We start from the raw sequence: 144179 nt of genomic DNA, 5'->3' as shown, positions 1-144179 counted from the left end.
CATGCCCACGACAGGCGGCTGATCAAGAGGCTTCGCCAGCACGCCACCTGGTTCACGCCGATGCATTCGAAATTCCAGGAAGAACCGACTGGACGTATCCGACTTCGGCCAGTCGGACGAGGTTTCTTTAAGAGTACCCGGAGGAGGAAACAGTTGAGGCTCCTTGGCCCATCAACTGCGGTGCCTCACCAGCTTCGGGGAGTACTGTGGGAGTCATGGGCCACGGGTAGCCTAACACGAGTCTCGGAACCTTTCAAGACATCGGACCATCTGCGCCCCTCAAGACATCGAGATGAAGCGCCGCCTTCTGGTGGCCGGCTGGCTGAGCGGCCTACTGCCAGAAGGCGGCCACGCTCAGGAATGCGGCTCCAAGACGGGCCGACACCTGGCAGGCGGCCTCCAGAGAGGCTGTCTCCCAGCAATCGGCCCACGGTGCCCACAAAGTCTGCACCCCCATTAAAGAAGACAGGGGGCGGACGGTGAGGCAACAGTGTAGCCCATCCCCCCGAATCCGGGGGCGGGCGTGGCCATAGTGCCTCGTACTAGTGGAGATATCCGCTCGACGCGGCACTGTTGCCACTTCGTCCTTGACATCACTCCTGACAAGCAAGGCCCTACTCCCACGACCGCCTGTCGCTACGGCCCAAGGACGGCGGGCCCTACCGGACAGCGAGAGCCCGGAAGACAGCGGGAGCACACCAGTCGGACCCTAGGGAAGCCGGCTCCCAGCAGCCAGCCTGAACCTTCCTCAGGGCCCCATGCACCATTAACCAGATAAGATGCAGGGTGGCTACAGTGATCTCCCACCAGGCGGCGAGACTGTAGCCATGCCTCCCCGACCGAGCACGCGTCATTAGCAACACGGCTATAGTAATCCGTAGCCGGCAGGACCCGCGAGCGGCGGAGACGGCCTGTCGGCTCCATACCAGACCAGCCGGCGGAGCCCACCAGGCGGCGGGCCCCAGCAGTCGGCGGAGAAGCCGGGGACCAGAGAGACCGACAGCTGGGCCCTACGCCCGGCTAGATTACCATTGTACCCCTGGGGGTAGGCCTATATAAACCGCCAGGGCACCCATGCAAAGGGGTCCCACCCGGTTAGGACTAGATTCATACCTAGGGGAGGAGAGAGCGAGCCTTGCCTTCTCCCACCTTTAGCATATAGCTCGAGGAGCACCACTGTACTCACTTGCGCCTTAGTGATCATGCATAGACCCCGCACAGCAGGACTAGGGGTGTTATCTCCTAGGAGAGCCCCGAACCTAGGTAAACTTCGGCGGCGTACGTGTCTACGCCTCATCCCGCTTCCGGGCACCGACGACGTTCCACTCGCTCCCACCATGAAAAGCCATCCATTGGCATATGTAACATCCCAAATTTTCAATTTGGAATGTTATACACTAGATCATCATTGCATATCATATTTTATTTTGCTTTTGATTTGATCCTAGAAATTTCTACGCAACTCAAGGACCCACGGAGAGAGTTGGGGAATTCATTATTTTCATATTTGAGTTTTCTCAAATTTTGAGAATAGGATCATTTGATTTTAATTATTTTATCATCAATTATTTCTATTACAAAAATATGAGAGAGGGAATAAAATGACTTTCCCAAAATAAAGAAATATTTAGGATTTAATAATAAAATCAAATAAGATTTTATTTCGGAGTTTTTCGTTATTTTTTTGAATTAAGGAAAAATGTGCGTTTTTCAAAATTGCATTTAGGTCCCAAATAAATGTTGACCTTGTGCGGCTTGATTTTAGAAGCCCGGGAAAATTTATTTCGGGATTTTTGGAGTCCGTTTAGTATTTCTTTTTATTTTTCTTCTGCGCGTAATTATTATTAAAAAGGCAACCGACCTAACCGGGTCGTGTCCGCCCGGGACTCTGGCCCAGCAGGCTTTATAAGCCGGGGCACAAGAGGCCGAAGCCAGCCTAGCCGCCGCCGCCGCCCAAACCCTAGCCGCCCGCCCGCCGCCGCCGCCACCGCCCGCCGCCCGTCGCACCGTCGTCGGAGCCGCCACCCGCCGCCTCGCCAACCCGTCGCCCGAGGTCGCCTCGAAATCTGTGCCGCCGTTTTTTTTTTGAAAAACCGTCCGGTTTTTCCGTCAATTTCCCGTCGGTTTTTTTAGTTTCGGTTTTTTTTAAATAGATCGGTTTTTCCGATTTATTTAATTAGCGAGCGTTCGTCCGTTCGTTTGTTCTAGCGAATGTTCGTCGTTTTTCTTTTTCTCGGATTAAATCCGCGATTTTTCTAATCGCGATTTCTTATCCGAATTTCGTTTTAGTGTAACTTTTCGCTCGTTTATCGGAATCAGCGATTCAAGCACCTGGAGTTTCGTATCGAAACCCTCTATCCGTTTAACCAACTTAAACAAGTTTTTGCTACTGTAAAATTTGACTTAGATCCAGATTAGTAGAACGAAGTTGTTTTTTCGCCGTTTGACTTTCGTTGTTTCGTTCGATTTGATTCTTTTTGCAAACCGGAGTTCTTAAGTTGAACTTTATGGTTAGTTCTCTTATTTGACTTTTACCTGTGCATTAGATGAGTGCTAATTGTATGCTTGTTTGTTTGTCTACGATAGAATACCCGGAGTGCGCCGCCTGTTACTTCGAATCGCTAGGTTTCGCGAATCATCAGCAAGGCAAGTAACACTTTGATCATACCTTTTCTACTACCCAGTTTTTATTGCATTAGATCAAACCTCAAACATTGCATGATTAGGATCTAATTAAATTGTGGGATGGGAAGTAGTTGAGGTAGTACCTATTACCTGTTTATTTATCAAACCCTTGGGAGTTACTATTACGTTATGCTTATAGTGCCATGCTATGCTAGTAGACGTGGATTGGGTGAGTGATATCCATGACAGATGTGAGTTTGTTAATTAATGGTTTATCTAAGGTGGCAACTTAAACACACATCTGGGTGGATTGAGGTACCTGGGTATTCCAGGATTGCCTGTTTTTCTTTATGGACCGCCAGTTGGGTGGATTGGGCTCTAGCATAGTTGATTAAGTCGTGCGAAATCTTACAGGGTAGACTAGCAGATGTAGGGGAAAGTAGGTGTAACGGTCTATCCATCATAAGGTGCTAGCGCTTCTAAAAGACTATGTCTCGATCATTCGTCTTCTCAAACACCATGTAGTGCGAGAAACCAAACGGAGGCGATCGAGTCTTGTGGGGAAAAGTGCGCAAACCTCTGCAGAGTGTATAAACTAATCATGATTAGCCGTGTCCCCGGTTATGGACATCTTGAGTATCTAGTACCTGGATTATCATGTGCATCTCAACATGTTACTCTAAATTAATTTTGTTGGGTTTTGTAATGATGATGTTTAATTGGGATTGAGGATGTTGTCCACCATTCTCAATGTTTAACAACTACCATGATAGTTAAATAAATTTATTCCTTTGTAGTAGGGAAAAATTGGCTTTACGCAAAACTGTAACCATAGAGCTTTCCACCAGCCAAATATGCATATAGTATAGCTGTTTCATTCCATTACTCTCTATGTGTTACTTGCCAGCATATTCCATGTGCTGACCCGTTTCGGGCTGCAACGTTAATGTTGCAGACTTTTCAGACGATGATTAAGGAGTTTTTAGGTCGTGGTTCTATACTCAGTGATGCCGTTGGAGTTGATGGACTCACTTATCTTCCAAGCCTTCCGCTGTTATCATTATTAGATGGCCTTAAGCCATATTTATTGTAATAAGTTCTCTTTTGAGACACTCGATGTAATAAGTGTGTGATTGCTACTCTGTTATAAATCCTGAGTACTGTGTGGTGTCAGCATTACTGATCCAGGGATGACACCGGAGCACAGAGATTGGACCCGTTTGAGGTCTGGTCGCTACAGAGATGGTATCAGAGCACACGCTGACTGTAGGACACGACCACTAAGCTAAAGACCTAGATCACTATTCACTCTTCTTCTCTTCTGACCTCTCATCTTTTCTACTCTTTAGGATGGCGGATGCAAGGAACAAGTTCACGCAACCGGATGAAGATACACCTTTTGGACGTCACTTGAAGGAAGTCACTAGATACCTGAACATAGGAGTACCAAGCTTCACCGGAACCTACAACGCCACTTTACCTGAAGAAGAGCGCTGGATGATTCAAGTTCAAGTTCCAGGAAGGACGTTCATGCCAGTCACTGAGCCCATAGAGTTTTCTTTTGATGCACCAACTTGGAGTCTAGGAAAGAGCATGGCAGCTCACATCGCCATGGGACGCATTGGAGAAGTCTACCGCAATGATCTCAAGGATACTATCTACCAGATTTGTGGGCGCCGAGATGAGCACTGGGAGATGATCAGCACCAGGAAGGATAGATCAATTGCAGCTTTTATCCAGGAATTAAACCAGCACATTCGACGACAGGAGAACCAGATGTGCGCCGACATGATAGATCTGAAGAAGGCTAAGACAAGAATCAAGGAACTGGAGGAAGAACTCAAGGCTACACGTGAAGATTATGAAGAGGAAATTGAAGTACTAGTGGATAAGAATGCCGACCTAACAATGAAGCTAGCAATATTTATGGGAGGCCCTACACCAGTAGATGAAGACGAAGAACCCAAGGAGATTCCGCCGAAGACTAACATCATCATCGACGACACCGACTCGGATCCAGATGATAGCGATGATGACTATGTTGATGAAGCCGGAGCAGATATCATGGAGTCTGCAACCGAAGAATATTTCTAGTAGACCACCTCATCAGTAGTAGTAGTCCACCATGTAAATATAGTAGTCTGAGCACTTTTGCGATAGTTAGATCGATTGTATGCCCTTGTTTGATTGAATGAAGTGAATTGTTTGCTTTTGCCTCATGTGCATATGGGTAGTGTTTTCTCTTTAGACCCCCTCTATTCTTACATCTCATCTTTTCTAAACCCTCAGATGCCTCCGAGACGTGACCCCGGATTTACCTTTCCACCGGAGCTCACCCAGTTGATCCAGCAGCAGAACACATTGATGCAGTTGCTAGTCCAGAATCAGAATCAGGGGAACAACAACCAACACCACCACCACCACCACCTGTTGATCACTTAGCCCGTTTTCTTAGGCTGAATCCGCCGGTGTTTTCCAGTAGCACCGAGCCGATAGTAGCAGATGATTGGCTCCGCAAGACAGCTAGAGAGTTGACCACAGCAGGATGCACGGATGCGGAGAAGGTGAAGTTTGCCGCACATCAGCTTGAAGGACCCGCAGCATCATGGTGGGAGAATTTCACAGCCACTTTCCCTGTCGACACTGTCACATGGGACCAGTTTCAGCAGGCTTTTCATACTGCCCATGTTTCAGCAGGAGCTATGGCCATGAAGAAGCGTGAGTTTCGCAACTTGCGCCAAGGAGGACGGACAGTTGGCCAGTATGTGGAGGACTTTAGTAAGTTAGCACGTTATGCCCCAGATGACGTTGCTACGGATGCAGCTAAGCAGGAGAAGTTTCTGGAAGGACTGAATGATGAGTTGAGCATGCAGTTGATGGTAGCAACCTTCAACAACTACCAGGAGTTGGTAGATCGTGCTCTTATGATTGAAGGGAAGCAGCAGCAAATTGAGAATCGCAAGAGGAAGTATGGACAAGGAAAGTACAATTCAGGAGCTCAGCAGAAGCCACGTTTTACCCCTAGACCGGGAGGACATTTTCAGCATACCCATGGAGGAGGTAGCTCGCACAATCACAATGGCACCAAGAATGGTAATGGGAATGGAGGAAGCAACGGCCAGAATCGCACCAACCCATCAACCCCAGCCAAGAAGGACCTGAGCCAAGTCACTTGCTTTAAGTGTCAGAAGACCGGACATTATGCCAATGAATGTCCTGAAGGCCAGAATGGCAATGGAAGTTCTGGGAAGAAGCCGAACCCTTTCAACAGGGGACAGGTGAACCACGTTAACGTGGAGGAGGTTGAAGAGCAGCCGGATGCCGTAATCGGTAAGTTTTTGGTTAAGTCATTTACTGCACTCGTTCTTTTTGATACTGGTGCATCGCATTCATACATATCAAGGGGATTTGTGGATAAGTATAACCTGCCCACTAAGGTTCTTAGAACACCTATGCTAGTAAGCTCACCAGGAGCGGAGTATATGGCCAGTCAAGGATGTTTTCAAGTGCCATTGAGTATAGGTAGGCATGTGTTTCCCTCGGATTTAATCATTTTGGAATCACAAGGATTGGATGTAATTCTGGGTATGGATTGGCTGTCGATGTATGGAGGAAACATCGATTGCGCCAGTAAGACAATTTTGCTTACTACCCCAGAAGGGAGAAGGATCAAGTATGTATCCCGACATGTGCCAAAAGGGACTCAAGTAAATTGTTTAACAGGAGTTGTGCAGGAGGAAGTACCAGTGGTAAGGGATTTCCCTGAAGTATTTCCAGAGGAGTTGCCAGGCATGCCACCGGATAGAGATATTGAGTTTTTGATTGAGCTATTGCCAGGCACAGGGCCAATATCAAAGAGACCATACAGGATGCCTGCAAAGGATTTGGTGGAAATTAAGAAGCAGATTAAAGAGTTACTGGATAAGGGATATATTCGCCCAAGTTCTTCGCCTTGGGGATCGCCAGTACTTCTAGTGGAGAAGAAGGATGGATCGTTAAGGATGGTTGTTGATTATCGAGGATTGAATGAAGTAACGATCAAGAACAAGTACCCACTACCAATGATCAATGATCTGTTTGATCGATTGCAAGGAGCTAAGGTATTTTCCAAGATCGATCTGCGATCAGGATACCACCAGTTGAAGATTCGAGAACAGGATATTCCTAAGACAACTTTTACCACCAGGTATGGGCTGTACGAGTATACCGTTATGTCATTTGGTCTGACTAACGCACCTGCATATTTTATGAACATGATGAACAAAGTGTTTATGGAGTTCTTGGATAAGTTCGTCGTGGTGTTCATTGATGATATCCTGGTTTACTCGAAGAATGAAGAGGAGCATAAGGAACATTTGCGATTGGTACTTGAGAAGCTCAGAGAACATCAGTTGTATGCCAAGTTCAGCAAATGTGAGTTTTGGTTGAAGGAAGTAGGATTCCTCGGACACGTTATATCGGAGAAGGAATAGCAGTTGATCCCACTAAAGTTGATACCGTGACCAAGTGGGAAGCACCAACCAACGGTTGGAGAGATACGGAGTTTTCTTGGACTCGCAGGATACTACCGGAGATTCATTGAGAATTTCTCCAAGATTGCAAAGCCTATGACGGAGTTATTAAAGAAGGATACCAAGTTCAAATGGACTGAGGAATGTGAGGCTAGTTTCCAGGAGTTGAAGAAACGCTTGGTTACTTCACCAGTGTTGATTTTGCCAGACAGACCAAGGACTATGAGGTGTATTGCGACGCTTCACGTCAGGACTTGGAGCAGTGCTTATGCAGGAAGGGAGAGTTGTTTCATATGCCTCAAGACAACTGAAACCTCATGAGTTGAATTATGCTACGCATGATTTGGAGTTAGCAGCCGTAGTGCATGCATTGAAAACATGGAGACATTTCCTCATTGGAAATCATTGTGAGGTGTACACGGATCATAAGAGTTTGAATACATTTTCACACAGAAGGAGTTAAACCTCAGACAAAGGAGATGGTTGGAGCTCATCAAGGATTATGATATGAGATTGCATTACCATCCCGGAAAGGCTAATGTAGTAGCTGACGCATTAAGCCGTAAGAGCCATGTCAATACATTAATGACGGGAGAAATACCAAGGGAGTTAGCCGAAAATCTTTCGAGAGTTATGTTTGGAAATAGTTCCGAGAGGCTATGTAGCAGCATTGGAGATTCAGTCAACTTTGATGGATAGAATCAGAGAAGCTCAGAAGACTGACAAGGAGATTGCCTCTATAAAGGAGAAAATAAGCGAAGGAAAGGCTAAAGGATTTCGTGAGGATGAGCACGACACCCTATGGTTTGAAGACCGTGTTTATGTGCCCAATGACCCGGAGATTAGGAAGTTGATTCTGCAAGAGGCACACGATTCACCATATTCGATTCACCCAGGAAATACCAAGATGTATTTGGATTTGAAGGATATTTTCTGGTGGACCGGAATGAAGAAGGATATTGCGGAGTATGTAGCAGTTTGTGATGTATGTCAGAGAGTAAAGGCAGAGCATCAGAAGCCAGCAGGATTGTTACAACCATTGCCGATACCCGAATGGAAGTGGGATAAGTTAGGCATGGATTTTATCACGGGATTCCCAGGACTCGTTCAGGCTATGACTCGATTTGGGTTGTAGTTGATCGATTGACGAAAGTAGCTCATTTCATCCCAGTAAAGACCACTTACACCAGTGCTAAGTTGGCAAAGATATACATGACCAGGATCGTATGTTTGCATGGAGTTCCGAGGAGTATCGTATCAGATAGAGGAACCCAGTTTACCTCAAAGTTCTGGAAGCAGTTGCACGAAACTTTGGGTACCAGGCTAGAATTCAGTACAGCTTTTCATCCACAGACAGATGGACAGACCGAGAGAGTCAATCAGATTTTGGAGGATATGCTGAGAGCTTGTGCGCTAGATTACGGATCTAGTTGGGACGACAATTTGCCATATGCAGAGTTCTCTTACAACAACAGTTACCAAACCAGTTTAAAGATGGCCCCTTTCGAAGCTTTGTACGGAAGGAGGTGCAGGACACCGTTGTCATGGGACGAAGTTGGAGACCGCCAGTTGTTTGGGCCTGATTTGATTAAAGAGTCTGAACAGAAGGTGAAATTGATTCGCGATAGGCTCAAGGTAGCTCAGTCCAGACAGAAGAGTTATGCAGATTCTAAACGCAAGGAGACAGTTTACGAAGTTGGAGATAGAGCTTATCTTCGAGTATCCCCACTTCGGGGAACAAAGCGTTTTGGTGTTAAAGGAAAGTTAGCGCCACGATTTGTAGGACCATATCGAGTTTTGGAGCATATGGGAGAAGTGGCCTACAAGTTGGAATTGCCCGAAGGATTGTCAGGAGTTCATAATGTGTTCCACGTTTCTCAGTTGAAGAAGTGCCACGCGGAGATGGCTGACATACCCTTGAGAGACACAGTGCCATTGGAAACAATTCAGTTGGATAATGATTTGACCTATGAGGAGAAACCAATTAAGATTCTCGAGTTTTCTAGCCGAGTCACTCGCAGCAAGGTTATCAAGTTTTGCAAAGTTCAGTGGAGCCACCACACAGAGGATGAAGCCACCTGGGAACGAGAGGAAAATTTGCTCAATGACCACCCTCACCTATTTTCTAGCCAACCCGAATCTCGAGGGCGAGATTCATCTTAAGGGGGGTAGGTTTGTAACATCCCAAATTTTCAATTTGGAATGTTATACAATGGATCATCATTGCATATCATATTTTATTTTGCTTTTGGTTTGATCCTAGAAATTTCTACGCAACTCAAGGACCCACGGAGAGAGTTGGGGAATTCATTATTTTCATATTTGAGTTTTCTCAAATTTTGAGAATAGGATCATTTGATTTTAATTATTTTATCATCAATTATTTATATTACAAAAATATGAGAGAGGGAATAAAATGACTTTCCCAAAATAAAGAAATATTGAGGATTTAATAATAAAATAAAATAAGATTTTATTTCGGAGTTTTTCATTATTATTTTTGAATTTAGGAAAAATGTGCATTTTTCAAAATTGCATTTAGGCCCCAAATAAATGTTCACCTTGTGCGGATTGATTTTAGAAGCCCGGAAAAATTTATTTCAGGATTTTTGGAGTCCGTTTAGTATTTCTTTTTATTTTTTTTCTACGCGTAATTATTTTAAAAAAAAGGCAACCGACCTAACCGGGCCGTGTCCGCCCGGGACTCTGGCCCGGTAGGCTTTATAAGCCGGGGCACCCGAGGCCGAAGCCAGCCCAGCCGCCGCCACCCAAACCCTAGCCGCCCGCCCGCCAGCGCTGCCGCCGCCGCTGCCCGCCACGCCGTCGCCGGAGCCGCCGCCCGCCACCTCGCCGACCCGCCGCCCGAGGTCGCCTTGAAATCCGTGCCGCCGTTTTTTTCGAAAAACCGTTCGGTTTTCCCGTCGGTTTCCTGTCGGTTTTTTTAGTTTTGTTTTTTTTAATAGATCGGTTTTTCCAATTTATTTAATTAGCGAGCATTCGTCCGTTCGTTCGTTCTAGCGAACGTTCGTCGTTTTTCTTTTTCTCGGATTAAATCCGCGATTTTTCTGATCGCGATTTCTAATCCGATTTTCGTTTTAGTATAATTTTTCGCTCGTTTATCGGAATCAGGCGATTCAAGCGCCTGGAGTTTCGTCTCAAAACCCTCTATCCGTTTAACCAACTTAAACAAGTTTTTGCTACTGTAAAATTTGACTTAGATCTAGATTAGTAGAACAAAGTTATTTTTTTCGCCATTTGACTTTCGTTGCTTCGTTCGATTTGATTCTTTTTGCAAACCGGAATTCTTAAGTTGAACTTTCTGGTTAGTTCTCTTATTTGACTTTTACCTGTGCATTAGATGAGTGCTTATTGTATGCTTGTTTGTTTGTCTGCGATAGAATACCCGGAGTGCGTCGCCTGTTACTTCGAATCGCTAGGTTTCGCAGATCATCAGCAAGGCAAGTAACACTTTGATCATACCTTTTCTACTACCCAGTTTTTATTGCATTATATCAAACCTCAAATATTGCATGATTAGGATCTAATTAAATTGTGGGATGGGAAGTAGTTGAGGTAGTACCTATTACCTGTTTATTATCAAACCCTTGGGAGTTACTATTATGTTATGCTTATAGTGCCATGCTATGCTAGTAGACGTGGATTGGGTGAGTGATATCCATGACAGATGTGAGTTTGTTAATTAATGGTTTATCTAAGGTGGCAACTTAAACACACATCTGGGTGGATTGACGTACCTGGGTATTCTAGGATTGCCTGTTTTTCTTTATGGACCGCCACCCAGGCCCAAAGGGATCATGAGATTATTCATACTAGAAACTTCCGTGTGCAGCCACAAGCTATTATGGGCTCTAGCATAGTTGATTAAGTCGTGTGAACTCTTACAAGGTAGACTAGCAGATGAAGGGGAAAGTAGGTGTAACGGTCTATCCATCATAAGGTGCTAGAGCTTCTGAAAGACTATGTCTTGGTCATTCGTGTTCTCAAACACCATGTAGTGCGAGAAACCAAACGGAGGCGATCGAGTCTTGTGGGGAAAAATGCGCAAACCTCTGCAGAGTGTATAAACTAATCATGATTGGTCGTGTTCCCCGTTATGGACATCTTGAGTATCTAGTACCTGGATTATCCTGTGCATCTCAACATGTTACTCTAAATTAATTTTGTTGGGTTTTGTAATGATGATGTTTAATTGGGAGTGAGGATGTTGTCAACCATTCTCAATGTTTAACAACTACCGTGATAGTTAAATAAATTTATTCCTTTGTAGTAGGGAAAAATTGGCTTTACGCAAAACTGTAACCACAGAGCTTTCCACCAGCCAAATATGCATATAGTATAGTTGTTTCATTCCATTACTCTCTATGTGTTACCTTGCCAGCATATTCCATGTGCTGGCCCGTTTCGGGCTGCAACGTTAATGTTGCAGACTTTTTAGACGACGATGAAGGAGTTTTTAGGTCATGGTTCTATACTCAGTGATGCCGTTGGAGTTGATGGACTCACTTATCTTCCAAGCCTTCCGCTGTTATCGTTATTAGATGGCCTTAAGCCATATTTATTGTAATAACTTCTCTATTGAGACACTCGATGTAATAAGTGTGTGATTGCTACTCTGTTATAAATCCTCCGAGTACTGTGTGGTGTCAGCATTACTGATCCAGGGATGACACCGGAGCACAGAGATTGGACCGTTTGAGGTCTGGTCGCTACAACATATGTCGCACCCAACCCCCAAGAGATCCTACGGCCTGTAGAAGGCGCATGGATCATACGACCCGCGGGAGGCCCATGGTTACAACAGTCCATGTGTTGCCATGATTATTTTGGCCTAGTTTGCAAAAATAGGTTATTGTGGCCACTCGAAAAACATAGAAAAAGATCTGTAGTGACTACAAGCAAACAACTAAAGAAGACAATAAGGAAATAAATAAGCAAGCAATTAACGCTAGCCTATTACCGCTATTACACATATTACATCCACTAGGCATCAAAGTTCACCACCAATGCAAATATAGGGAACAAAGCAGCATATTACATACACTGGCCGTAAAAATTGGCCACCAGTGCAAATAAACTCGACAGCAAAACAAGAGCATAACTGAAACAACTTCAGAAGAGCTCAAGAAACGTGGTATCCACCATGCTGGAAATAAGCTTAGCAAGCTTATTAGCTTTGTCCTATTTGGCGCTAAAACCGTCCAATGCTTGTTGTTGCACCAGAAAGTATGCATCTGAATGCTCCAGGGACTTCTGCAGTCCTTCTGCTTCTTGTCGCAGCAAAGTTGATCGATGTCTTTCAACTTTTAGTTGAGACTCAAGAAACCGAACTAATTCATACAGTGAGTTTGAATAGCTTGTGCAAGCGGTAGTGGCCAGTAACTCAAACACTAAACCAGGACAGGACTTTGGGGTTGTCTCACTGTCTTCGAGATAGTCTTCATTAGCTATTTTATCAGCTTTGTTGGAGACCAACAAGGATGTGTCACTAACCTAAACCTTATCTGCATTACTTCCTTTACCATTGCTTAATAAGGCACTCTTCCCCAATATTCTGTCAACATTCTAAAAGAAGAAACAAGCAGACACATAACAGTTTTAGCATGTACTAGTATATGAAACTCATTTCGGTGAACCAGTTCATTAGTAAGGTGGACAGGATTAAACTACCAAGTCTTCTATTGTCAAGTACTAGTACATAATAAAAGCATCAAACAAACATATATCTATGTCCTATGGTCACTGCATTGTCTTGCCAAATCAAAATAGAGACACGGTTCAAATCATATTAGTTCAAAAGCAGTAGTGAAAGAATACAAAGCGTGGGAAACTACACGGCACAACAAGATTTCAGATGGGTACCACGGGTCTACATGTACAACAACACTATTGCCTCTGTTGTGATGCTAGTAATGTGCATGATATGAGAAGTCAACTGTATACACAATTGAAATTGAAATCAACAGAGCTATTGATAAGAGAAAGCCTGTCAAAGATACATGCGTGAACATACCTGTTGTGCCATTGGAGCTACGATTGGATCCTTCAATTTAAAAATAAGTTTGTATGAGTAAATATAGTGATACAAGAGCAAAGCAGTATGCACGATAGCAATCATAGTTAAAAAAGACGCGCCTAAGCGAGCGCTTAAGCGCGCCTAGGCTCTAGGCATTGGCGAAATGCATTGTGCATAACTACGCTTTATCTGTGCATAACTGCGCATAAGCTTGCGCTTTGGTCAGTAAAGCGCAAGGCGGTGGCAAAATGCACAATTAACGCCTAGCGCTTTTTTGAACTATGATAGCAATGGAATCTTTAATTAGAATAGTTGTTCTTCAGGTTTAGGCACTTGTTCTACAGAGTACAGTAAGACGCAAGAATATAGTGCTTAAAAATAGTAAATGAGCTCATAGACCTTCCCACATTCTTGGTTCGGGACCAGTACAGAACAAGGCGTTCCCAGTCATCGTCCAGTAAATGTGTCTCAGGAGAATGTAAGGGAATTTGATGAGTTTCTTTGTCGGTGAAGTGCGGTTTCTTCAGGTAATTCTGATACTACCACCAAGCATTCTTGAAGATAGAAGAGATATTAGCACAGGTTACCTCATCCTGAGTTTCCAAATCAGTCCTTCTCTATAGAGAAAAATGGGAAATTTTGCTGTCTTATAACCATCATGGAGGTAGGATGTATGGGACAAAGCAAAGTAATTGCCATGAATAACATTACTTACACATAACTCCTGGACAAACACCTACAACTGGCATTTTCCTTCATCTTCAGTATAATATTTCCAAGATGGGAAGATACACACATACGATTTAACAACATCAAATGCGATAGATGCTAAACTATGACTAGCTACTTGTTCTTCCTCCACAGGAATAGGCGTACTAACTGGTGGAGTTGGGGTTCGCCGTGGTAGTACTGGCCCTTTGGGAATTTGAGCTGCCTTACTAACTGCTCTTGTTTGGGATCTCTGTGGTGGAGATGGTGCTGTGTCAATAGGAACTGGGTTACTATCTGCTGGGGTTGGGGTTAGATTGGATGAAGCTGGTTCTCTGTCCATCGCAGTAGGGGTACAATCTGCGAGAGTTTGGGTCATGTGTGGTAGGGCTGGTTCTCATGCATGTACAACCTGGGTGCTATCTCCGCCAAGAGGTAGCACTATTTTAGCGGCTTCTCTGTCCATCACAGTAGGGTTACAATATGCGAGAGTTTGGGTTATGTGTGGTAGGGCTGGTTCTCGTGCATGTACAACCGGGGTGCTATCTCCACCAAGAGGTAGCACTGTTTTATTTGAAGACCGTGTTTTTAGTCCGCTAGATGCTGGCATCACCCACTCCAATTCAAATGGCTGATAAACAAGAAACATAGTTGAATGTACAGACATTGTATGAGAGACAGATGTAATAGACAGTGTGGAAAAAAGAGGGCATGAAATAGTTGACATGTATAGTGTTTAACTAAAACGAATAGCATGACATAATTTCACATATATGATGTCTATCTAAACTGGATAGCATAGCATAACATAATTCAAAGATATGATGAATAACTAAACAGGATCGCATGACATAATTCACCTACATGTTATCTAAGTAATCAGGATCGCATCATTTAATTCACATATGTGATCTATATGCTAAACAGAGGGCATTAGATATGATGTATGCACTAAGAACATGGTGTTGAATATTGTGTATATGATGTCTAAACTATGCAATGCAAGACACCATATGCATGATATGAGCAGTATAACTGTGCCAAGTTAGAGCATACACATCAGTGGGGGAATAGGACTGGTCATCTGTCTCTGAATCCATCTCTGAGGAGCTATCGGGACCCAATAAGAGATCTGCTTCGACAGGTAGCATTGTCTGCTCTGAAGGCCTTGTTTTCACTCCAGATTTTTCAATCTCCCACCCAAATGGCTGATTCGCAGGAAGAGTAGTTTAATGTACAAACATTGTCGACAAATGGAAATGTAGTGAAGAAAAGGATGGGCAAGATATCATTCAAATATATGATGCATGGTTAAATAGGATGGCATTGCACATTTCACGTAAATTATGGCTGGCTAAAAGGCATGAGACTGCATAATTCCCATATATGATATAGAAACTAAACAGGTGGCATTACAGAACATGTCTAAACTAAGCAGATGACATATATGATGTCAAAAGTAGGCACTGCAAGGCAACATATGCATGATATGACTAACATCATCATGCCAAGGTAGGGAAAACACCTTGGGGGTAAATAGGAGTGGTCAGCGGCATCTGAATCCCCCTCAGAACAGATATCTTCCTCTGGATTACAATCTAGAGAGGGGTGGGGAGGGTTTGCCATTGAACCCACCATGGAGCGATGTCTTCATGACATTGTATTGCCGCGCAAAACTCTTCTCTTTTCTCTACATGTTCAGCATGACTGTGTACAATATCTGACATGCATACGAAAAAATATGGTGGGATTATGTAAGGAGAGCATGCAGAAATTTAGAGTGATCGTAACAACCAGTGGATGGATGCAAAAATAATGATAGCAGGCTGATGATTGCTTTAATTTAATAAAAAGATAGATGATGATTGCTTTACTATTTGTTTCCCACCCAAGATGAACAACATAGGCATACCCTAGGTGAACTAGATATTAAACGGAGATACTATTCATGGATTCCTCGATATGTGCCCCACAACTAATTTAGAACTCAAGTTTGAACATTAATTTGGACCTGACTTGGAGTCCAAGAGGTGAACAGGATGATAAAGTAGCGGGTAATTTTAAGCAATGCATAACATAAGTAGAAACAAAAGGGTGCGACCTCTCTTGTGGACCCGTGTACTCCTTAGGTTCATCTACTGAGTCGATGATGGTGATGCCATTGCGGTGGGTGCCGGCGGCAGGGAAGGAGATCTGAGACGGCGAAAGATGGTCGGGAGCCGTGATGTCTGGTTTGGTGGATGTTTCTGTCGATGGAGCAGCTCAGTTGAGGTGGACGATGTTGTGGCAGGAGCAGGACAAACCACACAAAGTTCCCTTCGACACCTACCTGTAACTGAAGTAATTCTGTCAGGGCTCATTTGGCTTGCATGATTGTAAAATGCAGGATAGGAAAAACACCGAAATAGGATAGGAATGCACATGGTAAACAGAGCATTTGTAAACACAGGATTTCTGTCAACTTGAGTGTTTGGTTTGCAGGAATTGGAAGAGCATAGGAATGCAAAGAAACATGGCCAAAATAAAGTGAAACCATATAAAAGCATGTACATTTAGAATGTTATTCTGCCACTAATGCACTTGGTCTTGTTTTCATGCATAGGATTTTGAAAAGTAGGTCTAGGTGGATGTTTTGCTTCATTCCTTTCAAAAAATGCATGAATAATTGAATAGTAGAGTGCCATTGGAAAATTCCCTATTGCTATGTTTTTCCATTGAACCAAAATAGCCCTAATGGATCGACATGAATGTATAGTAATAAGTGATGCAACAAGTGTACAACCTCTTTGCCGTAGCTGTGTCGACCTCAGCATCATTGGGTTGGTCGCTGAAGAATTTGAGGCAGAGGTGGCTGTCGGAGGTGTGGAGGAAGATCTGAGGAATCTGTAGACGGCGTCTAGGGCACTGTTCTGTTGTGATGGATCATTCTGTCGTTGGAGCAGCCCCGGTGAGCCGTAAGACGTCAAGGCTGAAGCAACACAAGACGGACACCGTCAATATCTAGTGGGATTCTAATAGCATCTCCAATAGATGATGTAAAATAGATGTAAAATTTACATCACCGAAAACCACCTAACTACAACAGATGAGGTAAAAACTGTTGACTCTGAACTTAACTGTCAAAACTGAAATTTACTCTGGAATCTGAATGTTACTGTCCAAACTGAACGCAATGGTAGTAGAGAGGCACTTGACATGTAGTTTAGGGAGGGCTTGCAGTTCATCTTCAACCTGCACCCCCTAAGCCGCCAGCCACCACCGGCTGAACCGCCGGCCCCAGCGCCGCCTCGCGCCCCAAAACAACTCCCCACCTCCGGTCCACCGTAGCCCCGGCCAGCCCTATAGGCCCCCCGCCCCCACCCTGAACCCTAAGATAGATAATGGGGTACCTCTCCGGCGAGCCCCCATCCCCGCTGCGGGTGGTTCTTCCTTAACTCCGGTGATCCCCCCACCCCCTGAAAATCGACTGACCCAAAGTTGATTTAGTCGATTGAAGTGTAGCTAAATCAGAGCAGAGCAGCAGCACGAGCGAGCGAGCGAGAGCCGGAGAAGCAACAGCTGGGAAAGCGAGCGATCGAGCGAGAGCCGGAGCAGCAGCGCGAGCGAGCGAGCAAGAGCCAGAGCAGCAGCAGCAGATCTGGCTGGTACGGATGCCACCGCCGAAGGGGCCTCGCACTGGGGGAGAGCCGCCGTTGAGATGTCGCCCGCGGCGCCGACTTCAAGGTAGCTGCTCCATGGGGGTGCAGGATGGAGCACCATCGGTGCCGCGAGGTCGAGCTAAGGATAAGGTGCGATGCGATGAGTGTACAACCTCTTTGGTGGTGCCGAGTAGGCCTCTGCTTCATCCGAGGAGTCGGTGAGGATTCTGCGGTTCCGATGGAGCAGGTTAAGGCAGCGCTGTGGGGATGGAGCAGCCGCGATAGACGAGGCGATCATCGGAGAAGCTCCTTGGAGGTGGAGGATGGGGCGGCTGAACCGGTGGGACGACGAGATGGATGACGGATCCTCATCCGGGGAGTGGACAAGGGATGTCGAGATGTTGTAGTGGATGACGTCGTCGGGGAAGAGGCTCCGACTGGGCAGCGGTGAGGTGGCGGACGGAGGAGGGTGGGGTTTCGCGGCTGGAGCGGAGAGGTTATGGTGGCCTGGGATTTCGAATGGCAAAAAGGAGGCGATGGGAGGGGGTGAACCATGACTTAGGGACGCGCTTGTCCAAAATGTAGGGTGTGTTACAAAAGTACCCCCCACCGATTTGAACTAGCGGCCCTTTCGCTCAGGGTTAGAAGGGGGATTTCGCATGTCAGGATTTGGCAGCCGGAGGGAGTTTTCACGCGCGTTGTAATTTCGGGATAGCAAGGCGCAGGTTGTGAAGGCGCCAGTTTTGGGAGCACGATATCTGAATTTTCGGGATATAAAAAGGCGCAGGTTGAATTTTAGGGACAAGCCTAACGTGTAATATTGTACTTGTACATACCAAATCAATTCGCACTTCCCTCAACCAAAAAGAAAACAAAAATATAAAAATACACCACATAAAGAGAGAGTCTTGCCCCATTTTACTATAAAAATTCTATTCAAAGCTACTCCCTCCTTCCATCTATATAGGGCCTAATGCGTTTTTTGATGCTAACTTTGACCAAATATTAGAGCAATAATATATGACATGCAACTTACACAAAGCACACCATTAAATTCGTCTGTGAAAGGTTCTTTCAATGATATAATTTTCACATTGTGCTTCTCATGTACTATAAATCTTGTCAATAGTCAAAGGCGGTCTTAAAAAACGCATTACACCCTATATAGACGGAAGGAGGGAGTATGAATCCATGTTATGTCCAATTAAATTTTTTCACTTGCTGCATAATGCATGTAACCTACTCATACCAACATTTTAGTGCATTCCAAATGTCTATACTACCGCTGCAATTCGAGCTGAATTTGAATTTGTTTCTCTATTTCAATAAGAATCTATAGTCATGATTGTTGCCAACTTCAACCATCATTCGTGTATTAGCTTAATAACACACCACATGATTACTATAGAGATAGATATGAACTATGTGTACTATATGAACTCGAATTCTATTTTTTGAATACACTTAATGTTGATTCCAAATAATAGTACATTTGATGTACTAACTATATATTCATAATCTGAACCATGTTCCATACGTGTACACCGTGTTTATCACACATAGTATAGTGTCTCGCCCCCTACATTATGACAAGTATTTAGACCTGAGCTGCAAAAGCCACACATTAGCCCAAATTATGATCAATGTTCTATATATTATACGTAGTACTAGCAAGGTTCCCATGCGTTCCACAGAACATCAACATGATCAAGGGGAGGCCTAATTTGCAAATATGGAGAGGGGTGTGGGTATCTTTTTTCAAAATTGCCATAGTTTCCTTCCTATCCGTCAGATATAAATCGGACGGCCTATATTGCAGGATGGCAGGCACACCATCATCAACAACTCCATTTTTTATAAGAGTAGAGATAAAATATATTATATGTAGTATAACATGTTCATAATCACACCGTGTGTATCACCGTTATATATATTCACACATTCGTCAGTTTAAAACACTATGATAAATTCTTCAAATATCCTAATTCGCTTTTTATAATGAAGTATGATCTCTATTCGTCTTTTACACCCACACAATCATCTTATCTTTGTAGCTAGCTAGCGCTAACATTCTCTTGTGCATGCACACGCCTGCATCCCTCTCACCCTCCCTCAACATTCTCTAGCTCCATCGTGCAAATTCATCTTTTCACTTTAGGTCGTTCACCCATAGTGTGTGTAGGCCCCCAGCTCCTTCTTTACGGCACACATCGATCGATATGCCTCTCTAGCCAGGTGTGCCTAGCACAAAAACAAGCTTCCCCTCTTCTCTTATCACCATCCATGCCTCACTCCCACCACTCTTTTCATCGATCTCGTACTCGCACACTCCTTCCCCCTCGATATAGTATGACTCTCGCACCACCTCCTAGATACATCCCTCTCTCTCTATATCCTTCTCCATGTGCCTCATTTGCTTCTAACACACACATGCATGTATACCGATCGATCTCCCAACATATACCTAGGTTGACTTTAACTATCCCCCCCATCGATCGACGTACCTCACAAATTATGTCTTTCCTTTCTCTGAAAAAGGAGGATTGATCTTCCTATGTAGTTATGTCTGCTTACCACAGCTATATCGTCCCCCCTCATCATTCGTGCATGCCTCCTGACCCGTCTCTCACACGCACGTGCACAGACAAGCAGACATCCCTTCTGTTATTGATATTGCAGGCGTGCCCTCCGGTTGTCTAGCAAGCCTATCCCACCATTTGGTAGAAGCAACTCCACTACCAGCCCCTCCAACACTCTAGCTCTGTCTCTCTCCCAACCTTATTCCTCTCCTACACATATGAATGGATGCTGATCGATCTCCCTTAATACATGAGGTAGATCAATCTCCCTTAATACATGAGGCAGGCCTCTCTCCTCCTCCACACATATAGAAGCCATTGTACCTCTATAGTTAATTAGGCCTCCCTCCCCCTCCCACCACACACCGATAGTCGAGCGCTGTAGGTAGGTATCCATGCCACAGAGACAAACTGCACCTATCCCCTCTCTCGTTCTAGTAGGCCAGCCACTCTATATCTTTGACGTGGCCACACACAAATTCGATGGCACTCTTTATCGACCCTGCACGCGCACACACACACACATCATCCCTCTCTTTGATTCTATGGACACCTCAAGTCGATGATACCTCCACTCTCTTCTCGTGGATCGCCCCCTCTATATGTATGATATATCCAGGACTCTATTTCACACACATTACATATGTTACATTTTTTGATTGACCCCCCCCCCAAAAAACTCCCACGAACCCACACACTGTATCTCTCTACGTTTGTATCTCTCTCACACAACCCCACGTAGGTGGTGTATGTATACAAGAAGAGAATAGGTGACCGTGCACATACTCATGCTTCGTGCCCAGCCACACCTGCGCGGGTACACGGTGGAGCTCATTTCTGTACCAAATGGCAGCCCGTGTGCTAATTTGAACGCGTGTAGCGGTTGTTTACCTACGGAGGGCGTGTACCACACGTGCACGAAACAAAGTTCGACTTGATGCGTTGGCCCGTTATTTTTAAATAAAGTTATATCGCTCAATGGCACGTACACAGAATATAAAATGATTTTTATGGAGAAAAAGGTAGTCCGCTCCACTATAAACAATGGAGCCTCCCTGCCTGGTTTGTCTCTCTTCAGAGTATCTCACACAAGGCTGCGGTGGGCTCTCTCTCTCTCACTGTTGGTCACTGATCCGGCCGCATCCCGTCTGCCGGCGGAAAGGGAGGACGTGCATCGTTTCTCCATTCGACGGCGCTGAGGCAGCACGTCCTGATCTGCGGTACACGTCGTTCTCTCTGACCAAGCTTCGGCGCAGTAGGGCCTACGCCACCTGCTCGCTGCCGCAGTATGGGCAGATTCTGCCCGCCGCCGCTCACCTAGTTACATCCCGACGACCTCCAGGTATCCCCTACGGCCTTGCTCCACTGCCCGTCTTCCCACGTCGCTGCATGTGGATCTTCCATAGTTCTTTGCACAAAACATAGCTCGTCCGGCGTACTTTCCATATTGCAATCTCGTCCTCACACCGTTTTAGACAAACACAACCATGTTGTTATCTTCCCTTAGGACAAGGAATATGCTTCTTTTTTGTCGTCGCAACTGTCATCAACAATATTTATCTTTTTACAAATTTCAAATGGGCATATTTTAGAGTGTATATTCACTCATTTTGCTTCCTATGTGTACTTCCTCCATTGCTAAATATTTGTCTTTCTAGAGATTTCAACAAGTGACTACATACGGAGCAAAATGAGTGAATCTACACTCTAAAATATGTCTATATACATTCGTACGTAGTAGTCCATTTGAATCTCTAAAAAGACAAATATTTGAGTAGTCACTCATTGAAATCTCTAGAACCGAGGGGGTAGTGCACAGCCGCATGGGAGACTCAGACCGGTGGTTGCACCACATTAATAGTGAGTAATGAGCAGTCAAATCATAAGCCCCACCTTTCCCACTATAAGTTGCTCGGAAGAAGCAACCATCAATACGCTCTTCTTTGAATCCGCTCATACTAATCCATCCATCACTGTTTATAGAGCGCGCTTCAGAAAAAGACAAAATCTCTGGGACCAAGGCGACTAGCAATCGGCTTGAATATAGCATTGGTAGTTATAGCACGGCGTCTATTACTAGAGGAAATAATGCGTACACACATGCATGCACTTACTCCACTCCGTGGTACTACATCGAGAGAAAATCGCTGCTACCACGCCCTAATTTATTGAGCATTAACCCAAACGCGTCTAAAGTCTCTCTGGTGGTGGAAATGCATTGAGAGAAATGCATCGTAATGAAGCGCGCCCTGTAAACTATGACGGAGGGAGGAGTAGTATGAAGGTGCAAAACCAAGTACGCGTATGGCTAGTCGGTCAATGCACCTCCTCTTGGCATATCACTGACATGTGGGACCGGAGTGTGAGCAAACCGATCTTAATTGATGGCAAAATGGCCAACCCGCCGTTCCTTGAGAGAGACGAGGAGCGAAAACACATGGACGGGCTCGCACGGAGGCCAAGATATATGCGAGCATGGTTGATCGATATCATCATTACATGTTGGGCTACCGTTTTCTGCCCTTCTCCGGAATAAATGTGAACTTTATCAGAGATTAAAAAAATAAGAGTACAGAGGCTCCACCATGTGGTTGTAGTAGTAGTACTACTCGTACTACTAAGCCTTGCGCTTGGCTCTTCGCCTCTTCGTGAAGTCGAACAATGATGGTACTTCGCATGTTCGATACTAGTACAGTGTATGTCTCTGGCAATCTGACACTGAATGAACTGATGCATGTCCACCGCCTGGGTGTTGCATTAGTCAAAAGTCATAACCGAGCTTCTCCTTGTTCTGCGAGTTGACGGGACACACCAACAAGTAGTGCTAGTCCATACTCCCTCCTTTCCGGTTAATATGGCTTAATCTTTTTTAGGGGTAAATGAGAGAGTTTTATTCATATATAAGCATTCTTAGGACGATCAACCAAGACACTGGTCACTACGAAGCGAGGTACCCCGCAAAAAAAGAAGTAGGAAGCGAGGTGTTTCATCAAGCCAACTCTCGGCCACATTCAAAGTGCAGCAAGCACGGTTCGCACAAAGATGCGCCGCAAGGTTTGCTGACCTGTTTACATGCTGAATAACAAAAAAGAGGAAATATAACTGAGCGCTCCTATTTGTAATAGGATATGAGCCAGAATTAAGCGAGAATTGTGGCGAGTGTTCCATGCAATCAACTTCCATTATCACATGCGAGAACCCTTGAAGAGAACCAAATGTGTCAAAGATTGCTTTATCACATTTTAAAAATATAATAAGAGTGCAGACGCTCCTCCATCCGGTTCCTAGTACTAGTATAGTACATACCTCTATAGACTATAGTATTAGTACTAGTACTAGTAAACTTTGTGCTTGGTTGTTCGCCTCTTCGGGAAGTGCAACAATAATAGTACTAGTACATTGTATGCTTCTGGCAATCTGATACCGAATTAACTGTTGCACGTCCATCGCCTGAGTGAAGGAGACCTTGCATTAGCCAAAAGTTTCTCCTTGTCCTGCGAGCCACCGCACACAACCTTCTCCCATCCTGCAAGCTTCTCCTCATTCGGCAAGTTGACGGGGCATAGCAAAGTAATGCTAGTCCATACTGCCTCCTCTCCGGTTAATATGGCTTAATTTCAAACGAGATAAATACACTGTTTGTCACTGTATATTTGTAAAAATACGGTCAGTGGACTTCATAATACGCTCATTGCGCTCAATATATACATTTTCCGGTGTTTATACGGTCACTAGATCACCCTGGCTGAGTATGTGTGTGCATGCTCATGTAGATTGAGCACTTGAGCATGACCGTGTGTGTTCCGTCGTGTGCTCAGACATGCATGCATTAGGGCGTCGCGCGCGTTTTTGCGTCCATGTGTACGTGTGACTGTTGCATACACATAGGGGGAGTACGTGTAGGGGCCACTAAAGGAGCAGTCAAATCACACAGTAAGTTAGTTGGAAGAAGCAACCATCATTTCACTCTTCAATGACACGTACGCAATATAAAATGGTTGATACGGAGAGAAAAATAAAACCACTATATATACACTAGCAGGAGCCTAAGCTACAAGCCTGCTTGCTTGGGTTGCTCTCTTCACAAGCATAGAACGACGGTGGCCACACCGCTGGTCACATATCCGGCCTGATCCCGTAGCTGGGGGGAAGGGAACAATGTTCTACATAGACGCAGTCGACATCGGCGAGCGAGAAAATCCACAGTCGGTGCGTCCCAATCGGGGGTCACCGCGGTATGGCCCGATGTCGTGTCCCAACCGCCCTTCTAGCTACAGCCCGACGTCCGTTTCGAAAATATTAGTGCATGTCAACAAAAAATATACTAGTATCGCTGCTCCATTTCAAAAAAAGCATATAAGTTGTTACTTCTTACCCAAAGGATCTTTATATCCAACAGACACAAAATATCCATTCGACTGTTCGAAATTACTTTCACTGCTGATCTGATGTTGAGGTAATTGCTGCATCCCCACCAAAACCTACCATCTCTTAATCTAAAGTAGACTGAGCTAACCCCTATATTAGCATATTACTAAGATAAACAGAAGGCACTTTAGAATCATTTAGGACGTGAGCTTATCAATCTGAATGTGGAGGGACACCAGCTTAGCCCCGGCCAGCAGCTTGGGCGGAACTGTGAAGTAGGTCAGCTCTTGCACAGCGACGTCGCCGGGATCCCTGCTGCTTGTCACCTCCATTTCCACCTTGACGGTGTCGGTCCTGCCTTTGGGCTCCCCCGGTGGGCCGTTCGCACACAGCTTGGCCACGTAGTGCGGTAGTGGGGATGCCCCCACTCTGATGCAGACGACCGACACGGCGATAGGCGCGCTGATATCGAGCACACCACCGACCAAGAAAAATGTGCGGCCGTCCTCCTCCGCGAACAGCAAGAGCCGTGGCTCCGACAGTGGCACTTGCAGCTGGAGCGCCTTGCCGTACTGGATCCTGTGCACGGGCATGGGATGCACGGTGCTGATGTGGTGGGAGAGAACCGGCGGCGGGCCTTCGTAGCCGCAGATGGGAACGGGGCATTTGCAGGGCGCGAGCGGACACACGCTCTGGTGATCGGCGAGCTTGTGGTAAGTGACGTAGAGCCCACAGCCTTTGTGCGGGCACTCCACCCTCACCGAGGAGAGGACGGCTGTAACATCCCAAATTTTCAATTTGGAATGTTATACATTAGATCATCATTGCATATCAAATTTTATTCCATTTTGGCTTGATCCTAGAAATTCTACGCAACTCAAGGACCTACGGAGAGAGTTGGGGATTTCGTTATTTTCATATTTGAGTTTTTCTCGAATTTTGAAAAGAGGGTCGTTTGATTTTAATTATTTTATCTTTGAATATTTCTTTTATAAAAATGAAAGAGAGAGAGGATAAAATGACTTCCTAAAAATAAAGAAATATTGGAGATTTAATGTTAAAATCAAATAAGAGTTTTATTCGGATTTCTATTGCTTGATTGCTTATTGTATGCTTGTTTGATTGCGATAGAGTCCCGGAGTGCGAAGCGTGCTACTACGAGTCTCTAGGTTTCACGAATCATCAGCAAGGCAAGTAACACTTTGATCATACCTCTTTACTACCCGGTTCTATTGCATTAGATCAACCCTCAAACAATTGCATGGTTAGGACCTGAATAAATTTTGGATTTTGGGGTAGTACATATTCACCTGTTTATTATCAAACCCTTGGGAGTTACTTCTATGTTATGCTTATATTGCCATGCTATGCTCATAGACGTTGATTGGGTTTGAGATTAACCATGACAGATGTGAGTTGTTAATTAATGGTTAACTTAAGGTGGCAACTTTAATACACATCTGGGTGGATTGAGGCACCTGGGGAACCCAGTGATTGCTTGTATTTTTTTGGAAATCCCAGGGTACCGTGTAATTCTCCTATGGACTGCCACCCAGGCTCAGAGGGATCATAAGATTATTCATGCTGGAAACTTCCATGTGCAACCACATGCCAATATGGGCTCTGGCATAGTTGAGTAAGTTGTGGGAAACGTTTCCATGATGGACTAGCAGATGTAGGGGGTTGTAGTTGTACAGGTCTATCTATCGGTTAAGGGGACCTCTTCGGAAAGACTGTGTCTTGGTCATCTGTTTCTCAAACATCATGTAGTGCGAGAAATCCAACGGACGAGATCGAGTCTTGTGGGGAAAAGTGCACAAACCTTTGCAGAGTGTACAAACTAATCATGGTTAGCTGTGTCCCCGGTTATGGACATCTTGAGTATCTAATTATTGGATTATCATGTGGATCTCATCACTCTTAATATAAATTTGATTGGGTTATTAATTACTTTTAATTGGGATTGAGAGGGGGTTTACCTTCTCAATGTTTTCAACCAACTTTGTGATTAAATAAAATATATTCCTTTGCAGTACGGAAAAATTGGATTTTCGCAAAACATTAACCATACAGCCTCCACCAGCCATATACGCATGTAGTGATATCATTATTATGTTCATTACTCTCTTGTGTTACATTGCCAGCATATTCCATGTGCTGACTCATTTCGGGCTGCAACATATCATGTTGCAGACTTTTCAACCGACGAGTAACGAGCCTTAGGTCGTGGTCTGTCACTCAGTGATGCCGTTGGAGTTGATGGACTCACTTTATCTTCCAAGCCTTCCGCTGTTATCGTATTAGATGGGCTTAAGCCATATTTATTATAATAAGTTCTATTTTGAGACATTTGATGTAATAAGTGTGTGATTTCTACTCTGTTATAAATCCTCAAGTACTATGTTAGTCAGCATTACCAATCCAGGGATGACACTAATGCACAGAGATCAGACTGTTTGAGGTCTGGTTGCTACAAGATGGTATCAGAGCACACACTGACTGTAGGACACGGCCACTAAGCTAAAGCCCTAGATCACTACTCTCTTCTCATTTCTGACTCCTCTCCTTTTTTCTACTCTTTAGGATGGCGGACGCAAGGAACAAGTTTGCATAACCAGATGAAGAAACACCCTTTGGACGACACTTGAAGGAAGTCACTAGGTACCTGAACATTGGAATACCAAGCTTCACCGGGACTTACAACACTACCTTACTAGAAGAGGAGCGTTGTATGATTCAAGTTCAAGTTCCAGGAAGAACATTTAGGCCAGTCACTGAGCCCATAGAGTTTTCCTTCGATGCACCAACCTGGAGTTTAGGTAAGAGTATGGCAGCCCACATCACCATGGGACGCATTGGAGAAGTTTACCACAAGGATCTCAAGGATACTATCTACCAGATTTGTGGGCGTCGAGATGATCAGCACCAGGAAGGATAGATCAATTGCCGTTTTCATCTAGGAGTTAAACCAGCACATTCGTCGCCAGGAGAACCAGATGTGCGCAGGCATGATTGATCCGAAGAAGGCGATGACAAGGATCACGGAGCTTGAAGAAGAACTCAAGGCAACTCGCGAAGATTATGAGGAGGAAATCGTCGTGCTAGTAGAGAAGAATGACGAACTGACAAGGAAGCTAGGAGTATTCATGGGAGACCCCGCGCCAGGAAGAGAAGATGATGATTCTACTTGCCCGGAGAACTACATCATCATTGACGACACCGACTCTGACCCCGACGATAGCGATGATGACTATGTTGATGAAGCTGGAGCAGATATCATGGAGTCTTCGACCGATCAATATATCTAGTCGACCACCATATCATTAGTAGTATTCCACCATGTATATAGTATAGTCCGAGTAGTTTTGTAACGATAGTTGTAAGACCGATTGTATGCCCTTTCTTGATTGATTGAGTGATATGATTGTGTTTGTCTCATGTGCATATGGGTAGTGTTTTCTCACTAGACCTCATTCTATTCTCTTTCTCATCCCTCTAAACCCTCAGATGCCTACGAGACATGACCCCGGATTTACCTTTCCACCGGAGCTCACTCAGTTGATCGAGCAGCAGAATACCTTGATGCAGTTGTTAGTTCAGAACCAAGGCAACAACAACAACAACCCACCAGCACCCACCTAGTTGACAATTTAGCCCTTTTTTGAGGTTGCAGCCATCGGTGTTTTCCAGTAGCACCGAGTCGATAGTAGCAGTTGATTGGCTCCGCAGGATTGGAAGGGAGTTAACCACTGCAGGATGAACAAATGCTAAGAAGGTGCGTTTTCCCGCACACCAATTGGATGGACCAGCAGCCTCATGGTGGGAGAATTACACTGTCACCTATCCTATAGCCACTGTTACATGGGACCAGTTCCAGCAGGCTTTTCGTACATCCCATGTATCAACAGGAGCCATGGCCATGAAGAAGCGTGAGTTTCACAACTTACGCCAAGGAGGACGCATAGTTGGCCAGTATGTTGATGATTTTAGTACACTAGCACGTTATGTCCCAGATGACGTCGCTACAGATGCAACAAAGCAGGAGAAGTCTCTAGAAGGGCTGAATGATGAGCTGAGCATGCAGTTGATGGTGGCAAATTTCAACAACTACCAGGAGCTGGTAGATAGAGCTCTCATTATTGAAGGGAAGCAGCAACAGATTGATAACCGCAAGAGGAAGTATGGACAAGGGAAGTATAATTCTGGAGCTCAGCAGAGACCCCATTTTACCACGAACTCAGGAGGACTTGTCCATAACCATGGAGGCCACACTCACAATGGAGGAAGTTCGCACAACCATAGTGTCTCCAAGAATGGTAATGGAGGAAGCAACGACAGAACCGTTCCAACCCAGCAATGGACAGAACCGTTCCAACCCAGCAACGCCTGCCAAGAAAGATCTAGGCCACGTTACTTGCTACAAGTGCCAGAAGACCGGACATTACACCAATGATTGTCCTGAAGCTAAGAACAGAAACGGCAATGGAAGCTCTGGGACGAAGCCCAACCCTTTCAACAGGGGACAAGTGAACCACGTTAACGTGGAGGAGATTGAAGCCCAGCCAAATGCAGTAATAGGTAAGTTTTTGGTTAAGTATTTTTCTATAGTCGTACTTTTCAATACTGGTGCATCGCATTCATACATATCAAGGGGATTTGTGGATAAGTATAAACTGCCCACCAAAGTTCTTAGTACACCTATGTTAGTGAGCTCGCCAGGAGCAGAGTATATGGCAAGCCAAGGATGTTTTTAGATACCGTTGGCCATAGGTAGGCACGTTTTCCCCTCAGATCTGGTAATTCCGGAGTCGCAAGGTTTGTATGTGATTTTGTGTATGGATTGGCTATCAATGTATGGAGGAAACATCGATTGCGCCAGTAAGTCGATTTTTCTCATCACCCTAGAAGGAAGAAGGATCAAGTATGTATCCTAGCATGTGCCGATTAGGACTCAAGTAAATTCCTTATCAGGAGTCGTACAGGAGGAAGTACCAGTGCTGAAGGATTTCCCGGATGTATTTCCAAAAGAGTTGCCAGGCATGCCACCCGATAGAGACATTGAGTTTTTGATTGAGCTTTTGCCAGGCACAGGGCCAATATCTAAGAGACCATACAGGATGCCTGCATAGGATTTAGAGGAAATTAAGAAGCACATTAAGGAGTTACTGGATAAAGGATATATTCGCCCAAGCTCGTCACCTTGGGGTCACCAGTACTTCTAGTGGAGAATAAGGATGGTTGTTGATTATCGAGGATTGAATGAGGTGACGATCAAGAACAAATACCCACTGCCGATGATCAATGACTTGTTTGATCAGCTACAAGGAGCTAAGGTGTTTTCCAAGATCGATCTGCGATCAGGGTACGACCATTTGAAGATTCGAGAGAAGGATATACTTAAGACAGCTTTTACCACAAGGTACGGGCTATATGAGTATACCATTATGTCATTTGGCCTGACTAACGCACCTGCCTATTTCATGAACATGCTGAACAAGGTGTTTATGGAGTTTTTAGATAAGTTCGTTGTGATGTTCATTGATGATATTCTGGTCTACTCGAAGAATGAAGAGGAGCATAAGGAGCATTTGCGTTTGGTACTTGGGAAGCTCAGAGAACATCAGCTATACGCCAAGTTCAGCAAGTGTGAGTTTTGGTTGAAGGAAGTTGGATTCCTTGGACATGTTATATCCGGAGAAGGAATAGCGGTAGACCCCAACAAAGTCGTCACTGTGACAAATTGGGAGACACCCACGTCAGTTCGAGAGATACGGAGTTTTCTTGGACTCGCGGGATACTACCGGAGGTTCATTGAGAATTTCTCGAAGATTGCAAAGCCTATGACGGAGTTGTTGAAGAAGGACACCAAGTTCAAATGGACTGAGGAATGTGAGGCTAGTTTTCAGGAATTGAAGAAACGTTTGGTTACATCACCAGTGTTGATTCTGCAGATCAACACAAAGATTATGAAGTGTATTGCGACGCTTCTCGTTGAGGACTTGGAGCAGTGCTTATGCAGGAAGCACTACAAAAAAAGACACATCCGTGACATTTTGGGCCGAACGAATTTTTTTTCTGTCATACATATGACACTTCTATGACAATAATTGTGAAAAAACCGGTATCATCATAGATGTGGGGGGCTCCTACTTCTATGACAAAAAATCATGACAGAAAATGGGCTTTTCGTCCTGGGCGGGCCGGAGACACAGCTGCATGACATTCTGTGGGTCGTCCATGACAAAAAAAACCATGGTAGAAGCGAGGGCGAGGAAAATTTCGGGGAGTTCCCGGTTACGGTGGGAGGTCGGGGGCCGAGCGATGCGCGTTTCTCTCATACACGTACGCGCGTGTGTGCTAGGCGTTGGCTCTAACTGAACCTGAGCGAGGCGTTGGGCTCTAACTGAACCCGAGCGATTGCACTGCAGGCTACGCATTACTGAACCCGATCGATTGATCCATGGCTGTTAACTGAACCCGATCGAGCGATTCCTTCGCTACTGCTGCTAACTAAAGCCGATCGATTGGATGAATAGTGAGCATTGCGGGGGGGTTGGATGAACAGTGAGCGATGGCGTTGCCTCTGGATGAACAGGACCCCGTGGTGTGGAGGGCTGGATGAACAGTGGACGGTGGAGGGGTGCCCGTGGAGGGGTGGCTGAACAGGACCCCGTGGTGTGGAGGGCTGGATGAACAGTAGACGATGGAGGGGTGGTTGAATAGTAGCCGGTGGAGTAGCGCGCGGTGGAGGCTGGATGAACAGGAGCCCGTGGAGGCTGGAGGAGGTCGACGGTAGCCCATGGAGGCTGGAGGAGGTCAACGGTGGAGATGAACAGTCTCTCGTGGAGTCCCATTTTGCGGTAAGCCACACCCCTCCTGATGAACAGGACCCCCGTTTCGACCGTAGGAGGTCCGTTTCGTCCGTTTTGCGGTACGCCACACCCCTCCCAATCAACAGGACCCCCGTTTCGACCGTAGGGGAGGTCCGTTTCCTCCGTTTTGCGGTACGCCACACCCCTCCCGATCAACAGGACCCCCGTTACGACCGTAGGAGGTCCGTTTCGTCCGTTTTGCGGTACGCCAGACCTCTCCCGATGAACAGGATCCCGTTTCGAACGTGGCCGGTCGAACACAAGGCCGTTTCCTCCGTTCTGCGGTACGCCAGGCCTCGTTTCCATCGCCTGTTCCGTCCAAGCCCTCCAGATGAACACGACCACGCATTCCATTTCGACCCAGCCGGTTGGCTCCCACGTGTTCCGTTGCCTCCCGATGAATATGACGCATTCCGTTGCCTGCCCATGAACACGACGCATTCCTTTGCCTCCCCATGAACACGACGACGACGTTGTTTCTCCGTTCCGACCCAGCCATGTCAACGAGACCTCATCGTACGTATGCGCGAGTAGGCGTTCGAGACCCCACCCGTATGTACACATACGTGGCCGTATTTTGTTTCTTGCACCCTAGCCGTTGTATGTACGTGTACATGCTACGTGCATGCCTCTACTACGACATGTGCGCGCCTCTACATCCACCAGTATATATGTACGTACACGTTCACGACCAGAATGACAACGCTACGTACGCTTCGACCATGTGGGTCCCGACTGTCAGGCACTTCCTTGCGTGCGAAGATGTAGCTGGTGGGTCCCAGCAGTCAGGGGGGCGAATCGTTTTGTTTTTTTTGCCCGGACGCACCTCCTTGCATGCGAAGGTGTAGCTGGTGGGTCCCAGCAGTCAGGGGGAAACGTTTTTTCGTGAAATACGGTGGCCCGTCCGGTGGGTCCCCGCTGTCAGGTGGAGGAATAATTATTTTGCGCGTAATAAGCAGGCACTTCCTTGCTGCGGCCGTGGACCCAGCTGTCAGTGTCTCCATGCACAGTACTCTTCCGATGTAAGTTGGTCCTTGACCACATTGACCACGCCGCGCCGAGAGAACCACGGTGGTGGACGACGACGAGGCCTATGAATGGGACGACACGGAGGCAAGGAAGACTCGGCAGTTGTTTCCCACGCGGAGGGGAGTATGACTGTACGAGGGTTTACTGGTTCGTCTGCCGTCGCCGGAGAATAACAGAAGGTGTGGGTGATTAGAGGGATGGCTAGGCCAGCGATGGGAGTACAGTGGGGTGGTGAGGCCTGCGCGGCAGCATAGCCGGCCGCGGGAAGGAGGGAGCAAGCAGTCCTGCCGGCGCTTGTTTGAGTGGCTGGAGCAAGAAGAGCAGAGATTGAAGAAGCACGACGGCCATTGGATGGACATCCAACAGTCAGCGCTTGTGCGTTAACCTTTTTTTAGGAAAGCCTCAAATCTGTGGAAAACAGCATACAACCCATCTGCCATTATTTCTAATAATTTACAGCCCATGTGCTAATTCTTAAGGTTTTTTGGAGCCCGTATTCTTTTTGTTAGCATTACAGCCCATATTGTGGCCACGGTTAAAAAATTATACGAAATTTTGCATATTTCGGTGCGGTCCGAACTGTTTTTAATCCCAAAATTTTGACTCACATTCAAACTGATTTTAAAAATAAATGTATATCAATATAAAATCAAACAAATTCTCCAGGCATAAAAATTAATGCAATTTAAAATCTTGAAATGAAAAAAAAGATATTTGAAATGAATTGCCGGTTTGATGTGTTTTAAAAATGTACAGCCCATTTCTCATTACTAATGGGCCATTTTCTCGGTCAGCCAAATGAAAGCTCTCCTCGTCTTGAAAGATTTGCAGCCCAACAGGCCTCACAAATCGACTTACTTGGCAAATCACAAAAAAACTGGGCTGTGGCTGTGGACCCAGCTGTCAGCCTCTCCATGTACAGTACTCTTCCGATGGAAGTCATTCCTTGACCATGTTGACCACACCGCGCGGAGAGCACCACGGCGGTGGACGACGGCGAGGCCTAGGAAGGGGACGACACGGAGCCGGGGAAGATGCGACAGTGGAAGCCCGCGCGGAGAGGAGTATGAGGGTTCACTGGTTCGACTGCGGTGTGAGGCTGCTATCGCCGCAGGGCCTGGCCAGCGGTGGGAATAGTAGGGGGCGGTGAGGCCTCAGCGGCAGCATAGCCGGCCACGGGAGGCAGGAGCATGCGACACGATCGGCGCTGCTTTGGGTGGCTGGAGCAAGAAGACCAGAGGTTGAAGAAGCACTACGACCGTTGGATGGACATCGTACGGTCATTGGAGCTAGAATCGTTCATTTTGATTAAGTTGACAAAGCCCTTCGTCCCCGTCAACTTACTGGGCCCACAAGTCAGCCTCCCACCAAGGTGGGTCCCAGCTAGCCGGGGGAGTATTCATTTTTTTGTGCGTAATAAGGAGGCACTTCCAGTGGGTCCGAGCTGACAGCGGGGGGGGACATTTTTCGCGAAATACGGTGGCCCGTCCGGTGGGTCCAAGCAGTCAGGGGGAAACGATTTTTTTCACAAAATACTGGTCGCCCATCCGGTGGGTCCCCACTGTCAGGTGGAGGAATAATTATTTTTTGCGTAATAAGGAGGCACTTCCTTGCGGCTGCCATGGACCCAGCTGTCAGCCTCTCCACGTACAGTACTCTTCCGATGGAAGTCGGTCGTTGACCACATTGACCACGCCGTGCCGAGAGCACCACGGTGGTGGACGACGACGAGGCCTAGGAAGGGGACGACGGGGAGCCGGGCAAGACGCGGCAGTGGATGCCCACGTGGAGAGGAGTACGAGCGTTCACTGGTTCGGCTGCAGTGTGAGGCTGCCGTCGCCGTAGAATAACAGGGGATGTGGGTGAGTAGAGGGATGGTCTGGCCAGTGGTGGGAGTAGTATGGGGCGGTGAGGCCTCCACGGTAGCACAGCCGGCCACGGGAGGCAGGAGCAGGCGGTACGACCAACGCTGCTTTGGGTGGCTGGAGTAAGAAGACCAGAGGTTGAAGAAGCACTATGGCCGTTGGATGGACATCATACGGTCAATGGAGTATATTGACTAAGTTGACAAAGCCCTCCGTACCCGTCAACTTAGTAGGCCCACAAGTCAGCCCAACAATATGGTGGGTCCCAGCTAGCAGGGGGTATTCATTTTTTTGGGCGTAATAAGGAGGCACTTCTTTGCGTGCGAAGATATAGCTGGTGGGTCCGACCTGTCAGCGGGGGGAACATTTTTTTCGCAAAATACAGAGGCCCTTCCTGTGGATCCTAGCTGTCAGGTGGAGGAATCATTATTTTGCGCGTAATAAGGAGGCATTTCCTTGCATGCGGCCATGGACCCAGCTATCAGCCTCTCCACGTACAGTCCACTTCCGATGGATGTCGTTCATTGACCACGTTGACCAGGTCGCGCCAAGAGCACCAGGGCGGTGGACGACGACGAGGCCTAGGAAGGGAACGACACGGAGCCAGGGAATACTCGACAGTTGTTTCCCACGCGGAGGAGTACGAGGGTTTACTGGTTCGTCTGCCGTCGCCGGAGAATAACAGCATGTGTGGGTGAGTAGAGGGATGGCTAGGCCAGCGATGGGAGTACGGTGGGGCCGTGAGGCCTGCGTGGTAGCATAGCCGGCCGAGGGAGGAGGGAGTAGGCAGTCCATGGCTGGAGCATGAAGAGCAGAGATTGAAGAAGCACGACAGCCATTGGATGGACATCCAACAGTCACTGCTCTCGTGTGTTGACTAAGTTGACAGGGCGTTGCGTGTGCGTCAACCTTTTTTTTATGAAAGCATACGCGTCAACCTGTAGTAGGCGCACAAGTCAGCCTCAAATCTGTGGAAAACAGCATACAGCCCATCTGCCATTATTTCTAATAATGTACAACCCATTTGCTAATTCTTAAGAATTTTTTTGGAGCCCATCTTCTTTTTGTTAGCATTACACCCCATATTGTGGCCACGGTTAAAAAGTATATGAAATTTTGCATATTTCGGTGCGGTCAACTGATTTTAATCCAGAAATATCGATTCACATTCAAACTATTTTGAAAAATAATTTATATAAATATAAAATCCAAATAATTGTCCATGCATAAAAATCAATGGAATTTAAGATCTTGTGATGAAAAAAAATTGAAACTAATTCCCGGTTTGATGTGTTTTAAAAATGTACAGCCCATTTCTGGACAAAACGAATGAAACTCTCCTCGTCTTGAAAGATTTGCAGCCCAGCAGGGCCGATAAAGCAAGTACCCCTTGTTTGGGTATTTCTTTAAAAAATAGAACTGGGCTAGCCATTTTCAGCAAGAAAAAAACACAACTAGGCTCATGATGTGGTAAACATAAATAAAACCCTGGCTAGACGGGCCACAGCCCTCGCACAGCCTCATTGTTACCCTGATCCATCGCTAAAACTAGTATAAATAACAACTTCTTGTTCCTCAAAAAAATCTGCGTGACTTGCTGAGTCCCTGGTGTCAGCCGCTCGTAGTGTAATTCTCTCGTTTATTGACTACATTGACAATGGTGTGAGCCCCAGATGTCCAACCATTAGGAGGAACCATATTTTTGGGCTTGTACTATAGAGGCACTTGCTTGCGTACTGCCATGACGCTGGTGGGTCCCTACTATCATCCTCTCCACGTACAGTCATCTCCTTGTTCCTCTCGGTTGTTGACGACGTTGACAATGCAAGAGGGCGGTGCACCATGTAGGGCGAGCGAACCAAGGCCGCAAGGCGGAGGATGACGGCGAGGCCTCAGACGGAAAGAACAGGAGCCGTTGAAGATGTGTCGGTCCAATCACAGGCGGAGGGGAGTACGAGGGTTGACTGGTTCGGGCGCGGGTGCGTATTGGGGCTGACGTCACCGGAGAATAACAGGACGTGTGGGGAATAGAGGGAGGGACTGGTACGTATGGTAGGGCGATGGAGGCACAGCCAGCCACGGGAGGCGGGAACAGGCGAAGCCGGCGGGGTGGTTTGGTTTGGGCGGCTGGAGGAAGAAGAAGACAAGAGATAGAAGATACACGACAGATGTTGGATGTCAATCCAACGGCTGGTAGGCAGAATCGTTTGTTGACTGGCTAGTAAGTCGACCCCACCTTGGATTGGCTATTTCCTCGCGGGTCCCAAATGTCAGAATCCAAATCTGTCACGGTCATGCAGCCTTTCCTATGAAAATTTACAGCCCATTTGATGTGCTAGTTCGAAATAAGTTTGTGGGTGCTGGTCGAGGCTAATCACTTGGCTTCTCTAATGCACGGTGAGCTCAAGCAGTCGGCGAGAGTGATGTTATTTCCCTTGGTTCGGATTTGTTACAATATTTCACTCTAAATTAAACGAATGGCAAGCCATTTGCCTTGTTTCAAAGAAAATATGAAAGTCACAGCCGAGTTGAAAAGGGCAGGAACATCTAACTCCAGCTTACAAACTGTACAAAAGCACGAGGGTTAATTGTTCATCAGGTTTACAAAAAAACCAGATTGAAAAGGGCAAAAAACATCTAACTCTAGCACTGTTTTCGGCAGTCACAGTCAAATGGATCGGTCAGGTCCATAGAATGAACATCCTGGGTCGTAAAATTTACTGGATTATGACCACAATATGTTGTAAATAGAAGCCCGGCACGTTCAGAAGCTCTTTTGCCCACCTGAAACTCCTTTTTTTGCTCTTCGACATACCCATCCGTCAATTCAGTAAATATATGGGCTTTTGAATTGATTTTACTATTTACTAGTGTGGATGGGCTGTTTTGTCTTGGGCCCAGAGAAAGAATTACTACTAGTACAGTGGAGGCACTCAACAACTACACAGAAAAACAATTACTACTAGTATAGTGGAGACACTCTACCGCTTCTGGCTCCTCCTAGGTCATTGAAACGTCTCCCTCTACTGAATGCCGTTATACTTTTGTTCACCGACATGCGGGCCATGCAGCGCGCGGGCCCAAATGCCATCCACCAAATTAGAAGGCAGTATGCAGGCAGAGAGTCACCCTGGTCGTAGCGCGGCAGTTACTACCAATGTAGGGATACCTTGAAGACGGGAGGTTAGACGACGGCAACAAGGGATAGCCATCTCATTTTGCGCAGTTGTACTAAAACTGAGGTGTGTGCTTTCGATTGCGCGGATAGAAACGATACGGAGACAGACATCCCGAAACGATATGGAGATAGACATCCCTGTTTGCGCAAATACGAAATACGGTTATTTAAGAAGTGGCAGATATTACTACATTCCCCCGTTTCCTCTTAGAACCAAGTCCTAGATTCATGCTACAGCTTTCCCACTTTCTTCCCTGTTTGAACCAACGCTTTGAGTCAACTGTATGAACTAGCTTTACTTCTAATAATAGTAGAAGTCTAGGTGGCTTTGGAACAGCGAACGGAAGTAGAAAAGGATCCACACGAAGGGAGCTGGGGCAGTAGAGCAAGGCAGGTTTCGAAGGAATATATACCTGAGGTTCGTCGGCATGTGGAAAAGACGGCGCCGGGAGGCCGCATCTTGTCCACAATACCCCAGGGAGGAAGAAGGGGTCGGAGGCCCTCCCGAGCCGGCGCTCTCTTGGAGAGAATGGCACGGCTTCCGATCGGGACGCACGGGCAGCCGTTGGTCTCCTCCCTCTCCGCTGACGACAGCGTGAACGATGCACCTACACCCCTGCCCCGGTCGAGGTTGTCCGGCCGGATTTGTGACCAGCCGTGAGCTGAGAGAGAGTGTGGCCACCTATGTGTTGCTTTGATCTGGAGAGCATGAGAGAGTGAACAAGAGGAACCCTAGTAAAGAAAGCGCTAAGGCTCCTGCTTTTATATATAGTGGAGTGATTTTGTTGTACCAGCTTCAAAAAATGTGCTCCTACGTGTACCCGCGAGTGGGTGTGAGAGAACTAGTGCGTGCGTTCACCGCTTCTCTTCGTGAGAGTACAATATACTATGCCCAAAGAACGTTCGCCACAAGAGTAATAGTATAAGTGTGTGACGTGTGAGCTAAAAGAAAATGTGTGCGCCGTCTTTTGTTTTTTAGAAGTTCTGAGGGTAGGGTGTGAAGAGCACATATGTGCGTGACGTCTACCTGCAGATAGATGGTGGGTGCGACGTGCGAGTCTGCGAGAGGACTCGAGAGAGTCGTGACTCGTGAGGGTGCGTGTGCATGAGAGAGAGGGGGCACGTACCAATGCAATGCATGTTTCCGTAAATCATTATCTGACAAACGTTCGCCACAAGACTTTTCCTGACGAACGCCATAAGAACCGTTAGATTGGCATCCGACAGTGTCAGTTTTCCATGTCATTTAACAGAACAGCCACTCCTCCTACACACAAATCTTCCACGTGAGTGTTAGCAACTGATGTATGCTCCCCCGTTCCGAAATGCAGTGCATATAGCTTTATTGAAAATTTGAACCTCGCAAACTTTTACCGAGTTTTTGTGTACCAAATTCCACATGTAGAATACCATGTATATATCATTTCATTCATCTTCGAGAGGTAACTATAAAGATGGGTGAGGAGTCTACAAAGAAAGACCATCCTATCACCCGCAGCAATTTCAAGCATCCTTTAGTGTCGAGGAATATCATAGGAACTCTATATGATATGATTTTTATAGGATTTTTTCCTCTAGAGCCAATTGGTTCATAGGAATAGATTCATATACTCCACATTTAAAGGAAATAAACATGATATCATTTCTATAGCTTTAGAGCCACTTGGTTCATATGAATGGATTCCTATACTCCCTTAATTTCAAAGGCAAATAAACATTAGCGTATATTCAATAGAAAAGTTCCTATGATATGAACCAAATGACATCTCTTTTCTAATCCCTCCTCATAGGAATTGAGATACATGTCATCTCTAGATTCAGTAGAAAAGTTCCTACGATGTGAACCAAATGACATCTCTTTTCCAATCCCTACTCATAGGAATTGAGATGCTCCATGTCATCTCTTTCCCTACAACTTCCATGTATACATCTTCTATTCCTAAATAGATAGTACAACCCACTAGTAGCTTTTTTCCAAAACATGCAACTATGGCACTAGAACTATATAGTGTGCCAATAACTTTGAAAGATGGTCGCTGGATGAAGCTAACCCGACAGTGCAGAGATAGGCAAATCCGAGCACTACTGGCCGTTGGATATCATCAACATTCCACCAGATCTGCCACATGTACAATTTAGAAGACTCCATGGTTGAACTTAAGCATGATGCACAAACCTCAAAACACAAGCACTTTTCCTTTGTTCTAGAATCTTCTATATCATAATTGATTATTTTTTTCTAAATGAATTGCCATTATTTGTTTTTTACTCTATGATTTACAATGCACAACCCCATGAATCTTAACATTTTTATAAAACAAATTGATTTTGAATGAGATGAACTATAAGAACTAAACGTACATCTACATCATGCATATATGACTCAAAGCTTTACATGCTATAGTGTGTATTTATTCATAATTTGGTTTCGAAATCTCATGCTTTCAATACATGTGTACCTTACTAGTTTTGAGTAGAGTAGCAAATTTCACGCGGCCCCGGGTATATCAAAATGCAGGGCCCATGCATCATTGCCTTTCGGTCGAACCTACGTCCACAATTTTTTGTACGTACTATGGGGCTATTTGGTTATAGGACTAGCATTGCCACACTTTGCCACACAGTTTTGCCAAGCTTGCCTAAGGTTAGTTCATCAAAATGAGAGCCGCGAGTCGGCAAGCCTAAGAGAATCTTGTCACACTTTTTGTGTGTATGCCATGTGGGGCCCAAGTGTGGCTTGCCTAAGATGTGGCTTGAACCAAACACTCATCTAAGTTGACCAAACTTGCCTAACCTCAGTTGTGGCAATCTTTGGCTAAGTTAGTCACAAACCAAACAACCTCTATATCTCCACTGGTCCCCGAACCCAAAATGCTGCCTCGTTCCCATAAAACCAAGCGGCCCACACATATTTAAGGCGCCGACTCGAACCCGTTTACTACGACGTGGCCCCGCACGTCGTAGTACTCCTACAAACCCTACCGCTGCACTCATCATCGGTTTTCTTCAAGAGGACGAGGGAGAAGCCGATTTGTAGTGGCGGTGCTTTCAAAAAAAGGATCTGTAGTGGAGACCCCTACCCTAGGGTGCCCTAGGTAGCTGCCGCACGCATCATTGTTTTCTCTTTTCTTTATGCTCTTGCGCCCTAGAGTGAAATGATGGTTGCTTTGTCTGTACAGCTTAATGCGGGAAAGGTGGGGCTTTGTGATTTGACCCCTCATCGCTCATTTTCTACTACTGCGGCGCTACGACCGGGGTGCCTCCAATTCCAACCACTGCTCCGAACTGTAATTTGGTGCATCGCACGTGGAACAAGACGGTGGATGAGCCACATGTCGGCCAAAGGGGTCCTGTTAAGTGTATCGCCATTTCGTGTGCGGACTGGCCCTGCTTGAGTTGCTATGCTAACACGACAGGAGCAGCCTACCACTTGGTTTTGCTCCTTGGTGAATCCCGACTATATTGATCTAAAAAGATACGTGCTGAACTACCCTCTCCGTCTTGGTTTTTTGATTTTTAGGCATCTCGGTTTATAGGGCCTGCACGTAGTTCTAGGTCATCCATTTGACTAACTAAATATGAGTTACTATGTCACAAAAAGTATAGCATTGGATTCTTAAGCGGATGTAGTTGTATTTAAAAGTCGAGGGCGGGGCTTTTCCTGCGCGGTAGGCGGGGCAGTTTCGCCTAGTCGGTTCGACAGAGACGCGAGAAGACGAGGGAGTAGGCTGCTGCAAACGTAGGGCTGTGTGATTTGATAGCGAGTTACTACTGGACAGGTGGGGCCCCGTGATTTGACTTGCCATTATCATTTTAACTGCGGCGCTACGACTGGCGTGAGTCTCCCGATTCTTGACCACCTCCATACAGGTGCCTCTCCCAATGCTCCACCATGTAGTAGAGGCTGGCTCTTGCATGAGAGCCCACTTCTCCACTTTTTCCTTGCCTCTCTTTCCTCCACATATGCAAAAATGCCATGTAAAGCGCACTATTGTACTTACTTTTACTTGCTCCTACAGGCTGATGTGGCAAGTTAATCAAGAAGAGAGAGACTAGTTTGGTGACCTAAGGAAGAAACAGTGCTAAGCGCGTGTACCTAGGTGAAAAGGCAATTTTGAGTCTATAGCTAATTAAATGAACAAACTTAGAAACACCATTTCATTGGAAGAGGTCACTCCTTGGCAAATGCAATAAATACTAGTGCTCCCTGTGTCCCATAATATAAGAATGTTTTTGGCACTACACTAGTGTCAAAAACATTCTTATATTATGGGACGGAGGGAGTACGAAGAAAGATATAGAGAGGAGTAAAATAATACACTTTAGCCAACCTTGTTGTAGTATGAGTGACTAAGTGATGACTATGTATGACATGCCAACATCAGATAGCCTAATGCACCGTGTTAAATCTCCAAGGGCGCGACCGCGCAAGCGACGCGATGGTCGTGGTAGGCATGACCATGATACGGGCTGATGGCAGCCCATGGATCTGAGATCAAACCGTCGCATGCTAAGTTGCTGAAAATTTGCAGAATAACCCTCCAGGATAGGATATTCACCCATAGGTCTACAATCATGCCATGCAACCGTTCGATCTCAGATCCAAGGGCTCTCGGAAGCCCGTATCATGGGAGAATGGAAAGCCACTACCCTGCCATTCGCACGCTGGCAGTTCGCTCCTACTCGTCCCTGCACATCCTTCAATACTACGGTGGCTCGCTCCTAGTCGTCCCGTCCATTCACATTACGGCAGTTCCACTAATCCTAACCCTCCTCCCAAATCCATGGCGTCCCAAATCTCCACGATCGGCGGTGAGTACAAGGTTAGAACCATCACCGGCGATGAGTTCGACGTCATCTACACCCGTTCTTCCGCTACGGTGAAAGGATGCCTTTCTCACTTCAGACTCATGTTCAAAGACTCAGATGATGAGTGGGCCGCTGGGCTAGATATTGAGTACACCACAGTCCTGGGACCAGAGAAGGATCTAAAGGACGAAGGGAGGAAGAAGCCCGCCGTGGTCCAGGTTTGCGTGCATGACTTATGCTTGGTCTACCACATATGACATGCCGACGTTGAGTGCCAGGATTTTAAGGACTTCCTCTAGAGCAACCTAGTCAAATTCGTTACTGTAGACTTTGGTAACGACAAAGAAATCATGCGTCGGATAGGCCTCGTTGTAGGCAACACCTTCGACCTCCAGAAGAATCGGTTGGTGTCCTCTTGTCAGCCTTCAATGCTGACCCTGGCAGGAGCCATGGTTCATCCTTCATACGGTAAACTAGAGAAACCTCCATACACGTTTCATCATCATGCATGGCAGCGGAATGTACTAGATATAGACCACATCCACTATGCTGCAATGGATGGCTACCTTTGCTTCAATATCTACAAGGGTTGGATGAAGAGCAACAGCCAAGTGTGCGGTTCAAGCAAAGAAGTATTGGCCAAGAGGGAGAGGGACAAGGACGAAGTCGAGGATGTGGACGAGGACTCCGAGTAAGGTGGCAGTGTCGTTACTCATGGTGGTTCTAAACTTCTAATGCAGTGTCTACCGGATTAGTTGCATAGTTTAATTTCAGGTGTGCTTAGTTTAATTTGAGGGGTGTGTTGTGCTGAGCCCCCAGCAGAACTATGTTATGTTTCTTCTCGTTACTTTAACTCTTCAGTATGTACATACTACTAGTATTTCTTTAATAGAATTTAGCACCCCAATTAAGCACGTACTAGTTTTTTTAATAGTACTATATGCATAATTTGGCGACGAGCGCTCTCTATATGTACCACCATTTTAATTTCAATTTTTGCATCGATAGTACTACTGTACAAAAGTATACATTTTTTAAAAGGCTAGAGTACTGTTCATCACATATATAGCCAGTTAAATTCTCAACCTAGAACGACGTGCATGCCATGTAGTAAACCGATACGGAGGAAGTATAGTAAAAATGAGGTGATTTTACCGAGCGATCAGCGGGGGAGCATGGCCTGTCATGCGGTCCCACGTGTCATGATGTACCAAGGCGATGCGCGTGTCCCTCTTGAGGCAGAAGCAATACTATGTGGTTTGAGATGATGGCAAACCGAAGTGTGAAATAATGGTTGCTTCCTCTGTCTGGGAAGGTGCGACATTGTGATTTGACGTCTCATCGCTCATTACTACTACTGGGCTGGTACGAGTGGGGTGCGTCCGCCCTGCTGTTATGCACTGTTATTTGGTGCTTGACACGTTGACCCGGTTGCTATATGTCCCACATGTCGGCGACAGGAAGTACCGAATTCATGAAAGGGAGCATCTACGGAGGAGTATACTACAGAATTCATGAAAGGGAGCGACTTAGTTTTGGAAAAATCTGTTTTTACGGAGTACGTACCCACTAGGGTTTATAGGGCTCATCTAAAAACATTCGTTTTTCCGTTTGATAAGTCTCAATTCTACTATACTAGTAGTAGTACCATTACATGTTGGATTTCGAGGTGCGTTAGATCACCCGACGCAATCACTGTCAAGAGGAAACTAACCAATGCATATACAAGTTCATGGAAATTTAGTGGTCATTCATGCATTCGTTCTAATTAATGCCTCGGTAAACATAACTTCTTCAGAAAAACGAGCGTACTAATTACTTGTGCAAACTACGAAATTAATTCAACCACTCACCGTCTACCTTGGTTGGAGAGATTTTGAAATTGAGCCATAAACTGGAAAGGAGGGAGTAGTAACTTTTGTCTCAATTACTATTTGTGGCCTTGTATAGATGTAAAATGTATTTTTTATAGTGGCCTTGTATAAGTAAATGGAGGGAGTACTAACCAAAGTACGTGGTAGGGACGAGGAGTAAACGGAGGGAGTAGTAAAATTTTCTCCTCGTGCTGCGAGCCACCGCGCGCGTGGGCGACAGAGCGGGCGTAAAGGCGTACAATAGTACTACTACTACTACTCATAAGCAAGCTTCACCTCATCCTGCGAGCCACCGCGCCCATGGGCGGGGGAGATGGCGTACTAAGCAAGCTTCTCCTCATTCTGCGAGTTGACGGGACACATCAAAAGTACTCCAGTGTATAGAGCCTTGCCTCTATGGTAGGCCCCACATGGTTTGCCTCTTTTTCTAATTTAACATAACGCGTCAAGTCACAATTTTTTTGTTCACCCATGGTAGACGATCCTCCCTCCACCAAGTGGATAACCAGTACACGTGCCAAATTACCACGTGGGCTGCCTTTTTCGTACAGAAATGAGCTCCACCGTGTACCCGCGCGGGTGTGGTTGGGAAAGAGACGGGAGTACGTGCGCCGTGCGTGCACCTCTTCTCTTCGTGCACGTCCCCCACCTACGTGGGTGTATGTGAGAGAGATACAAACCTAGACATAATGCGTCGTCCATCCCCATGCCTCCGCCCGGTCCAACCACCAATCACCACCACGCCCCACTCCTCCTCACCCTATCTCTCATCATTCTCCCTCCATTTTTATATATAAGGGGCCACTATAAAAATTACAATTTGTAGATATACAAGGCCACTAACAGTAATCGATGCAATATTAATGGTGTTTGCCTCGTGGTACTAGCAAAGGAGGACATTAATTATCCCTTGCATGCATACGGGAGTTTGTAAAAAAATGCATCTGGATGTTCCGTGCAATGCACAGGCATCTTGCTAGTCCATGAAAACAACACATGGCAAAATTCCACGACGAACGAGGGATTTGAATCTGTTGGGAGGGGCTGTTTGGATCTTGCCCAGGGTAGCCAAAATATTGGCGACCCTTTTGTCCACCGGTGCCTTTGCCATCGATGAACGAGGAATGGCTCGGGTGCTCACACTGTCATGCATCCTCCAGCGTGCACGTTGGAGACGAGCTTGCACAAGCTATGTTTTTTGTCCCACAATGCCGCCCGAGCCGCCCGCAGACCGACCGGCGACCCGCAAATTACGCCATCCAACCGTAGCCGCACACATTATGACAGCAACTCAACCAACAAGACGAAATTCACGCAAACACGTAGACAAACTGATATTTCATATAAACAACAACGGAAATCATATAAAATAAAGGATTTTCATACAAACACGACGGATTTTATTACATTCAAATGAACTACATGGTGCTAGTTCTGGACAGCACAGGTATATAATACCTGGCCTAAATGGTCGCCCACCGATCGATTTGTGTTCCTCATGTCCGGCAGCACGATCATCGGACTGCCGGGAGCCCCGGAGGTATATGCTTTAGCGCAAAGGACGGCTCGCTTCCCCACTGCCCAACTGATATCATTGGCTGGTGCCGAAGATGATGGTCGCCGGCACCGATTCGAGTTCATCACCGGCCACTACTTCGCCATGGCCGGCACCGGCTCGAGTTCATCCTAACATTCCCCTCTTCCGTGGAGCCCATGAGGGGTCGACAAAGGTCCTCGCAACAAAAGGATCCAGCAAGACACCTGCTGTGTATGGCGGCGTCGCCTCCGCGGTGGCCTTCATGGGACCCCAGCGGCGGCGGCCTCCCATGTTCTACTTCTCTTAGATGATGGCGGCGGACGCGGAGGCGCTAGCCACCGACTCGTCGCTCTCCGCGCACCCGGCTTCTGTCGCTGCTTGCATGGCGCGGCCGCCGGCATGGGAGTCTCAGCCACAGAAACAGGAGACGCGGTACGAGGCGGCGGCGTGGACGGCAGCAACGACGCCCGTGCGCCGCTCCTCATCAAGCTGGCCTGTAGCGGCGAGTTGCTGAACCACGCGTCGGCTTGGGGCGGCAACTGGCTCCGTCGGGCGAGGGGAGGGAGGTGGATCAGCGAGCTGCATAGCACATATCCGGCGGGCTACCCAGCCGGCTTTGATGCAGAATAACTACTCTTCGTAAGCCATTGTAAGAGTGGACAAAATGGTGGAGGAGATAGGGGAGCGGCGGAGGTGTGCGATTCTTGGCCGGCGTTTGGCCTCATTTAAATAGGAGATTAAATAGACGGCAGATGGGAGGAGCTCGGCCGGCGTTTCGTTTAACGCCGGCCCGATCATGAACGGACGTGTGTCCAGAGTGGGTTTCTCGGCTTCCACACGGGCGGGTTTCATGGAGGCGTTTGAATGCGGCATGGAGGCGTGTTCAGCCGGGCGTGCCGCGAGTGGCGCCCTCGACTCTGACCTAGGACACCGCCCCGTTCTTCCACTGACGTGTGGGCTCTTTGGGTGCATGGCCTGCATGTCAGTGACCCAACATAGGCAACGCACAACAGAAGAACCTTTGGTGGGCCAAGGCGGTCAGAAGTGCACATTTCATAAACCGATGATTGTTCGTTGAGTGTGACGTCATCTTTTTCATGTAGATAAGCCTACTATGTTGATAGCCCGTTCGATACGTTGTGATTCATAAAGACCGCTGCAAACATCAATGTTCTGCTTATCACAGATAAGATTGATTAATACCCGTAACAATCCATGTCCTTAGCAAAGGGTGCATGCACGTATAGGTTGAGCGTGTGTCTTGCGTCGTGTGCTGTGTGCATGCAGGCGTGCGAGTGTTGCGTGCGTGCAAGGGTACGTTTCAGTGTTGCATGCATTGGTGCGTACGTGTGTGTGTACATGTCAGTGTTGCACGCCAGCATGCGTGCGTGTGTATGTGTCAGTGTTGCACGCCTACATGCGTGCGTGTCTTGCGTGCATGCATGTGTACGTGCGGGGTGAGGCTACACGTCAGTCGACTGACTTTTTCATCTCTGGTAATTAGATTTTCCAGCCGTTGGATACGAAATCAAGGGCCTCCAGTTTATCATCAAACTCCACCCCCCTGAGCCGCCAGCCACCACCTGCCGAACCGCCAGCCCCCGCCGCCCGCGGCCAGCCCGCCCTCCCTGAAACCACTCCCCACCGTTGGTCCGCCGCCGCACCGGCCATCCCTCTAGCCCCCCCTACCAAGCTTTTTCTCCGGGGATCCCCACACCACCGCCCAATGAACGCCCACCCCCCAACCGCCGGTGACTGCCAACCAGAGGTCTCACGACTTCGAATACCCACCGACCACTAATTTATTACCATTTCTATCCTTCATATACGCGCTGACGGGTGGGCCCTATGGTAATGTGCGCTGCTGAATGTGGACCGTTTGACTGGTCAACTGATCATGTTATCAACAAATTACGAAGCTTTATGGTGAGCCAGTGACCGTATGATCACCCTAAAATGTACTCCTATTTTATTAACACAGTATAGACTCAAACTACCATTTCTTTCTTTCATATACGGGCTGACAGGTGGGCCCCACGGTTACACGCCCCGATGGTGCAACACTAGTTGCGCCGCGTGGAACCTTTGGCTGGTCAATTGATTGTGTCATCAACAAAATACGGAGTTGTATGGGTGAGCCAGTGACCGTATAATCATGATATGTATTTGTTTAACACGGTACAGACGCAAGGGCTCATATATACGTGCAAGCACTCACCGCTATAAGCGCACACACGCGAAACCTACCCCTATGAGCACCTTCGAGAGAGTGGGCCAGCTTATATGATGTTGAGATTTTACGAAGTCACCATAGGTGCCTCGTAGTCGAGTGGAACGTCTCCTCCCACTGAACGTACATCGCCGGAAAATACTAAAATTAACACAAGATAAATGTGAGCACCAGGACTTTAACCTTGGTGGGCTCGAAAACCACTGTCCTCTAACCATCCAACCACATGTTGGTTAGCATGACAAAATGTATGTGGTGACCGTGATGAGCTTATTCTGAAGTCCAGTGACCATATCATGCTTTCGCTTCAAATACAATGACCGTAAGTGTCGTCAACAATATACGGAGCATGCATCAAATGCAAAGTCCGTCAGTGTCATCAACAAAATATGGAGACGTATCATGAGCTAGATACCGTTGTACTATTGTATATGCTTATTTTCTCAGTGGCCGATTGCGTGTGTGGTGTGGTGGGCACATCATTTGTAGTTGTGGTGGGTCAACATGAAGACTCATGGGTCGGTTCCATCCTGCGCCATATATAGGTTGGACCGAGATGTGTTATACGAAGACCCATGTGGAGGACTCGGCGTATAACACGAAGCTACCAGAGTCGAGGAGGACTCTATCCCCACTGGTGATAAGCCGACTATATATGATTTGTAACCCTAGCCCTTAGTATGTTATACAAGCTTGGGGGCTAGTTCGTGATAGTATACACACACGCACAATGCTTGGTATTCACGTGTACTTTGTACACACCCCTATCACTAATATACAGTACCAGGAGTAGGCTCTTTCTTCAACTGCAAAGGTCCGATCCGAACTAGGGTAAAACTTTGCCTCGTATTACCATCCAGCCTAACAGCCAGGGATATCCTATCGAATGATATGATGAAATCATATCTGCGAACTACTAAGAGAGAGGTGTGTCGGGGCGGGGGCAATGTGTGCGAGAGAGGCCTAAAGATAATGTGCATGCGGGAGACACGTAGGCACATATATGTGCGTATAGAGGGCTAGTAGAGACCATGCATGTGTATATATGCATGTGAGAGAAATAGTGTTTTCCAGCTAAGATTAGTGAAAAGAGTGGTACATAGTAGTCAGAAAGAGAGAGAGAGAGAGAGAGAGAGAGAAACAGAGACAGCATGTGCATGATACACCCCGACACCCTGAGAGAGATTGTCAGCATGTGTGAAAGAGAAATGCTGATGCATATAAAGTGTGTGCACTTATGCGTTAAATAGAGAGATATATAAGGCGTTTGTGAGAACGGGGCGAGGCATAGTGCATCTATGTGTAAAAGGCGGTTCTACGCATTAAATTAAAATATAAATGGCATTATTATTTTTGGATGAGATCATGAATTTTGCAAATTGCGTATGGACGAAAATCAGTCTATCAGACACCCATACTCTATTGAATTCTAGCATGTGCATGTGTTTATTTCATATTATCGATCCATAGAGTGAGAGCAGTTTGAAATACAGGCAATGTATGCTTTTGCAATTCATATATATAAACATTAATTAGTGCACTCCATGTTGTTAGTGTGAAGCACTTTATACATTTGTCACTTGCGCGGATACATTCCAAATTGCTAGCTACGAAATAGAATACATGTCGAATTCAACATAAAGGGGGTTTCGAAGATTCGAATTCATAGGAAGTGCATTCATCTATTTGAACCCGAGATAATGGCATTTGTAAATCATATGTAAAAGGGGGCATCAATCTTTGCTGTGAGTTTGAACCTGCTATATATATTCGTACGCATATCTAACTCTTTTTTTGCAACCAAGGAGATTATATCTGGAACCATCCATGAACTGAGGTAAGTTGCATATTTTTTAATATATACTCGTGTACAATGTATATTCAAATGTACCCCCTCCATTCCAAAATAATCGTATCTTTAGGATTTTCAAGAGTAGAGATTTGTGAAGTTTGACAAATCCTGAAAGTTCAATTCAAGAGAACCGAAAACGTTAATGCTTCTGCTCCCAAATATTGAACGAAGCACCAAATAGGCCTCTGGTCACCCGAAACCGCGCGAGACTAATGTTTTGGTGGAAGCAAATTACTGTCCTGACTCTGGCCCGTGTAGCCTATCGGCCCGTTGTCCAAAGGTCTAAACTGGGGTAGGTTTGTAACTTCACCAAGACGCCAGTCTCAACCGCCTCCGAGAAGAATTCATACGCCGTGGGCTCCTACCCATGCGCTCGGCCGAAATCTATCCCGCCCACGTTTGGGACACCTGATATGACTGTCCTACCCCAACCCGCAATATGTACGAAATTTTAGATGGGGGCAAAGTTTGTAACTTTCCCCAAATTTCAAACAAGCACGTCTCAAACCGAAACATTGTTCCCCCTTAGTTCCCCGCCTCCCTCAGTTTCCCCATTCATACTCCGTGGGCGCGAAAACGCCCTCTCCACCAGCCGTGAAACCCCAGCCTCCTTCGTCCTCCACCCCATAGCGGCCAATCCATCGCCGCCCTCCTCCATCACGCCAGAGCCGATACCTCGACGTCGTCGTCCAACGCAACCGCAACCGCAACACCCTCAAGGACATAGCAGCTGAAGCCGAGGCAGAGCTGCCTCCACGACGCCGACGCCTATGTGCGCCATACCAGAACCACTCCGACCACGTTGTCCTGCGCCTCACTATTGCGGCTCCACTGTCGCAACCGTCCACCGCACCGGAGCTGTTCTGGCTACGCCGTCGTTCGCCACCTCGGATCTGCTTCCCCGCCGCTGACAGACGGCCACCGCACCACACTCGACAACTTGGCCATGGGTTCGTCCAAGGCTACACCGTCCTCCACAACTTCTGGTTTCTGGCGAACAACAAGAAGATCATCGAAAAAACAGAAGGACACAGCACTGCCAGCAGAAAGAGGTACTCCTCTTCCCTTATTCGTGCAAATCTTATGTCTCCGCTCACACCATATTCATCCCACGAAAGAAACTAGTTGAGCGCTTCTTACTGCATCTTCTTTGTGATACTAAATGCACAAGGTTTCCTCCCTTTTACTATTTCACCTTTGCTAGAGGTCAGTAGCCCACCTGGATTTCAATTCAGGGTCAGTCGAACCGCAATTAAAAGAAGCAGAACCCGCTTAGGCGCGTGGAGCACCTAGTCCGTCTGTTCCCCGTGGAAGCGGCGCATCGGTGTCTATCATAGGGGTGTGGGGCGCAGGAGCTGCTTGCGCCTGATCTGGAGGTCGTCAGGGCTTGAATGGATGGACGGGGGGGCGGTGCCAAGCACGGCGGTGCGGTGAGGTCGAGGGGAGGGCGCAGGCAGGGGAGGAATAGTGGGTCGGTGGTCACTGGTGTTTCGAGCAAGATCGTCAAAACTGACTGGCTGGAGGTAGATGAAGGCGATCTGCCCGTTCTTTGTACATCAGACGGTGCAGAAAAATGGACTAACCTATTTGCTTTCAGTCGACTATTATTTTCATAGAATCATGTAGTAATTTAGTGTGCCATGCATGTTGTAGAGCTATCGTATGTCTCCCGTCATTTATTTCTCACCGACCTGCTATCTGCTACCTTTACATTGTACTAATTGTGCACACACTTCACCCATACTCACACTATTGTTTTTTTATGCATGGGTATTTCAGACTCTGACGCAGTGTTGATGAATGCAGAAAAGGAAAGACAGAAGTCGCTCCAGTGTAATTCGAAGATCAGCACTAAGCGTTTCAGCGCTGTAATGGGTGCAGTGTCAGCAGTTGGAGACAGTAAACGTAGCTCTGCAGTTGATGATCTGAATTGCCACACACAACCATCCCAGGTGATTGCTTTAACTTCGCGCTGTCAAATGTGGTTGCATGTTGATTATGGTGTCTAGCTTGTATTGCTTCCAATTTGGTTAAATTGCATCTGCTTACTTTACACATTATACCTTTGATAATGACATGCCTTCCTCTTTTTGATACATACTACATATGTCTATTAACCATGTTCGTACATCAAACTAATGCTCTTTTGTATCCCTCGTCAATCACTTATGATGAGACAGACACCCGAGTAGGTTACTGTGAGACGCCCTACTCGTTTAAAGAGTGCAGTGTCATCCTCCCCACATGATTCTCAAGAAACAGCAAGGCTAAATGAAGATATTCAACGTAGTTCTCTAGTTGATCACCGCAATTCCCCCACACCACCATCGCAGGTTCTTGCTCTTACTTGGCAGTGTCATATGTGGTTGCATGTTGCATATGGTGTCTACCTTGTAATGCTTCTAATTAGGGTAAATTGCATCTGCTTAGTTAACACATTATACTTGTGAATATGACATGCCTTCTTATTTTTGGTACATACTACGTCTTTCTATTAACCATGTTCTTACATCAAACTACTTTTCTTGTGTATCCCTCATCAATGCTCCTAATTTGTTAAATTGCATCTCCTTAGCTTACAAATTATACATGTGAATATGACACACCTTCCTGTTGTTGGTACATAATACATCTGCCTATCACACCATGTTCTTACATCAAACTACTGTTCTTGTGTATCCTGCGTCTATCTCTTATGATGAGACAATCACGCGCATGGGTTAATATGAGACGCAATACTCTTATAAAGAATGCAATTTCATCCTCTCCACATGATTCTCAAGAAACAGCAAGCCTAAATGAAGATATTGAATGTAGCTCTGTACCTAAAGACCGCACTTCCCCTACACCACCATCACAGGTGCTTCCTCTAACTTCGCAGTGTGATATGTGGTTGCATGTTGCATATGTTGTCTAGCTTGTAATGCTTCTAATTAGGGTAAATTGCATCTGCTTAGTTTACACACTATACCTGTGAATATGACATGCCTTCCTATTTTTGGTACACACTACATCTATGTGTTAACCTTGTTCTTACATGAAACTACCTCTCTTCTGTATCCTGCATCAACCACTTATGATGAGTCACCTTTATTCGTTCCATATTGCATATTATTTCTAGCCTGTTGCCATGTATTGCTTCTAATTTGGTCAAATACATTTGTTAGGGCACCCTTTTAATTTGGCAGAGTGATATTGGTTTCATCTTTCATATGGTTTCTAGCTTGCATCGATTCTAACAAGTTCAAGCACCTTGTGCTTAGTTTACACTTTATACATCATACATGTCAATATGTCACGACGTCCTGTTTTTCATACATATTCCATCCTCTTATCATGCGGCTGCCTTACATGAAAGTAGTGTTCATCAGTATCATGCATCAATGAGCTCTGAAGAGCAAATTTTATTCCTTTTTCTTGTGGGTTTGACTTGACAAGGCAAAATCAAGAAAGAGGAAGGAAAAGAGTAAGGAAGGCGATGATGGTGGTCCTCTGCAGCAACATAAACGGAGCATCTGTACCGATTCTCCTTGTACTGATAGTGCATTACAAGGTCCAAGTCTCTGCTCCCCTACTCCACCATCCAAGGTGCTTGCTCTAACTTGGCAGTGTGATATCTGGTTGCATGTTGCATATGGTGTCTAACTCATATTGCTCCTAATTAGTGTAAACTACATCTGCTTAGCTTACACATGATACATGTGAATATGACACGCTTTCCTGTTTATGGTACATACTATATATGTCTATCACACCATGTTCTTACATGAAACTACTCTTCTTGTGTATCCTGCATCAGTCACTTATGATGGGACACCTTTAAGTTGGCAGTGTGATATTGGTTTGCGTCTTGAATATGATTTCTAGCATGTATTGCTTCTAGTTTGATGAACGCCACCTATGACGAGACAGTTTTAACTTGGCAGAGTGATATTGATTGCACCTTCCATATGGTGTCTTGCAGTGTTTCTAATTTGTTGAAGTGCCTTCTGCTTAGTTACCACATCATAGGTGTGAATATGTCAAGCCACTACTAGGAAAAGGGCTATAGATGAAATTGACACTAATGGCGCACCAGACAAGTGGTGCGCCACTACTATATACTAATGGCGCACCATGTGTTGGTGCGCCATTAGTGTCCAAATACTAATGGCGCACCACATCACGGTGCGCCATTAGTAACAAGATTTTTTTTATTTTTTTTCAAAACTAGTAATGGCGCACCACATCCACGGTGCGCCATTAGTAAAAAATTCCAAATCTTTTTTTAAAATTTTTTATTTTTTTCAAAACTAGTAATGGCGCACCAGGGGATAGTGCGCCATTACTAGTTAAACAAGTAATGGCGCACCACATCCACGGTGCGCCACTAGTAATTTTTTTCAAAAAAAAATTCAATTTTTTTTATTTTTTGAAAACTAGTAGTGGCGCACCGTGGGAGTGGTGCGCCATTACTAGTTCAACTAGTAATAGCCCAAAAATTCCCTCGCATGCCACCCCCCCCTGTGGACCGCCTTTTCAGATTAAAAAAATAAAAGAAAATGATGAAAATGTCAAAAAATAAAAGAAAAGAAGTTTTCCATGTGATATGTGGTCTAGTTGTTGGGAAAATTTACAAATATGAATTTCGGCTTTATTTGCAAAATCTCTTTGGAATTTGTAAAATGGGCATAACTTTTGCATATGAACTCGGATTAAAAAGTTTTCTATATGAAAAATCATCTACTCAAAAAGTTACATCCGTTAAACATTTTCAAAATCCTCAAAAACCTAATAGAAAAAAGTTACGGGGATTTTAAGATCTGGAGGCAAAAAATTTAAAAATATTCAAACTTACTAGTGGCGCACCGTATGCTAGGTGCGCCACTAGTAACAGAAAAAAAATTAGTTTTGATTTTTTTTCAGGATTTTTTTTTCAAAATATGATACGTAATATGAACGGAAGTTTGAAATATTTTTTCAAAATTTCATCACACTCATGAACATGAACAAAGTCCTAAACATCAACAAGGTTTAATAGGATCGATATGCTAGATATATCAACAAGTGCCTGTGAAGTGAGCTGGTGCTGGGGTTGGATAGAACTCTGAAGTTTAGCATGCTTGGGCTGGAGTAGTGTGAGGATGGGTGACCTTTCAGGAAGTTTGACCACAGAGTGCGATTTGACCTGAGATTAAGCCATAGTGACCCGAGATTAAGAAAAAATAAAAAAATGATTTTTTTAAAAAAATATTTGAAAAAAATTATTACTAATGGCGCACTTCTATGTGGTGCGCTATTACTAAGTCAGATAGTAATGGCGCACCTCTAGGCATAGTAATGGCGCACTACAGGTGTGCTTTTAGTATCTGGTATACTGATGGCGCACCAGTGGTGCGCCATTAGTAAAAAAATACTAGTGGGGTGGTACTAGTGGCGCACCAGCAGTGCGCCATTAGTAGGCAAAACCGGTGTGCCACTAGTAGGCCTTTTCCTAGTAGTGAGCCGTCCATTTTTTCGTACATATTCCATCCTCGTATCATGACTTTGCCTTTCATCAGAGTAGTGTTTCGTCAGTATCATGCATGAATGAGTTCCGAAGAGAGAATGATATTCCTTTTTCTTGTCGGTATGACCTCACAATGCAAAATCAATAAAGCTAAAGGAAATTGGCAAGGCATTGGATGATGGTGGTCCTTCCGAGCAACTGAAACGGAGGTTCTCTACAGATTCTACTCCGCCATCCTCCCAACAAGATTCGCAAGACAACGCAAGGCTAGACAGTCAACGTAGCTGTGTAGATGATGAGCACATCTCCCCTACTCCACCATCACAGGTGCTTGCTCTAACTTGGCACTATTATATGTGGTTGCATGTTGCGTATGATGTCTAGCTTGTATTGCTTCTAACTTTATTGAATTGCATCTGCTTACTTTACACATAATGCCTGTGAATATGACATGTGTTCATGTTTCTACATCAGACTACTATTCTTGCATATCCCGCATCAGTCACTTATGATAAGGCACCTTTAAGTCGCCACTGTGATATTGGTTGTGTCTTGCATATGATTTCTAGCATGTACTGCTTCTAATTTTTTGAAACGCCATACAGTTTGAACTTGACAGAGCGATATTGTTTGCATCTTTCATATGGCGTCTAGCTTGCAGTGCTCCTAATTTGTTGAAATGCCTTCTGCTTAGTTACCACATCATAGGTGTGAATATGTCACACCATCTTGTTTTTCATACATATTTCATCCTCGCATCATGTATTTGCCTTTCATCCAAGTAGTGTTCGTCAGTATCATGCATGAATGAGTTCTGAAGAGCGAATTTTATTCCTTTTTCTTATTGGTTTGACTTCACAATGCAAAATCATTACAGCCGAAGGAAATTAGTCTGGCAGTGGATGATGGTGGTCCTTCGGAGCAACTCAAATAGGGGGTCTCTACAGATTCTACTCCGCCATCCTCCCAACAAGATTCGCAAGACAACAAAAGGCTGGACAGTCAACGTAGCTGTGTAGATGATGAGCACATCTCCCCTACTCCACCATCACAGGTGCTTGCTCTAACTTGACACTATTATATGTGGTTGCATGTTGCGTATGATGTCTAGCTTGTATTGCTTCTAACTTGAATTGCATCTGCTTACTTTACACATAATGCCTGTGAATATGACACGTGTTCCTATTTCTAGAACATACGTGTACATGATGAGCACATCTCCCCTACTCCACCATCACAGGTGCTTGCTCTTACTTGGAACTGTTATACGTGGTTGCGTTTTCCGTATGATGTCTAGTTTGTATTGCTTCTAATTATGTTGAATTGCATCTGCGTAGCTTACAACTTATACCTGCAATGATCACTTACCCATAAGACACATTTAACTTGGGACTGTGATGTAGGTTGCATCTTGCATTGTCTTCTAGCTTGTACTGCTTCTAATTTCTTGAAATGGCACTTACGACGAGACACTTTTTACATGATAGAGTGATATTGGTTGCATGTTCATATGGTGCCTAGCTTTCATTTCTTCTAATTTTGTTGAAATGCCTTCCGCTTACTGTTTTTTCATACATATTCCATCCTCCTATCGTACGTGTGAATATGAAACGCTGTCTTTTTTTGTATATATTCCATCCTCCTATCCTGCGCTTGCCTTACATCAAAGTAGTGTTCGTCTGTATCATGCATCAACCAGTTATGCAGAGCTAATTTTATTCATCTTCTTGTGGTTTTGACTTCAAAAGGCAATATCAGAAAACAGGAAGGAAAAGAGTAAGTTAGGGGATGTTGGTGGTCCTCCGCACCGACGCAAACAAAGACTCTCTAGATTTGCCACTGCTACTGCTAATGAAGTTGAAGTCCCAAGTCTACATGATGAGTTCATCTCACGTACTCCACCATCGCATGTGCTTGCTCTAAGTTGACAGTGTGATAATTGGTTTCATGTTGCATATGTTGTCTAGCCTGTATTTCTTCTATTTTGATTAAATTGCACCTGCTGAGTTTATACGTTATACATGTGCATATGACATGGCTTTCTGTGTCTACAATACACTACATCTATCTATCATACACTGTTCTTACATCAAAGTACTACTGTTGTGTATCCCGCATCAGTCACTCATGATTGGACGCTTTTAACATGGTAGTTTGATAGTGGTTGCATCTTGCATTGATTTCTACGCTGTACTGCTTCTAATTTTTCGAATTGCCACTTATGACAAGACACTTTTAACTTGGCAGAGTAATATTGGTTGCATCTTTCATATGGTGTCTAGCTTTCATTACTTCTATTTTCTTGAAAATCCTTCTACTTAGTTTGCACCTCATAGCTGTGAATATGTCATGTTGTCCTGTTTTCTTACATATTCCATTCTCATATGGTTGTCTTACATCAAAGTATTGCTTGTCTGTATCATGCATCAATGAGTTCTGAAGAGTGATTTTATTCTTTTGTGTTGTGGGTACAGCTTGACATGGAAAAGTCAAAAAAGAGCAAGGAAAATAATATAGTAGGGAGTGTTGTTACTCGTCGGGTGAAACAGAAAAGGTTCTGCCGTCGAGATTCTGCTAGTACTTATAGTGCAGTAGAAGTTCCAAGTCCACCGGCTAAATCTACAAACACAGTATCACCTGCTCCACCAGCTGCAGCATCCGCTTCAACTGTACCAGCATCTCAACCAGTTACTCATTCGTTTGCTCCGGAACTAGCCAGTTCCCAAGCTGCCTTCACACCTAACACTACTTCCAAAGCACTGCTGACACAACAGGACTTGGCAAGATCAGATGAACCTCATGAGCATCAACAGCAAGACGGTACCTGACCGAGTCAAGTTGTAGTTGCATGCTCCTTTATATGTACTCTCACAGTTTGATGTACACTAACACTTCCCATATTCGTTGTTGAACTAGCACCATGGCGCAAGCAAAAACAGACATCAGGGATAATGCTTGACAGATTAACAAAATCTAAAGGAGGAAGAATGGAGATCCATTTTGAGGCAGGTTTAAAAAGGCCACGTGATGCTACAGAGTCAGCCAAGTTAGTATCATAGGTAGCCGTTGCCGTTAGGTGTCATGCACATATCCTCCCAACATGGATCCAGTACAGGAATGAGAAAGACAATACCCAGTTTAACACCTTCCTTGACCATTTATCCGTAAGTAATGTTATTCATCGCAATTAGTAATATTGTCTTGCTCTGTCCCATACTTTCTAGCTTCCTCCTAATAAGACTCACATTCTTTTTTCAACAGATGAGGTTCAAGTTGGATCCGAAAGATGATGCAACTAAACAAGCATGCACTCATGTTTTTTAGTTTGCTCTGCGATAGTATCGGTACCACCTTAGAAAATCTCACTTTGAAGGCAAGGCTAACAATGAAATCGCCCAAACATCTCCAGTGGAATATATTACAGATGAAGACTGGACAGCCCTCGTTAAACACTGTCTGATCCAAAGTAGCAGGTAGGCTATATGTATTTGATCAGACCACATATTGAACTTGTATTTATGTATGTGCCTTACAAGTGTATCTTCTTCTAGGCTAACTATTTGAAGAACAAAACCAATCGTTCTAAAGTGAAATTCCAACAGACAATAGGATCTCGTAGCTATATTGCACACTGCGAGGCTCTTGTAAATAGCTGCTACTTCCTTCTTTTTTTGTGCCATATTATCATATCTACAGTGACTTGATCCAAATACAGAGGAAAGCCCGTGCGGACCAAAAAGCATGCAGTGAAAATCTTCAAGGATTGCCACACCAGCATGATGAAGGGCATGAGCACACCAGTTCAAGCCGATGTTGTAAGTCCTTTTACTCCTCCTGCCTTGAACTGATTGGTATTGTGATGTGTTCATTTAACTACTTGGTTTGCAGCCAATGTTAGTTACTCTGTTCAGTTTTATTCACAGTTGTCTTAACGTATCATTTCACCTTACATGGTTTAAAAGAGATGAAAGATATTCTTTTGGTCTTGATCTGTAATCTAGTTGTTATGTTCACATGCGCACACAATGATAAAATAGCCTTTTTGTTTTATATCTGTTTGCCCATGATATGAATGATGTCATACTATGTTCATCCTACTTTAAACCATGTCTCTTTATCCTTAGATGTCAACGAATGTGAGGAAATGGACAATACAGTAGGCATGCTACATGGACATATGTTCCGAAAGTGATTTTATTATGTAGTTGGCACTACAATACATGCTAATGTATTACAGTAGTTCACCAAAATAAGTTATGTATAAACGTTTAACCTACTTTGTTTGTTTTTGTCTCATTAGTAACTTATCTGGTACACTAATCTACAAGTTCAAACTTTCAGGAAGCTATGGAACAAATGATTGAACAGCCACAACCACCTGAAGGTGACGAGGCTACTACAGGCACAATGTCACCTCTTGCTGCAGTGCGTCAGTATCTGTCCACTAACAGTGCAAAAAGCTTCGTAGGAGCCCAACATGCCAACATTCATCGGGACCATTCCAATTGGGCTAAAAACGATTACGGGCCAAAATTGTCATGTAGCCCACTAAAAATATCTGGGCCTAAATCAGCATAAGCTTTCATATTTTTCTGGTAGGCATGTGCCCATAGTGGGCCTTTAACAGGCCTAAACATAATTTGGGCCCTCAGTAAAAAATGGCCGTTTACAGGTGTAAATATCTCGAGCCCATAAAAACATGGGCCTTTAATAGACCGGAAGTGAGATTGGGCCCTGATTGTGCCAAATAACCCACTGGACTTAGCAGGCCGAAATGGTGGCCCATTTACGATGCGGATCTTTGACAGGCCGAAATTCGGACAGGCCGTAAATGCGCTGACCTAATACACGGGCCTTTAACAGGCCGGAACTTCGGTTGGGCTAGATTATCTTCATTTTTATATGGGCCGTTAATGGGCCCGATATGACGTTGGGCCACATATGGCCCATGGTTTATGTCCGGCGTTAACAGACCGAAAATGACAATAGGCCGAAAGTGGCCCAAAGCTATAATGGGCCTCTAACAGGCCGAATGTCAGACATGGCCGAATATGACCCAAATCCTTCACGGTCGTTTATGGGCCGAAAGTTTTGATGTCCTGTAAATGGGCCCAAATGAAGCCAGACCTTTAATAGGCCGGAAATACACCGGGTCGTAACTCGGCCCAATTACTTAGCGGACTGTTAACGGGCCAGAAGTGACCATGGGCCGCGTTGATGACAAGTTTAGGACAGGCCGTTGACGGGCTGATTTGACAGAGAATGTTGGGCCTTTAGCTGGGGCGGCCCATTATGGTCTACAGAATCTTGTTGGCCTTTAGGTGGGCCGGCCCATTATGGTCCGCAAAATCTTGTGGGCCTTTAGTTGGGCCGGCCCATTATGGTCTGCAAAATCATGCGGGCCTTTAGCTGGGCCGGCCCATTATGGTTCGCTAAATTTTGTGGGCCTTTAGCTGGGCCGAACCATTATGGTCCGCTAAATCTTATGGGCCTTCGGTTGGGCCGGCCCATTTAAACTTTGTGGGCCACTTTTGGGCCGGTCCACGTGTCAACATATCATAGGCCCATCTCGACCGTTGGATGAGTGACACATGTGCCAACGCGGAGCTGACGCGTGGATCCGTCTGCCAATGAGAATTTTACACGTGGAAAATCGGCACTGGTCGTGGCTGTTAACGGGTTATCGGATCTAAAATCCGACCCGATAGCTTAACGGCGTTCCGTTACGGTGGATGCCACGTGTCGGTCACCCTTGACAAAAGCACTTCTATGATGCGCGATTTATTGTCATGGAAGTGGACACTTCCGTGATGGTAATTTTGGCAATGTCATGGAACACTTCTACGACAGCACATGTATGACTATCTTGATTCTGTCATAAATTTTTCATGGATGTACATGCATGACAGAAAACGCGACCTACTGTAACAAACACGTATCATCACGGAAGTGTATTTTTTTGTAGTGAAGGAAGAGTTGTTTCATATGCCTCACGACAGCTTAAGCCCCATGAGTTGAATTATGCTACCCATGATTTGGAGTTAGAAGCCGTAGTGCATGTGTTGAAGACTTGGAGACATTTTCTCATCGGAAATCATTGTGAGGTATACACGGGTCACAAGAGTTTGAAGTATATCTTCACGCAGACGGAGTTGAATCTCAGGCAGAGGAGATGGTTGGAACTCATTAAGGATTTTGATATGACGTTGCACTATCATCCCAGAAAGGCAAACGTAGTAGCCGATGCGTTGAGCCGCAAGAGTCATGTCAATACACTCATGACCGGAGAGTTACCCAAGGAGTTAGCAGAAGACCTTCGTGAGCTATGTTTGGAGATAGTTCCGAGAGGTTATGTAGCAGCTTTGTAGATTTAGTCTACTTTGATGGATAAGATCAGAGAAGCGCAGAAGACGGACAAGGAGATTGCCGAGATAAAGGAAAGGATGAGCAAAGGAAAGGCTAAAGGATTCCGTGAGGATGAGCACGATACCTTATGGTTCAAGGACTGCGTATATGTACCAAATGATCAGGAGATCAGGAAGCTGATTTTGCAGGAGGCCCATGATTCACCATATTCGATTCACCCAGGAAATACCAAGATGTACCTGGATCTGAAGGATAGATTCTGGTGGACCAGAATGAAGAAGGATATTGCGGAGTATGTAGCAGTTTGTGATGTATGTCAGAGAGTGAAGGCAGAGCATCAGAAGCCAGCAGGATTGGTACAACCATTGTCGATACCTGAATTGAAGTGGGATAAGCTAGGCATGGATTTTATCATGGGATTACCCAGGACTCGTTCAGGCTATGACTCGATATGGGTTGTAGTCGATCGTTTGGCGAACGTAGCTCATTTCATCCCAGTGAAGACCACTTACACCAGTGCTAAGGTGGCAAAGATATACATGACCATGATCGTATGTTTGCATGGAGTTCCGAGGACAATTGTATCGATTAGAGGAACCCAGTTTACCTCAAAGTTTTGGAATCAGTTGCATGAATCTTTGGAAACTAGGCTAGAGTTTAGTACAACTTTTCACCCACAGACAGATGGACAGATTGAGAGAGTCAATCATATTCTGGAGGACATGTTGAGAGCTTGTGCGCTAGATTATGGATCTAGTTGGTACTATAATTTGCCTTACGTAGAGTTCTCTTACAACAATAGTTACCAAGCTAGCTTGAAGATGGCCCCTTTCGAAGCATTGTACGGAAGGAGGTGCAGAACATCGTTGTTGTGGGATGAAGTTGGAGACCGATAGTTGTTTGGACCACATTTGATGAAAGAGTCTGAAGAGAAGGTTAAGCTGATTCGTGATAGACTCAAGGTAGCCCAGTCCAGGCAGAAGAGCTATGCGGATTCTAAACGCAATGAGACAGTTTGCGAAGTTGGAGACGGAGTGTATCTTCGTGTATCACCACTCCGAGGAGTTTAGCGCTTTGGAGTTAAGGGAAAGTTAGCACCATGTTTTGTGGGACCATACAACGTTTTGGAACGTATGGGAGAAGTTGCTTACAAGTTGGGATTGCCCAAAGGATTGTCAGGAGTTCACGATGTTTTCCACGTTTCTCAGTTGAAGAAGTGCCACGCAGAGATGGCTGATATCCCTCTGAAAGATACAGTGCCACTGGAAGCGATACAGTTGGATAGAGACTTGACCTACGAGGAGAAGCCAGTTAAGATTCTCGAGTTTGCCAGCCGAGTTACACGCAGCAAAGTTATCAAGTTCTCTAAAGTTCAGTGGAGCCACCATACTGAAAATGAAGCCACCTGGGAACGCGACGAAGACTTACGGAAAGATCAACCTCACCTATTTTCTAGCCAACCTGAATCTCGGGGGCGAGATTCATCTTAAGGGGGGTAGGTTTGTAACATCCCAAATTTTTAATTTGGAATGTTATACATTAGATCATCATTGCATATCATATTTTATTGCATTTTGGCTTGATCCTAGAAATTATATGCAACTCAAGGACCTACGGAGAGAGTTGGGGATTTCATTATTTTCATATTTGAGTTTTTCTCGAATTTTGAAAAGAGGATCGTTTGATTTTAATTATTTTATCTTCGAATATTTCTTTTATAAAAATAAAAGAGAGAGGATAAAATGACTTCCTCAAAATAAAGAAATATTGGAGATTTGATGTTAAAATCAAATAAGAGTTTTATTCGGATTTTTATCGCTATTTTATTTGAATTAGGAAAAAATACGCATTTTTCAAAATTGCATTTTAGGCCCAAATAATTGTTCACCTTGTCCGTCATATTTTTAGAGGACGGGGAAAATTTATTTTGGGATTTTTGGAGTCTGTTTAGTATTTATTTTCTTTCTTTTTCTGCACATTGGAATCTTTTAAAGAAAATCCAACCGACCTACCGGTCCGTGGGCGACCCGGATTCTGCCACCGCCCGGGGGGATTTATAAGCCTGGCCCCCCTACCCCTCAGCACACCCGCCAGCCCAATGCAGCCCGTGCCCTGCCGCCGAACCCTAGCGCCAGCCCCGCCGCCGCCCGCGCCGCGCCGCCCCGCGGCCAGCACCGCGCCACCCGGCAGCCAGTGCCGCCGGAGCCGCCTGCCACCACCGCCGTTTCGCCGAACTTCACCGAAGGTAGCCGCCGCCGTTGCCTCGGTTTTCGCGATAAAACCGATCGGTTTTTTTTTGAAACCCTAGATTCCTTTTTTTATTGTTAGATCGGTTATTTCGGTTTAGTTATTTAGCAGACGTTCGTCCGTACGTTCGTTTTAACGAATGGTTTTCGTTCGTTAGCCGCAGGTAGCGAACGTTCGTTCCTTTGTCTATTCATCAGTTTTTCTTTTTCTCGGATTTTCTCGCGATTATTTTCGATCGCGATTTCTGATCTGATTTTTGTTTTAGTATAACTTTTCGCTCGTTTATCGGAATCAGGCGATTCAGATGCCTAGAGTTTCGTCTTGAAGCCCTCTTTCTGTTTAACCAACTTAAACAAGTTTTTGCTACTGTAAAATTTGACTTTAGTCCAGATTAGTAGACGAAGCTTGTTTCTTCCGCAGTTTGAGTTTTGTTGCTTCGTTTGATTTGATTCTTTTTGCAAACCGGAGTTCTTAAGTTGAACTTTCTGGTTAGATCTTCTTATTTGAGTTTTATCTGTGCACCTTGCTTGATTGCTTATTGTAGCTTGTTTGATTGCGATAGAGTACCCGGAGTGCGAAGCGTGCTACTACGAGTCTCTAGGTTTCATAGATCATCAACAAGGTAAGTAACACTTTGATCATACCTCTTTACTACCCAGTTTTACTGCATTAGATCAAGCCTCAAACAATTGCATGGTTAGGACCTGAATAAATTGTGGGTTTTTGGGAAGTAGATGAGGTAGTACCTATTCACCTGTTTATTATCAAACCCTTGGGAGTTACTTCTACATTATGCTTATATTGCCATGCTATGCTCGTAGACGTGGATTGGGTTTGAGAGTATCCATGACAGATGTGAGTTGTTAATTAATGGTTAACTTAAGGTGGCAACTTTAATACACATTTGGGTGGATTGAGGCGCCTGGGGAACCCAGTGATTGCCTGTATTTTTTTGGAAATCCCGGGGTACCGTGTGACTCTCCTATGGACTGCTACCCAGGCTCAAAGGGATCATAAGATTATTCATGCTGGAAACATCCGTGTGCAGCCACATGCCAATATGGGCTATGGCATAGTTGAGTAAGTTGTGGGAAACCTTTCCATGATGGACTAGCAGATGTAGGGGATTGTAGGTGTACAGGTCTATCTATCGGTTAAGGGGACCTCTTCGGAAAGACTGTCTCTCGGTCATCCGTTTCTCAAACATCATGTAGTGCGAGAAATCCAATGGAGGAGATCGAGTCTTGTGGGGAAAAGTGCACAAACCTCTGCAGAGTGTACAAACTAATCATGGTTAGCCGTGTCCCCGGTTATGGACATCTTGAGTATCTAGTTCTTGGATTATCATGTGGATCTCATCACTCTTAATATAAATTTGATTGGGTTATTAATTACTTTTAATTGGGATTGAGAGGGGGTTTACCTTATCAATGTTTTCAACCAACTTTCTAATTAAATAAAATATATTCCTTTGCAGTAGAGAAAAATTGGCTTTTCGCAAAACATTAACCCTACAGCCTCCACCAACCATATATGCATGTAGTGATAGCATTATTCTGTTCATTACTCTTGTGCTACATTGCAAGCATATTCCATGTGCTGACCCATTTCGGGCTGCAACGTATCATGTTGCAGACTTTTCAGACGATGAGTAAGGAGCCTTAGGTCGTGGTCTTTCACTCAGTGATGCCGTTGGAGTTGATGGACTCACTTTATCTTCCAAGCCTTCCGCTGTTTTCGTATTAGATGGCCTTAAGCCATATTTATTATAATAAGTTCTCTTTTGAGACATTTGATGTAATAAGTGTGTGATTGCTACTCTGTTATAAATCCTCAAGTACTGTGCATGTCAGCATTACCGATCCAGGGATGACACTGATGCACAGATATCAGACTATCTGAGGTCTGGTCCCTAAAACGGCGTCCACCGCCATGTTCCGCACGTCGAAGCCACCGCCGCGCTCGCCCTTCTAGCACTGCCGCTGGTTCCCGGGGCACTCGATGCGGTTGTCCACGCAAGCTAGGTGCCCTCCCTTGCACTGCACAAATCAATTGAACAACACATCAATCAAGAAACCTGCACCTTGCTCGATCAGCCGAACGGAAGAGGTGTATTCGAACCTCATACAATGGAGGCTTCAAGGGGCGGAGGCACAAGGGGTATTGGAGCAAGGTGAGGTCCATCGAGACCATAGAGAGCTCCATCGTCAGGTCCTGTTCCGTTTGCATGATCTCGCCCATGAGCGTGGTGGCTGGCAGGACTATGAGAAGCTTTTTCGTTCGCTACACACACTCCCTCCCGTACGCGATGGACATGCAGCAGTTCAATCGGTGTCAGATGGCCAGAAGCATACTATAGTACTCCTCCACTGTAGTAGTACTCCCGAAGAGGCGAAGAGCCAAGCGCAGCCCGGACGCTCGTGTGGCAATTTCATTTGTAGAGTAGTCTAGGATAGTGTGTACCGTGGTTGTAAGCTTAAAACCGTTGGGGTCGGATCCATGCTATATTTTTTTGATTAAAATAATCTTCTGGCCCTACCTGTCATCCTGGTGATTCTAGTTTGCACGCTCATCTGGTCAAGACAGGAATATATATTTTAATTTGTGGTGGGGTAAATGTTAGAGGTTCCAACAAATGGAGTATATTGTACACTGCGGTTCTTTCAGCATCAACTCGTACAACGAGGAGAAGCTTGATTTTACAACTACACGCCTTCTCCCTCGCCCATGCGCGCGGTGGCTCGCAGACGAGGATAGGCTTTTGCTTATAGTACTACAACAAGCTATCCCTCCCGCTCGCGGTGGACGGACATGCAGCAGTGGATTTGATATTGTAGAAGAAGTAGTAGTAACATCATTGTTCGTCTTCTCGACGAGGCGAAGAGCCAAGTGCAACCCGAATGTGGCAGTTGCGAACCTTGGAGCACGCATATAGCCAGGCTCTTGCATGAGACAAAATTGCTATGTGAGCCCACTATTGTACTACTCCCTCCGTCCAGAAATACTTGTCATCAAAATGAATAAAAGGGGATGTATCTAAATGTATATTTGTTCTAGATACATCTTTTTTATCCATTTTGATGACAAGTATTTTTGGACGGCGGGAGTACTTGCTAGTATAGCCCTGTAAACCAGAAAGGAGAATTTGCCTTTCTAGATATTTCAACAAGTGACTAGACTACACCGAGACGGAGTACATATGGAGCAAAATGAGTGAATCTACATCGTAAATAAATACGTAGTTCTCTCGTTTTCCTCTTGGCCTTGGTCGCGGTGCACAATATTGAGTATACGAGTACTATCATCTTGAAATTTACGAAGTCACCATAGGCACCTCGTCGTCGACGGGAACGTCTCCTGACACGCGATAGACACGAGCAGTAGTCGCCTCCATAGGTGCTTGAATGCTAAGGAGGGAGAGAGTAGCGGTTCCCAAGACGTTGAACGGTCAATGATGCATCCTCAAATTACTCTACATGTAGAGGGAATTAATTGGAGAAGCAGAATAGAGACGGCACAATGTGAATGCAACAGAGTTTGGATTCTCATATAAAGGCGCCCCACCACTCCAATCCATCTACTCCTTAGTCTCTGCGCAACACTGCTCACTCCAATCCAAGACCAAGTGACCAGAAGCCAGAAGCACCTATGGAGGCGATGGTCGCGAGCGGCAGTCGGTTGTGCCAAATCATCCAAGGCGCCGGCCTGGGGCCCCGCACTGCACAGCATTTCCAGACGGTGCTGGCGACTGCCGGCGTCGTAGCCATCACCGACGCCAGCTTCGCCTCTCGCATGGACGACATGATGGTCAACTCCATCCGCAAGTTCGCCGTCGTCAAGAAGCGTGTAGCGAAAGCTCCTACTAGTCCTGCCAGCCATCACGCTCATGCGCGAGGGAGGGATGCAGCTTCATTGACTTACTGCTCCAGCCTTTGCGTCTATGACAGGTGGGCCCAATAGGTGGTTGGCCCACCTATCATGCAGCCAAAGGCAGGTGCAGTTAAGGCACCGGAGCTCAGTCCGTGAGGGAGAGGGTGTTGTAGTAATCAAACTTCTCAGTCTTGTACGAGTTGGCGCGACACATCAAAGCACTGCACTCGATATAAGTCTTTTTACACATTTCAAATGGACTACTACATACGGATGTATGTAGACATATTTTGCTTTGTATGTAGTCACTTGTTGCAATATCTAAAAAGACTTATATTTGGAAACGGAGGGAGTACATCGCATGCATGCATGCCATGACTTCCCTTTTGATACTTGCATGTGTTGATTTGATGCACCTGCCAAATTTTGACTATAAATTTAACTAACCAAATTTTCATGCATGTCACAAAAAATTACGGGGTTGTTTGGATTGTGGCCATGTTTGTCTTATGTTGCCACATTATTTTTCCCACACTTGCCACACTTGCCTAACTTGAGTTGCTCAAATTGTTAGACATACTTTGGCTTGCCTAAGGGAATCTTGCCACACTTTTTGTGTCTATGACATGTGGGGTTCACTACTAATAAAAAATTCTTGTCTTAGGTGTGGCTAATAAAAAAGACTTATATTTAGGAACGGAGGGAGTAGAAAATATAAATAATAATGTATGTTGGGGCAACCCACGTTTCCGATAATTTTAGCCGTGGGCTTGTTCACAATTTTTACGAGGGGGTGGTTGTTCATTTAATGGAGGGACTTGTACCAGACTTGAACGATACAAAGTGCGACCTGGCACACCGTACCACCACTTGGAACAAGCGGGTAGCTATCTCAAAAAACAATCAACAACTAAAAAACAGCGACCTGGCACGTAGTACACAATTTTAAATGATTGTTTTGATGGAGTGAAAAGGGAAAACTACCGCACTACGTATATATAGGCCGGAGCCTCAGCGCTTGCTTGCTAGGGTTGCTCTATTCACACACTCTCATCCTCTCTAGATCTAAACAAGATAGGGGTGGTAACACTGTCTTTCTCCCTTCAAAAAACACTATCTTTCTATCCTCACCACTGGTTACAGATCCGGACGTATCCCCCTCCGCCGGTGAAGGGGAGGAGGGGCAACGTTTAGGCCATCGTAGACAGCCAGGGAGGAGACCCACTGCCGGCTACGCCGTTATCTCTGGCCAAGCGCCGGCGCGGGAGGTCCTCCGATCCCTTCGTCCTTGCCCTAGTGTGGGCGGATCCGGCCTCCCGTCACCCACCTATCCACATCCCGATGACCTTTAGGTATATCTTCCTTTGAAACTACCTTAGCTCTACTTCCCCAGCTCGCTATGTCACTGCATGTGCATATCATTTTCTACCTCTCAGAACCTCTCGATTGGATGGTCCAACGTCACCTATTTTTTTCTTCTATTGTTAGAGGTAAAGCTACTTCATGGAGTCGAATCTTGTACTTGGTTCGAACAAGAAGGGGATGTTTGGTTTGTGACTAACTTTGCCAAAGGTTGCCACACCTAAGGTTAGGCAAGTTTGACTAACAAGGTGAGCGTTTGGTTCAAGCCACAACTTAGGCAAGCCACACTTGAGCCCCACATGGCATACACACAAAATGTGTGGCAAGATTCCCTTAGGCTTGCCAACTTGTGGCTTTCATTTTGTGGCAAAATATGGCAATACTAGGCCTAGAACCAAACAGCCCCTAAACTTAGGCAAGGTTGGCAAAAATGTGTGGCAAAATATGGCAATACTAGGCCTAGAACCAAACATAGTACATCGGACTTGGTACAAACAGGAAGGAAAGGGGGTGAAAGTAGTACAGACTGGTCATCCAACTGGTCTCTTGGTCGAAAAGGGAAATATAGGGGTAACGCTGAACACAGTGGTATGACCAGGACTAGATTTTCTATCCACACATAGGAGTAGGTGGCTAGAGTGAAAAAAATGGGACCAACCCAGATATGTTTCTTGGATGTTTGTTTCTCGGGGCAACAAACTATGAATCACCACTTTATGCCCCTGTTTACGTACATGGTGCTGGACTGTTGGTGCACCCAAAGTCACATGCCCTTATACCAAATATTTAGTTGTTCTTAATCTAATGCCCCTAGTAAAAATGAAGCCATGCCACTGTTATAATCCATGACAAGTTTACCAATTGTTTTTGCCTATAATTGTTTGAGACTCTGACTGTTTCCTCTGTATCTTTTTGTGTAAACAGGGATATCCATTTCACCTGGTTGCTGTTGTGACCTTTTGGTGCACTTCACAAAACTCTTCTTAAAAGGTCCTCTTAAAAGCAGTGACTTTTGTGCTGTTTAACTGGAATATCAGAATGGAACAGTTGGTTCATTTCGGTGGAACTACACAAAGGGAGAACTGTATTCCAATCCTCATCATCCATATTGGCACCATAACCTTCCTTTAGGTAAGAATGATATTTAATGCATGTGTCCATCTCTATTTTGCGACTGCCGTGAGAAAATAATGCTATTTTTACTAGTACACTTGTACTCCCTCACTAACAAAACCAATTCTGAAATAGAAGGCCAATCATGTACTTGGTTTCATCAACTGCTGAGGAGAATGAGAAACAGAGCAAGAAGAGGAAGAAGAAAAAGAATAAATAGTGCCAAGGCGATCTTGCTGAAGCCAGAGGCCTCAGTCGAGGCCATTCAAGGGCTCCGGCAATGACTACCTTACATGTGAGACAATCCTCCACGGAGCCCTTCCACTTCTGCTGTCTCACTTAATTAATTAGGAGTACTTAAGTACCACTAATTTATTGCTGCCTAATTTTCCTGTCGAAGTTAAACAAATCTTTAGTAGCACCCTATGTTGAATCATGTACATGTGTATGTTTGTGTATGGAGGTGAATCATGTGGTGGAGCAGGGAGGGAATATTATTAGTGTCATGACATAATAGTGCTATTGTTTTGCATGTCAATTTATTGACATTGGTTCAATGAAGTAATGTTTTGCGTATTGTCCATCATGAATTTGATGCTAATGTTAGAGTAATATGCTAATGTCTTTCTATACTTTCTCACTAAGCTAATGAAGGTTTCACCTTGTTCCTACTTGTGAAAACAGGGATCATGTTGTGCCAATCATACATTTTAGTGGAACTACACAAGACAATACAATGAACTGTATCCCAGCCTGTGCTTTAATTCTGCTGGAAGTTCTTGATAATCTTTCGATATAATCTCAGCACTAGTAAACAAGAGTGATTTCAACCATACATTTGAAGTGCACAAAAATGTATACTATTGAGTGATTCCAGTGAGTGCTTTATCATCTCTTATGGGACTACATGAATAAGCTTTTTTTCCTCAGGTTGGTACGGGCCTAAGGCCTTCATCCATATTAGTTTGCTGTCATCTCTATTTGTATTGTGCTACTGTCATGAGAAACTCCTTTATCTTTGCACGTTAAAGTTTTGCAACCTATGATACATGGCAATGCTTTGAGTGTTGAGTTAATTGGCACTGATTAAATAAACTAATACCTCTCTTTAAGCAAGACTACTATGTTGCTAACTTTACCCATTAAGATAATGAGGGTGCTTCTATTTGTTAGTGTATGTTTCATCAACTAGTCCCACTATTACAGTAATCTCACTCTCCCAATATATGTGCCAACAGGGATGCTCGATTTTGGTGGAACTGCACAAAAACTTTGGGTGCTTCATTGCCTCGACAGCTTCCTTCCTTTCCTATTAGTCACTAATCTGGGCCTGCTTTCTTCCTTTGCTGTCAGTCGCTTCACTTATCTCGGCTTCCAGTCAAAGGAAAAAGTAATTGACATGCTACCTCACACAGGTTGGTACTGGTCTTTATCCTGATTATTGTGCTTGTCATGTATTGGTAATTTGGTATTGTGCTACTGTTTGCTGATTTTATAAAGGAGTAACTTGGATCCTGAACTCGCAGGCTAATCATTGCATTGGGTGATTTCAGTAGAACTGCACAAAAAGATCAGATGGACAGATACTTATGCTGCTGCTATGTACTCCAAAGTTCACTCAGACATGCATCGATGTTGACAAGAAGTGTATATATTCATTCGAGTATCAACCAGCATCAACCAGTTGTCAAACTCCCAAGTATTAGGAGAGTGAACGCTAAAAATATTGATTGGCGCATAGCCCAGAAAAACACAGTCTAGTCTTTGGTCCCAACTTGTGCCTTTTGGTTATCGGCAGATATGGTAGCAAACTTATGGCATGGAGTCTAAAGATTCTAGACAAGTTGGTTGACGCGTATATTCATCTGGCACTTAATCAGTCTGCATGCCAGGGATGCTCCATTTCATTTGAACTACACAAAATTTTTGGGTGGTTCATTTTCTCAACCGCCTCCTTTCTCGTCTGCAATGTAGAATTTTGGCGAGCTACAGGACCAAGATGAGCTAGTAAACTAGTTGGATGAAAGTAGTGGCCAAGTTGCTCAAACCTCCCTCGGCACGAGGCCACTATTTGAGGATAAACCTACAAGCAAAGTTCTGATTGTCTGTGATGCCTCTTATGTACTCGAAAGTTTACTCGTACAAGCATTAATTTTAGCAAGAAGTACCTCCGACTGAACACCATTTACCAGTCTGCAATGTAGAATTTTGGCGAGCTACAGGACCATGAGCCAGAAAACTAGTTGGATGAAAGTAGTGGCCAAGTTACTCAAACCTCCCTCGGCACGAGGCCACTATTTGAGGATAAACCTACAAGCAAAGTCCAAATTGTCTATGCTGCCTCTTATGTACTCGAAAGTTTACTCGTACAAGCATTAATTTAGCAAGAAGTACCTCCGATTGAACACCATTTACCAGTCAGTACCCTAGGTAATTAAAGTTCGTCCATGGATCATATTGGTTGTGATCTCAATCATTTGGATGCATAAACATACTGAACATGTGTATATCTGAATCTTTTTGTGAATTATCTATGAATATTGTTGTTTGATCTATCAATCATTTGGATCCATAGACATGCTAAACTTGTGTACATATGAATCTTTTGAGTTGTTGATAGTGAATGTTGGCTATGAATATGAACGTGTCCTATGAACCTGAGTTTGATACGAATGTTTACCTTTTCTGTTGTGCTTGGGTGTGAACTTGTTAGTATGCCTACTGTGGGGTATGTGACGTGTGGGTGTCAACGGCACACCTTCTTCCCGAGAAGAATAGCACCTGCTTTGTTAGGGTAGCAACGGTGCATCAGCTCTTTTTAATCTTTTTGCTCTGTCTTGCCCCCTCCCCCGCCAACCCCTACCGTAATATTTTCGGCCTCAAAACAAACATAGTATTGCGTTGTTTTTAGGGCTTGATGAAAAATCAAGTGCTGGTTTCTGTAGGTTGGCCTGTGCAGCAAATGGGCTGCTGGTCCACCACGGACTGGGAGGCTAAAAATACAAGTTGTATGGTGCAGAGGCAAGTAAAAAACGCCAACGAGAGCCATCCACTGAAGATAAAAAATTGCTCCTGATGTGCTTCTTCGGTCGTGCCGCCGGCCTCCTCTATAATCCAGTTCGCTCGGGGATCTGGTATCATTTTTTCCAGAGGGCGAACAAATATCAGCTAGGCCTAGGTTTTGTATTTTAACATGCATAGCCCATGACATATGGTGACAGTGGTTTCAACTTATTTTTTGAGGTCCATACCGGCCTATGGGCTTTTTCTTAAAGATCGGCGGCCCAATGTATTTTTTAACCACACTATATATATATATATATATATTATTACTATTATCGTCTATTTTATAGAGACTTATATATATTATAAAAACCTCCCACGTGTTATTAACTTATAAAAGTAAATGTTTAACACAAGTTGGCAAGGAAAATCCTCATTGTTTTTGACTCACAGGCAAGGAAAATCCTGGTGATTGCGTACAAAAGCTTGCAGAGATTTTAAGGACCAATGTAATAATAACGCACTCATTTTTATTTTGAGCAATAACTCGCTAATTTGTTAATTATATATATATAATGTTCCTCTCTGGTTTATTTTTGATATTAATTGCTCCTTCTAACATAACATTATATATATAACGAGCCCGGCTAATTGCTCCTTCTAACATAACATTATATATATAAAGTGAAAATGGGCTGGGATTTCTTAGATAATATAAATGGGCCGCATTCACGCGAAATTATTTGTTCACCCGGCCTAGCAAATGGACTGTACATTCTAGAAAACATGGGTTAAATATATGCCACATTTTTGCAGGCTGACATGTGGTCCAATAGGTCGAAGCCTACGCAGGGCATTATCAACTTGGTCGGCATGCACCTTCAATCTCTCATCTTGTTCCTCCAGCGTCGCCGGGACCGCCTGATCCGGCCTCCTGCGGCTAGTGGCTCTGCTTAGCACGCATCGCTGCAAAGCGCTACCCCACCGCCGGCCAGGCTATCCCTCCACCCCTCCACACCTCTTGTTATTCTCCACCGACTACAGCCCCACACTGCACCAGAACAAGTTATAACCCTTCTCCTCCACTCAATCTGCGACTCCACTGTCGCGTCTTCCCATCTCCGAGTCGTTCCCGTCCGGGGCCTCGTCGTCGTCCACCGCCTCGCTGCGCTCGGTGCGGCGTCGTCAACAAACAAGAGTCATCGGAAGAGGACTGTACGTGGAGAGCCTAACGGCTGGGACCCACGAGGTCCATGGTCGCACGCAAGGAAAGTTCCTCCTTATTAAGCTGAAAAAATGTTTCCTCCACCTGACACCTGGGACCCACCGGCTGTATCATTGCACGGAAGGAAGTGCCTCCTTGTTATGCGAAAAAATTATTCCTCCCATTGACAGCTGGGACCCGTCAGATTTGGTGGCTGACTTGTGGGCCTACTAAGCGGACGTGTACGTAGGGCTTTGTCAACTTAATCAACAAATGATTCTAGCAGCTGGACCGTTGGATGTTAATCCAATAGCCATGCCCCTTCTTCAACCTCTATTCTTGCTCCTGTCTCCCGTGGGCGGCACCGCGGCTGTGCTGCCGCGCACCCGAACCAGTCATGTTTCCCACTCCTATCCATCTGCGACTCCACTGCCCCATCTCCCCCATCTCCAGGTCATTCCAGTCTGGGCTCTCGCCGTCGTCCACCAGCCATTGGTGCGCTAGGCACGGTGTGGTCAACGTGGTCAACAACCGAGAGTCATCGGAAGATGACTGTACGTGAGAGGCTGACAGTGGGGACGCACCACGCCCATGGACGCATGCATGCAACGGAACGCGGCGTGGTCAACATGGTCAAGGACCGACTTCCATCGGAAGTGTACTGTACATGGAGAGGCTGACAGCTGGGTCCACAGCCGCAGCAAGGAAGTGCCTCCTTATTACGGGGAAAATAATGATTCCTCCACCTAACAGCAGGGACCCACTAGACGGGCCACCGTATTTTGTGAAAAGAACGTTTCCCCCTGACTATTGGGACACACCGGACGGGTTACCGTATTTTGCGAGAAAACGTTCCCCCCGCTGTCAGCTCGGACCCACTGGAAGTGCCTCCTTATTACGCAGAAAAAAATGAATACTGCCCCTACTAGCTAGGACCCACCTTGGTGGGAGGCTGACTTGTGGGCCTACTAAGTTGACAGCGACGGAGGGCTTTGTCAACTTAGTCGATATGAATGATTCTAGCTCCAGTGACCGTACGATGTCCATCCAACGGCCGTAGTGCTTCTTCAACCTCTGGTCTTCTTGCTCCAGCTGCCCAAACCAGTGCTGCCTGCTCTTGCCTCCCGTGGTCGGCTATGATGTCGCGGAGGCCTCACCGCCCCTACTACTCCCACCGCTGGCTAGGCCATCCCTCTACGCACCCACACCCCCTGTTATTCTGTGGCGACAGCAGCCTCACACCGCAGCCGAACTAGTGAACCCTCGTACTCCTCTCCGCGTGGGCTTCCACTGCCGTGTCTTCCCCAGCATCGCGTCGTCCCCTTCCTAGGCCTCGCCGTCATCCACCGCCCTGGTCCTCTCGGCGCGGCGTGGTCAACATGGTCAAGGAACGGCTTCCATCGGACATGGACTGTACGTGGAGAGGCTGACAGTTGGGTCCACGGCCGCAGCAAGGAAGTGCCTCCTTATTACGCGCAAAATAATTATTCGTCCACCTAACAGCGGAGACCCACTGGACGGGCCACCGTATTTCGCAAAAAAAATGTTTCCCCCTGACTGCTAGTACCCACCAGCTACATCTTTGCAGTGCGTCCGGGCAAAAAAGACAATTCGCCCCCTGACTGTTGGGACCCACGAGCTACATCTTCGCACGCAAGGAAGTGCCTGACAGTCGGGACCCACCTGGTCGAAGCGTACGTAGCGTTGTCATTCTGGTCGTGAACGTGTACGTACATACTGGTCAATGTAGAGGCGTGCACGTGTCATAGTAGAGGCGCGCATGTAGCATGTACCCGTACGCACAGCGGCTAGTGTGCAAGAAAGAAAATGCGGCCACGTACGTACATACGGGCAGCGTCTCGAACGCCTACTCGTGCATACGTACGGCCAGGGCTCGTGTACATGGCTGGGTTGGAACGGAGAAACTGCATCGTCGTCGTGTTCATGGGGAGCCAACCAGCTGGGTCGGATCGGAATGCGTTGTCGTGTTCATCGGGAGGGATTGGACGGAACAGCCGATGGAAACGAGGCCTGGCGTACCGCATAACGGAGGAAACGTCCTTGTGTTCGACCGGCCACATTCGAAATGGGATCATGTTCATTGGGAGGGGTCTGGCGTACCGCAAAACGGAGAAAACGGAGCTCCTACGGTCGAAACGGGGGTCATGTTGATCGGGAGGGGTGTGGTGTACCGCAAAACGGAGGAAACGGACTTGTGTTGGAGCACTACGGTCAAAACGGGGGTCCTCTTCATCGGGAGGGGTGTGGAGTACCGCAAAACGGGACTCCACGGGATACTGTTCATCTCCACCATCGACCCCCTCCAGCCTCCACGGGCTACTGTTCCTCCATCGTCAACCTCCTCCAGCCTCCACCTGCGACTGTTGCTCCTGTTCATCCAGCCTCCACCGCGCGCTACTCCACCGGCTACTGTTCAACCAGCCCTCTCCATGGGCTCCTATTCAACCACCCCTCCACGGGATACTGTTCATCCTGCCCTCCACCGTCTACTGTTCATCCTGCCCTCCACTGGGTGGTCCTGTTCATCCAGTCCTCCACGGGGTCCTGTTCATCCAGCCCCAACCGGCTCGATCGATCGGGCTCCTGTTCATCCAAAGGCAACACCACGAGGTCCTGTTCATCCACCCCCACCAGGAACTGTTCATCCAAACCCCCGAGCAATGCTCACTATTCATCCACAGGCAGCATCGATCGGCTTCAGTTAGCAGTAGTAGCGAAGGAATCGCTCGATCAGGTTCAGTTAACAGCCATCGATCGGTTGCTCGGATTCAGTAACGCGTAGCCTGCAGTGCAATCGCTCAAGTTCAGTTAGAGCCCAATGCCTTGCACTTGCGCACATGCGTGTACGAGAGAAACGCGCATCGCTCGGCCCTGACCACCCACCGTAACCGGGAACACTCTGATATTTTCCTCGCCCTCGCTTCTACCATGGTTTTTTCCGTCATGGACGGCCCAAAGAATGTCATGCAGCCGCGTCTCCGGCCCGCCCAGGACGAAAAGCCCATTTTCTATCATGATTTTTTGTCATAGAAGTAGGACCCCACCACATCTATGATGATACCGTGTTTTGTCACAATTATTGTCATAGAAGTGTCATAAGTATGACAGGAAAAAAATTCGTTTGGCCCAAAATGTCACGGATGTGTCTTTTTTTTGTAGTGAAAACAGAGCATGGTTGGCCTAATCAGAGAATAGGATTTACTAATGCATTATGTATCAGGAAAAGAATCTCGAGGTTTTTGTATATGAAGGACACCATTGAATAATAATTCAACAAAGGATCTGATGGTCCATAGCGGAGCTGATGTAAGCATCGACACTCAAGCAGATGAAGAAAGAATGCAAAGGCATTGGATTATAGAAGCAACTGACTAATTCAAGGCTCAAATGCAAAGGAACTATGACTTCCAATTCAAGGGATCAGAAGCAAACGCTCTGATTAAGGATGGATAAGTTGAGTAGGCTTAGGGGTACCATCGATGGCAAGTTGATTGGTCGAGATCCAGATCATGTTTAAAATTACGTCTGAGGCGGAAGGATGAATTCTAGTTTCAACTGATGATTGTGACCATTCACAAACATATAAAATCAACTGACTCAAAATGATAAACATAAAGGATGCCAACAAGATTACTAGACTTATGGGATTAACCATAATGCAAGAAGTCAAGGAATTCAGGAGCAATAGGCTGCTGAGGATTTTCATAAAATCGAATAGTATTTCGAAGAATTTTGTGAAACACATGGACAACTAGGAATGATCAAATCCTCGATAAGTGTGAGGGATTATCAATAGGGTATTCATGTGGTAAACAACTGCAAGGCAGTAGGAAAAGTATTCTCGGAACAATAGAGAGAATTTTGGGGTATCTTGTAATAACAAGATCAACGGGGCATGAATGTATGAATGGCAAGTGTACGTGGTTATCCATAGGGGGTTTATCGATGAAAGGGAATTGCAAAAGTGATGGCACAAAGTCTCGAGAGAACATCGTAGAGTATCTTCGGAATCTTCTAGTGCAGCAGGCAATCATATGTAATAAGGCGCTCTCCGGGTGGATGTGATCACGAGATCCTAATGTTAGAGTTAGTAAAATCATTTAACCCAAATAGAAGAGAGATCAGAGTCCCAGAGTATAGACGAGGAGTAAAAGATCCTAATACCACCCAATGGTGACATGGGCCTGTAAGACACACGGCCATGTTAGTAAAACATTTTCAGTGACTAGACTCGACTTCGGCCAAGGAATGTGGAAGGAGGATTCCTATAGGCAGTCGGCTCTGATACCAACTTGTGACGCCCCTGATTCAATCGTACACTAATCATACACGTGAATGTTTATGATCAAAATCAGGGACTCACGGGAAGATATCACAACACAACTCCAAAAATAAAATATGGCATACAAGCATCGTATTACAAGCCAGGGGCCTCGAGGGCTCGAATATAGGAGCTCGATCATAGACGAGTCAGCAGAAGCAACAATATCTGAGTACAGACATAAGTTAAACAAGTTGCCATAAGATGGCTAGCACAAACTGGGATACAGATCGAAAGAGGCGCAGGCCTCCTTCCTGGGATCCTCCTAAACTACTACTGATCGTCGTCAGCGGCCTACACGTAGTAGTAGGCACCTCCAGTGTAGTACGAGTCGTCATCGACGGTTGAGTCTGGCTCCTGGACTCTAACGTCTGGTCGCAACAACCGGGTATAGAAAGGGAAAAGGGGGGAGCAAAGCAATTGTGATTACTCATCCAAAGTACTCGCAAGCAAGGAGCTACACTACATATGCATTGGTATCAATGAAAGGGGTAGTATATGTGAACTGAACTGCAGAATGCTAGAATAAGAGGGGGATAGCTAGTCCTATCGGAGACTACGCTTCTGGCAGCCTCCATCTTGAAGCAGAAGAAGAGAGTAGATGGTAAGTTAACCAAGTATCATCGCATAGCATATTCCTACCCGGCGATCCTCCCCTCGTCGCTCTATGAGAGAGAGATCACCGGGTTGTATCTGGCACTTGGAAGGTTGTATTTTATTATGTATCTAGTTCTAGTTGTCATAAGGTCAAGGTATAACTCCGGGTTTCCCTTTTACCGAGGGACACGGCTATTCGAATAGATAAATTTCCCTGCAGGGGTGCACCACATTTCCCAACACACTCGATCCCCTTTGGTCGGACACACTTTCCTGGGTCATGCCTGACCTCGGAAGATCAACACGTCACAGCCCCACCTAGGCACAACAGAGAGGTCAGCACACCGGTCTAAATCCTATGGCGCAGGGGTCTGGGCCCATTGGCCATTGCACACCTGCATGTTGCATACACTGCTAGAAGCAGACCTAGCCCCCTTAGTACAAGCGCAGGCTTACGGTCCAATTCGGCGCGCGCTGCTCAGTTGCTGACGTCACGAAGGCTTTAGCTGATACCACGACATCGAGTGCCCATAACTGTTTCCGCGTAGTTGGTTAGTTTGTATAGGCCAGTGGCCAGACTCAGATCAAATACCAAGATCTCGTTAAGCGTGTTATTTTGAAGTAATCGCGGACGCCGACCAGGGCCAGGCCCACCTCTCTCCTAGGTGGTCTCAACTTGCCCTATCACTCTGCCACAAAGTAATAGGCGGGGGCCGTCGAGAACCCAGGCCCACCACTACCGGGATGGAACCGCCTATCCTTTTAGCCCCCACATCGGAATCACTTGCGGGTACTCTATGAGCCGACCCAACTTTAGTCACCACAATGTATCATATATAATAGTGTAATATGTGTATACTCGTGATCACCTCCCGAAGTGACCACGGCCCGATAATATAGCATAGGAGACGGACAAGAATGTAGGGCCACTGATGGAATACTAGCATCCTATACTAAGCATTTAGGATTGCAGGTAAGGGTAACAACTGTAGCAACAATGACAGGCTATGTAGCAGAATAGGATTAACCGAAAGCAGTAACATGCTACACTACTCTAATGCAAGCAATAGAGAGAAGGAATAGGCGATATCTGGTGATTGAGGCAGGGACTTGCCTGGTTGCTCTGCAGACATAAACAGACCCTCGAAGGTGAAGTAGTCGATCACAGGTTCAACTACGGTCTCTAGGTCTACTGGAAAGAAGTAATGGAGGGGAACACAATAAAAAATAGAGCAATAAAAGCATCACAAAAGCATAACATGGCAATACGCGGGGATAGGGGTCACTACTAGGGAAAAGCCTATACACAAAATCTTACCAGCAGCGCGCTTTAAAATCAGGCGCTGCTGCTAAGTAGCAGTAGCGCGGGTTTTTAACCCTCGCTACTACTAAGTTGATAGCAGTAGCGCTGGTTTTTTACCCTCGCTACTACTAAGCGGTCTCTACCGTGCCCCCCGGGACATGCCATAGTAGTAGCGCGGATTTTTAACCCTCGCTACTACTAAGTTGATAGCAGTAGCGCTGGTTTTTACCCCTCGCTACTACTAAGTGGTCTCTACCGTGCCCCTGGGCCATGCCATAGTAGTAGCGAGGGCTATAAACCCGCGCTACTACTAAGTTTTTACCCCTCGCTACTACTAAGAGGTCTCAACCGTGCCCCTCCGGGACATGCCATAGTAGTAGCGAGGGGTAAAATCCCTCGCTACTACTAAAGGTCCCATTTTGAAACTCTACCCCCCCCCCTCGTGGATCGCCTTTTCGGTTTTGTAAAAAGCAAAAGAAAATGATAAAAACTTCAAAAATTAAAATCCTTCGAGATGTAGTTATGTTACTACATCTACTAGTTAGGAAAATTTAAAAACTTAAATTTGGACATGATTTGCAAAAAGTGTAGGGAAAATGTAAAACGACTATAACTTTTGCATACGATGTTAGAAAAAAACGTATAATATATCAAAATGTTTCAAAAATTAAAATCCTTCGAGATGTAGTTATGTTACTACATCTACTAGTTAGGAAAATTTAAAAACTTAAATTTGGACATGTTTTGCAAAAAGTGTAGGGAAAATGTAAAATAGCTATAACTTTTGCATATGATGTCAGAAAAAAACGTATAATATATCAAAATGTTCAGCACGAAAATCAGCATACGATTGAGACCGCCTACGGCCTATTTGCAAATTTTTAGAATCCTAAAATTCTAAAAGGAAAAAAAGTTATGCTCAAATTTCAGTTTTTTTTTAATTTTGTTCAAACTGTGGTCAAACTACTTATTAAAGGAGTATTAGTGATACTAAATAATTATTCAAGAATATTAGTGTTACTAAATAATTATTTCAGTTTTTTGGGATTTTGGTCAAATCTGGTCAAACTGTGGTCAAACTTTGGTCAAAATGTGGTCAAACTCCTTATTCAAGAAATATTAGTGTTACTAAATAATTATTGTTTTTTAGAACAATAGTTTTAAACTCAAATAGCGAAATGTGTGACTTCATGCTCAAGCTAAACTCCCGAGGGTTAATAGGATTGACATCTTACTATTGTCAGGAAAACAACAAGTCCAAACTTGGAATCGAGGGAGAATAGAACCCAGAAGTTAAGCGTGCTCAGGCTGGAGTAGTGAGAGGATGGGTGACCGTCCGGGAAGTTAGATGATTTGGAATGATGAGGGTGATTAGAGATTAAATTGAGCAGCGATGAGGGTGATTAGAGATTAGAGGTTAAAATAATTCAGAAATTTGAAAATTCGCGCAAAAAATTCGAAAAAAAAAATCCGCGGGTTAGTAGTAGCGCGGGTTTTTACCCACGCTACTACTAACGGACGTAGTAGTAGCGCGGGTGGCACCCGCGCTACTGCTATACGTTAGCTGTAGCGCCTTATTAGTAGCGCCGGCCCCCGCGCTGCTAATAGGCCCAAAACCCGCACTGCTGCTAGGCTTTTCCCTAGTAGTGGGTGGCCTAACGCAGTACTAGGTGCTACCGACGAAGGGGGAAAACATCCGGGAAAGGCTACCTCTTGAGCTTGCGTTGGTTTTCCTTTGAAGAGGAAAGGGTGATGCAGCACAGTAGCGTAAGTATTTCCCTTAGTTTTTGAGAACCAAGGTATCAATCCAGTAGGAGACTACACGCAAGTCCCTCGTACCTACACAAAAAAACAAGAACCTCGCAACCAACGCGATAAAGGGGTTGTTAATCCCTTCACGGTCACTTACAAAAGTGAGATCTGATAAAGATAATAAGTTAAATATTTTTGGTATTTTTGTTTTATAGATTGGAAAATAAAGATTGCAAGATAGAAATAGCAAGTTGATAGGAAAATAATATGATGGAAGATAGACACGGGGGCCATAGGTTTCACTAGTGGCTTCTCTCAAGATAGCAAATTCTACGGTGGGTGAACAAATTACTGTCGAGCAATTGATAGAAAAGCGCATAGTTATGAGAATATCTAGGCATGATCATGTATATAGGCATCACGTCCGCGACAAGTAGACCGAAATGATTCTGCATCTACTACTATTACTCCACACATCGACCGCTATCCAGCATGCATCTAGAGTATTAAGTTCATAAGAACAGAGTAACGCATTAGGCAAGATGACATGATGTAGAGGGATAAAATCAAGCAATATGATATAAACCCCATATTTTTATCCTTGATGGCAACAATACAATATGTGCCTTGCTGCCCCTGCTACCACTGGGAAAAGGACACCGCAAGATTGAACCCAAAGCTAAGCACTTCTCCCATTGCAAGAAAGATCAATCTAGTAGGCCAAACCAAACTGATAATTCGAAGAGAATTGAAAAGATATTTAAATCATGCATAAAAGATTTCAGAGAAGAATCAAATATTGTCCATAGATAATCTTGATCATAAACCCACAATTCATCGGATCTCGACAAACACACTGCCAAAAGAATTACATCGAATAGATCTCCAAGAGAATCGAGGAGAACTTTGTATTGAGATCCAGAGAGAGAGAAGAAGCCATATAGCTAATAACCATGGACCCGAAGGTCTATGGTAAACTACTCACACATCATCGAAGAGGCTATGGTGTTGATGTAGAAGCCCTCCGTGATCGATTCCCGCTCCGGTAGAGCGCCGGAAAAGGCCCCAAGATGGGATCTCACGGGTACAGAAGGTTGCGGCGGTGGAAATAGGGTTTCATGGTGCCCCTGGATGTTTTTGTGGTATATGGGTATATATAGGAGGAATAAGTACGTCGGTGGAGCTGCGAGGGGGCCACGAGGGTGGGGATGTAGGCGCGCCTCCCTGCCTCGTGGCCTCCTCGCTTCTTTCTTGATGTCCACTCCAAGTCTCCTGGATCACGTTTGTTCCAAAAATAACTCTCCCGAAGGTTTCATTCCGTTTGATATTCCTTTTCTGCGAAACACTGAAATAGGCAAAAAAAAACAACAATTTGCACTAGGCCTTTGGTTAGTAGGTTAGTCCCAAAAATAATATAAAAAGGTATATTAAAGCCCATTAAACATCCAAAACATATAATATAATAGCATGGAACAATCAAAAATTATAGATACGTTGGAGACGTATCAGAAAGTGTTCCAGTGTTTGGCATTTTCGGACAGATGAAATGGAGGGGGGCGGTTGCATGTTCGCTATGCTAGGGACGTGCGGCAGACAAACAGAGTGCGTAACCGGATTCATCTTGTCGTTCTGAGCAACTTTCATGTACAATGTTTTTTCATCCGAGTTACGGATTATTTTATATGATTTTCTGAAGTTTTATCTATTTTCCGTAATTATTATTTATTCGAAATTAATAGGCAAAATGCTATGGGTAACCAGCCCTGTGTACACAGAATGTACACAGAGGCTGACATGTGGGCCAGGGGGACCCAGTTGACCAGTCAAAGTTTGACTGGTCAACGGGGGGTGGGGCCCCTGTCATACACATAGTAGTTAATTAACATGTTAACTACTGTTAAGTTAATTAAGCAAACTTTTAATTAAGTTAATCAATTGATTAATTTTATTATTCTTTGAAATCCTTTTTTAACAAAACAAGGGGCGTGGGCCCCGGCTGCTAGTGGCCCATGAGGCCAACCAGGGCGGGCGCTATCTGGCGTGGCTGCCATGCGTGGGCGTCGGACCCGGGTAGCGTGGGGCGGCACCGCGAGGCAGAGGCCAAGCCCCGGGGGCGCCAGGTGCAGGGCGGCGAAGTGAGCAGCGAGGCGCCGAGTGGCGGAGGGCACAGCGGGGCACGGAGGCGAAGTAGGGGCGGCCGCGGTGGCTTGGTGATGGAGACGGGGCGACAAGCAGGAAGCAGCGGGGCGTCAGAGGCAGGATGCGCGAGCGGCGAGGGCGCGGGAACGGCGGTGGAACAGCAACAGCGGTGGCGGGCTCGGCGACAGGTGCAGGCAGCGAGTGATACGTCTCCAACGTATCTATAATTTATGAAGTATTCATGCTATTATATTATCCATCTTAGATGTTTAATGGGCCTTTATATGTTGTTTTATATGATTTTTGGGACTAACCTATTAACCTAGAGCCCAATGCCAGTTTATGTTTTTTCCTTGTTTTTGAGTATCGCAGAAAATGAAAATCAAATGGAGTCCAATTGACCTGAAATTTCACAGAGATTGTGTTTGGACCAGAAGAAGCCCACGGAGTACCAGAGATGGACCAGAGGAGTCCCAAGGCCACCACGAGGGTGGGGGACGCTCCCTACCCCCTAGGCGCGCCCCCTATCTCGTGGCCGCCTCGGGACCCCCCTGACTTGTTCCAAACTCCAACACCTCTTATATATACCCAAACTTCCAAAAAGAAACCTAGATTGGGAATTCCGCCGCCGCAAGCCTCCAAAGCCACGAAAAACCAATCTAGACCCGTTCCGGCACCCTGCCGGAGAGGGGATCCATCACCGGTGACCATCTTCATCATCCTGGCGCTCTCCATGATGAGGAGGGAGTAGTTCACCCTCGGGGCTGAGGGTATGTACCAATAGCTATGTGTTTGATCTCTTTCTCTCTCTCGTGTTCTTGATTCGGTACGATCTTGATGTATTGCGAGTGAGGGAGTCCTGGATTAGGGGGTGTTCGGATAGACGGACTATACCTTCGGCCGGACTCCTGGACTATGAAGATACAAGATTGAAGACTTCGTCCCATGTCCGGAAGGGACTTTCCTTGGCGTGGAAGGCAAGCTTGGCGATACGGATATGTAGATCTCCTACCATTGTAACCGACTTTGTGTAACCCTAACCCTCTCCGGTGTCTATATAAACCGGAGGGTTTTAGTCCGTAGGACAACATACACAACAACAATCATACCATAGGCTAGCTTCTAGGGTTTAGCCTCTCCAAACTCGTGGTAGATCTACTCTTGTACTACCCATATCATCAATATTCATCAAGCAGGACGTAGGGTTTTACCTCCATCGAGAGGGCTCGAACCTGGGTAAAATTCGTGTCCCTTGCCTCCTGTTACCATCCGGCCTAGACGCACAGTTCGGGACCCCCTACCCGAGATCCGCCGGTTTTGACACCGACATTGGTGCTTTCATTGAGAGTTCCTCTGTGTCGTCGCCGTCAGGCTTGATGGCTCCTACGATCATTGATAGTGATGCGGTCCAGGGTGAAACTTGTCTCCCCGGACAGATCTCTGTCTTCGGTGGCTTTGCACTGCGGGCCAATTCACTTGGCCATCTGGAGCAGATCGAAAGCTATGCCCCTGGCCGTCAGGTCAGATTTGGAAGTTTAAACTACACGGCTGACATCCGCGGGGACTTGATCTTCGACGGATTCGAGCCACTACCGAGCGTGCCGCACTGCCACGACGAGCATGATCTAGCTCTGCCGCCTAATAGTGCCCTGAAGGCCGCAGCCGCATCGGCTTCGACCCTTAATTCAGAGCCAATCGCGCCGATCTAGGATGGGTGGTTGGACGCCGCCTCAGGGGCTGTGATCCTAACGGCGATCGAGCCGAACACCAGCCCCGCACTCCGCGAGACTCATGATTCCAAGGAGCCGGACTCCTCTCCAGACTCCGAACCATTCGCACCTCTGTCGATCGAATCCGATTGGGCGCCGATCATGGAGTTTACTGCTGTGGACATCTTTCAGCACTCGCCCTTTGGCAATATTATAAAATCACTAAAGTCTCTCTCTTTATCAGGAGAGCCCTGGCCGAACTACGGTCAGCGAGATTGGGATGCGGACAATGAAGAAATTCAAAGCCCACCCACCACCCACTTTGTAGCCACTGTCAACGATTTAACCGACATGCTCGACTTCTACTCCAAAGACATCGACGGTATGGCCGCCGATGAAGAACCAGCGCCTATTGGGCCCTGGAGCGCCACCTCGTCATATGACGTATACATGGTGGACGCACCAAAATATGACGACGAGGAGCGGAAGGACGCACCGAAGGCTTGTTCCCTCGAAAAGCAGTCAAAGCGGCGACGCAAGCGCCGCCCTAAATCCCGCCTCGACAGAAATAGCGATCACACAGACCCAGTGCTGGAGCAGGGTGAACCGCTGCCGGACAACGGAAATCCGGATAACCAAACCGAACAAACAAATCCTATCAAGGATAATGGTCCGGACGACATAACGCCGGACAGACACCCGGAGCAGCAGACTGCCCGTAAAAGGCTTGTTGCCACCACGAGGAGTCTGAAAAAGCAGAAGCAAAATCTCAAGGCCACGCAAGACACACTCCAAATCAGATGGAGTAAAATACTCAACACTGCAGCAAGGTACGGCGACAATCGCCCCTCCAAGAGCTACCCAAAGCGGAAGCTGCTACCCGAATTCAATGAGGAGGCCTCAGAACCCCCACAACCAAATATCAAAGCAGCCACCTGGTCGGATAGACGACCCCTCTACCAACACAGAGCGGCATACAACGCCGCTCACAATACAATACGCGACCCATGCGAGGGCTCGCACCCAAAGGACGGCGCAACAAGATCCATCTATGGACCACGCAAGCGCGCCCCAGCATACAATGCTACACAACAAACATCCAAACAACGCGGTACACCCAGCTACAGGGGTGCCGCACACCCCCTATGTTTCACCGATGAGGTGCTAGACCACGAGTTTCCAGACGGATTCAAGCCCGTAAACATAGAGGCAACAGACCCTAGGGTCTGGATTGAGGACTACATCCTTCATATCCATATGGATCGAGGAGATGATCTCCACGCCATCAAGTACCTACCCCTCAAGCTCAAAGGGCCAGCTTGTCACTGGCTCAAAGGCCTCCCCGAAAGCTCCATTAGAAGTTGGGAAGAGCTCGAAGACGCCTTTCGGGCAAATTTTCAAGGGACTTATGTCCGACCTCCGGATGCGGACGATTTGAGTCATATAACTCAACAGCCCGGAGAGTCAGCCCGAAAGCTTTGGAACAGGTTTCTTACTAAAAAGAACCAAATTGTCGACTGTCCGGACGCCGAAGCCTTGGCAGCTTTCAAGCATAGCGTCCGTGACGAATGGCTCGCCAGACACCTCGGCCAAAATAAGCCGAGAACGATGGCCGCATTAACAAACCTCATGACCTGCTTTTGCGCGGGTGAGGACAGCTGGCTAGCCAGATGCAGCACCATCGACCCCAGTACATCCGAAGTTAGAGATGGAAACAGGAAATCACGGCGCAACAGCAATAACAAACGCCGGAATAAAGAAGACAGCACGAAGGGCACGGCAGTAAATTCCGGATTCAAAAGCTCTCGGTCATGTCAAAAGCCGCCCCCTAAAGGCACCAGGGACGAATTGTCCAGCCTCAACAAAATTCTGTACCAAGTATGTCAGATTCATAGTACCCCTGGTAAACCTGCTAATCATACCCACAGAGAATGTTGGGTCTTCAAGCAGTCCGGCAAGCTCAACGCCGTACACAAGGGGGAGGATACACCAAGTGAAGACGAGGATGAGCCCCCCAAGCAAGACACGGGGGAACAAAAGAAATTTCCACCAGAAGTCAAAACAGTAAACGTGTTACACGTAATCAAGGGAAAAAACAACGCGACACTCCCAGGAAAATATACCCAAGCGCCTGCCACCACAAAGTCCTGCCGCTGGTCATCTCAACCGATCACTTTCGACCATCGCGATTACTCAGCAAGTATCCGACACGCAGGATGGGCTGCCTTGGTATTAGACCCAGTAATTGGCGGATATCACTTCACAAGAGTTTTGATGGATGGCGGCAGTAGCCTAAACCTAATATATCAGGATACAATCCGCGGGATGGGGTTAGACCCAACACAAAATCGCCATAGCAATACTACCTTTAAAGGAGTAACGCCAGGCCCAGGGGCTCGTTGTACGGGCTCCCTCCTACTACAAGTTATATTCGGCTCCCCTGATAACTTCCGTCGCGAGCATTTAACTTTCCACATCGCTCCGTTTCAAAGTGGCTATCAAGCACTGCTCGGACGCGAAGCTTTCGCTCGCTTTAATGCAATACCACACTACGCCTCCCTCACACTCAAGATGCCCGGTCCACGTGGCATCATTATAGTGCACGGAAATATCAAGCGATCTCTGCACGCCGAAGAGAGTGAGGCTGCCCGGACAAGCGAAAGCATCCAATAGGTCGTCAAGACCTCAGATACAACTAATCGAGTCCGACGCCGCTACTTATACCGAATAAATGGTCACACCCCTATTTGTCAATACAAGGGGCTCAACACGCGCAAACGAGTGGCAATTTCTTCTCATCTTGAATTATACATGGTTTCTTTAACAAACTATCCTTTTGCACGACAACTTTTTCACCTAAATTCCTCTCTTTTACAGACGATCATCGTGCCACACCCATCCAGGATACGGCACAACGGAGACACAGGCGCAGACGTGCAGCAGGGACCCGCTCCAAGGATTCTTTTTAGATTAAGACCCTGCATAAACCTTTTTTACTGTCTCTTGTTGATACATATCCACCGTTGAGAAGGATGCCGGCGTCTTGGCATGTGGCCACGCCAGAACAATGCACGTACCTGGACACAAGGGGCTTCTTACAAAGGCCATTATTTAGGCCCGATTTATACCACAAAGACCGAATACCTTAGGGAGTGTTCGGCGTCGCGAGTTTGGCCCTATATGCATCAGCTCCGAATCATTGTCTTTGGTCAAATGTTGGGTTTGCCCAGCTCCTGTGTTTTGGTGCCTTATGTTCCGCTTTACCGGCTAAGGTAGCACCAGGAGAACTACTGTGATTGTGCCCTGGTTCATCCGGACGAGCACCTCAGTAGAGAAAGCCGAAAATTGACTGTCATGATATAGCATGAGACTGGTCAACCACTCGATGACCTGTTGGAATGTTAGAATTCCTACGCCTTGACGAAGGGCCGTTTTCCGGCCAGGCATGTACGCACCCCGGGATCGGGAAAGTGCGGAGCCACCAGGGGCTATTTAGTAGCCCCACTGTCAAACTCCTATGGCTAAGTGAAAGTGCTAAAGCATTATAGTCCGGTTGCCTCGCTCGCTCCGCTATCACCTCCTTAATAGGACCAAGACGTTGGGTTAAGTGTGAACGCGTGTTTTTGCGAGCACCTCCGCATTATATGCGTGAGGGTTGAAGCCGACGGCTGCAATCTTTCAGGTTATACACATGTATACATAAACGGCCGCCCAGGAGGCATCATATTACTTTCAGGCAAAAGTATAAAAATAGCCTTATAAAAATTTATAAAAGCATTTCGCTTACAATGAGATTACATATCACTCAAACATAATATTTTTTGAGCACTGGGTCTCTATCAAATGAGCACCCTCAAGAACTTCTTCAAAGTAGTGCTCAGCAGCCCTTCGACCTATGGCCGAATCTCGCGCTGCAACAGTGGTAGCATCCATCTCCACCCAGTATGCTTTAACACGGGCAAAGGCCATCCGTGCACCCTCTATGCACGCCGACCTCTTCATCGCATTAATGCGCGGCACCATGTCAAGGAACTGCTGCACCAAGCTAAAATAGCTGTTCGGTTTTGACCTTTCCGGCCATAGCTGATCCACAACAGACCTCATGGAGAGTCCGGACAACCTATTTAGTTCGGCCCATTCGGCTAATTGGTCAGTCAATGAAAGCAGACGCTCGGGAGAATGAAATTGTCTCCAAAACAGCTGGTCTACTTCATGGTCCGTCTGACCCTGGAAATACTTGGCCGCATCGGCAGCGCTCGCCGCCAAATCCATATATACATCCTCCGAACTCCACAGCCGATCCAGAGGGGCATACCGTGGATCTCCGAACTTCCTCCGCAACATAAAGGATTTCCCAGCTACAATATTCCCGGCTTCCCGCAGCTCCTCCTTCTTTGCCCTCATAGCAGAGCGGAGGTCCTTTTTCGTCGCAGCAGCCTTCTCAAGGTCCGATGCCTTCACTTGGTTTTCCTTTTCAAGAACCCGGCAATGGTCAGCGGAGGCTTTTAATTCTATGGCCATCTTGGCCATCTTGTCTCGGCTCTCGCCATGCGCGGCCTTCTCGGCTTGCAACTCTTCGGCCGCCTTCAAAGCAGCCGCATTACCCAACCTCGCATGTTCCTTGGCTCAGGCAAGTTTTGCCCGCAAGGCTTCAACAGTGGCAGCTCCATCTGCAGTCACAACATATTAAAGATACTGGCATCATGCTGCTCTTCCTATGTGGCGTTTACCAGATAATGACACTTACCCTGTGCCTCGTCAAGCCTTTTGTTAACAAGCTCGATGTCGGCGTCTGCCGCATCCAACAGCCGTTCTAAATGGGCAAACTCGCTAGTCCGGCTAGCCACCGGAGCTTCCATCACCTGCACATAGAGGCAGTATGGTTATTACCTGGGAATATGATCCTCTGTTCGCCGTTGTTTCCGACGACAACCAGAGTCTCAGGGCCTACTATCTACACAGGGCACACCTAGCATGTGCAAGACTATCATACATTCTTTTACGTACCTCAAAGCCTGTCAGTAGACTCATAAAAGCTTCATGCAATCCACTTTCGGCGGACAATATTCTCTCCATCACCGTATTCATCAGCACACAGTGTTCATCTGAGATGGCCACTCGCCCCACCAACTCCCTCAGAACATCCGATCACACACTAGACGGTGCCGGACTCTTTTGTCTGCTCTCTTCAGGAGCCGGACACTGGGAGCTTCGGGGGTCAATGGGATTATCTTCTGGCCTCACCGGACTCGGAGAGGCCCTCCGTGACGACACTTCAGGGTCGCCCGCTTCCGGAGCGGAGGAGTCCGGAGGAGGCGTTTCGCTCTCCATCATCTCTGGAAGAAGATCCCCCGAAGACGAGCTCATTTGAGAGGGGCTAAGGCCCGAACTGCAAATACATATGTGGTGGTTATTTTCTCAGAAGAAAAAGATGGCATATCTGTACTATTAAAGTATTTCAGGTCACTTACGACTCGCGGGAGAATTGATCCCCCCGCGGACTTTGTGCGGCAACAGCGCCTCCCAAGGTAGGACCCTCTGTGGGAGACTTCTTCTCCTGTTTGGAAGCTTCAGCTTCCGAATCCCCGGGCGCAATCCTTTTCCTCTTCTGGTCGTCTTCCTTCATGGAGACGCTCGCTCCCTCGGTTAGAATGGACAGCGTTGGGGGCCCGCGTCCGCCCGTATTATCCTCCATAGTATCTTTCTCCAAGGGCTCCGGGCAAGGTGCGGTCTGGAGCATCTTTTCCAATACTGGATTTTCCAAACCCTCAGGGAGGGGGGCCGAACACCGAATCAACTTCGCCTTTGTTAGCCAGTCCTGGTCAAAAAGCAAACCCTCCGAAATAACTTCGTAACAAAGGAGACATAGTATGTTCGGCCGAAAGATGCCTTACCTGTTCGGCGGCGCGGTTACTACTCAGGCCCACGTCCTCGGTGATTTCCGGACACTCCACCTGAGGCCCGAAGAATGACTTGTACATCTGTAGGATCGAAGTATGTCTAGAGGGGGGTGATTAGACTACTTGACCAAATAAAAACTTAACCTTTTCCCAATTTTAGTTCTTGGCAGATTTTAGCTATTTTAGGACAAGTCAAGCAATCATCACACAGTTCAAGCAAGCATGCAAAGAGTATATTGGCAGCGGAAAGTAAAGCATGCAACTTGCAAGAATGTAAAGGGAAGGGTTTGGAGAATTCAAACGCAATTGGAGACACGGATGTTTTTCCTGTGGTTCGGATAGGTGGTGCTATCCTACATCCACGTTGATGGAGACTTCAACCCACAAAGGGTAACGGTTGCGCGAGTCCACACAGGGCTCCACCCACAAAGGGTAACGGTTGCGAGAGTCCACACAGGGCTCCACCCACGAAGGGTCCACGAAGAAGCAACCACCCACAAAGGGTCCACGAAGAAGCAACCTTGTCTATCCCACCATGGCCATCGCCCACATAGGACTTGCCTCACTAGCGGTAGATCTTCACGAAGTAGGCGATCTCCTTGCCCTTACAAACTTCTTGGTTCAACTCCACAATCTTGTCGGAGGCTCCCAAGTGACACCTAGCCAATCTAGGAGACACCACTCTCCAAGAAGTAACAAATGGTGTGTAGGTAATGAACTCCTTGCTCTTGTGCTTCAAATGATAGTCTCCCCAACACTCAACTCTCTCTCATAGGATTTGGATTTGGTGGAAAGAAGATTTGAGTGGAAAGCAACTTGGGAAGGCTAGAGATCAAGATTCATATGGTAGGAATGGAATATCTTGGTCTCAACACATGAGTAGGTGGTTCTCTCTCAGAACATACGAGTTGGAATGGTGTATGTGTTCTGATGGCTCTATCTTCGAATGAAGAGGAGGTGGAGGGGTATATATAGCCTCCACACAAAATCCAACCGTTACACAGTTTTCCAATCTCGGTGGGACCGAATCAACAAACTCGGTCGGACCGAAAATGTAAACCTAGTGACCGTTAGAGATTTTCGGTGGGACTGACATGCAACTCGGTAGGACCGATATGGTTAGGGTTTGGGCATAATGTAATCTCGGTGAGACCGATTACACAAACTCGGTGAGACTGAATTTGGTAATTAGCTAACCAGAGAGTTGGTCAGGAAAACTCGGTGGGACCGATTTGCTCTTTCGGTGAGACCGAAAAGTTACAAAGGGGAAACACTGAATTTACATTGCAATCTCGGTGGGACCGATTCGCTCTTTCGGTGAGACCGAAAAGTTACGAAAGGGAAACAGAGAGTTTGCAATCCCATCTCGGTGAGACCGAGATCCCTATCGGTAGAACCGAATTGCTAGGGTTTGGCAGTGGCTAATGACAAGTGAAACTCGGTGGCGCCGGATAGGAAGAATCGGTAGGACCGAAGTTTGGCTTAGGGTTTAGGTCATATGTGGATATGGGAAAGTAGTTGAGGGTTTTGGAGCATATCACTAAGCACATGAAGCAAGAGGCTCATTAAGCAACACCTCATCCCTCCTTGATAGTATTGGCTTTTCCTAAAGACTCAATGTGATCTTGGATCACTAAAATATAAAATGAAGAGTCTTGAGCTTTTGAGCTTGAGCCAATCCTTTTTCCTTAGCATTTTGAGGGTTCCACTTTCACATCCATGCCATGCCAATCATTGAGCTTTCCTGAAATAATCATCTTGGAATAATTAGCTCAATGAGCTATATGTTGTTATGAATTACCAAAACCGAGGACCTTTCAAAGACGATAGCTAGCTTTTCAGTATCATCCCCCACTTTCATATATGCAGTCAATCTTGTATATGGGAATCAAACAAACCGAAGTAACTAAGTAGGATGGAGAGATGGCACAAAGCTTCGGACAACTAAAATCAATGCTCATAAATTATTTAACAAGAGTGGGGCATCTTGCGGAAAGAAATAATATCGTGTATCGTACTGTTGTAGAGTAGCTAAAAGCCATTATTCATTGCTCTCCGCGGGTATGTACACAGCATGATGTCTCAAAAAAGCGGCGCTATTATTATGTATTTTCTCTCATATTTTCCACCCTCCTATATATAAACTAAATAGATGTTGATTTTTAGTGGATTACATTCAATAAACATACATAAACTCTATTTATTGCTATTATGGACATCACCAGTGAAAAGAAACACCAAAACAGGACTGCAAATGCACAAGGAGTTAGAGTCATGGGTTACTCTTCCATGTCACATACATCTTGGTGGAGCGCTTAAAATGATAAGAATGAAATACATGCACTCATCACCAAGAATAGTGAAAGATCACATAAGATAGATAAGATAATAGCATTAAGCAAGCATTAAGTGTAGCTTATGATCAAACACATGATCATCAATGTCTCACAAATAATGACATAGTATCTCAAGCACTCAAAAGCAAACAAAGTTCGAAAGACCACCAAATAAAGCAAGAGAGAAAAAGGCAACACTCTCTCTCTCTCTCGAAGCCTATGATCTATACATCTTCTCCCCCTTTGGCAACAAGTTACCAAAAAGTTCCTAGAAAATGCATAGTACTAGATCGACGCTCAGGCTTGATCTTCTGGTGGTGGTGGAGTCCGGATCACTCCAAGGACGAAGGCTTCTGTAGACGCTGAAGTAGACGCTGGAGTTGGAGCTGAAGTAGATGCTGGAGCTGGTGGAACTGAGGCTGTAGCTAGTGCTGAGGTGGTGGCTCTTGTGTCAGCAACTGGCACGGCAGACGACCTCGGACCTCGTGGCACTCTGGCAAAGGCATGAGTGGTAGTCCTGCCTCTCCTCTCCTGCATATCATCTTGGAGCTGCTCCACTGCAGTCTGAATCTCCGTTACCTTGACATCCAAGTCATAGAACTTTTGTTCCATGATTCTCTCTAGGCTTGCCTGGTTTTGAGTTAGGGTGGCTAGTCCTTTCTCAATCCGCAGGGTGGATGCAATCAGATAACCAAGCTGCTCTTGTTTGGTCTTCAAGAAATACTCAGATGCCTCCTCTTGAGTTGGCATCTTGGCAGCTTTCTCCTTCCTTGCCTTCTCCTTCTTTGCGTATGCTTGGGCAGATGATGGCTCGTTCTCAGTCATGACAACTTGATTGTCCTTAAAATCTGGACGGATGGGCAGGTGTTCCTTGTCCAATAAATATATGCCCGTGCCCATCTTGGAGTTAATGAGCTCCTGGATCTGAGGGGCATATCCGCAACTCCTCTTCTGATCTGCTGCAGTCCTTTTGATAGTTTCCACTATGAGGCTCATCACCTTGAACTTCTGAGGCACATCAAATACATGTAGCAAGTTGATAGCATGGCCTCTGATCATCTTGTGATCTCCAGACTTGGGCAATAAGGTGTGTCTCAAGATCCAATTGATAGTTGGCAGCCCTGACAGAAGGTAATGCACAGACCCAAATTTGAAGGTGTCAAGAACTTCATTGGGAATTTCCTTGTACATATTGGACATAGAGTTATGGTCCATCTTCTTCTTGGCATATATGTCCAAGTCATCATCATGCTCCTCTGGGGCATTAATGATCTGTGCCCACTCAGCAACTGTGGATTGGTACCTTGTACCCTCAGACATCCATGTGATCCTCCCATCTGAATAAAAATGTGCTGTGGAGTAGAACTGCATTATAAGCTCCTCATTCCACTTTGTGAGCTTCTGCCCAACAAAGTCAGCTACTACACAAGCTATGAAGCTGTCTTGCACTCCAGGATAGTGCTCCTCATTGTCCTTGATGTACTGCCAGTCAACCCATCTCATATCACAGACTATTGGCTTCTTATCAAGCAGCACTGTCTCATAGAAGTCATGTTGTTCCTTAGTGTGGAACCTGTAGTCAACAGCAGTCCTCCTCCTTGAAGCATACGGGTCTGCTTCTCTCCACTTCCTCAGCCATGAATCTCTCCTGAGCTTCATGTCCTCAGCCACAGGATGCGCATCGTTGTGGTCTGGGATCTTGGGCTTGAGCTTTCTCAGAACTTGCTCTTCATCCTCTTCTTCAGCAACAGTCTCAGGCACTGGGGCCTTGTTCTTCTCAGCTGCAGGAATGCTCCTTGTATTCCTCTTTGGTTTTGGCTTGGAGGCAGCTTTGGGCTTAGATGCAGTAGCTCCTGCTCTTATGGCATCACCCATCAGCTTGGGTGCCTTGGGTGCTGGTGCAGCTACCTCTTCTTCCTCTTCCTCTTCCATGATGGAAGCCCTTCCTAGCACTCTGGCTACGGTCTTCTTGACCCTTTCCTTTCTTTTCTTTCCCTCAGCAGCAACTAGCTCTTTAGGTGCAGGCTTCTCAGTTGAAGCTCTTGCCTTTGACATGGGCTGCCTACCTGCTGGCCTTTTGATTTTCAGCCCTGGCTTTGTGCCTTGAGCTGGCTCAACTCTCTTTGATGTGGCCTTTTCCTCTGCCACATAATCTTCATCTTCGGAGTCAGAAGTTCTCTTCTTCCTCTGTCTGGTGGCAGCTTTTGGCAAGTTTCTAGGGGTGCTCCTGCTGCCCTCATCTGAAGAGCTGGAGGGACTAGTGCCCTCACTCATGTGCACCTGCTGCTCTGACATGTTCTGGCTGTCACTTTGATCAGACATGCTGCAAACTCTGACTGCTGACCCTGTGAACAGTTTATAGATGAGGTAGAAAAGATGAGCATCACAAAATGCAGAGATTTTTGCAAAAGAATGATCCAAAAACTTAGTTTTAGTTTCCCACTGAAATCATCTCGGATCTACCGATTTTCAAACTCGGTGATACCGAAGCAGTTTTGGAACCTAAACTAGTGAACTCGGTTGGACCGAGTCACAGTTCGGTGGCACCGAGACTGCTAGGGTTTCACAGAGTTCCAAAATCGGTCACACCGGTATGTAATTCTCGGTCAGACCGAGTCTCACTTGTGCAATGGCATAAGCCAAATCGGTGGGACCGAGTTTTTCAACTCGGTGGGTCCGAGATGGTTTCGGCGGAAACCTAACCCTAAAATTTTCGAATCAAAGCTAATCTACGGGCGTATTGACTGGATAGGAGTGTTTCAATCGTGGCAAGAATCATGAAGAACACAATGTGCTAGGAATCGGACGGGGAATAGCACTGTGATCGAGTCCATACCCTAGTTCGGCGGAGACTCGCTACGGCGGCAACGGCGGGGCAGAATTCCCGTTGACGGCGACGGAGACCAGCGACTGGAGGCGGCTGGCGGCGAGAAGATGATCCGGAGACCACGTTGGCAGAGCAGGCTATCGCGCGGGCGAAGGGGTTCGGAGAAATTTCCAAATTTTGCCCGTGACTATATATAGCCCGACCCTGTCGGTGTGACCGAGTGGAACAACTCGGTGGCACCGAGATTCATAACTGCAGGCAGTTACTGAAACTCGGTGTGACCGAAATGTTCAAATCGGTTGCACCGAGATCGAAAACCTAGATCAACTTAATGATCTCGGTAGGACCGAAAGTGGGGTATCGGTCAGACCGAGAATCATAAAGAGGTTTTGGAAGTTTAAGTCTATGACGAATCGGGGGCTCCGAGCGCTCCTCACACAGAGTGGTTCGAATCTGACTTGATCAAATTTTGTGATGCAGCATGAATAGAGTTTGAGACGAGAAAAGCATAGATAGCTAGAGGAGGTACTTAGGCATTCTTGTCCATCCACTTGGCAAAAGAAAATAAAACCAAACAATCGAAACAACAAGTGGATGTCCTCGAATGAGTAAAATATGCAACCAGCATGCTCACACAATAAGATGGCAAATGAAATATGTGGCAAGGCATGCACAACCAATTCTAGCATCTATCAAGCAATTTGCGATGACAAGGTCATCTATATATGAGTATATTGACTTAGGAGTCAAGTGAGAGCACTTGATCATAGGTCATACTCATCGTTTAAGCTCAAGTGGGGTTACCACTTTTACATAAAGCATTGTTGTGTTCACATCTTTACAGTTGCTTTAGCTCAAGTCTTAGAGTAAAGCTCCCCCTGGATGTGATATCCCCCCTAAGAGGGATGAACTAACCTTGGGTTTTGTCGATGATGACTTCATGTAGATGTTGAAGATGTGGATGCTCAATGTTGATGTAGATCACTTGGAGCTATCCATTTGAGTGAATTGCACTTTCAATACCTACATGGGTTAGTCCCACAAGGAACAAACAAGGATATCCATAGACATAGAGTGATGCACACAAAAGATGATGTCCATGAAAACTTTTAGGTTACCTTTTCCCTTGTCTTACCAACAAGAGGGTTTGTGACTCCTTGAACTAGTGCAAGATGTGGAAGTTGATTGCACTTGTTCTTGCCAAAATGATAAGAGTGAAGTATGTTGGCGGAGTCACCCTCAAGAACTCTCTAGTTCTTCTTCTTTTGGATCCACATCATATTGATGGGAATCCTTGGAGTTGTAGTCATACTTGATGAAGTGGAACTTGAAGTAGTCTTGGGAATCCACTTGACTAAGGTCTTAGGAGCTTCTTCAAATGCGTCAATTTCCTCTTGAAGCTTGTCCTTGCCTTTTTGCTTGTAGTCTTGTGGTGGAAGATCATCTTGAGCTTGTGTCCCCTTGAGAGAAGTATCATACTTCTCTTGTTGAGGAACAAACTTTGTCTTGGGGTATTGATCTTCTTCCCACTCAACTCCATTGGCATTGAACTTTCGTTCAAAACCAACACCTTGATTCTTCCGGTGCATTCCTTGCTTGCGCACAATTTCCTCGAATTGCTTACTCCCGGCAAGGCTTTTGTATACTCCTTTCTCTATAATTCCCTTCAATAAACTATTTTCTTGCTCAAGTGTAACTTGGCTAAGAGAATCATTAGTGGAATCAAGAGAACTACTAGAAGCAACAATATTGGATTTAGCATGATCATCGTTACTGCTAGAGGAAGAATCTTTCTTGTTCTTGTTACTAGACTTGACTTGAGGCATGTAAGTGGATAAGAGTAAACGCTTGGCAATGTAAGAAGAACTTTTCTTGCGGAGATCATCATTGATTGCCTTTAAGAACTCATGCTCTTGCTCAAGATTGAGCTTTTCAAGGCGTAATTTCTCATGAGCTCTTAAAAGTTCTCGATGATCTTCGAAGATAGTTTCATGAGCTAACTTAAGAGTGTTTAGTTCTTTAGTTAGAGCCTCAATCTTCTCCTTATCATTGTCATTTGTTTTATCTTGATTAGCATGTTTAATTGACGTTTCATCATAGTATTCATCACTAGAGTTGTCAACAAGCAAATCATCACCTAACAAGTCATCTTCATCACTATTGAAATCAACATACTAGGGGTGTGTTACCTTAGGACCTTTGGCCATGAAGCATCTTCCAATTCCTTCATTTGGTGAGTCAAATATGTCGTAGGAGTTGGTTGAATCAAGTGCTAGACCAGCAACACCTTCATCTTGAGTATCTTCGGAGTCGGAGTGATAACTTCTCTCGGAGTGGCTGTCGGAGTCGGAGCCGGATACCCATTCACCAACATGAGCTTGATGTCTTCGTCTTGTGTATCTCCTTGATGATTTTTCCTTCCTTTCCGAATCCTTGCTTCTCCGTGAGTATCTTCGTTCATAACAATCATCTCTACTCCTTCTCTCTGTTGGTGGTGATCCTTTGCTTCTTCTTTTTGGAGAATGTTCTCTTCTCTTGTAGGGAGCCGTACACTCAATTGAATAGTGTCCGCGTCTTCCACAGTTGTAACAGTTTCGCTCTCGACTAGAAGATCTTTTGTCATTGTAGGACCTTGACTTGGAGCTTCTATCTTTGCTTCTGCTCTTGTAGAACTTGTTGAAGTTCTTCACCATTAAGCTCAATTCTTCATTGAAGTCTTGTTTCTCACTTGATGATGTAGGGGCTTCACATGAGGCTTTATAGGCACCAGTTGATTTGTTGTGAAGTTCCTCTTTATCCTTAAGTGACATCTCATGAGCAACAATTCTTCCAATCACCTCCGTTGGCTTGAGATCTTTGTAATTGGGCATCATTTGGATCAATGTGCACACGGTATCATATTTTCCATCCAAGGCTCTTAGAATCTTCTTGATGATGAATCTGTCGGTCATCTCTTCACTTCCTAAGCCGGCAATCTCATTTGTGATGAGAGCAAGCCTAGAGTACATTTCAGCGACACCTTCACCATCCTTCATCTTGAACTTGTCAAGTTGGCTTTGAAGCACATCCAACTTGGATTCCTTGACGGAGTCGGTACCTTCATGCATATCAATCAAAGTGTCCCAAATTTCCTTCGCATTCTCAAGACGGCTGATTTTGTTGAATTCTTCGGGGCACAATCCGTTGAAGAGAATATCACAAGCTTGAGCATTGTATTGCAACATCTTCAACTCATCCGCGGTAGCTTCACGGTTTGGTTCTCTCCCATCAAAGAAGTCACCTTGCAAACCAACACACACAATAGCCCAAACGGCGGGGTTATGTCCAAGAATACGCATTTTCATTTTATGCTTCCAACTAGCAAAATTAGTACCATCAAAGTAGGGACTTCTACGGTGGTAATTTCCCTCACTAGACGCCATACTCTCCTAGGTTGTGAAACCAAGGCTATGACCACCAAAAGCTATGGAGATCAAAGCAAATGGAGACCAAAGCTCTGATACCACTTGTAGGATCGAAGTATGTCTAGAGGGGGGTGATTAGACTACTTGACCAAATAAAAACTTAACCTTTTCCCAATTTTAGTTCTTGGCAGATTTTAGCTATTTTAGGACAAGTCAAGCAATCATCACACAGTTCAAGCAAGCATGCAAAGAGTATATTGGCAGCGGAAAGTAAAGCATGCAACTTGCAAGAATGTAAAGGGAAGGGTTTGGAGAATTCAAACGCAATTGGAGACACGGATGTTTTTCCTGTGGTTCGGATAGGTGGTGCTATCCTACATCCACGTTGATGGAGACTTCAACCCACAAAGGGTAACGGTTGCGCGAGTCCACACAGGGCTCCACCCACAAAGGGTAACGGTTGCGAGAGTCCACACAGGGCTCCACCCACGAAGGGTCCACGAAGAAGCAACCACCCACAAAGGGTCCACGAAGAAGCAACCTTGTCTATCCCACCATGGCCATCGCCCACATAGGACTTGCCTCACTAGCGGTAGATCTTCACGAAGTAGGCGATCTCCTTGCCCTTACAAACTTCTTGGTTCAACTCCACAATCTTGTCGGAGGCTCCCAAGTGACACCTAGCCAATCTAGGAGACACCACTCTCCAAGAAGTAACAAATGGTGTGTAGGTAATGAACTCCTTGCTCTTGTGCTTCAAATGATAGTCTCCCCAACACTCAACTCTCTCTCATAGGATTTGGATTTGGTGGAAAGAAGATTTGAGTGGAAAGCAACTTGGGAAGGCTAGAGATCAAGATTCATATGGTAGGAATGGAATATCTTGGTCTCAACACATGAGTAGGTGGTTCTCTCTCAGAACATACGAGTTGGAATGGTGTATGTGTTCTGATGGCTCTATCTTCGAATGAAGAGGAGGTGGAGGGGTATATATAGCCTCCACACAAAATCCAACCGTTACACAGTTTTCCAATCTCGGTGGGACCGAATCAACAAACTCGGTCGGACCGAAAATGTAAACCTAGTGACCGTTAGAGATTTTCGGTAGGACTGACATGCAACTCGGTAGGACCGATATGGTTAGGGTTGGGGCATAACGTAATCTCGGTGAGACCGATTACACAAACTCGGTGAGACCGAATTTGGTAATTAGCTAACCAGAGAGTTGGTCAGGAAAACTCGGTGGGACCGATTTGCTCTTTCGGTGAGACCGAAAAGTTACAAAGGGGAAACACTGAATTTACATTGCAATCTCGGTGGGACCGATTCGCTCTTTCGGTGAGACCGAAAAGTTACGAAAGGGAAACAGAGAGTTTGCAATCCCATCTCGGTGAGACCGAGATCCCTATCGGTAGAACCGAATTGCTAGGGTTTGGCAGTGGCTAATGACAAGTGAAACTCGGTGGCGCCGGATAGGAAGAATCGGTAGGACCGAGTTTGGCTTAGGGTTTAGGTTATATGTGGATATGGGAAAGTAGTTGAGGGTTTTTGGAGCATATCACTAAGCACATGAAGCAAGAGGCTCATTATGCAACACCTCATCCCTCCTTGATAGTATTGGCTTTTCCTAAAGACTCAATGTGATCTTGGATCACTAAAATATAAAATGAAGAGTCTTGAGCTTTTGAGCTTGAGCCAATCCTTTTTCCTTAGCATTTTGAGGGTTCCACTTTCACATCCATGCCATGCCAATCATTGAGCTTTCCTGAAATAATCATCTTGGAATAGCATTAGCTCAATGAGCTATATGTTGTTATGAATTACCAAAACCACCTAGGGATAGTTGCACTTTCAACATCTCCTCATGCGTCAGGCCGAGAAAATTTTGAATGAGACGCGGTCCCTCGGGATTGAACTCCCACAGGCAAAGAGGCCGGCGTTTGCAAGGCTGGACTTGACGAACCAGCATAACTTGTATTACCGCAACCAAACTGAAATCTCCATTGAAGAGATCTCGAATGCGGCTTTGTAGTATAGGCACGTCCTTGGCTGGACCCCAGCTCAGACCTCTGCTGATGACATCAGTTGTGGTGGAGAGCCCGAGCGGAAAACAGGGGCGGCCGCCCACTTGGCACTTCTAGGAGCCGTGATGTAGAACCACTCCTGTTGCCACAATTCAGACACCTCTGGGATGGAACCTTTGGGCCACGGAGCTCTCGTCATCTTGCGTATTGAGGCACCTCCACACGCTGCATGTTGCCCCTCGATCATCTTCGGCTTTACTTCAAAGGTCTTGAGCCATAGGCCAAAGTGAGGGGTAACCCGGAGGAAGGCCTCGCACACGACAATGAATGTCGTGATATGAAGAAAGCAGTCCGGAGCTAGATCATGGAAGTCTAGCCCGTAATAAAACATCAAACACCTGACGAAAGGATCCAGAGCAAGGCCTAGACCTCGGAGGAAGTGGGAAATGAACACGACGTTTTTGTTGGGTTAGGGGGTGGGACGGCCTGCCCTCGGGGAGGCAGCCGATGCAAGATCTCGGCGATCAGATATCTGGCCTCCCTCAACATTTTGATGTCTTCCTCTGTGACGGAGGAAGGCACCCATCGGCCTTGAAGGCTAGATCCGGACATGACTGATGGTCCGGAGCACCTGACCTGATCTTTGAGCGTTTGAGCTTGAGGTGGGGGGAGGATTCGATTGAGCACGGGAGGGAAAAATAAAAGCCTTGTCCCTTTATAAAGAGGGTGAATATCAAGCGTCCTCTCCGTGTTCGTTTGGACTTGCCTATAATCTAGGAGTCCTAGAAGCGGTTGGGTTACCCACGCCCGTATTAATGAGAATCCCGGAATAAGGGGACACTATCTCTGCTTTAACGAGACGTGCCAAGGAAACCGCCTCGCATGACGCGCTGAGGTGGGATAATAAAACGACTCGGATAAAGGCTTGGCCGTGGTGTGTCACACTACGGAATACGTCAGCAGATTAGATTTGTGTAAATATTATTCTCTCTATGGCAATATGTGGAAACTTATTTTGCAGAGCCGGACACTATCTTTGTGTTCAAAATCTTTTATGAAGTACTTGGAGGAGGAACCCGCCTTGCAATGCCGAAGACAATCTGCGCGCCGGACTCGTCGTCATTGAAGCCTGGTTCAGGGGCTACTAAGGGAGTCCTGGATTAGGGGGTGTTCAGATAGCCGGACTATACCTTCGGCCGGACTCCTAGACTATGAAGATACAAGATTGAAGACTTCGTCCCGTGTCCGGAAGGGACTTTCCTTGGCGTGGAAGGCAAGCTTGGCGATACGGATATGTAGATCTCCTACCATTGTAACCGACTTTGTGTAACCCTAACCCTCTCCAGTGTCTATATAAACCGGAGGGTTTTAGTCCGTAGGATAACATACACAACAATAATCATACCATATGCTAGCTTCTAGGGTTTAGCCTCTCCGATCTCGTGGTAGATCTACTCTTGTACTACCCATATCATCAATATTAATCAAGCAGGACGTAGGGTTTTACCTCCATCGAGAGGGCCCGAACCTGGGTAAACTTCGTGTCCCTTGCCTCCTGTTACCATCCGGCCTAGACGCACAGTTCGGGACCCCCTACCCGAGATCCGCCGGTTTTGACACCGACAACGAGCTTTGCTATTATAGTTGGATCTTATGATGTTTCTCCCCCTCTACTCTCTTGTAAGGGATTGAGTTTTCCCTTTGAAGTTATCTTATCAAATTGAGTCTTCAAGGATTTGAGAACACTTGATGTATGTCTTGCATGTGTTTATCTGTGGTGACAATGGGATATTCACGTGATCCACTTGATGTATGTTTTGGTGATCAACTTGCGAGTTCCGTGACCTTGTGAACTTATGCATAGGGGTTGGCGCACGTTTTTGTCTTGACTCTCCGGTAGAAACTTTGGGGCACTCTTTGAAGTTCTTTGTGTTGGTTGAATAGATGAATCTGAGATTGGGTGATGCATATCATATAATCATACCCATGGATACTTGAGGTGACGTTGGAGTATCTAGGTGACATTAGGGTTTTGGTTGATATGTGTCCTAAGGAGTTATTCTAGTATGAACTCTAGGATAGATTGAACGGAAAGAATAGCCTCGTGTTATTTTACTACGGACTCTTGAATAGATCGATCAGAAAGAATAACTTTGAGGTGGTTTCGTACCCTACAATAATCTCTTCGTTTGTTCTCCGCTATTAGTGACATTGGAGTGACTCTTTGTTGCATGTTGAGGGATAGTCATATGATCCAATTATGTTATTATTGTTGAGAGAACTTGCACTAGTGAAAGTATGAACCCTAGGCCCTGTTTCCTACCATTGCAATACCGTTTACGCTCACTTTTACCACTTTCTACCTTGTTGTTTTTATATTTTCAGATTACAAAAACCTATATCTACCATCCATATTGCACTTGTATCACCATCTCTTCGCCGAACTAGTGCACCTATACAATTTACTATTGTATTGGGTGTGTTGGGGACACAAGAGACTCTTTGGTATTTGGTTGTAGGGTTGTTTGAGAGAGACGATCTTCATCCTACGCCTCCCACGGATTGATAAACCTTAGGTCATCCACTTGAGGGAAATTTGCTACTATCATAGAAACCTCTACACTTGGAGGCCCAACAACTTCTACAACAAGAAGGTTGTGTAGTAGACATCAGCGAGCAAGGCGTGGCCAGGGGTCCCAGGTGCGGCGACGGGCGCCGACGGCGAGCGTGCCAAGGGGGAAACGGGACGCGGCGAGGTCAAGGGGTGGCCAGGGTGCGACACTGCATGCGCGGGCGCGGGCGCGGGGGAATGGTGGGCGCGCGGCGGCAGTGGCGAGGCCACAAGCGGGCTAGGCACGGGCTGCTCTAGGGAGCCGCGACTAGGAGGCCGCGTGAGGGGGGCACAGGGGAGCGCCAAGGCGGCGACAACTATGACGTCCTACGGCGGTGGACTCGGTCGGGGCAGTGGGGAATCGATGGAGGGCTCACAAGGGGTTCGACGGAGAGCGCAGGGAGGCGGCGAGGTGGGTGGCCGGTGGGCGGCGTCACGTGAGGCGACGGTCGGCGTCGCGAGGTGGCCGACAGAGGATGGCGGTCCGGCGTGGTGGAGGAAGGTGAGGACGGGCGGTGGCGTCCGGTGACGGTGGTGCAGCAGCGGCGTCGGCGCGCCGGGCGGCGATGTGGGAGCGACGGGCGCGGGCTCCCCCCGGACCCAAACGGGTGAGGGAGAGAGAGGTTCGGGGGATGTGTTCCTGTAGTGTTGGTGGTGTTTTGTTTTTGTTTTTGGGCTGGGGTGTGGGGTGGGTTAAGTAGCGTGTAGGTGGGCTTTAGCCCAATTGGGCCAGGGGCTTTGCCCTGCTAATTTATTTTCTTTTGTATTTTCCTTTTCTTTTAAAACCTTCCTGTTTTCTATTTAGTTTATTTTATTTTTAGTTTTATAAAATAAAACACTAGCCCCTAAATCAACATTAGTAATTATTCCACTGCCACAATAATTTGGCACATAAAATAAAATAGTTGTAATTGTTTTTTATTCTTCTAATCATTTAAATAATTATTTAGCCCCTGTTTCATTTATTTTGGGGCATCAAAAACACATTATAAAATATTGGTTTCAACATGACAAATAACCAGAGAGTATTTGCCACACATTGAACATTTTAGTTTGAATGTTTGAAAACTTTTGCCGTTTGACTTGATTTTGAATTTTGAATTCAAACGGAGTTGAATTAACGTGAGATTAACAACAGTGTTTTTGGTGACGTGGAATAATTAGTAGAGTTTACTGTATCATGACCTGGGCATCACAATTACAAGAAAACCGAGTATAAAAATTCTGGATAATAATTTTCTTGAGAGCTCATAATTGAGGCATGAATATAACATTAATTTAAGCCTTCGCAAGGCAGAGCGATACTTTCTCCTTCACGAGACCAAATATATATATATATATATATATATATATATATATATATATATATATATATATATATATATATATATTAGGTCTATTATGATAACACCTCTTAAGACCTTATTCTAATAACACCGAGCTTATTTTGCTAACACCCTTCGCACTGCGAAAACTACTAGGAAAACGACCGCCCACCCTTAACCGAACTCCATCTACCAGAAAAAAGTCCCCACCTAGCCGCCTTCTTCCTCGGTTCCTCTCACTCCCCACGACCTTCTGTCGCCCCCCCCCCCCCCCCCCCCCCCTCCTCCCGCCCCACCCCCGACCTCCACTGCCTTCTGCCGCCGGGGCCGCCAAGCGCCTTGCCGCCGTCCGACCCAGCCACCTCCAACACCTAGCGCAACCAGCGCCGCCGCTCAACCACCAGCATCTGCGCGTGCCGCCGTCCACACCAACCTGCGCGCCGCCGCCGCTCTGTTCATCACCACCCAAGGCGACCCGGCTACCTCCAACTGTCGCCGCCCTGCCGAATCCGGTGAGATCCGGCCGCTCGGGTGACCCGGCTACCTCCAACCGCCGCTGCCCTGCCGGATCCGGCGAGATCCGGCCGTCCCGCCATGGCTCGGCCACGACCTCCCTGCTGCGCCGCTGTGGTCGGCCCCGACCCCCATGGATCGGCTGCCCCCGCACCTTTCTCCTACTGACAGGCGGCCGACGCCCCTCCCTCCCCTCCCGAGCCTCCCTGCTGCTGGATCCAGTGCGTGCTGTTATGCGCTCCTCCATCTAGTGCAGTGCCCGCGCTGCTGGCGTGGAGTGCTCACGGATCTGGCATGCAGTGCAGTGCGCCCCCGACACTTGGTCACGCGTTCTGCTGTTCGTTTCTCGCAGGCGTGCAGCTCGTCCCCCGCGCGGCGTGCAGCTCTACTCTGCCTCGATGGAACTGCGCCTCCACCTAGTGTTTGTTCAGTTTTGTTTCCACATCATGGCCACAAGTGCAGGTTCTCTCGGTTGCAGCTCGGTTGGGTCGTCGCTGAAGTATGGAGGCACTTGAGAAGTTTAGAACCATTAGCAACCATAGAATCTTCAGTTTTGCAGTGAAGTCTGTAGTGTAGTGCAGTTAACTACTGGGGAACAACACCGGCAAGGCGTGCAAAAAAATAGGACGTCAGGCAGCGACGTAGCCGTGCAGCTCGCTGGTCATGGTGCGCGATTCTGGCTGTGCCGACAAGCAGTACATGGCCACGCCTGCGTCCTAGTGGTGCAGTCCGGTGTCCGCGGAACATGCAGCTCGCTACCTCATTGCACGCGGTTCCGGCGGCGTGGGAAAGCAGTACAAGGCCGCGCCCGTGTCTGAGTGGTGCAGCTCGGTGCTCTTGTCCGTGCAGTTTGCTGTTGTATTCGACAACAATGGCATCAAAAGCTTGGTCCCCGATGAGCTCCTTGGACATCTCCCTGTTTTGTTTCTTGCCTGAGTTATCATCTTCAGTTTTTTAGATTTGATGCTCACATACTCTATTGACGCCATCCATCATTTTTATGCCTATGTTTTCTGCAGCTAGACTAGGAACATATGGAACCGATTGCATCTTGTTGATAGAAAAGAGGTAATAATACAAGGAGTTCTTCAGACTTGGTAGTGTTGTCACCTGAGAAGGGGATGGGAGTTCAGACTAAACATGAACACGATAGGTAGTTGCTCAGTTTCGGAGATTGGATTCAGTTACAGCAACATCAACGATTCAAATAAATTCTCACAAAAGATGTGGAACCCAAGCCTGTATAAAGGTTACGTGCATGCATTGCTAAGCTGCTAGCCCCTTGGACTTGTGAAGCATGGGCCAACTTGTTCGTGGCTAAACTACACTCTTTTGTTTTGTTTAGACTAAGCACACTCTTCTTAGATAATCTGTATTATCAGCCCCACGTCAAGCGCACACACTCTTTTGTTTTCTTTTACTGTTATTCTGTTTGTGCAATTCATGGAAGGGAAGGCATCAAAAGGGGCGTTCGACGGCGAGCTGCTCCCGGCCGACTGCAAGGACAAAGGCCGTGTGCCCTCGCGGGTGCAGTTCGCTCCACTTCTCGATGGGGTTCGCTACCCCCGGTGCTGCAGTGCGCCTCGAGGTTTTCTTCTCCTTGGGTGCGTGAAGGTTTGGCCGTCGTGCGGGCGTGAACATGCAGTCACCGGGGACCTACAGAAGAAAGAAAATCATTTTATTTATTTTCACTTTTTTCTTGAATGTGCGAGAAAAAAATGTAAAGGTATGTAAAATAGATACAGTCTGTTGGTGCACCTTGCGGCTCACGTGGCTCGTGTTTGAAGTTATTTGTTGTATTTTATTTTTTGACCTGTTTTCTAAAAAGAGTTTGTTGAAAGCATGATGCGGTTTTCAGTGTTAAAAAACCTTGGTGGTTTTCTTTGTAAAAAATGGACCGTGTAGTCTAGATGACTTGAAAAAGTCAGAAAATGATGAAAAAATGCATGCAGATTGTTTTTTATTTGAGGCGTGGTTCACATCTTCGGATGCAAACTGCACTCATTCTTGTGCGGCGTCGTGTGTTCAAAAAATGTGAATTGCGTCGACACTTGCAGTACACTTCGTCCTCCGTGCGGTTCACTACATTCGGCCAAGCAGTTGAGAAGAAACTATAAAAGAAAATGTTAGCAAAATATGCATCGGCACTTGCCGTGCACTTCGTCCTCGCGTGCCGTTCACTACACTCGGCCTGGCAGCTGAGATAAAATATAAAAAGAAAAAAAATTAGCAAAAAGTAATAAGAATGCAGTTTCATCTACTCAAGTTGCAGTGTAGATTTCAGTCTGAAGCAGTGTGGTTTTCTGTCGGATGAAGTTCACTCATCGATTTGGATGTCGTGAAAAACAAAGTGTCTGCATTTTGGCAATTTTAAAACTACTCTTAAACCGTAAGGAATTAGAGAGAGTGTTCTACATGAAAAAGTTGTGCCTCATCGATATCTTTCCAACGGCATAACATTTGAATCATTTCGACAATCCGTTTGTAAAAATTTCGCAAAAAACGGCCGCTACCACTCGTCGTCAGCCGCACGATTTTCAAAAGTAACTTAAAACTGTAAGAAATCTCAAAACCATTTATACATATGAAAGTTGCGCCTTGTCCATAGCTTTCCAACGACATATTACACGCCTCGTTTCGACAAAAGGATAAAAAACTAGAGCAAAAACAGTACTGAAAATTACAAACATTTCAAAAAACAGAATTCCGTGATTTAGTAAATTTGAAACTGCTCTTGAACCGTAACGAGTTTGAGAAAATAATAGATATGAAAAAGATGCGCCTCGACGATATCTTTCAAACGGCATATCATTTGCCTTATTCCGATGAGCAGTTTAGAAAAAATCACGAAAATACGCTCGCTGCCACTCGTCATCCGCCGCACCATTTTTGAAACTGCTCTTAAACCGAGACGAATCTCGAAAAGTGTTCAATATGACTAAGTTGCGCCTAATCAATAACTTTTCATCGGTATATTATATGCCTCGTTCCGATAAACGATTCAAAAATTAGAGCGAAAACAGTACCAGAAAAACACTGCGTGCAGTTTTTTTCGACACGAAGTTCACTCGTGTGAGTACTGCAGCACACTTGATTCAAACAATGACGTACACTTGCATTGAGCGTGCAGTGCAGAAGTGTTATCAGAATAACTATTCTGATAATATTATCAGAATAGACCGGCTATATATATATGTGTGTGTGTGTGTGTGTGTAATTCCGATCACGATGAACTAGATGCATAGGATAATTTTTTTGGTGAAACTCCAATTTCAATCGATTCCAATTTTGTAACATCCACAATGTGGCTATATCTCCCACGTGTCGGGGCACGACTTAGAGGCATAGCCGCATGGTACTTTTGTCATAAGAGGGGTAATCTTCACACAATCCCATGTACTGAATAAGAAAAGGATAAAGAGTTGGCTTACAATCGCCACTTCACACAAATACATAAATAATTCATACATCATTCACATACACTCAAAGGTCCAACTACGGAACCAAAATAAAGAAAGACAACCCCAAATTCTAGATCCCCGATCGTCCCAACTGGGCTCCACTACTGTGTCAGGACCCCGATTCCAAGTCACATCGATCTAGCCGATAACACCTCATATCACTTTGCGGCCTCACGCATGGTATTCCCACGGGTGTCGCCTTACCATGGCCCGGGACTGTCGGGGATATACTCCGCGGTATGACCCAGCTGGAGTTGTAAACCGGCGGAGAGTTAAGACAGAGAGTCAAGACAGATGTCTAAGGCAGACAATGTTAAACCGGCAGACAATGTTAAACCGGCAGAACAATGTTAAACCGGCAGACGTTAAGAAGCCCAGGAAGGAAAGTCAAAATAGTTTAAGTTAAAGTCCGAGTTGGACTCCACATGTAATCCGCCCCTTCAACATATATAAGGAGGGGCAGGGCTCCTCAAAGGGGGGGAGGCAAGAAACAATCTCTAGGGCTAGACACAACTAGAGGGGAGCCGATTTACGACGACTCTCTCGTGATGATAATGAGATCTAGCCTCAAACAGCATGTAGGGTTGTTACCGGATGATATTTCCCGGGGCCCGAAGCTGTCTAAACCCTTGTCTTGTGTTGCGTCTCTCGATTCCGCTCAACCCCTCTCAAGCTACCACATAGATGCGTTGGCCTCGCGACTAAGTCGTCACACTAAGGACATCTGACGTGATAATTTCACGACAGTTGCCGCCCACCGTGGGGCCCGCGTACGGTGCTGTTGAGTTCTTAGAGGGATCACTTCAAAGGATCAAGAAGTTCGCGAATATCTGGATCAAGGAAAGTTCGCACGGAAAGATTCATATTAACTCTGAGTTTATCAAGTTGAAACTGCCAGGTCTCGAGGATAACCCGGTGAAAAGCTAGGGTTTTGTTGCCGCCTCACGCGTAGTTGACGATCAGTCAAACCAATGGATCGATGGCTGCTGCTGGCACTAGGTTGAGACTAATTGGAGTAGATCAACTACTATTTGTCCGGTTTAAAAAAAAAAGAGGCCACAATCCGGGGGTGAGTTGTCCTTGGACCCGGGCTCCCCCGTTCACCTGCCCGTGTCTTGCATCGAGCCGGTGGCTTGCCTCCGCCGCGACCGTCAGTTTGCGACCGCGAGTGCGGCCTCGGATCACTGGCTGCCTCGGCCCACCTCCGCCTCTGAGTCGCTAAATAGCCCCGGGTTAAACCGGGCTCACGCTACCGATCAAATCACCCGGCTAAAGGCATGAGGCCAAGTACTAATTGGGTTGTCCATTCAAAAATACAGACTAGAGCACTGTTTTATCACATCCAAAGATTACGGATACCAGTGCATCTCCGGCTACATCAGTTGAGGACAAATCGATCTTTATTCTTGTCAAAATTCTGATTGCTGCATGTGTACAAGGAAAAATACCAGAAGGAAAGATTGACGTGAGTTTTTCCGTGGTTATCAAAGAAAGGGGATCCATCAAGGGAGATTACAGCGGATAGGATTTGGCCTCGGTAGCCGCCCGTCGTCAAACCGCCACCAGTCTGCACTTTTGACCTGGAGAACAACTCAGGCCCTGCCTGACCGAGTCACCATCGCAGCTGCCTTTAACCCGACGTCTTGGAGTCCACCTACCGGTTTGCCTCGCTACTGCAGCACACCTCTGACGACTGCTCGAGTTTGATCCGGACCCGGGCTCGCTGGCCGCGCGCCCGTCTCTTGAATTGCCGGGTGGCTCCTCCTCGGATCGAATGGGGGTGCCCCTGCTGGGTCTCGCTGCTGCGGCCGGTTCAGCCGCACGCTGAGTTGCCGGACGCCGCCGACTATCCCCGTGCCGAGATGCCGCTTCGCCTCGAGTGGGTTGAACCGGCCTCCGCGCCGAGATATTGCATGTTTCTACCGCCGGCGTTGCTGATCTGCCACACGCCTGCGCCTCAAACCGCCCCCAAGTCAGCCGGTCTCTGTTTTTTGGCTCTAAATCGCCTGCCGTCGGCCAAGCCGTGGTGGTCTTCACCGTAACCAGCTACGACCTGCGTCCAAACCGCCTTTGGTCGTGCTCCGTCTTCTTCGTGGCCGAGTCGCCGCCCTGAAGCATGCGCTGCCGGTCTTTGCCTCGTCAGACTCCATCCTTGCTCGGCCTTTGTTTCCAGGTTGACTCTGCTTCCTGGCGTTTCTCCACGCGCATGCGCCGCCGAGGGTCGACAGCCAGCTGCGCTGCGTCGTCGTTTCGACCCCTGCTGCAAGCCGGCCCCGCAGTCAAAACCGCACTTCAAGCCGCTCGGCGCCGGCGGTCCTGACTGTTTCCCGCGCCGCCTGCACCGATCGCCGGCTCCGCCTCCCGTACATCGGTTGACCCGCCAAAGCGCCTCGAGACCACGCTTCTAGTCACCACTGCCTCGTCAACCTGCCAACGAGCCGCTGCGGAGAGCCGCTTCAACCTCTACCTTAAGTGGCCACGGCCTGGCCGGCAAATCAACATCGCTGGCCCTCCGCCACATCGACCCGCCGTGACCCCCAGCTGCCTCAAATCGCCACCGTTGATGTGCCGGGCAACCCGACATCTGTTGCAAAATACAAACCGCCCGGCGCCTCGCTCCTTTGCCGAGTCGCCGCCACCGATGGGGCTGCCCTGACCCGCCGTGATGAGCCGCTTCTCCTTCCTTCCAGACAGGTTCGTCCTGCGTCGAGCTCCGCATCCCTGAGCTGTGATAAACCGCCGGTGCCCCTTCTGCCGGGAATCGCGTGCTTCCGAGTGGCCTCTATCTCATCGACTGGCTTACCGCGCCACGCCGAGCCGTTTTCTCCAGGCCGCTACCTCCACTGGCCTTCGTAGCATGCCTTAGCCGCTGCGGTAAACCGCCGGTGCGCCTTGCCCCTAGACCACGGCCCCGACCAGTCATGGCTGCACCCCGAGTCACCACAGCCTTGAAGATGCACCCGCTGGCGTTCTGCTTTTACCAAGCCGAGGGTTGAGCCGGTTTAGTTGCCACCAAGCCGCAGTGCTTTTGATTCGCCGGCTTGGGACCTGCTGACGCCATTGCTCCATTCTTTGAACCGCCGCCGGGTCACCTTCTGATTCCGTTGGCCCCGCGCCAAGCGACCTGCTGCCGTCGACCCACCCGTGCCTACTTGCTGCTTCGCTCCGGTGCCGGCCTACTCCTGTGCCCTTGAGTCGCCGCCGCACTATATATTTCGAAGTCGGCCGCCGCGTTCATTTCAATCCGCCATGGCCTCCGCCGTGTCGGCCCGTACCTTGGTGTTACTCTACGACTGTGCTGCTACGCTGGGACACATACCGCATGGCAAACGACTGATTACGGCGCGGCCCCCGCTTGTTTCATGGCTGTGAGGCCAGACAAACAAAATCTAGTGCTACTTGCGCTAAGAACACAATGGCACAAGGATTGAGAAAGAAGGAATCTAGTATTGCATGGGAAGCTAGCAAGCCGGTCTAGTCAACGGGTGTGATTGACTGGCCGATGGTGTTCTGCGTTATAAAAAACAGAGCTACACTACATGCAATGCACCGCAAGAAGTACTCCTATGTGGTCCGGTTTTCTAAAAAACTGGAGTAGTACATACGGTGCGACAGAAGTTTTTGTCCATGATTTTGCATAAATCGTCCATGAATTACAGCGGTATGCCGTCATCTTCGGATCAATTGTCCAGCATCAGCATCCAAGTTCATCTGACTAAATGAATCAGGTGCTATTTACCCTTTTCCGTTTGATCCAGATATTAAATATTTCAAGAATTTTTTTTGCTGTGACTTGTATTATTTGTGCATGCAGATTTAACAGCTCATGGCATCCTGGAAAGTGTGATTTTCCGCTGCTAGGCTTCTATATATCCCAGTTAAAATCTGGGTGGAGCACACATCAACTCGCCGGGACAATGCTTGCGATTGACTCACCGTTTGCACGGCTTGCCACGTCGGCAATTGTTTTGTCCGACCACGCTGGCTTACAACGCTGCGGCTGACTCATCTGTCTACTCTCGTGGCCAACTCGGCCGTGGTTGATTTCAAGCTTCACCATGGTGATCATCAACACCGCGGTGGATATTAACTGGCCTGACATATCAGGTGAAATCCATTCAGTATATTTTTATATCATATATTGCTTTCTTTAAAAAAAGAGCAATTATTCTGGCTTGCAAAGATATCTAATGCAGGACCCTAAACCACCATATTGGTGGATATTTAAAGGCCGTCAGAAAAATTTCCGACTTAAAAAGAAGGATTCCGGTTTATAATCCGGCTCAAGGGAAAGCTATCTCCCGCAAAGCTTTGAAGCTCTCAATATCCGGTTCAAAATCCCGGTTCAAGAAGAATTTATCTCTTGCAAAAAATTAAAAGTTGCCGAAGAGGACCTGCTGTCATGATGCGCAGTTCAAACATGGGTATCATGCCTTATTGGCTTATCATATTATTGATCACTTGGGGGCTTGGTCGTATTCGAACTATAGCTACACCTCTTGATCGGCGCAAGGCCACCAGAAAAATCACTAGGGAGCTTGGTCATATCTGAACCATAGCTACACCTCTTGATCGGTTTGAAACCACAAAAGGGATATCACTAGGGGGCTTGGTCATATCTGAACCATAGCTACACCTCTTGATCGGCGTAAGGCCAACATGAATTCACTTCGGGGCCAAAGAGAGTGTTGCAAAAAGCACAAACTCAAACATGGGCACCCACTGAGCACAGCTCAAAAAGTTACTTGGGGGCTCTTTGTGCAAAGCAACAAAGAGTTTGAAAGGACCCTTGTAATTGGCTATCAAGCCACGGCTTGGAAGCCTGGTGTATTCACCTAAAACCCCGGGTTAACCTGCCTTCATCAAGTAAGCCACTCATGTCCAGGTAATCCTGGTATGACCCGCCGAACGTTTGACAAGTCAATCTTATACAGACCCTAAATTTGTGAAAGTTAAAACGACGATTGGTTAATTGGAGGCCCATCTTAAAAGGCTTTGTTAAATGGTTTAACTCAGCGACCTGGCAACCCATGAAAAGCCTCGATTTGGAGCCTGGCAGCTCGTAAAAAGCCTCGCATGTTCTTTTTGAGTTCTATTTGCCAAGTTTTTTCGCCTTTGTTGAGGTTAATTATGATCAATTATAATCCGACATTCATTAACCTGGTCTGGTTTTGACTAATAAGTCGCTAGTATTATAAGGAAAATCCGGTGTTTATTATATCCTGGTGCGGTTTATTATCATAATTCGGCAAATTAAGGAAGGAGTTCTCAATACTCAAGATTGGGGTTACCACCCTCACTACAAAAGTTGGTTAAACCAACGAGGTGATTCTATGTCACAGGTATCATCTATGTCATATTTGATTATCTTCAATTACAGCCTTGGTTATAAACCCTGGCTATATGTTTGGGCATTATGACCCGCCCGCCGGGTTATAAGAATTCCGTCTTACAATGAATGCGCATTAAGTTGCCATCGGCCAAGAGCCGCCGAGTATTTCAACTCTGGATTTATTTATCAACTCGTAAGGTATTCAAATCTTTAATAGCCAACATGGCTGGATTTTTATTATGGTTATCAATAACCACTATTATGATTAAGGTTTTCAAAGTCGCTTCAGCGCAATGGCTATTATTTTATCAATGGATATGATTTATTCTACAATTGAAGGAATAGTCCCGAGTCGCTGCAGGCTTACGACCCGGCACTTAGGGGCTACATTATTCAAGTTGGGATTACATCAAATACACAAGTCTCATGTCGCTGCAAGCATGCACCATGACACTTGGGGGCTAATGCAAAGTCATTGTTTGCTCACTTATTGAAGACCCGACTCATCATATCGTAATAAGCCGGCCCTTGGGGGCTACCAATTGCTCCTGTCAACAGTTCAAGGTACACAGATTTTCATCTATTATTGAAGGATCCACTACTCAGTTGGTAAAGCACAAGGCTCTTAACCTTGTGGACGTGGGTTCAAGCCCCATGATGGGGGTTACATCATATGATGTTATTTTCATTGAAGAATATATCAAGTCCCAGCTCAATATTATCTTATTGAGCCGGCCCTTGGGGGCTACATATTGCTGCTCAAGTTTACATGATCATATTTACAAAGTCTCTGCTCATTATTGCATAATAACCCGACCCTTGGAGGTTAGCAATTTCAAGTCCCAGGTTGCTGCAAGCATGAAAACCCGGCACTTGGGGGCTACATATGTGGAATACTCAGTTCTGACTGGTGATTGAAATGAACAACCTGGATTTCTTCAAGATTGTGACATTCATATTGAAGCAAGTCTTAAGCTGTTGCTATGTTACCTTCTTAAGACTTGGGGGCTACAAGTGATACACATATAAGAGGTATATTTTCAAGCTTGATGTTAACTACAATTATGACCCGGTGCCATCAATATTTATAAACCGGTAATGATAAACCGGCAAGTTCAAGTCTTAAACCGGCACAGTTTTACATTCTCAAACCGACAAGTTCTACATTCTTAAACCGGCTGCAGATAAGATGAGTATTTCAAAGGCCAATATTTTTGTTAAAGCATTGGGAACTGAAGTCAAAGGAGTTATTCTTCACAATATTTATCTATGAAAAACCAATATCAGCAAATTGATTATGAAGCTGGTCTATTGACTCGGATTTTCTAGAAGGAACTGACAAGGATTTAAAGATGCTCAGGATCAGTTTAACATGGATAAATCCAAATTAAACTGGGGGCTAATGTCGGGGATATACCCCGCGGTATGACCCGGCTGGAGTTGTAAACCGGCTGGGACTTGGTAAACCGGAGATGGTAAACCGGCGGAGAGTTAAGACAAAGAGTCAAGACAGATGGCTAAGGCAGACAATGTTAAACCGGCAGAACAATGTTAAACCGGCAGAACAATGTTAAACCGGCAGACGTTAAGAAGCCCAGGAAGGAAAGTCAAAATAGTTTAAGTTAAAGTCCGAGTTGGACTCCACATGTAACCCGCCCCTTCAACATATATAAGGAGGGGCAGGGCTCCTCAAAGGGGGGAGGCAAGAAACAATCTCTAGGGCTAGACACAACTAGAGGAGAGCCGGTTTACGGCGACTCCCTTGTGATGATAATGAGATCTAGCCTCAACCAGCATGTAGGGTTGTTACCGGATGATGTTTCCCGGGGCCCGAAGCTGTCTAAACCCTTGTCTTGTGTTGCGTCTCTCGATTCCGCTCAACCCCTGTCAAGCTACCACATAGATGCGTTGGCCTCGCGACTAAGTCCTCACACTAAGGACATCTGACGTGACAATTCCACGACAGGGACCGTTTGCGCCTTTCGGCTCACGTATATGATAGTGTCGCTAGCATCCATATGACAGAGAACCCGGGCCAACATGACTAGTCGTGAACCCAAAGTGGCACTAACTTACGGGGACATGCATACATGAATCAACATCGAGCATGTCGGTCAGCAGCGCGCGAATCCGGGCTGTAGCACTGGGCTAATAGGACTCCGGTGAACCGGGGTGTAGCAGGCTAGGCAGGATTCCGGATGTCACTGCGTGACATTTCCCTAAAGGGATAGACACAGGAACGAAGTGAATCACATGCCGGCCAGTCAAGTGTTCCAGAGCAGCAGTGCTGGGCTAGCAGGACGCCGGTGAACCGGGCTGTAGCGGACTACTATGGATCATGGAAGCACAAGACTACATTTCCCCATAAGAGAGGCTACCCAGGATAAACAACTAGGTTGTCGGATCCCACACATACCAAGCATTTCAATCATACACACAATATGCTCGATATGTATAAATACAACATGGCATCACAACATAACTCTACGACTCAAGTATTTATTTATTAGGCTCCGAAGAGCCAGATATTACAAACATGGGTCTGATGACCCAACATACAGAGCATACAAGCAACAAGCACAAGCAAAAGCTTAACTTGTCTGAGTACAGACAACTACAAATGAAGAAGGCTGAGGAGCCTGACTATCTACAAGACCCTCCCAAGGGTACAAGATCGTAGCTGAGGTAACGAGCTAAACGTCGAAGTCCACACGGAACTACTAGCGAGACTGAAGTCTCTCTGCAAAACATAAAATAAGCAAACATGAGTACAAATGTACCCAGCAAGACTTACATCAGAACTAACTACATATGCATCGGTATCAACAAAGGGGTGGTGGAGTTTGACTACAGCAAGCCAGCTTTAACTCGGTGGTTATCCTGAACTACGACCGCAAGTAACTCTTTGAGGTGGCGCACACGAGTCCACATATTCACCGTATCAATACTCCACTATGGATCCGCTCCCGTCTCCATACGAGAACTCCATCCATAGCACTCACGCTTATCTTGCGCATTTTAGAGTATCCACTTTCACTTGTCTATGAACTATGCAAGGGGTCCAAGTTTCCATATCCGAGGAATCCGGCTATTCGAATAGATAATGATAACCCTGCAGGGGTGTACTTCTTCACACACGCTCTCGCCACTTATCACCATGTACACATCGTGTATCTCGGCAACCTTCAAGCGGAAGTCTGGCGAGGGAGTCGGCAACAACCTAACTAACCAACAAGTCTCTAGTCCAGGTTTATCGCCTATTCAGGTTCCATCCGCAAGGAGATCCGGCCGAGGTGTCGCTCACGGCCCCAAACGATGTGTGTAGGGTTCCCAAGCCCACCATCCGGGTGCCACTTGGTACACCGTGCCACTGTGCCTAGTCTGTCCCAAGCCCGCCTATACCGGGTGCCACTTAGTAGACTACTAACACTACCTACAAACACTACCTACAAACACCAGAAACTAGTTGCAACTCCTGGACAGAGATCATGTTGATTAATAAGTTGAGAGAGCTTGGAGCGCCCGGAGCCCAATGTGTGGTAGTAACTGTTCATGGATCACAAATACAGAACTCAGTTCCTGAGGACTGCTGCAATGAGACAACCCACCATGTACTCCTACATGGCCTCTCACCGCTACCTTTACCAAATCGTGTTCACACACTTAGCTCACACACAGTAGGACATGTTCATCACATTCCAATTCACCCCCGATGAATCGGACCTGACTCAACTCTAAGCAGTAGCAGGCATGACAAACAAGCATGAATGAGTAGGCACATCAGGGCTCAAACAACTCCTACTCATGCTAGTGGGTTTCATCTATTTACTGTGGCAATGACAGGTCATGCAGAGGAAAGGCGTTCAGCTATCGCAGCATGTAACAGTTGAAACGTTGTTGTCCTAGTGCAATAAAAGAGAGCAGGAGCGAGAGAGTGGGATTGTATCGGAATGAACAAGGGGGTTTTGCTTGCCTGACACTTCTGAAGATAGTATAGCTCTTCATCGGTGTCATCGATCACATCACCGGAACATACGTCTACCGAAGGGGAACAACCACCGGCAAACACAAAAGAAACAACATTCACTGCAATGCACAATCAAATGAATGACATGTCATTTTAAGGAACTGAATTCACGTAATGCAATATCTAGCCAAGTTAATTGAAGTGGAACTCAAACAAGACCGAATTCCAACTCCAAATGTGATTTCATAAATTGCCCTAATCATCATTTGTCCTATTCAGTGAGGGTAACTTGTTCAAACATGCATGATCATGGCATAAACAGATTCTTCATATGTTTCTGATCATTTTTCATATATAAATTATTTCATTTGGAGTTACGGTTGAATCTCTATGATTTTTAGAAGTTTATAACATTTTCTAAAATAAATAAACCATTTAAGATTTATTTAAATTCTAGAAATGAATTACTGTGTCAGCATGACGTCACTGTGATGTCAGCGGTCAACAGGGCATCCAGAGTCAAATCTGACATGTGGGCTCCACACGTTAGTGACACAGGGGTTAAACTGGTTTAACTAATCTAAACGGAAACTTAACTAGAGTTAGTTAGGGCGTGGGGCCCATATGTCAGTGACCCAGGGTTCATTAGCTTAGTGCTAATTAGTGGTTAGGCCGGCGAGGTTCTGAGACGGCGACCATGCGCGGATTCGCATCACAGGCCACGGTTCATTGCACCGGTGGCACCTTTGGAACGCTGGGCCTCGTCTGCGTCGATTGGCGGCGGAACGAGACCAAATGGTCGCCGGAGACGACGATGGCAACCAAATCAGCGGTGGCCGGAGCTCGGGCAGGACTGGGTACTCTCTATCCTACATGGGAAGGTGAGCTAGCAGGTGCGTTCATCTCCTGGGAGCAGCACGAGCACGATGACGTGCTCAGGGGCAAGCTACGGCTTCTGAAGCCATGACGGCGACATGGCCGTCGGCGGCGAGCTTCGGGCACTTGTGGAACGACGGCTAGAGGACGGGAACGGAGGGGGCGAGCAAAGAGGACAGATGAGGAGCTCACAGGGAGGCGGCGCAGAAGGTCAGTGGGCTCGAGGAAGCGCTGGAGGTGAGGAACGGGCGCCGGTGATCTTGGCCGTCAGAGGTTGAAGAAGAGGTCGGGGTCGAGGCTGCAGTGCGTCCTGGGTCGCCTGGTTCGGCCGTGAGGAAGAGCAGTTCGCGGTGAATCCCTGGAACATGCCGGGGAGGGAAGGAGACAACGGTGGCTACGCATGCGGGCTGCGGCGGCCGGCGGTTGCTCTCGGATGGAGCTCAGGGAGGAGCTAGGGGGTGAGGGAGAGACCAGAGAGATGGGGGAGTGAGGGAGGAGATCTGCGGGGCTTCTCCAGGCACGTCGGATGGGCTCGGGGGCGCCTCCGTGGCAAGCAGGAGGTGGAGCTCCTGTGTGCGCTGCTGCTGGCACGCAGCTGCTTCGGGGCGAGGGAAGGAAGACGACGGCAGGGTGCTGGTGGGCTGGGCCGCCTACTTGGGCTGCCAGGTAAGTGGCCAGGTAGGTTAGGTAAGTTTCTGTCTCTGTTTTATTTTCTTCTGCTTTGTTTTTTCTTTTACTTTACCACTGTTTTCAAGTTTAAACAAATTAAAAACAGTGACAAATATCCTCTGAATAATTTATGTTGCTAGATGGACTTTTCCAACAGCACATAAAACATTTCAAAGTTATTTGAAAATATATCCCATATAATATGAATATAATTCCAAATTCAAATACAATAATGATTTAAATCCAGTGCCAAAATAATACCTTAAAAATGTTCACTATTTTTGGTTTGGATCCAAACCCTTGCCAAAATTATCAAACATTAATGAAGGCCATTTTGGTTTTACTGAATGCAAGTTTAAGGGTTCTTGCCCCTTTTTTAACAGAATTTTTCTGAGGCTTGAGAATTCCCTCAATTCAAATTTCACTGGAATTTAGACATGATGCATGATGCACTCTGATGCAACTAATTGCAGGCAGTAATCTAGGGCTGTGACAACTCACCCCCACTAAACAAGAATCTTGTCCCGAGATTCAAGATGTGAGGTAAGAAGACAGAGGGGACACAAAGCTAACATGATCTTCATGATCCATCTATCCCTCTCGAATATGTTGATTCATTTCTTCAAATTGATCTTGACGTCTTTGCTTTCGAGATCTCCATCCAACATGATGACGACAGAGGGAAACTCTATAGAAAATGATCTTCTCAAAAATCAAGCGATACACGATCAACTCATGGAATGAGACGTTGAATCATCTCTTGATCTAAGAGACAAACACACATCAAGAGGGATGGAGAGAACAAATGATGGAAGTTCAATTTTGTGGGAAACACTCCCATGCTTAAGTAGGATGGTGCATAGGTGTCAAGGTAGCCAGGAGTTGATTGCCATGATTCCATAACGGGGCACCTCAGGGAGGGCGAATCATATAATTATTCCCTCAAGTGGCAAAAAGAATTACTTTTGATACCTAGATCATTGAAACTCTTTATGCCAGCCTAAGACAATCACACACGACCATTCAAGGAGGTTCGAAAGAATGGCATATATCGACTAGAATGGATGATGTGGACTACCTTGTTGAAGACAACGCAATGGATGATTTTTGCTTATCACCGGAAATGGAAGGGACCCATGGCAGGACCACTTTTGAAGATGATCCGGAACAACAATTACCGAGAAGGATAGCCCATGGGAATTGGGCACAATGGGGTGCAAGCTGGGAACAAAATGCAAATGTCGGGAATGATCCAACCATCATATCTGCCTGAGACTCAGATCTGGATGGTAACGGAATATTTCAGACAGCGTGTCTGGAAAAAGAAAGGTAGCAACACAAATCGACGAGATGACGTTGCAAGATTCTCAGGAGATGAACTACGATAGCAAGCTCCAAAACATGAGCTGGTTATGCTACATACATGTGAACATGATGTCCCAGACAAGCATGACCACATAGTAGTCTTACAACGAAACACTACCGAGTTCAGGTGGGAACCATCAATGAGGATACCGAAGTCCTTTCATAAGTCCGGATTAGCTCTTATGAAGGAACTCTTTCTCCTTGAACAAACCAGTCAATGGCTTGGTGTACTAGGAGATGCACATGGAATGGAGGTAGCGAGCCTGTCAAACCATAGCATACTTCGCACGTGTATGACTGACTTGGGATGATTCCAGAGGAAGCAACATTGACTTTCTCGAATTCACGGCGGCAACTTGCATCAAATGCACATGTATTCAAGGAAGTCACTTCTTTCATCCGAACATATGCTTCATGAACGGGACATGAAGATAATGCTTATAAAAGTTTCCAACACTATTTAGATGTTCGACATGAATCATGGACAAGATAAGGATGTTGTCGATGGGCTCAACAACAATTCATCCAGGTTCCATGAAGATGGAATTCCACGACTATGTGAACAAGGTGATAGCATTGGTTAGACCAAAGGATGTAATGGTGTATGCCCGAGGAATCAACCTCGAGTAACACAACATTACAAACATCGTTGGTTCTGATTTGATTTGAGGATAGCCCACACTCAAATCAAAGTTTGGATAAGACAATAGATCCAACAACTGATCACGAGGACCAATCGATGAAGATGTCATCTTTATTCAACACACACACACACACAAAAGATATCCCTTAACACGAACTAAGTCAAACAAGCTTTTATCTTCCAACTCTCCATGTTGTTGTTTAGCTTAACCAACTAGCTCATGGGTATCCAACACAGTTTCTTGGAGAAAAGGCGTGGCTACAAGAAACCAACTTTATCACGAACTCAACATAGCGGTCAGGTGACAACCTGGTAACACTTTCGAGAAGATATTCGGAACATCACGAACCACTGATATGTTACTAAGATCGAGAACAATATTGCTTTTCAAAGCAAGACGATATGGTAAAATAAGCAAGGGATTGAATAACCCTAACTCATTGATCGAAGAGTGCACCAGAAATAAGGACTAGTGAAAGTGCAGCTATCCCTAGGTGGTTTTGGTAATTCATAACAACATATAGCTCATTGAGCTAATACTATTCCAAGATAATTATTTCAGGAAAGCTCAATGATTGGCATGGCATGGATGTGAAAGTGGAACCCTCAAAATGCTAAGGACAATGGATTGGCTCAAGCTCAAAAGCTCAAGACTCTTCATTTTATATTTTAGTGATCTAAGATCACATTGAGTCCATAGGAAAAGCCAATACTATTAAGGAGGGATGAGGTGTTGCTTAATGAGCCTCTTGCTTCATGTGCTTAGTGATATGCTTCAAAACCCTCAACTACTTTCCCATATCCACATATGACTTAAACTCTAAGCCAAACTCGGTCCTACCGATTCTTCCTATCCGGCGCCACCGAGTTTCATTTGTCATAAGCCACTGCCAAAACCCTAGCAATTCGGTTCTACCAATAAGGATCTCGGTCTCACCGAGATGGGGGTGCAAACTCTCTGTTTCCCCTTCGTAACTTTTCGGTCCCACCGAAAGAGCGAATCGGTCCCACGGAGATTGCAATGTAAACTCAGTGTTTCCCCTTTGTAACTTTTCGGTCTCACCGAGTTCCACTCGGTCTCACCGAAAGAGCAAATCGGTCCCACCGAGTTTGCCTGACCAACTCTCTGGTTAGCTAATTACCAAATTCGGTCTCACCGAGTTTGTGTAATCGGTCTGACCGAGATTACGTTATGCCCAAACCCTAACCGAATCGGTCCTACCGAGTTGCATGTCAGTCCCACCGAAATTCCTAACAGTCACTAGGTTTACTATTTCGGTCAGACCGAGTTTTCTGATTCGGTCCCACCGAGATTGGTAAATTGTGTGTAACGGTTGGATTTTGTGTGGAGGCTATATATACCCCTCCACCTCTTTCTCATTCCAAGAGAGAGCCATCAGAACACACACATCATTCCAATTCATTTGTTCTAAGAGAGAACCACCTACTCATGTGTTGAGACCAAGACATTCCATTCCTACCATATGAATCTTGATCTCTAGCCTTCCCAAGTTGCTTTCCACTCAAATCTTCCTTCCACCAAATCCAAATCCTATGAGAGAGAGTTGAGTGTTGGGGAGACTATCATTTGAAGCACAAGAGCAAGGAGTTCATTACCTACACACCATTTGTTACTTCTTGGAGAGTGGTGTCTCCTAGATTGGCTAGGTGTCACTTGGGAGCCTCCGACAAGATTGTGGAGTTGAACCAAGGAGTTTGTAAGGGCAAGGAGATCGCCTACTTCGTGATGATCTACCGCTAGTGAGGCAAGTCCTTCGTGGGCGATGGCCATGGTGGGATAGACAAGGTTGCTTCTTCGTGGACCCTTTGTGGGTGGTTGCTTCTTTATGGACCCTTCGTGGGTGGAGCCCTGTGTGGACTCGCGCAACCATTGCCCTTGGGTGGAGCCCTGTGTGAACTCGCGCAACCGTTACCCTTCGTGGGTTGAAGTCTCCATCAACGTGGATGTAGGATAGCACCAGCTATCCGAACCACGGGAAAAACATCCGTGTCTCCAATAGCGTTTGAATTCTCCAAACCCTTCCCTTTACATTCTTGCAAGTTGCATGCTTTACTTTCCGCTGCCAATATACTCTTTGCATGCTTGCTTGAATTGTGTGATGATTGCTTGACTTGTCCTAAAATAGCTAAAATCTGCCAAGAACTAAAATTGGGAAAAGGTTAGGTTTTTATTTGGTCAAGTAGTCTAATCACCCCCCTCTAGACATACTTTCAATCCTACAACTAGGTAGCACAATCTATCTTAGAATGATGATTGAATAACCAACACGCTAAGAATGAGAATATTGTCCATTTACTACCAAGCAACTAGTTGCTAGGAATATTGATTTCACACATCACAGTTCACTTGTCGGTATTCCGGTTGCATCAACACGGAACCAAGGAATGAAAAATGATGGAAGGAAGTATCACTGCATCAAGAATTCATGAGAGATGGTGCAATTCTCATGACAATCCTGACATAAAGGGGGTAATACTTTGAGGTAGAACAGAGCAAAAGCTAGATTGGCATTTTGATTTGTGAAATACAACTACTTTGAACAGTCCAAGAAATGGATGAGGTTCTGGAGTTTGTTTCTCCTAGTCATTCTGGAATAGGATGGCTTGACGGACCAAAAGAATAATAAGCTTCGATAACACGGATGCACAATTAGTCCTGACTATCAATTGATAGACAGAGGGCCAGAAAATAACTAAAGGGTGACAACTCAAAGGAATATATAATTTTCTGATTTGTGGACGCATGGATTAGTATGTCGGGCAAAGCTCAAGATTTCTTCTGGATGACCCATGCAGAAAGGTAGAACTGGTAGATTCACAATGTAGAACGAAGAACTCATCAAGAGCACTCTTATTGTGATCTTTTGGTTCAAAAGAACTCCTGCCATAAGCAGTACATGGTACTTGGAAGAAGGAAATACCACAGACCTCGAGGACTATTGCAAAGGTTACTAATATCCTAAAGGAACTAGCAAACACTATCAACATGAGATAAGTAGAGTGAATCTCGGGTTCAAAAACCCAGAAATAGAATACCTACATACTAAATAACATCACGGGATGCTTTCAAGAAAGGTGGCCAGATTTTCACACTAGGGATATAAAGCATTGCTAGATTAGTGGGTGGTTCTCTAGAATGCCTAGGGTCATAATACTAGCTCCAACATATATGTCAAGGCAATGGAGTACCTCAACAGACCGATTAGTGTGCTTAATCTGGCCCAAAAGGACACCGGAAACGAGATGAAGAGATTTGCAAATGCATCAGACTGTTTAGAAACCTGGGATGACTCGGACAGCATAACGGCTGTAAATGCTCAAAATGATTTGAGACATCCTGCAAAAATGGTGGCATAACCACTCAACATCACAATATCAAGGTTCTGAGGCCAGCTATGAACATCTGGAAGTAGTAGGAACTGAACTGAGGCTTAAATCCAACAATCCTAGGCAACTACGGTTTAGTAACACGTCATCCTGAGAGATAGAAGAGAAGCCTAGTTCTTAACCCCATAGAAAGAGAAGAGGATGACTCAGATTAGAAAGCCATAGGGTAAGGGAGTAAAAAGAGCCTTACATTCCCTTCCACAATCAATTCCCTTATATAACTAAAGCATTTCTAGACACGACTTCGACCAGTTGGCTTGGTAATCCTACAGGCAGTCAGGCTCTGATACCAAAGCTGTTAGGACCCCGATTCCAAGTCACATCGATCTAGCCGGTAACACCTCATATCACTTTGCGGCCTCATGCATGGTATTCCCACGGGTGTCGCCTTACCATGGCCCGGGACCGTTTGCGCCTTTCGGCTCACGAATATGATTGTGTCGCTAGCATCCATATGACAGAGAACCCGGGCTGACATGACTAGTCGTGAACCCAAAGGTGCACTAACTTACGGGGACATGCATACATGAATCAACATTGAGCATGTCGGTCAGCAGCGCGCAAATCCGGGCTTTAGCACTGGGCTAACAGGACTCCGGTGAACCGGGTTGTAGCAGGCTAGGCAGGACTCCGGATGTCACTGCGTGACATTTCCCCGAAGGGACAGACACAGGAACGAAGTGAATCACATGCCGGCCAGTCAAGTGTTCCGGAGCAGTAGTGCTGGGCTAGCAGGACTCCGGTGAACCGGGCTGTAGTGGACTACTATGGCTCATGGAAGCACAAGACTACATTTCCCCATAAGAGAGGCTACCCAGGATAAACAACTAGGTTGTCGGATCCCACACATACCAAGCATTTCAATCATACACACAATATGCTCGATATGTGTAAATACAACATCGCATCACAACATAACTCTACGACTCAAGTATTTATTCATTAGTCTCCGAAGAGCCAGATATTACAAACATGGGTCTGATGACCCAACATACAGAGCATACAAGCAACAAGCACAAGCGGAAGCTTAACTTGTTTGAGTACAGACAACTACAAATGAAGAAGGCTGAGGAGCCTGACTATCTACAAGACCCTCCCAAGGGTACAAGATCGTAGCTGAGGTAACGAGCTAAACGTCGAAGTCCACACGGAACTACTAGCGAGACTGAAGTCTCTCTGCAAAACATAAAATAAGCAAACGTGAGTACAAATGTACCCAACAAGACTTACATCAGAACTAACTACATATGCATCGGTATCAACAAAGGGGTGGTGGAGTTTGACTGCAGCAAGTCAGCTTTGACTCGGTGGCTATCCTGAACTACGACTGCAAGTAACTCTTTGAGGTGGCGCACACGAGTCCACATATTCACCATATCAATACTCCACTATGGATCCGCTCCCGTCTCCATACGAGAACGCCATCCATAGCACTCACGCTTATCTTGCGCATTTTAGAGTATCCACTTTCACTTGTCTATGAACTATGCAAGGGGTCCAAGTTTCCATATCCGAGGAATCCGGCTATTCGAATAGATAATGATAACCCTGCAGGGGTGTACTTCTTCACACACGCTCTCGCCACTTATCACCATGTACACATCGTGTATCTCGGCAACCTTCAAGCAGATGTCTGGCGAGGGAGTCGGCCACGACCTGACTAACCAACAAGTCTCTAGTCCAGGTTTATCGCCTATTCGGGTTCCATCCGCAAGGAGATCCGGTCGGGGTGTCGCTCACGGCCCCAAACGATGTGTGCAGGGTTCCCAAGCCCATGATACGGGTGCCACTTGGTACACCGTGCCACTGTGCCTAGTCTGTCCCAAGCCCACCTGTACCGGGTGCCACTTGGTAGACTACTAACACTACCTACAAACACCAGAAACTAGTTGCAACTCCTGGACAAAGATCAGGTTGATTAATAAGTTGAGAGAGCTTGGAGCGCCCGGAGCCCAATGTCTGGTAGTAACTGTTCATGGATCACAAACACAGAACTCAGTTCCTGAGGACGGCTGCAATGAGACAACCCACCATGTACTCCTACATGGCCTCTCACCGCTACCTTTACCAAATCGTGTTCACACACTTAGCTCACACAAAGTAGGACAAGTTCACCACATTCCAATTCATCCCCGATGAATCGGACCTGACTCAACTCTAAGCAGTAGCAGGCATGACAAACAAGCATGGATGAGTAGGCACATCAGGGCTCAAACAACTCCTACTCATGCTAGTGGGTTTCATCTATTTACTGTGGCAATGACAGGTCATGCAGAGGAAAGGGGTTCAACTACCGCAGCATGTAACAGTTGAAACGTTGTTGTCCTAATGCAGTAAAAGAGAGCAGGAGCGAGAGAGTGGGATTGTATCAGAATGAACAAGGGGGTTTTTCTTGCCTGACACTTCTGAAGATAGTATAGCTCTTCATCGGTGTCATCGATCACATCACCGGAACATACGTCTACCGATGGGGAACAACCACCGGCAAACACAAAAGAAACAACATTCACTACAATGCACAATCAAATGAATGACATGTCATTTTAAGGAACTGAATTCACGTAATGCAATATCTAGCCAAGTTAATTGAAGTGGAACTCAAACAAGATCGAATTCCAACTCCAAATGTGATTTCATAAATTGCCCTAATCATCATCTGTCCTATTTAGTGAGGGTAACTTGTTCAAACATGCATGATCATGGCATAAAAAGATTCTTCATATTTTTTTGATCATTTTTCGTATATAAATTATTTCATTTGGAGTTACGGTTGAATTTCTATGATTTTTAGAAGTTTATAACATTTTCTGAAATAAATAAACCATTTAAGATTTATTTAAATTCCAGAAATGAATTACTGCATAAGAATGACATCACTGTGATGTCAGCGGTCAACATGGCGTCCAGAGTCAAATCTGACATGTGGGCTCCACATGTCAGTGACACAGGGGTTAAACTGGTTTAACTAATCTAAACTGAAACTTAACTAGAGTTAGTTAGGGCATGGGGCCCATATGTCAGTGACCCAGGGTTCATTAGCTTAGTGCTAATTAGTGGTTAGGCCGGCGTTTAGCCGCCGGCGAGGTGCCGAGACGGCGACCAAGCGCGGATTCACATCACAGGCCACGATTCATTGCACCGGTGGCACCTTTGGAACGCTGGGTCTCGTCCGCGTCGATTGGCGGTGGAACGAGACCAAATGGTCGCTGGAGACGACGACGACCAAATCAGCGGCGGACGGAGCTCGGGCAGGACTGGCTACTCGCTATGGTGCATGGGAAGGTGAGCTAGCAGGTGCGTTCGTCTCCCGGGAGCAGCACAAGCACGATGACGTGCTCAGGGGCAAGCTACGCCGTCTGAAGCCACGACGGCGACATGGCCGTCGGCGGCGAGCTTCGGGCACTTGTGGAACGACGGCTAGAGGACAGGAATGGAGGGGGCGAGCAAAGAGGACAGATGAGGAGCTCACAGGGAGGCGGCGCAGAAGGTCAGTGGGCTCGGGGAAGCGCTGGAGGTGAGGAACGGGCGTCGGTGATCTCGGCCGTCAGAGGTTGAAGAAGAGGTCGGGGTCGAGGCTGCAGTGCGTCCTGGGTCGCCTGGTTCGGCCGTGAGGAAGAGCAGTTCACGGCGAACCCCTGGAACATGCTGGGGAGGGAAGGAGACGACGGTGGCTATGCGTGCGGGCTGCGGTGGCCGACGGTTGCTCTCGGATGGAGCTAGGGGGTGAGGGAGAGACCAGAGAGATGGGGGAGTGAGGGAGGAGATCCGCGGGGCTTCTCCAGGCGCGTCGGATGGGCTCGGGGGCGCCTCCGGGGCAAGCAGGAGGTGGAGCTCCTGTGTGCGCTGCTGCTGGCACGCAGCTGCTTCGGGGCGAGGGGAGGGAGACGACGGGAGGGTGCTGGTGGGCTGGGCCGCCTACTTGGGCTGCCAGGTAAGTGGCCAGGTAGGTTAGGTAAGTTTCTGTCTCTGTTTTATTTTCTTCTGTTTTGTTTTTTTCTTTTACTTTGCCACTGTTTTCAAGTTGAAATTTTTTGAAAACAGTGACAAATATCCTCTAAATAATTTATGTTGCTACATGGACTTTTCCAACAGCACATAAAACATTTCAAAGTTATTTGAAAATATATCCCATATAATATGAATATAATTCCAAATTCAAATACAATAATCATTTAAATTCAGTGCCAAAATAATACCTTAAAAATGTTCACTATTTTTGGTTTGGATCCAAACCCTTGCCAAAATTATCAAACATTAATGAAGGCCATTTTGGTTTTACTGAATGCAAGTTTAAGGGTTCTTGCCCCTTTTTTTAACAGAATATTTCTGAGGCTTGAGAATTCCCTCGATTCAAATTTCACTGGAATTTAGACATGATGCATGATGCACTCTGATGCAACTAATTGCAGGCAGTAATCTAGGGCTGTGATATACTGATCATCCAGAAAAGACATGAAACAAATCCCACTTGAGCTCGGTTGCGTCACCTGCACTGGTATCATCGATACCTGCAACTGTTTGGAAGTATCTGTGAGTCACGAGGACTCAGCAATCTCACACCCGCGAGATCAAGACTATTTAAGCTTATGGGTAGGATAGGGTAATGAGGTGGAGCTCCAGCAAGCACTAAGCAAATATGGTGGCTACCCAATGCAAATAAGAGCGAGAAGAGAAGCAACGTAATGGTCGTGGAGCTAGAATTGATCAAGAAGTGATCCTGAAACTACTTACGCACAACCATAACACAAGAACCGTGTTCACTTCCCGGACTCCGCCGAAAAGAGACCATCACGGTTACACATGCGGTTGATGTATTTTAATTAAGTCAAGTGTCAAGTTCTCTACAACCGGATATTAACAAATTCCCATCTGCCACATAACCGCGGGCACAGCTCTCGAAAGTTTATACCCTGCAGGGGTGTCCCAACTTAGCCCATCACAAGCTCTTACGTTCAACGAAGGATATACCTTCTCCCGGAAAGACCCGATCAGCCTCGGAATCCCGGTTACAAGACATTTAGACAATGGTAAAACAAGACCAGCAAGACAGCCCGAATCTGCCGACAAATCCCGATAGGAGCTGCACATATCTCGTTCTCAGGGCACACTGGATGAACACTACGTACAGCTAAAACTAACCCTCAAGTTTCCTCGAGGTGACGCTGCAAGTGGCTCTAGGTTGGACCAACACTCAGAGGAGCACTGACCCAGGGGGGTTAAAATAAAGATGACCCTCAGGCTCGCGAAAACCCAAGGGAAAGTTATAGGTTGTTAGGCAAATGTAAAACCAAGGTTGGTCTTTGCTGGAGGAGTTTTATTCAAAGCAAACTGTCAAGGGGTTCACATAACACCCAACCGCGTAAGGAACACAAAATCAAGGAACATAACACTGGTATGACGGAAACTAGGGCGGCAAGAGTGGAACAAAACACCAGGCATAAGGTCGAGCCTTCCACCCTTTACCAAGTATATAGATGCATTAAATAAAATAAGAGATATTGTGATATCCCAACATATCCATGTTCCAACGTGGAACAAACTTCAGCTTCACCTGCAACTAACAATGCTATAAGAGGGCCTGAGCAAAAGAGGTAACTTAGTCAAATAACGGTTTGCTAGGAAAGGTGGGTTAGAGGCTTGACATGGCAATATGGGAGGCATGATATAACAAGTGGTAGGTAGCGTGACATAGCGATAGAACGAACAACTAGCAAGCAAAGATAGAAGTGATTTCGAGGGTATGGTCATCTTGGCTGAGATCCTGCAAGGAAGAAGAACGAGTCCAAGAAGTAGCCAACCCAGCGTAGTCGAACGAATCCTCACAACTCCCGGAACGAAACCGAAGCAAACGAGACAAGCAACCCGGAAAAAAGCAAGCAACATAGTAAACAACCATCACATAAACATGGCATGATGCGCAACCAAGTATGATGCATGTCTGGTTTAATGAGGCATGGCATGGCAATATGCACAAACAATACTACAAATTAAGTGGAGCTCCATATGAAACGAGTTGCATATTGACGAAACACCACATTCAAACATTTAGTTCACTCTCGTTTATGTACCCAACAATACTAAATGTTATTAAACATGGTAAGGGGTGAAGCATATGAAAACTACCTATCTAGGCAAGTTTAAATGAGGCCAGAAATAACAAACAACAATTCCAGAAAATCCTCATATGCAATTTATGGATTTGGTACTGTTCTTCCCTAACCCATATTTAAGATTTGTTAAACATGCAAAGTAAGTACATCATGTTAAGCAATGCATTTTTCTACCCAATTTACAAATAAAGTTTATTAAATTCGGAGCTACGGTTAATTAGTTATGAAATAAAGCATTTTAACATGGAATTTAAGCAAAAAATATGCAAACATCATTTTAAACATTTTTAACATGGATGAAAGTTGGATATTATTAAACTAGATGAAATTCTAAGCATTTTTCATATATAAGTTATTTACATATGATGCACAGTTGGTGAGTTAGGATATGCATGAAGCTTCGGGGGTTTTCTGCAAAACAGGTAAAAAACTGGATAATGTCTAAAACGCAGACACGTAAAAAACACTATATGGGCCGAATCTAAGCAGAGGTCCAACAGAACAGAAAAAAGGGGGGCGCTGGGGCTGCTCACCCATGGGCCTTGGCCCGGTGGTGTTGCTGGGCTGGACGTGGAGTGGAGGGAGGATGGCGCTGGGCCTTGGCGCGGGTTGGCTGGCGGGCCACGCGGTCGACCGCACCGGTCAACGCATGCGGGATCGAGTAGAGGCGCGGTGGCGCCATGCACGTCACCGGCGAGCGGCGGAGACTCGGATCCAGGGCGAGTTGGTGGGAGTGGATGGATCCGATGCAGAGGGGTCCAGATCCAGCTGGAGGAGGGGCGGCGGCGACTTGGGGTGGCAGCGGCGAACTCCGGCGGTCCCGTGACGAACTATAGAACAGGAGGCAGAGAGAGATGAGCTCGGGAGAGTGAGAGGAATGAAAAAGGAGAGGAGAAGGAGACGGCGACGGGGCACTGGCCTGATGGGACGTAGGTCCGGCGACGAGGTCGCCGGCGCGGCTACCGGAGGTCGGGTGGCGCTGGGGTAGAGGAGCGCAGCTCCTCCCGAACCAGATCGGGAGCAAGGGAGCGGGAGGCGACGTGGTCGGGCCCCGATGGGCTCGCTCGGGCCGCGCGCTGGCTCGGGCGGGCCGCGGCTTGCTGAGACGCTGGTGCGCGAGGTGGCACGGCGGGATAGGCCGGGGCGCGGCGGCGGTGGCGCGAAGTGACAGCGCAGGAGTGCACCGGTGCTGAAAGCGAGGAGGGAGCGGCGGCAGGCTGCGGAAATTGAGGAGGGGTAGGTAGGAGGCCAAAAATGGAGAGAGGGGGTGTATAAATAGGGAAGGTTAGGGTTAGAGGGGGTTAGGAGGGGTTTCTGGAGCGTTTTGGAGCCTCCGATCATGATCGTGACTAGGTGGGGTTTGTGGGCTGTGTAGGAGAGGTCTCAGGTCGAAAAGAGAGAGACAGAAATGCAGCCCGGCAAGGTTTCCGGAGACTGAAAACGTCCGACGTTAGACCGGCAACTATGCCGCTATAGTTATCCGTTGGGTCGTCAAACAAACTCCGAATGCGATGAAACTTGGCAGGCGACCTACTAACAACATAACAACACCACATGCCAACTTTCACCCCATTTCGAGAACATTTCCTGGCCACTTATAAAATACTATTTCAGATGTGTCGCGGGCGCGTGCGAGTTTGTCTGGGCTCAGAATGGACAACGGAGAGAACTGGGGGAAACTGGACGGATGCAAGTTTTGAAAACATGGTGATGCAATGCACATGATGACATGGCAAGATGCAACATGCAAGCGAATGACAAGGCAACAACCGCGAATAACTGTAAGACACCTGGCGCAACGGTCTCGGGGCGTTATAACACTCCACCACTACAAGAGGATCTCGTCCCGAGATCTAGGATGGCACTGGAGGGAAACGGAAGAGGAAAAGAAGAGGTAAAACTAAGTTGCTTCTTGGACAAACAAATGAAACCAAAGAACCTTGTGAGGTTGAACAAATTGACAGAAAGAATACAACGAAGACGAACAAAGTTGAAAACACTCCGTTAGAAAAGAGGAACAAGGAACATTACTATAGAACCTTATAGGTTGAAAGGCATAAGAAAAAGGGTTGCAATGGCCAAGAAGTAAATACGAGCACTCCGGTTGAAATGAGATGGAGAAGGAATAAGAATGATATAATTTGGGCAGCACTCTGACTGAAAAGAGATGCAAGACTTGATAAGATGAAAAGAACTCAAGCAGAGATGATACAACACTCTGGTTAAATGGCTAAGCACGAAAAGAACACGATCCTCATAATTTGAGATGATGAGCGAAGTGTAACACCCCGGATGTAACTTTCCCAATTTGTACTCCAACTCTTGCCGTTTCCAGCGTTAAGTTATATTTATTTCCTCGGGTTCGGGTCTTTGTCTCTGTGTGTTGTTATCGTTGGCATGCATCTCATATCATGTCATCATGTGCATTGCATTTGCATACGTGTTCGTCTCTTGCATTCGAGCATTTTCCCCGTTGTCCGTTTTGCATTCCGGCGCTTCGTTCTCCTCCGATGGTCATTTCTAGCTTTCTTTCGTGTGTGGGGATTAAACATTTCCGGATTGGACCGAGACTTGCCAAGCGGCCTTGGTTTACTACCGATAGACCGCTTGTCAACGTATCATTTGGACTTCGTTTGATACTCCAACGGTTAACCGAGGGACCGAAAAGGCCTCGTGTGTGTTGCAGCCCAACACCCCTCCAATTTGGTCCAAAACCCACCTAAGTCTTCTCCATCATCTAGATCGTTCGTTCACGATCGCGTGGCCGAAAACCGCACCTCATTTGGACTCTCCTAGCTCCCTCTATGCCTATTTAAAGTCCTCCCCCCCCCGAAATTCGGATCTCCTCCTTCCCCCGAAACCCTAAAAATCCACCTCGCGCGCCGCCGGACACTTTCCCTGCCGACCGGACGTGTCCGCCGCCACGTGGCAGCCTCCCATACGCCCGCCTCCCTCTCTCTCCACCGCCGCGGCCCGTGGCCGGCCCGCCCGCGCTCGCGCACGGGCCAGAGGAGCCGCCGCCGCCGCCTCCTTCTTCCTCCTCCGCCCGACGCCCCTTGCCGCCCATCGTCGGCGCGCGCGCCGCCGCCATCGCCGCCCCGCCGCGTACCTCGCCGCCGCCGCCCGCGGGAAGCCTCGGCTTCGCCGCCCGAGCCGGCGCGCCCGCCGCCGCCCGACCCCGCCGCGGTCACCGCCGAGCGCCGCCACCGTCGTTCCCCGCCTCCTCGTCGTCCGGCCACTCCGGCGACCTCCTCCGACGTCATCCCCGCCGCCGGTCTACAGTGCTCCGGCCGCCTCGATTTCCGTGCGCGAGATCTAGATCCAAAAAACCCTAGGTCATATTCGTCTAAGTCCCAGATATTTTCAGTCCATGTGCACATGTTCGCTCCGTAACTTTGCATCCGTAGCTCCGATTCATGCATATAGCATATCAAAATGTTCATCTCAGAGAGTACATCATTTCATTCCATTGCATCATTTTCATTTGAGTTCATCTTGATGCCCGAAATGCTGTTAGAAGAGGGCTACTTGAGTTAATTGTCAGATCTGCTACTCCGTTTAGGTTTTTGTCATTTTTGCCATGATTAATGTGTGCATGATATGCCCTGATGCTCTACATGTGTTTTGTTAAGGGTTTTGTCATCTTTCCAGAGGTGCAACCCATGTATTTTTGTGATGTGTGTGGTGACTTGTGCAAGCTTGCAAAGTGGTGCACTTGCTAATTCTGTTTTCAGGGACTTAGTAATTTCACTAAGTCCTGAGCTGTTTATCTCATGATGCCATATGTTCATGTTGTTTCCTAGTGATCCGTGCCTCTTTTGAGGATGATCAGTAAGGATGTTTTGTTAATATTGTAGTGCTCTATCCATCCATGTCTTTGTTTGCAATTATGGAGCACCCTAGCTTGAGTCAATCGAGCTCTACTTTTGCTACTTTGTGAATCTGGGCAGATTGTCAACTTGTTTGCAATTTTGCCGATGATGTTGTAGTTGATCCGTGCATGCTATGCTATTGTTCTTGCCATGTCTAGCTTGCATTTTGTGCCTTCTTGATGGGTGTATGCTTTTTGCCATGACTTGCACCGTAGTGAGTGCATCGAGCTCGTAAACATGCCTACTTGAGTTATATTTCAGCATGTGTCAGTTTTCACTAAGTCTGAAAACTGATTATGTTTTTGCTATGTTCACATGCTTGCAATTGTATTTTCTGATCCCTTTTGGCTCAAGGTCACTAAGGGACTTTTGTTAAGCTCTTTGAGTAGCTCCATGCCATGCTTTACTTTTCCATGTTCAGATCCTGTAGCATGTAGTTTTGTTGCTCCGAAGAGTGCTACCTGATCTGAAATTCCAGACAAGTGTTAATTTCACTAAGTCTGAGATCTGTTTGCCATATGCATTTTTGCCATGCTTGTTTGAACCTGTTAATGGATGAATTGGCCGTAGCTCAGTGCTAGACTTTTGTTAAGCATCTTGAATGCATCCCTTCCATGTATTTTGTTGTCATGTTTGGTGCTGTAGCATGTTCATCTCATTGCATTTAGATGCCTACTTGCTGTAAATCGCAGACCGGTGTCATTTTTGAATCGCTTGCCATTTCCAAACCGTAACTCCGATTCCGGCGTTCTTTATATCGTTTTCAAGCGATTTCATCTCATCTTTCCAGTGGCACACTTGGATTTCCAAGTTGAGGCCAGGTTCATGCATTTCCTGTCATATCTTGCATTTTGCATCCCGCATCGCATCCCGCATAGCATATCATCTTGCATCATATTGCTTGGTCTTGCACGTGGTTGATTGTATCCTTGTTGCTTGTTTGTCTTGTTTGGGTAGAGCCGGGAGACGAGTTCGCTAACGAGGAGCCCGTTGAGTTTGCTTTCTGAGGATCCAGTCAACTCTGACAACTGTGCATGCAAGATGATCATACCCTCGAAATCACTACTATCTTTGCTATGCTAGTTTGCTCGCTCTTTTGCTATGCCAATGCTACGATGCCTACCATTTGCTTTCAAGCCTCCCAAATTGCCATGTCAAACCTCTAACCCACCATGTCCTAGCAAACCGTTGATTGGCTATGTTACCGCTTTGCTCAGCCCCTCTTATAGCGTTGCTAGTTGCAGGTGAAGATTGAAGGCCGTTCCTTGTTGGAACCTTTATTTACTTGTTGGGATATCATTATATTATCTTGCTATCTTAATGCATCTATATACTTGGTAAAGTGTGGAAGGTTCGGCCTCTCGCCTAGTGTTTTGTTCCAATCTTGCCGCCCTAGTTTCCGTCATATCGGTGTTATGTTCCCGGATTTTGCGTTCCTTACGCGGTTGGGTTATAATGGGAACCCCTTGATAGTTCGCCTTGATTAAAGCTTTTCCAGCAATGCCCAACATTGGTTTTACCATTTGCCACCTAGCCTTTTCCTTCCCGTGGGTTCTGCAGACTCAAGGGTCATCATTATTTTAAGCCCCCCGGGCCAGTGCTCCTCTGAGTGTTGGTCCACCTGTCAGCTACCGGTGGCCACCAGGGGCAACTCTAGGCTGGCCTACCCGTACCTAGGACAATCTGAGTGTGCCCTGAGAAAGAGATATGTGCAGCTCCTATCGGGATTTGTCGGCACATTCGGGCGGTGTTGCTGGTCTTGTTTTAACCTGTCGAAGTGTCTTGAGTAACCGAGATACCGAGTCTGATCGGAACATCTTGGGAGGAGGTCTATTCCTTCGTTGACCGTGAGAGCTTGTCATGGGCTAAGTTGGGACTCCCCTACAGGGATTGAACTTTCGAAAGCCGTGCCCGCGGTTATGGGCAGATGGGAATTTGTTAATGTCCGGTTGTAGATAACTTGAACCTTAACTTAATTAAAATGAATCAACTGAGTGTGTTACCATGATGGCCTCTTCTCGGCGGAGTCCGAGAAGTGGACACGGTGTTGGGGTAATGTTTGCGCAGGTTGTCCTCTAGTTTCTCGCTCGTGCTTTGCCTCCTCTTCTCGCTCTCTTTTGTGAATAAGTTAGCCACCATATATGCTAGTCGCTTGCTGCAGCTCCACATATTTTTTTTTCCTTGCCTTACCTATAAGCTTAAATTGTCTTGATCGCGAGGGTGCGAGATTGCTGAGTCCCTGTGGCTCACAGATTACTATTACACCAGATGCAGGGCCTGATGATTCTGCTCCAGGAGACGCGTATGAGCTCAAGTGGGAGTTCGACGAAGACTCTCAACGTTACTATGTTTTCTTTCCCGATGATCAGTAGTGGTGCCCAGTTGGGGGTGATTGGGACCGTGTCGCATGTTGGGTTCTCTTATATTTTGGCGCCGTAGTCGGGCCATGAGTGTTTGGATGATGTAATGTTATTTATGTACTTGATTGACGTGGCGAGTGTAAGCCAACTATGTTATCTCCCCTTTTATTATCATATTACATGGGATGTTGTGAAGATTGCCTAACTTGCGACATATGCCTTCAATGCGATTATGCCTCTAAGTCGTGCCTCGACACGTGGGAGATATAGTCGCATCGAGGGTGTTACAAGTTGGTAATCAGAGCCTTCCCCGACCTTAGGAGCCCCATTGCTTGATCGTTTTTAGCGGCCGAGTTGTGTCTAGAAAAATGTTTTGAGTCATTTAGGAATTATATATCGGAGAGCTTAGGAATTCTTTTTACTTCCTAGTCTCCTCATCGCTCTGGTAAGGCATCCTGACGTAGAGTTTTGACTCTTCTCTTCTCAAATTTCACTAAAAAAATTTTTAGGATCACACGGGTATCTTGGAATCGTTCCGATGGTTTTATGATGAGAACATTGTCTTGGTGCCTCATGTCAGGGGTTTAGTGGAAGTGTCCCGGAGAGTTGAGCTCTGAGGTGTTGTCGTCATAATTTTATCGTTGCAGTTCTGGAATACCTGAGTTTAGTACGCCGACATCGAAAATCTCTTTTATGCAGTTTGTTGGTGAGATAACCTCGACGCCACCCAGTACTGGAGCGGGAGTTCGGGAGTATCACCATAACTTGTATAACGGATGCTTTTCGAAGGTTGAGGTAGATGGTTTCCGAAGGTTTCTTGGTTATGTGTTGAAGGATGGATACAACTGGATGTAGGATTTGCTAGTTTGGGTGAGATATTATGCTTCCCCTGTATCCCCAACACCTGATTGCATAACCGGAAAGGTTCGGGAATTTCATAGGTGGGAATTCTAGTAGCTCTAGTTCTTCTTCCATGGATATTGGTTTGAGATTGGGATTTCTTACCGATTATTAGTTCTTGATCCGTACCTTGTTGATTTATTTCTCTACCTTAATTCTACGTGGCTTCTCAATTTATGGATATGTGACCATTTCAAGAGGAATGCATTCGTTCATTTTGTTCGGATGTGAAGACTATATGTTGCAATTTTCATTCCGTTGGATTCAGCTTCAATATTTATCTATCAATGTGCTAATGGACGTCAACCTCTTCAGGATGGATCCTCCAACGCGCATGACTCCGAATCCTGATCCGCCACCACCTCCACCTCCTCCAGAGGCATGGCAAGCTGTGATGGCCGCAACCAATGCAAACACACAGTTGATCATGCAAATTCTTCAAGAGCGCAATCAAGGCAGTCAAGGGAATCAAGGCAACAATCAGAATCACTTTGCTACACTCAACCAGTTCCTTGCTAACGGGCCAAAGACTTTCAGCAATTGTGTTGAGGCAACCGATGCTGACGATTGGCTTGTGGATCTGTGCAAGCATTTCGAGTGCAGTAACGTCAGGCCTGAGGAATTTGTTAAGTTCGCTTCCTTCCAACTCAAAGATCAAGCTACAGAATGGTTCCAGCAGTACAAGGACTCCAGAGGTGGACGTGTTATCACTTGGGATGATTTCCGTCGAGATTTCCGAGCTCATCATATTCCCCAGAGCGTGGTTGAAAGCAAGCGCGAGGAATTCCGCAATCTGAAGCAAGGCTCTTTATCTGTCTATGACTACAACAAGTTGTTCCAGAAGCTCGCCTGCTTTGCCAAGCAGGACGTCCCTGATGAGAAGAGCATGATATACCAGTTCAGGGGTGGTCTCAGAGAAGAAATTCAGCTAGCTCTTGTTCTCTTTGAGCCCTTGAGATACGATGAGTTCTACAACATGGCACTGAAACAAGAGGCTGCTCAGTTGAAGTGTGATGCTTCCAAGAAGTGAGCCAGAGATGTTACTCCTTCTTCCTCTACTCAAGTGGCCAAGCAGCAGAAGTATTGGCTTCCTCCTCCTCCGTTCCGTCAGCCATATCAGCAGAAGAGCAAAGGTGGCAGTGGTTCTTCCCACCCACCCAACCCTGGCTTTCAGAACAAGACTTCGTCTCAAGCTCCAAGATCGAGTGCTCCATATCACCGTCCGCTTTCAGAGGTCACGTGCAACAAGTGCCAACAAAAGGGTCACTATGCCAACAAGTGTTTCAATCAGAGGCGTCTTCCTCCTCCTCCTCCTGTCAGATCGGCAAGTACAATAGTGGTCAAGCATAACCCCAAGCATGCCAAGGTCAATTTGATGAATGCAGCTCAGGCAGAGGACTCGTCAGATGTGATCATGGGTAACCTTCCTGTTAATGATATACCTGCAAAAGTTCTTTTTGACACTGGTGCATCGCATTGCTTCATCTCGAGACCGTTTACAAATAGGCATGATTTGGTTTCGCAAGTTTTGCCTAGTCCTTTAGCAGTTGTCTCTCCCGGTAAGCGCATGCAGGCTAACTCCATCGTTCCGGATGTTACTGTCACTTTGGGTGACTACAAGTTTCTAGCTTCCCCAATGGTTCTTGGTGACTCGGATATTGATCTTATTCTCAGAATGGATTGGCTTTCTAAGCACAAGGCACATCTTGATTGTGCAGCAAGGCAGATTCAATTGACTCATTCGTCTGAGGATGTAATTGTCTTTGCCGCTCGTGATGATACCATCCGTCTGTTTTCTCTCAATGAAAGGGGTGAATTGGATGCTATTTCACAAATTCCAGTCGTTTGCGAATATCAAGACGTCTTTCCAGAAGAGCTTCCAGGAATGCCTTCGCACCGGCCAGTCGAATTCGTTATTGATCTTGAGCCTGGCACGGAACCTGTGTGCAAGCGTCCTTACAAGCTCGGACCTGAGGAGTTGAAGGAGCTGAAGAAGCAACTCGATATTCAAGAGAAAATGGGTCTCATCCGGCCTAGTTCTTCTCCATGGGGTTGTGGTGTTCTTTTTGTGAAGAAGAAGGATGGAACGGACCGACTTTGTGTTGATTACCGTCCATTGAACAAGAAGACCATCAAGAACAAATACCCACTTCCCAACATCAATGAGCTGTTCGAACAACTCAAAGGTGCTCGAGTATTCTCCAAGCTTGATCTCCGTATGGGTTATCATCAGATTCGAATCCGTGAGCAAGATATTCCCAAGACGGCTTTCAGGACAAGCTTGGGTTCATATGAATACACTGTCATGTCTTTTGGCCTCGTCAACGCTCCTCCGACGTTCTCTCGCATGATGAACTTCATCTTCAATGCCTACACCAATGACTTTGTTTTGGTCTATCTCGACGACATTCTGGTTTTCTCCAAGAACAAGGAAGATCATGCCAAGCACTTGCGTTTGGTTCTTGATAAGCTAAGGGAACATCAGTTCTATGCCAAGTTCTCCAAGTGTGAATTTTGGCTCGATGAGGTTCTTTATCTTGGTCATATCATCTCTGCCAAGGGCATTGCCATGAATCCTGAGAAGGTATCCGCAATTGTGAATTGGGAACCTCCTCAGAACGTGAAGCAACTCCGCAGTTTTCTCGGTCTCGCAAGCTATTGCCGAAGATTCGTTGAAAACTTTTCTAAGATCGCGAAGCCTCTCTCAAATCTTCTCCAGAAGCACGTCAAGTACGTTTGGTCTCCGAAGTGTGACATTGCTTTCAACACTTTGAAAGAGAAATCGATCACTGCTCCAGTTCTGACGCCGCCTGATGAATCCAAGCCGTACGAGGTCTTTTGTGATGCCTCTCTCCAAGGTCTTGGCGCGGTATTGATGCAAGAGAAGAAAGTTGTTGCTTATACATCTCGCCAGTTGAAGCCTAATGAGAAGAACTACCCCACTCATGATCTCGAGTTGGCGGCAGTTGTGCATGCTCTTTTGACTTGGAGACATCTTCTATTGGGAAGAAAAGTGGATATTTTCACTGATCACAAGAGTCTCAAGTACATCTTCACTCAGCCTAATCTCAACCTCAGGCAAACTCGATGGGTCGAAATGATTCAAGAGTATAATCTGAGTATCGAGTATACTCCAGGCAAGGCCAATATGATTGCTGACGCATTGAGCAGGAAAGCTTACTGCAACAGTCTGATTCTCAAGCCTTATCAACCCAAGCTTTGTGAAGCTTTCCGCAAACTTAATCTGCAAGTTGTTCCTCAGGGTTTCCTCGCCAACCTTCTAGTCTCTCCTACCTTGGAAGACCAGATTCGCCAAGCCCAGCTTCTTGATGCTATGGTGAAAAAGGTGAAGATTGGGATTGCCAAGAGTCAGTCCAAGTACAAGTGCTACCGCCTTGATGACAAGGACACTCTCTTCTTCGAGGATCGTATTGTTGTACCCAAAGGTGACCTTCGTAAAGTGATCATGAACGAGGCTCACAATTCTCTCCTCTCCATCCACCCTGGGAGCACGAAGATGTATCAGGACCCGTGGCAAGCTTATTGGTGGACTCGAATGAAGCGCGAGATCGCTCAATTCGTGAATGAACGTGATGTCTGCAGAAGAGTGAAGGCAGAACACCAAAGGCCAGCGGGTCTCCTCCAACCTCTTGCCATTCCAGAATGGAAGTTTGACCACATTGTAATGGACTTCGTGACTGGGTTTCCAAAGTCCAAGCGTGGCAATGATGCTATATTCGTTGTCATCGACAAACTCACCAAAGTGGCTCACTTTCTGCCTATTAAAGAGTCGATCACTGCAGCTCAATTGGCGGAACTCTATACCTCTCGTATTGTCTCTCTGCACGGTATTCCACAAGTGATCTCTTCAGACCGTGGCAGCATCTTTACCTCGAAGTTTTGGGATTCTTTTCAGAAGGCCATGGGCACCAACATCCACTTCAGCACAGCTTTCCATCCTCAAACTAGCGGTCAAGTCGAGTGTGTCAACCAGATTCTTGAAGATATGCTCAGGGCTTGTTTGATCTCCTTCGGCATGAAGTGGGAGGATTGTCTTCCTTATGCTGAATTC

General features: G+C 46.3%; 1 protein-coding gene across 1 annotated transcript; it reads right to left on the bottom strand.

The window, feature by feature from the left end:
- Nucleotides 1-24660: 24660 nt before the first annotated feature.
- On the bottom strand, nucleotides 24661-136066 carry LOC125532886. Its single transcript, XM_048696757.1, has 2 exons — nucleotides 135850-136066; nucleotides 24661-25100 (listed from the first exon to the last, which is right to left on the bottom strand). The coding sequence occupies exons 1-2, from the start codon at nucleotides 136064-136066 to the stop codon at nucleotides 24661-24663; spliced, it is 657 nt and encodes a 218-aa protein (XP_048552714.1).
- Between the last annotated feature and the right edge of the window lie 8113 nt (nucleotides 136067-144179).

This window comes from Triticum urartu, chromosome 1 (assembly GCF_003073215.2).
Source record: "Triticum urartu cultivar G1812 chromosome 1, Tu2.1, whole genome shotgun sequence".
In the NCBI taxonomy this organism is placed as follows: domain Eukaryota; kingdom Viridiplantae; phylum Streptophyta; class Magnoliopsida; order Poales; family Poaceae; genus Triticum; species Triticum urartu.
The sequence above is the reverse complement of the archived record's forward strand: the minus strand, read 5'-3'. Positions and strand labels throughout refer to the sequence as shown.

Coding starts and splice junctions, on each gene's coding strand:
- LOC125532886 (XM_048696757.1), bottom strand. CDS start 136,066: ATGGCGGCGGCGCGCGCGCCGACGATGGGCGGCAAGGGGCGTCGGGCG. Junction 25,101..135,849: donor AGTGTCCGGCGGCGCGCGAG/GTGGATTTTTAG, acceptor GCGGCTACGAAG/GCCCGCCGCCGGTTCTCTCC.